The sequence below is a fragment of the Mixophyes fleayi genome, chromosome 2 (genome assembly GCF_038048845.1).
Source record: "Mixophyes fleayi isolate aMixFle1 chromosome 2, aMixFle1.hap1, whole genome shotgun sequence".
NCBI lineage: Eukaryota > Metazoa > Chordata > Amphibia > Anura > Limnodynastidae > Mixophyes > Mixophyes fleayi.
Genome location: NC_134403.1, coordinates 10,817,347 through 10,961,525, shown reverse-complemented (window position 1 = coordinate 10,961,525; position 144,179 = coordinate 10,817,347). Strand labels below are relative to the sequence as shown.

The 144,179-nt window shown below is 42.9% G+C and overlaps 3 protein-coding genes across 10 annotated transcripts; 2 read left to right on the top strand and 1 right to left on the bottom strand.

The window, feature by feature from the left end:
- The first annotated feature begins 52,775 nt into the window (after positions 1 to 52,775).
- HPX (hemopexin) lies at positions 52,776 to 73,688 on the top strand. The gene is made up of 10 exons (XM_075198454.1): positions 52,776 to 52,883; positions 58,456 to 58,526; positions 62,884 to 62,952; positions 65,065 to 65,207; positions 66,435 to 66,588; positions 69,355 to 69,570; positions 70,741 to 70,857; positions 71,327 to 71,457; positions 71,803 to 71,956; positions 73,046 to 73,688. The coding sequence occupies exons 1-10, from the start codon at positions 52,819 to 52,821 to the stop codon at positions 73,261 to 73,263; spliced, it is 1,338 nt and encodes a 445-aa protein (XP_075054555.1). The 5' UTR covers positions 52,776 to 52,818; the 3' UTR covers positions 73,264 to 73,688.
- Positions 73,606 to 91,070, bottom strand: LOC142140681 (uncharacterized). Of its 4 annotated transcripts, none has more exons than XM_075198459.1 (3): positions 90,970 to 91,070; positions 79,507 to 79,791; positions 73,606 to 74,931 (listed from the first exon to the last, which is right to left on the bottom strand). In XM_075198459.1, exon 3 carries the CDS (start codon positions 74,875 to 74,877, stop codon positions 73,750 to 73,752), a length of 1,128 nt encoding a protein of 375 aa, XP_075054560.1. In that variant the 5' UTR covers positions 74,878 to 74,931; positions 79,507 to 79,791; positions 90,970 to 91,070; the 3' UTR covers positions 73,606 to 73,749. The 4 variants fall into 4 exon arrangements, with proteins under 4 accessions (XP_075054560.1, XP_075054559.1, XP_075054557.1 ...); XM_075198458.1 differs by having other exon boundaries at positions 90,918 to 90,979; XM_075198456.1 differs by lacking the exon at positions 90,970 to 91,070 and adding an exon at positions 89,200 to 89,228.
- APBB1 (amyloid beta precursor protein binding family B member 1) lies at positions 90,961 to 113,839 on the top strand. Of its 5 annotated transcripts, none has more exons than XM_075198451.1 (14): positions 90,961 to 91,041; positions 92,880 to 92,925; positions 101,033 to 101,594; positions 101,940 to 102,139; positions 102,509 to 102,591; positions 103,520 to 103,580; positions 105,117 to 105,242; positions 105,329 to 105,453; positions 106,617 to 106,731; positions 106,887 to 106,971; positions 107,253 to 107,336; positions 108,223 to 108,335; positions 110,011 to 110,187; positions 111,864 to 113,839. In XM_075198451.1, exons 2-14 carry the CDS (start codon positions 92,899 to 92,901, stop codon positions 112,023 to 112,025), a joined length of 1,920 nt encoding a protein of 639 aa, XP_075054552.1. In that variant the 5' UTR covers positions 90,961 to 91,041; positions 92,880 to 92,898; the 3' UTR covers positions 112,026 to 113,839. The 5 variants fall into 5 exon arrangements, with proteins under 5 accessions (XP_075054552.1, XP_075054551.1, XP_075054550.1 ...); XM_075198450.1 differs by having other exon boundaries at positions 90,979 to 91,041; positions 100,933 to 101,594; positions 107,256 to 107,336; XM_075198449.1 differs by having other exon boundaries at positions 90,979 to 91,041; positions 100,933 to 101,594.
- The last annotated feature ends 30,340 nt before the right edge of the window (positions 113,840 to 144,179 follow it).

The following is a 144,179-nucleotide window of genomic DNA, read 5'->3' as shown; positions in this document are numbered from 1 at the left end:
GTAGGGGGGGGAGAGTGGCTGAGGATGAGGAGTAAGAAATGGATTCCGTATGGAATTGGGAGCTAATGTAGAAATTTGCTGAGCTGGGAGTAGAATGGCGGGAGATGGAAGTCTGTTTCACCACAGTGAGGGGGAGAGGCAGGTGAGAGGGAGGCCAGACATAAGGTGGTTGCAGTAATCAAGGTGGGAGTTAATGAGAGGATAAATGAGAGTTTTGGCACCATTACGGGTGAGGAAGGGGGGAGCTCAGTTTTAGGCATGTTGAGTTTTAGATAATGTTGGGACATCCATGAGGAGATAGCAGAGAGACAGCTGGACACAGAACAGAAAGGTACTTGGGTGTCCTCCAAGGATGAAGCTTTACATGACCCCAATGGGCTGAGTGAGAGGAGGAACTGGAACCAACATTTCTATAGGACAATGGGCCTCTACTTCTCTCTCCCTGTGAGGAAAGTATTTTATGGGTTTCAGTCATCCCAACAAATAAAATAGGCAGATCCTGCACAACAGGATCTTCACTGTTCCTAATTTACGATCCATAACTTATAATATCGACCAATGGCACTCACCACTTTTTTTTATCTTGCAATGCAATTCTAACCAAATCTTACAGGTCAGCACAGCGGGATTTCCATCGGTCGGTGGACTAGCTAGAGTGGTGGAGATTTATTTATATTTCAACCATAGGGATGACCTGTAAGGAAAGGGCAGCTCAGCATGAACTAAACCTAAGACTGACCTCTCACAAGGAACAGACACATTCAGCTAGGTATATTTTGTCACTTTGTTGTTCCCCTTTGAATCGGCTTAAATACACACCACAGTAACTACATACTCGCAGAAACACACAGTACTGTTAATCCAGCTTTAATATACAGGATCTGAGATGTAATGAACAACAGGTCACTTCAGCACATAAAGGCAATAATACCCAGTACGTGCTTAAGCCTCGTTAATCCTGCTGCTTCGGACTGGTCAGCTAACTGACCTGCGGACATGGTGACAGAGCCGCAGCTGATCAGCATATATCTGATGTGGCCTGTACATAGTAAAGCTGCACAATGAGAAATAAAGGAATAGTCAATATTGTCTCTTTAAATACATGTAATAATGAGTGGTAACGAATATGTCCCAGTAGATGAAGCAGGACTTGGTGATAGCGAATAGTTTACTGTTTAGGTACCACACGTGTCCTACTGTATCTATGGGAGTCTGTGCTCAGACCTATCAGCTGAGAACAAAACTTCTTAACTGAAGTTAAGAACTTAAGAGCTCATTGAAGTTAAGTCTTTACCAGGAAATGTGGGTAAATGTCTTGTATGAAAACACTGTGAGCAATACCAAACAGAAAGCCAGATTGACTCAGAGTGTTTCACGTGTTCATGCAGCCGTGGCTTGGTTGACTCACTGTCGTTGACTTGGTGTTGGCCAGCGTTCAGCCATAATTATATTCCTGGGACACTGTCCGGTATTTGGCATCCAACCTTCAGTAGTCAGACTCTCTGGTCCTTAGTAATGGTGATGTCTTTCCAGTTAATGAGTTTAATTAAATAAACGTCATCTACCAGCCTCTATTCTCTGGCGCAGCCTCAATATACCCTTCCCCCTTCTTCCCCTGGAATGGAGGCCATAAAACATATATCTTTTTCTACTTATTTCCAGAAAACTCTTCCTTTGCTTGTGTTCAGTCACATCAACTTTATTTCTGCAATTCTCCAACCAACCACAGCCTGGCAGGCTTAACGGTTAAAAACAAAATATGGACGTCAACATTGAGCAATTTAAATAAGGGGAAAATTTGTGTTCCATCGAAATATGGGCGTAGTCAAAACATGTATGTGGACGTAGTTTTACACATTCAATTAAATAAATTGATATTTGATAGTTCAAAGAGCAGTAATAAAATACAATGCAGACCCATCTGACCAGTATTCAATGGAGAACCAATTCTTTTGACCGATATACAATGTAGAGAGCATTCTAGTGAGAAGTATACAATAATGAGAGCATTCTAGTGAGAAGTATACAATAATGAGAGCATTCTAGGGAGAAGTACACAATAAAAAGAGCATTCTACTGAGACGTATACAATGAAGAGAGCATTCTAGTGAGAAGTATACAATAAAGAGAGCATTCTAGTGAGCAGTATACAATAAAGAGAGCATTCTAGTGAGAATTATACAATAAAGAGAGCATTCTAGTGAGCAGTATACAATAACGAGAGAACTCTAGTGAGCAGTATACAATGCAGAGTGTATTTTAGCAACCGATAAACAATACAGAGAGTGGTCTAGTGTCCCATCTAAAATGCAGGGAATATTCTAATGACCAATATACAATACAGAGAGCATTCTAGTGACCCATGAGAAGAGAGAGTATCCTATAGACTAATATACAATGCATAAAGTATACATTATTAGTGACACATTGGATGTATGAAATGCTCTTTATATTGTTGGACTAAAGTTATTTTTCATATAGATTTGTTGAGCCCCATTGCATTGAAGGTTAGAAATATTTGGTAGCCATTGTTTCTGTGTTTAAATATATAAATGTAGACAGTATACAGCTGTTGTTGTTTTTGATCCTAAAAGTGGTTAATAAATGTCAATGATTATTTAAGGGATTCAAAATTTTTCCCATATACTGGTCCATGTAGCAGTAATGTGTATATCCACAGTCACAATATACATCATACTTGTATGAATGTCAGAGAGACTCCCTGAAATAAGGGTGATCTCCCTCACTCCCTGAAGAGTCTGGCATTCTCCCTGATGCTGAGCCAGTACAAGACGTGGTTGGCTTCGCCATCTGTGGCATGATGACACCGTTCAGAAATTGTGTCCTATGTCCATGTATTGATGCCTCTGGAGGTGACCATTTTCATGGAGACCAAGATTTAATAAAAGACTGACAGGTAAGACAACATGACTTCAGTAATGGAGACAGAAATGTAAAAGACACTTCAGTCTCTAGAGATTCATTAGCTGCATAGTTGCCTACTGGAATGTCCGGGAGACTCCCACATTTCTGGGAGACCTCCCGGGAGAGTAGGGCAACCTCTCGGTTCTTGCCCCTGCAATAGGTAATTGGCGGGGCTTAATGACGCAAATATCGCGTCATCTTAGCCAAATGATGCGATTCATCAAGCCCCACACACCCACCTCCCCCGGGATCTCCCTGAAGCCAACGAGGAAACATTGGCAAGTATGATCTACATTCAGTGTGCTTTAGTCCTGCGACATAACCTTCATTAGCGAGGCCGACTTCAGAGTACAGCCAGTGACCCCGTATGGAGGAGCCCCCGATACAGAGACTGAACATCTGACAGCTGTTTCTGGAACTCCCCGATCATCATTATCATCATCACCATGTATTTATATAGCGCCACTGATTCCGCAGCGCTGTACAGAGAACTCACTCACATCGATCCTCTGTTACTATCATTGTTAGGAAGTGGTTCTATAATGTTCTTACAATATAATTTATTACAGATCCGTATAATGACAGCGAGGGTGGAGGTTATCACTGAGCAGCTGATATCACTGTAATACCAGATCGCAGATCCAATGATATCAGTGTTGTACATATTATCACAATGCAATATATATATCTATAATATAAATGCCTAGTGGCGTGTGTTAGTCTGTCTGTGTGTGTGTGTGTGTGTGTAAAAAATAAAACCAAGCTGCAGCGCCACCTGCTGGGCGGAGTTATACACTGACCTACTAAATTCTTAGTGTGTGTTGAAAAAAAAATTCAGAAAGGGCTGAAATTTGGTATACTAAGATGTTTTTAATTTGTTAATTTAATTTGTTAATTGTTAAAAGTGTTTATAAAGATTTAAAAAAAATATATATATATATTTCTTGAAGGAGAAGTGACAGTTGGGAGTGGTTGGTGGTTGCCGGGGGTGACAGTGGGGAGTGGTTGGTGGTTGCCGGGAGTGACAGAGTGAGAGGAGTGTGATACTCAGGACCGCTGAGAGAGATCCCTGTCTGGATAGACATCTGGATAGATGTGGCGATGAAAATGAAGGATGAGGTGATGGAGAAGAATGATGAGGTGGTGACATGTGGACAAAACCACGTTAAAAAAGGGCGCTTGCGTCGGGAAGTAACGCTCTTCCCCTGAGGAGGCCTGGGCTAGGGCCCAAATGCATGACAAGAACCTTTTTAACACCTTAAGTAGCTTGATTTGACTAGAATGCATGAGTATCATGCACGGGTTAACTTGTGTGTATATGTATATATATATATATATATAATATCCTTACTTCGTGGTTTATAAATAATTCTCTTTATCTGTTGACCAGGCTGATTATTTTTTTTTAATAGCAAGTGACACAAAACTATCACTGAGCAACACTGGTCCGGAGCGGTAAGGGTTCACCTACCCTTCGCCGGAGATACCCCTATGACTAGCTAAAACACCCGTTTTTACCGGCAAATTGGCTTTTTGCCCATCGGTTCACTTCTACCTTCCTGGAATCTAACATATGTCCACTGTTTGTACCTTCAGTTTTACCTCTCCACAAGCCCCATGTATCCTTTAATCGCAGTTATTGAATTAAGTAACGGACGCTCCGTACGGCTGAGACCACTATTCTACCTAGAGGTAGACCCCCATACAGACCCCTCTCCAGCCCCCAATAACTGTGCTCATCACACCGAGATCATGTGTTTATTGCCTGCTGTGTGACTTGGCTGCCTGTAAACATGTTTCTGGCACATGTAGAATTTACTAATTAGATATAATGTTTGAGACATATTTTAATGATGAGGAAAACTTTGTGCTAAATAAAGAAGTGTAAAAAATCTTGTCCCCAATTCCCTCCACCCCCCGCTCGGTACCATCCTCCACAAACAGCTCATTTCTGTCCGTGGGCATAATTGGCACAGTGAGCCTGAACGCAGATCGTGTGTGTGTGTCAGTGTGTGTGTGTGTGTGTGTCAGTGTCATGTGACATTCCTGGAGCTCGGGCTCTTTATTCGCCATAAAATGACCTCTGAAGTGGCTGTAATCCCCTCCAATCACTGCTTTCTATGCCATACTTGCCCCCTTTCCCAGAATTTCCGGGAGACTCCAAAATTTGGGGTCGGTCCCCCGGACTCCCGGGAGAGCAGACCGTTCTCCCACATCCTGCCCACTTAGTGTTGTGTGTGTGTGTGTGTATACAGTCTGTGGGTATACAGTATGAATGTACACAGAATGTGTGTGTGTGTGTATAGAGTGTGTGTATATAGAGTATGTGTGTTGACAATGTGTACATAGTGTATGTGTGTATACAGTCTGTGGGTATACAGTGTGTATGTACACACAATGTGTGTGTGTGTGTATACATAGTATGTGTGTATACAATGTGTACATAGTGTATGTGTGTATACAGTCTGTGGGTATACAGTGTGTATGTACACAGAATGTGTGTGTGTATATAGTGTGTGTGTGTATACAGTGTGTGTGTGTATACATAGTATGTGTGTATACAGTGTGTACATAGTATGTGTGTACAGAGTCTGTGTGCGGTTGCGTGTCTCCCCTCCAGTTGTGGGATGTGACCGCTCTGTGTTTTGTCTCCATCTTTGATCTATGAATAACTTTTTCCTTTGTATTGTGTTGTGTTTGTGTTGCTGGCTCCCTCCCTCCTCTCTCTCCGGCTGTTCCTCACGTCACCGGGAATCAGGAAATGAAAACATCCTGTGGGCCCCTCCACACGGACTGTGTGTGCTCTGAGGATTGGGGGCTCTGACCTGGACCCCTGTCCAGAAGGGGGCTCTGATCCTGCACTGACCCAATATATATAACCCTGGAGAATGCCCCATAGTGTCCTGTATATCATCCCTGTATATAACATTACATCCCTATATCATCACTGTATATAACATTACATCCCTATATTATCTCTGTATATAACATTACATCCCTATATTATCTCTGTATATAATATTACATCCCTATATTATCTCCGTATATAATATTACATCCCTATATTATCTCCGTATATAACATTACATCCCTATATTATCTCCGTATATAACATTACATCCCTATATAATCCCTGTATATAACATTACATCCCTATATTATCTCCGTATATAAGATTACATCCCTATATTATACCTGTATATAACATTACATCCCTATATCATCACTGTATATAACATTACATCCCTTTATTATCTCTGTATATAACATTACATCCCTATATTATCTCCGTATATAATATTACATCCCTATATTATCTCCGTATATAATATTACATCCCTATATTATCTCCGTATATAACATTACATCCCTATATTATCTCCGTATATAACATTACATCCCTATATAATCCCTGTATATAACATTACATCCCTATATTATCTCCGTATATAAGATTACATCCCTATATTATACCTGTATATAATGTTACATCCCTATATCATGCCTGTATATAACATTACATCCATATATTATCCCTGTATATAACATTACATCCATATATTATCTCCATATATAACATTACATCCCTATATTATCCCTGTATATAACATTACATCCTTATATCATCCCTGTATATAATGTTACATCCATATATTATCCCTGTATATAACATTACATCCCTATATTATCCCTGTATATAACATTACATCCCTATATTATCCCTGTATATAACATTACATCCTTATATCATCCCTGTATATAAAATTACATCCCTATATTATCCCCATATATAACATTACATCCCTATATTATCCCCGTATATAACATTACATCCCTATATTATACCTGTATATAATGTTACATCCTTATATCATCCCTGTATATAACATTACATCCATATATTATCCCTGTATATAACATTACATCCATATATTATCCCCATATATAACATTACATCCCTATATTATCCCCGTATATAATATTACATTCCTATATTATCCCAGTATGTAATATTACATTCCCATAGTATCCCAGTATATAATATTGCATCCCTTAATTATCCCTGTATGTAATATTACATCTTCATAGTATCCCCGTATATAACATTACATCGCTATATATTCCCAGGATATATTATTACATCCACAAGTGTCTCCTCCCCGTATATAATATTACATCCCAAAAGTATCCCCGTATATAATATTACATCCCAATATTATCCCCATATATAACATTACATCCCTATATTATCCCCGTATATAACATTACATCCCTCTATTAACCCAGTATATCATATACATACAGGGATAATATAGAGATGTAATAGTTATGTATGTAGTATTACTATCCTATATTGTCCCTGTTTGTAGTATTACAGTACTAGAGTGCCACTATATCATACTTGCCAACTTTTAATTATTAAAAACCGGGATATCCCGGTCAGGGGGTATGACGGGAGGGGGTGGGATGTGGTCAATAGCGTAATTTTGGCTCCTGTCCTGCCCACTTCACTAGGAAGTGGGCATGGGGCGGGAGATTGTCTGCTCTCCCGAGAGTCCGGATTTCGGGACTCTCACAGACATTCTAGGAGGGTTGGATAGTATGCACTTCATGTAGTATTACAGTACTATAGTGTCCGTGTATGTAGTATTACGGTACTATAGTGTCCATGTATGTAGCATTACGGTACTAGAGTGTCCATGTATGTAGTATCACGGTACTATAGTGTCCGTGTATGTAGTATTACGGTACTAGAGTGTCCATGTATGTAATATTACGGTACTAGGGTGTCCGTGTATGTAGTATTACGGTACTAGGCTGTCTGTGTATGTACCATTACGGTACTAGGGTGTCCGTGTATGTAGTATTACGGTACTAGGGTGTCCGTGTATGTAGTATTATGGTATTATGGTGTCTGTGTATGTAGTATTACGGTACTAGGGTGTCCGTGTATGTAGTATTACGGTACTAGGGTGTCCGTGTATGTAGTATTATGGTGTCTGTGTATGTAGTATTACGGTACTAGGGTGTCCGTGTATGTAGTATTACGGTACTAGGGTGTCCGTGTATGTAGTATTACGGTACTAGGGTGTCCGTGTATGTAGCATTACGGTACTAGGGTGTCCGTGTATGTAGCATTACGGTACTAGGGTGTCCCTGTATGTACCATTACGGTACTAGGGTGTCCGTGTATGTAGTATTATGGTACTAGGATGTCCGTGTATGTAGTATTACGGTACTAGGGGCGGGGCGTTCAGCGGGGCGTTCAGCTCGGATCACGAGGGGGGCCCTCACGGGGGAATGGAGGCCCCCTTAGCCCAGGGGCCTCCATTCCCTTAATCCGACACTGCGTGTATGTAGTATGACGGTACTAGGGTGTCCGTGTATGTAGCATTACGGTACTAGGGTGTCCGTGTATGTAGTATTACGGTACTAGGGTGTCCGTGTATGTAGCATTACGGTACTAGGGTGTCCGTGTATGTAGCATTAGGGTACTAGGGTATCTATGTATGTACTATTACGGTACTAGGGTGTCCGTGTATGTAGTATTATGGTACTAAGGTGTCCGTGTATATACCATTACGGTACTAGGGGGTCTGTGTATGTAGTATTACGGTACTAAGGTGTCCATGTATGTAGCATTACGGTACTAGGGTGTCCGTGTATGTAGTATTACGGTACTCGGGTGTCCGTGTATGTAGCATTACGGTACTAGGGTGTCCGTGTATGTAGCATTAGGGTACTAGGGTGTCTATGTATGTACCATTACGGTACTAGGGTGTCTATGTATGTACCATTACGGTACTAGGGTGTCCGTGTATGTAGTATTATGGTACTAAGGTGTCCGTGTATGTAGTATTATGGTACTAAGGTGTCCGTGTATGTACCTCTACGGTACTAGGGGGTCTGTGTATGTAGTATTACGGTACTAAGGTGTCTGTGTATGTAGTATTACGGTACTAGGGTGTCTGTGTATGTAGTATTACGGTACTAGGGTGTCTGTGTATGTAGTATTACGGTACTAGGGTGTCCGTGTATGTAGCATTGCGGTACTAGGGTGTCCGTGTATGTAGCATTAGGGTACTAGGGTATCTATGTATGTACCATTACGGTACTAGGGTGTCTGTGTATGTAGTATTACAGTACTAGGGTATCTATGTATGTAGTATTATGGTACTAAGGTGTCCGTGTATGTACCATTACGGTACTAGGGGGTCTGTGTATGTAGCATTACGGTACTAGGGTGTCTGTGTATGTAGTATTACGGTACTAGGGTGTCCGTGTATGTAGCACTAGGGTATCTATGTATGAACTATTACGGTACTAGGGTGTCTGTGTATGTAGTATTATGGTACTAGGGTGTCTGTGTATGTAGTATTACGGTACTAGGGTGTCTGTGTATGTAGTATTACCAGCCTATGCCCATATAACGCACAGCAGAGGTCACACCCCATGTTTGTCTCTCCGTGCTTGGTAAGTTGGTCGAGGCTGTGGGCACAGCACCACTCTACCCTCTGACATCTCCTAAACAATTGGGGTCAGCGGCTGCCAGCTGAGGGGTCAATGACACCCAGTTATGGGGCCACTGACGCTGATTTATGAATACACAGTGACAGATCTCCATGTATGGAGGAAGCAGTGTGTCACTAATCCTTGTAAGACACGGAGTGAGCGCCTGTCGCACACATGTCCCTCGCTCACCACAAGTGACTAATAAAAGGATTCTAATAAAAGTGCCGCATATGTGCCAGAATCACAGCTGCTCACGCCCGGTCCTAATCCCCCGAACATATCACAGCACGAAGTCTGTGTGTTCTCACATCTCTGCTTAACTGACTAGCTGCCGAAGCTGACTGTGACTGGCAGATCAGTGTGTATTTATATAGCACCACCAAAGCTGCAGCGCTGTACAGAGAGTATTCTCATCAGTCCCCGCCCCATATAGAGAGATCTTCTACTGTGGCCACACTGCGCATTATAGCCATGGTGTCCCTCACCTGCGCATTATAACCGGGGTGTCCCTCACCTGCGCATTATAACCGGGGTGTCCCTCGTCTGAGCATTATAACCGGGGTGTCCCTCGTCTGAGCATTATAACCGGGGTGTCCCATCACCTGCGCCTTATAATGGGGGTGTCCCTCGTCTGAGCATTATAACCGGGGTGTCCCTCGTCTGCACATTATAATCGGGGTGTCCCTCACCTGAGTATTATAACCGGGGTGTCCCTCACCTGCGCATTATAACCACGGTGTCCCTCACTTGAGCATTATAATCGGGGTGCCCTACCCCTGCACATTATAACTTGGTGTTCCGTTAATAATATTTGCTTATGTATATAATATTATACATACGTAATATATATAGTTATGTTTTTCACCCTCTTGGCTTCTGAGAGATCTGAGAGCCCCATGTTCTCACTACTGGTTCTTATGTACAGTTTGCGATGGGGTTGGAGCATGAAGCCTGCAGAGGAGAGATACGAAGATCGCTCTCCCCATAGGATAGATCAGCTCATAACTCTCGGGGTCAAGCTCTCAATGTTGGAGCTTGATAAATAGCACATTATCGTCCTCCCCATAGACTCCTATGGGGACTGAAATTGCGATTGATGAGGCTGGAACCACAGAAGACATTGGAGATATCTGTTGTGATTCTCTGATGATAAATAGCCTCCTTACATGATAATGTGGTAATCTGCGGTTTTAAACCTCTTCGGAGGTACATAAAAAGTCCCAAGAGTGTGAGTTCTTGTGAACACTTCTTAATCACTCTGTATTATGCTATGAAGATCAGAATTCTAATATAACATCAGTACAGTGATTAGTACATTACATGTGACATCAGGGTCACTATAAATCCCTATATAAATCTATGAAAATTTTGTTCAACTTTATTGTCATTCCTTCAATTTACGCTAAATAACTACTCAAATATGTGTGTATATAACAAGGGAGGAATAAATATAGGGGTGTTCACCGGGGGTAGTGTTAGTATTCTGTAATGCCATGTTAAAGGCGCACTCTGATCGCGGAGGCGCACTCTGATCGTGGAGACGCACTCTGATCGCGGATGCGCACTCTGATCGCGGAGGCGCACTCTGATCGCAGAGGCGCACTCTATCTCAGGAGATTATATTCTAATTCTCAACTTTTCTTATTTCAGGATTTATGGTGAACTTGATGTCACATATTATGCATGTAATATATATATATATATATGTAATCACTGTACTGTTGTTACATTAGAATGCTGGCATACTGATCTTAAATGTACAGTATAGAGCGATTTAAGAGTGTTCACAAGAGCTCACACTCGGGCCGTTTTAGGATAAAGCTGAGGATTTAAATCTAATCTGCTGAGATAGTGCGCCCTCTGCGGTAGAGTGCGCCCTCTGCGGTAGAGTGCGCCCTCTGCGGTAAAGTGTGCCTTTTACATAACATTACAGAACACTGGCACTACCCCCCATATGTATTCCTCCCTTGTTGCACACACACATATTTGAGTAGTTATTTTGCATAAATTGAACGAATTACACTAAAGTTGAACAAAATTTGCAAAAATGTTCTCTTTTTGTTTTTAAATAATAGAATTGAATACAAATTTGTGCAGAACGACGGAGACTGGCCAGGCGATACGGTAAATGACTCGGTGGTGGTATTTGATGAATGTGGGCGATCAGTAACGTGTTTGCGGTGATAACAAGATTTAGAGGTATTGCTGCGATTATTCAAACATTAATAAAGAGGTCGGTATTTACTCTCTAACCAGTCAGCGGTTGCAGCAGCTGTCTACCACGATATGAGCCAGAGTAAAAAACAACGTTCGTACATCCAAATACCACATCTGGTGACCATATCGGCTGTAAAAGTGTCAGGATCGCAAGGTCGGTCTTTAATGTTTCCCTTCCCAGTCAGTTCTCTATTCACCCAGTAAATATCTGTGCCCCATGTTCTGGCCCCTGGGGACCCGCTGGCCTGCTCTCTGCTGACCTCTCCCCCTCCATGGGAGCCCCTTCCCTTTCTCACAGTCTTGTTTCCTATCAGAAACTCCCTTTCCTCTCCCAGCACACGGCTCTGTTTGTCTGGCCTCTCGCTCTCCACAGGTAGCTGTCACAGATCCGACTGTTCCACTTTCACTCAGTCCCAGACTTTCATCCGTCTTATCCCGAAATCTGCCTGTCTGTCCCTCATCCGCCTCATTCCCTCATCACAGGCAGAATTCACAACCTGCCAAGGTTATCAGCTTCCACTATATGACGCCAGCAAGACGGGCTCACTACAGCCGCACAATGTGTGTCAGAGTAACACACACAAAGACCTGTATAACAGGAATACAATGTCCCTATATACCTTCCTCACGTCACACCTGGGACATAATGTCCCTATATACCTTCCACACCTCACACCTGTGACACAATGTCCCTATATACCTTCCACATATCACACCTGGGACACAGTGTCCCTATATACCTTCCATACATCACACCTGGGACATAATGTCCCTATATACCTTCCTCACATCACACCTGGGACACAATGTCCCTATATACCTTACACACATCACACCTGGTACACAACGTCCCTATATACCTTCCACATATCACACCTGTGACACAATGTCCCTATATACCTTACACACATCACACCTGGTACACAACGTCCCTATATACCTTCCACATATCACACCTGTGACACAATGTCCCCATATACCTTCCACATATCACACCTGGGACACAATGTCCCTATATACCTTCCACATATCACACCTGGGACACAGTGTCCCTATATACCTTCCATACATCACACCTGGGACATAATGTCCCTATATACCTTCCTCACATCACACCTGGGACACAATGTCCCTATATACCTTCCTCACGTCACACCTGGGACATAATGTCCCTATATACCTTCCACACCTCACACCTGTGACACAATGTCCCTATATACCTTCCACATATCACACCTGGGACACAGTGTCCCTATATACCTTCCATACATCACACCTGGGACATAATGTCCCTATATACCTTCCTCACATCACACCTGGGACACAATGTCCCTATATACCTTACACACATCACACCTGGTACACAACGTCCCTATATACCTTCCACATATCACACCTGTGACACAATGTCCCTATATACCTTACACACATCACACCTGGTACACAACGTCCCTATATACCTTCCACATATCACACCTGTGACACAATGTCCCCATATACCTTCCACATATCACACCTGGGACACAATGTCCCTATATACCTTCCTCACATCACACCTGGGACACAATGTCCCTATATACCTTCCACACCTCACACCTGGGACACAATGTCCCTATATACCTTCCTCACATCACACCTGGGACACAATGTCCTTATATACCTTCCATAAATCACACCTGGTACACAATGTCCCTATATACCTTCCTCACATCACACCTGGGACAAAATGTCCCTATATACCTTCCACATATCACACCTGGGACACAATGTCCCTATATACCTTCCTCACATCACACCTGGGACACAATGTCCCTATATACCTTCCACATATCACACCTGGGACACAATGTCCCTATATACCTTCCTCACATCACACCTGGGACACAATGTCCCTATATACCTTCCACACATCACACCTGGGACACAATGTCCCTATATACCTTCCACATATCACACCTGGGACACAATGTCCCTATATACCTTCCTCACATCACACCTGGGACACAATGTCCCTATATACCTTCCACATATCACACCTGGGACACAATGTCCCTATATACCTTCCACACATCACACCTGGGACACAATGTCCCTATATACCTTCCACATATCACACCTGGGACACAATGTCCCTATATACCTTCCACATATCACACCTGGGACACAATGTCCCTATATACCTTCCACACCTCACACCTGGGACACAATGTCCCTATATACCTTCCTCACATCACACCTGGGACACAATGTCCCTATATACCTTCCTCACATCACACCTGGGACACTGTCCTTATATACCTTCCTCACATCACACCTGGGACACAATGTTCCTATATACTTTCCTCACATCACACCTGGGACATAATGTCCCTATATATCTTCCACACATCACACCTGGAACACAATGTCCCTATATACCTTTCACACCTCACACCTGGGACACAATATCCCTATATACCTTCCTCACATCACACCTGTGACACAATGTCCCTATATACCTTCCTCACATCACACCTGGGACACAATGTGCCTATATACCTTCCACACATCACACCTGGGACACTGTCCTTATATACCTTCCTCACATCACACCTGGGACACAATGTCCCTATATACCTTCCTCACATCACACCTGGGACACAATGTCCCTATATACCTTCCTCACATCACACCTGGGACACAATGTCCCTATATACCTTCCACACCTCACACCTGTGACACAATGTCCCTATATACCTTCCTCACATCACACCTGGGACATAATGTCCCTATATACCTTCCTCACATCACACCTGGGACACAATGTCCCTATATACCTTCCACACCTCACACCTGGGACACAATGTCCCTATATACCTTCCTCACATCACACCTGGGACACAATGTCCCTATATACCTTCCACACCTCACACCTGGGACACAATGTCCCTATATACCTTCCTCACCTCACACCTGGTACACAATGTCCCTATATACCTTCCACACCTCATACCTGGGACACAATGTCCCTATATACCTTCCTCACATCACACCTGGGACACAATGTCCCTATATACCTTCCTCACATCACACCTGGGACATAATGTCCCTATATACCTTCCTCACATCACACCTGGGACACAATGTCCCTATATACCTTCCTCACATCACACCTGGGACACAATGTCCCTATATACCTTCCACACGGACTTGGCTAGGACGTCGCAGCCTAGTCCCACACTTCCTGTCCCATGAACAGACGATGCCGCCTTCAGCTTCCACCTGTTAAGGTGAGCAGCAGGGGAAGGATCCCGCCTCTGACAGGAGGTGAGGACCCCCCAGTGTTGCACTTGCCCTACGCCCACATATCATAAGCTCACATTACATTGTGTTTACAAGAGATAGGTGTATTTGTTAGAGAGAATTATTATGGAGAGTGAGGGGTTGCGGGAAACATGATGTCTTCTGTGTTATAATGTCTCACAGTGCTCAGCTGAATCCAGCTACACTGTCCCCTGAGCTCATCACACTGCACAGCATGCAGATTCAGCAATCTCGCCCAATCAGACACTTCTACAGTTAAAAAAGAAAAAAAAAACACTCTTTTCTTTTACTGGCGGTTTTCATTGTCCATAACTGTAGTTTGATACATTTTACCATTATGATGCTTTCCATTTGTAAAAATCAGGATGGCAGTTTCATATCTGGCGGTTTTCATCCATGACGTGTGTCTCAGCCTTCAGTAAATCATGCAGTTTTCAAACCGCACATAAATACGCCACCCTCCAAACCTTTAAAGGACATAGAAAATATCTAAAATCCCACATAATTGATGTTCCAAATACCTCATAATCTATAGTTATTTCACTATATAGGCTTGTTTTAAATAAATAAATAAATAAATATATATATATATATATATATATATATATATATATAGTTCTGTCCCATCAAACATAAAATATGCGTTGTGTCTGTGTTCTTTGATTTTTTACTTTCCAACGTGCCTTTGTTGAGTCACCTGATTTTGGGTGATCCAAGCAGTGAAGGCTGCTGGCCCCTGCAACTCTGGGTTACTCATTCCAGATGTGCCCCCATGTTGTAGGTAATTTCATGGGTACAATTGAGTGGACCTTTAAAAATAGCTAGATATGGAGGGAGGAATGAACCGTGCAGTCAAAAAAGAGAACATGACAAGCCATAGGGAAGAGCGCCCCCTGCTGGTAGCAATGCGTATCAGCAAAAAGCCTGCATGACCTGGTATTCTCAACTGATCTCGAATCTAAGTACTAACCGGGCCCGACCCTTCATGGCTTCCAAGACCAGATGAGATTGGGTGTGTTCACGGTGGTGTGGCTGTAGGGGCTGACAACCTCCTTACTTAGATCACCGGCAGTGACGTAAGCATGCAGAAGTCATAAGCAAGAGCGACCCCTGCTGGAAGCAGTGTGAATAGGCAAAAAACCTATTGGCCTGGTATTCTTAAGTGGTCTCCCATCCTAGTATTAACTAGGCCCACACCAATCACCAGACTTGGGCTTTCAGTTCAATAAAAAAATAAAATGTTTAAAAATAGAAAGAAAAAATATTAAAACGAAGGACATATTTTAAAAGAATTGCCATTTGATATTATTTAAATAATGAGATTATGGTAGCAATAGTAATACTTATTAGATAGGCTTTGCTGATAAAATCCGATGAATCCTATTGTCGGCAGGGATTACCTCCAGCTGTAGCAGCGCTATCACTGGTATTAACTCCTTGATAGATACGGTGAGATGGGGGAATAAAGCTGCTCTCCTCCCTTATATCCCATATCTCGTCTCTCACCAACCCTCCACGCACATGTTTCCACCATTCTCCTACATACCTCCTCAGCTCTACCCTTCTACCTCACTACCTCGCCTATTGCAGCCCCATCTGCGCCCAACTCCCCTCTTTTAGCCAGATCCATCACAACACACCCACCTTCTCCCCCACTCACATGTTGTGAATATACAGGGTTCTATTCTGCACCCAGACAACGAGCAGATGAAATTAAATGGATGGTTTATATTGCACCACACACACAGATCGATAAAACCCAGGAATAGGGTATGCATTTTGCGAAGTGACAATATACCAGTGACAGTCCAGATAGAACGTGACCTTGGGTCGGGTAGAGTTCCTCACAATAATCCCACACAGGGAATAATAACAGATGGTCCCACAAAGGAATAGAGATGCACAAGTCCACACTAAAGATTATAGAGCAATTCCACTCAGGAATGACGATGAAAATAAATCCACACAGGAAGTAAAGATGCTGTCACGCGCCGGGCGTTCGGGCATCCATAACTAAAGCCCAGCGCACTTACCTGCTCCCCACTGACCGACGTGCTCCGTCACGGCTGCCCGCCGTCTTTTCTTCGGGGGTGCGCATACACAGACCCGATCTCCTTATTCCCTCTCCTGCTTCCTCATTAGCTGGCTAATTTGTCTCCAAACTTAAAAGGCACTTCCTCCAGCAGCTCAGTGCCTGTTCTTTTAGTTCCCTATCCTTGGTGCTAGACGTGACTGCTTTCATCTCCTGCTGGATTTCTACCTCTCCTGGGATTTATTAGCCGTCTGCAATCTATTACACCTCCCGTGTACGCGCCACCGTTCCAGTGGTAAACCCGCCGTCCGCAGACTATTACACCGCCTGTGTATTTACCATCCCAGTGGTAAACCTGCCGACCTCAGACTGGTTCATCCCAGGTGACAACTCTTAGGCTCCAGCAACATAACTGCCATCCGCAGATTATTACACCACCTGTTAGTTTAATCCGCTCGCACTGCAGTCGGTGTCCTATTGCTATTTGTTTCAGTGACTTCCCCTATAGGTTTCGCCTGGTACTTCCAGTATGGGTCGTGAACTGCGGTCCCTGGTGAACACCATCTGCCCGTTAGATTCCGCGCCTTGCTGGAAGTAGGGCTAAATTGGGCAGACCAAGGATCCAAGTATACGGATCCATGACAGATGTGATCCACAAGGTTCCTTGGTAGAGTATCACCTCTCAGTCATAGTTAGTGACTAACCTTCTTTTAAACCCACCAAATTCCAGTGGCGGATCCAGGGGGGGGCGATCGGGGCATTCGCCCCCCCTAGCAGCAAAAAGCTAGGTCCCAGCCGCCAATTAAAACGGGAGGGGCGGGGCTAAGTGCGAGCGTGGACGGGGCTAAATGTGGGCCAGCCGGCGACCACACCGGGGGGGGGGGGCAATTGCGGGCGGAAGGCGGGGTTAACGCAGGCCAGCCAATCAGAGCAAAGGAGGGGCGTGATTATGCAAAATCGCCCCCCCTAAACATAAAGTCTTGATCCGCCCCTGCCAAATTCCCACGGTGGTGGTGAACAACCAGGGGAGTGGTGCAGGGTCCCAATTGGTGGGGTGGCTTATAGTGTCCCTCTCTAATACCTTCCCCAGATGTCCTTCTCTTGAAGATCCATGCTGGGTCAGGCTCTGAAGTGTCTCTTAAAGTCCAGAGAAGAAGAATGGGAAGCAAATGGAGGGTACAATGACAGGGTTAGTTCAAATCCTGAGTGTCCTCTGTGAAGATGGGATTTAACCCATGAGGTTCTTTTTCAGTGAGATGTTGCATTTATCTGAAGGGTGCTTCCTGAATGTCACGTAATGATCCACCTAATAAGAAGCTCCATAGCAACTGGTCAGTTCTTGGGAACAAAATGGTACTGAAAAGTAATGGCCCTATGTCGGCCTACTGAGGGGCGTCATATATATTTACCCTCAGTTCTTTCTCTAGTGTTACTAAAGATGAGGTTCCTTGATCCTGTTCTATCCCAACTCCGCCACATCCTTCCCACCCAATGTTTTCCATCTTTTCAACCTCTCCATCTACATTGGCACCTTCCCTTTCATTTTCAAACATGCATTCTCTCCTATCATCAAGAAACCACCACTCGACTATACCTCTCTCTCCAGCTACTGTCCCATTTCTCTCCTCCCTTTTACTATTTGAGTGACTTGCACATAACTGCCTGACCTAATTTCTCTCCAATCTCTCTCTCTTAACCCTCTGCAGTTGGTCTTCGATTCTCTCTTCACTTCACTAAAGTGACCAATGGTCTTCTCATGACTAAGTTGAAAGCTCACTTCTCCCTCCTCATCCTCTTGACCTGTTTGCTACTTTTGATGCCGTTGATCACCCTCTTCTCCTCACCACACTTTACTCACGGTTCTCTTACCTTTCTGAATGCTCCTTCAGTATCTCTACTAATAACATATTCTCTCCTTCACTTTCTCCATCTGTTGGGCTTCTTCGAAGCTCTGTTTTTGGACCCTCTGATTTTCTCTCTTATATCTCTTCTCTCTGTGAACTCATATGCTCCTTCAGTCTGCACTACCACCTCTACGCTGATGACACACTAATCTCCCATCTACAATCGATCCTAAATGCTGCAGTGGACTGTTCTTCCTCTCTTGCCACAACACAACCTTTATGCCACTCTGCAAATCACTTCACTGACTCCCTATTCCCTCACACATTCATTTCAAGCTTCTCATCCTCATCTTTAGAGACTTCACCAACTCTTCCACTTCATACATCTCTAACCTCATTCTGAGACTATCTCCGTCTCGTTCTCTGCGATCTGCCTCTGTACCTATGGCCCTTCTCTCTAGTTACCGCCTTTCATTCCTCTCTCAACGACTTCTCCTGTTCTACTCCCCAAATATGGAACTCCCTACTCCACCTGTCCAGACTCTCTCCCAAACTTCTAACTACTCTCTCAAAACCCAACTCTTCACTATAGGTTACCCTACTCCCACCTGACACCATTCCCTCTGCATATTCTACAATCTGCACTCCTATACCCACTTCTGTTCCACTTGCTCCCATTGGGTAAAATGTATCAAGTTGAGAGTTTTCCGTCAGGTTTGAAAAAGCAATCAGATTCTAGCTATCATTTATTTAGTACATTCTACAAAATGAAAGCTAGACTCTGATTGGTTGCTATAGGCAACATCTCCACTTTTCAAACCCACTAGAAAACTCTCCGCTTGATACATTTACCCCATTGTCTCATTATTGCGCTTTCCCACTAGACTGTAAGCTCTCGCGAGCAGGGTCCTGCCTACCCTTTATCTCATGTCTGCACCTCCTTCATTAGCCTTGTATGTACTTGTTCTCTTTTTATGTGCCATTGTATTTTGTATGATATCCAGCACTGTTTAGTTTCATGGCACCTTACAAGTAAATGATGATGGACAAGTCTAAGTGGGCCTTTAAAAAGAGATAGATGTGCAGGAGTGAGTGAAGCGTGCCATTCGAAAAAGTGACTGTGACAAGCCATAGACAACAGCAACACCTGCTGGTAGCTGTGTTAAAAATGTGAAACCGTTTAAAGCTTTATGTTTTCTTTGTCTGTCCTCCCCCCCCCCCTTCTTTTTTTTCCAAGACAACATGTGTTAAAAGTAAGACAACTCTAGGGAGACATATAGGGCCTGATTCATAAAGGAAAGAAAAGCAAAAGTAGCAATAACTTTCCACCTTGGCAAAACCATGTTGCATTGGAGGGGCAGCCAAATTAAAAATGTGAGGACAGATTTATAGTTGGGATAGAGCATGTCCTAGATCAACTTTAAATTTCAGTGTAAAAATAAAGCTATCAAGTATGTGTGCTACATGACAAAAAGGGATGGGTACGTTATCCCGACGCTTGGGATACCAACACTCAGTATACCTAAAAAAAAAAAAACATGAATACTTCAATAACGACATAATTAAAATGTACACTTACCTTGTTGCATGTCTGTAACTACAGACCCACTTAATTTTGTACTTATATGGAAATTACCAGGATTCCATTTATTTGAGTCTACCAGCCTTAATATCACCTGACGTATTGGAGTGCACCAGACAGAGTTTGATCATCCATTAATATTTGTTACACTTAAGCGCACAAGATGGAGACTGAAACTATTCTCCCAGCTGTTTGAAATATATGGAGGATCTCTTCTTCCCTAGCGGCCTGGACGCCCACATTGTGTACAAATAAGGACACACCTCAAGAGGTATAGTGTGTATAACTCCTTTTTTATGCTACTTACAGAGGAACTTTATCCAAATGCTCATCCATTATAAGCGCCAGGTAGCACGATTGGGGTGAGACTCTAAGAACCACCCTTGTCTTTTTCATTGACCTAAGTACTGTTATCGCTGATAATTTTGGTAAACTATAAGACTTGTAAAGAACTGTAAGATTAGTAATCATAGTGTACTGGCCACACACTCAGTTTATATCTACCTTAAATTATTTGCACATTTACTATAGAGTCTTACAACTTGTATTCTTATGATTGGTTGTTTGTTACTAGATGTGCATAGTATTATTAATGTGGAATGTGATGTCTTTAATATTCACTATTGACGTCATATATGCTACTATTATCCTTTATATGATCTGTGTATTTTATTTTTATTTTTATCTTTTAAATCAATTATAAATAAATTTACATTGTATTTTAGAAGAATCCATCCATCTCTCTTTGTTTCTTTTATTTATCAAATGTTTAGTCTTCTTGGTGCACCTCGTCTTTCAGATATTGTTACACCTACACACACACACACAGACAAGGATCAGTTTGATAGCAGCCAATTAACACCCCTTCCATTGTAGCATGTTTTGTCCAGGAGCAAATGTACTCCTTTTATTTTCCTTAATGAATCAGGCTCATATAGATTAAATTATTATTATGTAAAGTGACTGGATCACTTACAAGTAAATTATAGTATAAATTTATTTAAAGGAAATGGCACAGGCACTTGGTTATATAATTGCAAATGTACTTATTTTTGATATTGTGGGTGTTTTGGTAAAAGGAATATCTTTATTTCTCAGACCAGGGGAAGAAATTTATTTCTTGTTTAACCTTACTAGAGGTTGTTTCTGAAATTTGGACCCAGCTTTCCGGTACCATCGCTCTGCCGCTACCCTGCAGGTCTAGCCAGTGTGATAGGCCAGGGGGGATCCATCCACAGCAACCCTGATCCATAGTAAGAGGTCAGGAGTACCAGCCCAGGTACACCAGTAACAGGGTACACTAGGAGTGTCAGTTACCCAGAAGAAACCTGGTACTGGATGCTGTTAAGGAGTCCAGTGGTGGCAGCATTTGTAAGCCCCTCCTACTGCAGCAAGAGGGCGCATTTGAGATAACGAAAGGGAATGGTGGCAAAGTAATCCCACCCGGTTTACAGCAACAGACAGGGTGGCATAGGTGGTCCATCGTGTCACATATAATATATATTGTGAGCTAATAAGACTGGGGTTACTGTCCTCTGGGGTAGACAGCTGCACTCACTTCAGCCAGATAAGTCAATTCTTTTGGTTTGACTAGCGACAGCTAGTTTAATTTTCCAGTCCTAAAAATAAACAGAAACAAAATCCTTGCCTATCACATACAATATCACATATCAATATCAATCGCCTATCAATGCAAGAATTACTAGTCACCGTTTTCAGTGTCTCTCAGGAGGCATCCAACCTCTTCGCCAGAGGGTGAGAGAGAGGAAGCTACCTAGCAGCTATTTTGTCAGCACCTTGCAGGTGCAACTCCTAATTAGTCTGCTGTGAGACTTCAAGATCAGAAGACCTGGCTTGGACCTTATGTATGGAGCCCACCCTTCTCTCTCAATACATAACCCCAAGGACCCTTACCAGTTTTTCCTATAGCTGAAGAAAAGTGTGAGAAGCTCCTTTACACAAACAAATAATATCCTTGGGGCTTTAGAGCATATAAGACAGACAAACTGGGACACGTATACCTGCCATCTGCCACTTTACCAGTGCTTTCGTCACATGCCCCGGCTTGTTTCATCCTATGGGTAGAACACCTATAATCCCTAAACAACCCTCTATTCATTATCTGAAACTTTTTAGGCTGCTAAATGGGAGTGAAGGTATTGGCTGTGGTTCCTTTCAGACCCAAAGGATTAGCACTTATTAGAGGGACCGGGCTGGCTAACAAAGCTTCTCTATCTTTCCACAGACTTTTAAACTTTCCACAGTGGATCCGTTATGACTTGCTATTACCTGGTGGGTATACCTTAACAACAGGTAGTAGAACCAACTGACTTTTATAATGAAGCCTGGGATCATGGTACTGTCATTCAGGGCAGGATGCACAATAGTCAGATACATATTTTCGAACCCCCTGACCAGAAAAACTACTGTAAAATTGTATCTGATGTTTTTTCTACCCCTAGATGCTTGACAGTTATGTCGCCATGAGCCTGGTTTACACTGTTCTTCTGTACGGTTTAGGAACAATCATTTATTCCAAAATGTCTTTTCCTTTTTTGAACATCCCTGGTTTATTGCCATGTAAGGGTGCGACATCCTATCGCCAGGTTCTACTGGCTCCCTATTATTAATTTTCACACTTTTTTTTTTTTAGCGTTTGGTCTTTTAATTGTTCTGAGGCAAATAAATATTTCCTCACTTAAAAATCAGGCATACAGTGAACAGAGTGAACAACATTTCCTACTACTACTTCAGTAGGTCATCCTGCTCTCCACTGCTGTCCTCATCATTTTCTGACTCTCCAAACATGCTTGGACCACCACTGTATCATTATCAAGCGGCTCTGGGTTATTTACTTTTGCAATTAACTAGGTTTCCCATAGCTTCCAAAATTGGGAAAAAATTCTCCTTAATTTAAAACCCCAAGCAAGGAACTAATCCCACAGTGACTATTATGTGACCATACTGTGTTTCTGTGTTCTCCACAGTGGTAACATAATGCTGAGTATCATCCTGTATCCCCAACAGTTTTCCTTTGATTTTTTAAGGGGTAAGGCTCAGTCCTAAGTCCTCTGCTATTCTCTATCTACACCACTTCTCTAGGAAAAATAATAAGCTTCTTTGGATTTCAGTATCATCTCTATGCGGATGATACACAATCTATCTATCCTCTCTTGATCTCTGTGTTGTCTCACGTTACTTACTGTCTTTCTGCCATTTCATCTTGGATGTCTTCTCGCCAACTCAAACTCAATCTTTCAAAAACTGAATTAATAATATTCCCACCCAAAAACAGAAGCTTCCTGCCTGACATTTCTATTTCTGTTGATAACATGACCATAAATCCCACCCCGCAAGCTCGTTGCCTAGGTGTAATCCTTGACTCACAACTGTCGTTTATTCCCCACATCAACTCTATATCTAAATTATGTTACATACACCTAAAGAACATTTCCAGAATACGCACATATCTGACACAAGACCCCGCAAAAACCTTAATTCATGCACTCATCAACTCCCGCATGGGCTATTGCAATTCCCTCCTTACTGGTCTTCCCAAAATCAGACTTGAACCCCTACAATCTATTTTGCATGCAGCGGCTAGATTAATTTTCCTTGCAAACCGTTATTCCTCTGCTGAGCCACTCTGTCAGTCTCTACATTGGCTGCCTGTATTTCAACGAATCCAATACAAAATTCTTCTACTAACATACAAGGCCGTCAACAAAATTGTACCAACATACATTTCCTTACTTGTCTCAAAATATCTCCCAGCTCGACACCTCCATTCTGCACAAGAACTGCGTCTCTCTTCCACTCTCATCACATTCTCCCATTCCCGCTTACAGGACTTTTTTCGGGCTGCACCCACTTTGTGAAATTCCCTCCCTCGCACAGTAAGACTTTCCTCTAGTCTTCAAACCTTCAAGCGTTCTCTGAAAACCCACCTCTTCAGACAAGCTCATGATATTCCTCAACCACCATCTTAATCTCCCTAGATTACCCTATTACCACCCTCTACACAGCTAACGCAAGACAACAACCCTCTGATCAACATTGCCACACACACAGCCCACTCAGTACTTTTACCTTTGCATTCTAGCTGGTCCATTGTGCAATATGATGTAGCACATGGCCTTGTGTTTCAAACTCCCATTGTCCTATAGATTGTAAGCTTTCGAGCAGGGTTCTTTTACCTCTCTGCCTGTATGTATTACCCAGTATTGTCTTATTAATGTTTGTTCCCAATTGTAAAGTGCTACGGAATTTGCTGGCGCTATATAAATAAAAGTTGATGATGATGATGATGAAGGGATTCACTAACTGCTAGATTCTGGTAGTATTGTTTCTCATGTTAACACAAAGGGGTATATTTACTAAGCTGCGGGTTTGAAAAAGTGGGAATGTTGCATATAGCAGCAACCAATCAGATTCTAGCTTTCATTTATTTAGTACTTTCTACAAAATAACAGCTAGAATCTGATTGGTTGCTATAGGCAACATCCCCACTTTTTCAAACCCACAGCTTAGTAAATCTAGCCCAAAGTTTTTACCCGTTTGCCTTCTACAGTGATGTTACACATTTGTTTGTCTGGCTCAATCTGGCAGTCTGCAGCAACTAAATTTGTGAGGTTTGTTCCTGTTGAGATTTAACTTTTATTTTTCTATCTACAGACTTCTGTTGGCTTTCCAGTGCTGATATATTTGCTTCAGCCTGGGCATGAGAATTTCTTGTCTCTTGTATTTCTCTTTGATAAGCTTGTTCTTCTGACTGTGCTTCCAGGGTTGAGAAGGTCTCAGTATCCAGCTTATCATGCTGGATCTTTAACTCTTCATACTGAGTCTTGTGTCGCCTTCCAATATTACTAACCTGGGTTATGGTCTTACGTTTCTCTTGTATGTCTGTGACTTTGGCATCAAGTTCTTTGCACAGATTTTCCTTTTCCTTCTACAGTTTTGCTGATTCTTCTTTTGCACGTTGACATTGACTTTGACTTGTATTCTGGAATGCATTTTCCCTTGCAATATTAGTTTTCAACTTTCCAATATCATCAGCGAGCTGCTGTTGTTTGGGTCCTCCAACTTCCTTTGCATTTGCAGCATCCTAGTTTTCTCATTGAGTTCAGAGCTAATGAGACTGGGGTTACCGTCCTCTGGGGTAGACGGCTGCACTCGCTTCAGCCAGATAAATCACATCAGTCTATTGTTTTTGTTTGACTAGACAAAGCTAGTTTTATTATCAAGTCATAAAAATAAACAAAAACAAAATCCTTGCCTATCCTGCACTAATTAAATATACAGGTACACTCTCTCCAAGGCGAGGGACATTGTGTCCTACACACATACAAAATACAAGACCTACTGGTCACCATTTGCAGTGTCTCTCAGGAGTCATCCAACCTCCTCCCCAGATGTGAGAGACAGAGGAACTGTCAGCACCTTTGTCAAAACCTTGCAGGTGCAATTCCTGATTAGTCTGCTGTAAGACTAGGGGTTAAATGTATCAAGCTGCAAATTTTTCAGCAATTTAAAATAGCCGCAAATTGCAAGAGATAACCAGTGATTTGAATCCCCAAGTTGCCATATGTATTAAGTAGCGATTATTAGTCTGATCTTCCAAATCGCTATTCATCTCGCGATTTGCAACGTTTTACATTCGCCCGTGTTTAGCTGAAAATCGCCATTTTCATACCAGTACTCCTTTCAGATTGGTTGCAAGTTTTATCTGGAAAACTTTTGCGATTTTGACCTGAGCTACTTCATTATTTGAGTTAAAAGGGGTTTCAGGAGCATAGAGAGAGCAGGTGACAGTGTAGGAGAGAGTTTATTTTGTGTAAAGGAGTGTTGAAAGTGAGGTTTGTGTATGTGTTTTTTATTATTATTTTATTTAGTTGCCCTTGTTTGTTTAGTTGCCCTTATTGTCCATGTGTTGATTCATTTTAATTTTTTTGGTCAGTATTTTATTTTTCTGTTTACTGTATTTCCTTTGTCCTTGGTTCGTGAGTGTATTTGTTGTTTTGTATTTCCCCTGTGTTTTATTTGTCAGTCTATTTGTTTTTTGGTTTGTCTTTCCCATGTGTATTTGTCTGTTAGGATGGGGAGAGTGGAGAGGAGGAGAGATAGGAGCTAGGAGGTGAGGAGTAGGAGGAAGAGGCATGTCCATTTGTGGGCAAAACAAAGGCTGGGGCGCAATGTGTGCTTTAGTTTTGCTGAGAATTGTGCCCTCATACATATTTTAGTGCCCATGTATGAGCGCTTTTTGGGAGGCTACAAAGATCACATTTGCACATAATAAGCAGTGTGGTCACAATTATGTGATGCTATGAATGCAGTGGGCCCCATTAAGAGCTTAATTGATACTGTCGCAAGCGCGTCAGCGACATAAAATGCAGAGTGAAGGAGAAAGATGGCCAAGGAGAGGCGAGCAGCTGCAGGGACTGGTGGTGGGCCCGCTCTGGTGATGACGTACACGTCGTACGAGGAGGAGTTCAAGCAGCTGCAGGGACTGGTGGGGGGCCCGCTCTGGTGATGACGTACGAGAAGGAGTTCAAGCAGCTGCAGGGACTGGTGGTGGGCCCGCTCTGGTGATGATGTACACATCGTAGGAGGAGAGGTGAGCAGCTGCAGGGACTGGTGGTGGGCCCGCTCTGGTGATGACGTACACGTCGTACGAGGAGGAGTTCAAGCAGCTCCTCAAAGGAATTAATGTGCAAGACCCCGACAGACATGTCTGAACCAAAGGCTGGTGAGTACTGTAGAAAGGTGCAGATGTTTATCCTTTATGTTCAAAGAGTAATCCTGCAGCATGTAAGTGTTTGAGATTTCTGCACATTGCAAACAGAGGTCTGAACATTTGTAAAAGGTGATTTTTTTTGGGGGGGGGGTTGCTGAATGTTTTTTCCATATGACAAATATATTTATCAAACTTTTTTAAAATCTTTGTCCACATAGCCTCCGCCCAGAAGTAGACACCGCCAGTGCCAGCATTCGCAACTCAGGTGGAGGATGACTCCTTAGAAGGTACATGCGCCTATGTTGTAATGGGGGTGAAACAAATGAAATTGAAACATTTGGAATAGAAATAATATGAAACTGCTTTAGTCCTGATAATAGTTATTAATGTTTTTTATCCGTTTTCTAAGGAATATCACAAGGTGCATTGGAGGCCATTGGGGAGGTAACAGAGTTCCAGTCTGAGGAGGTCATCACCTTACAGACCGTGGAAACGGACCCTGACCCACACCCAGCCAACCAAATTCAACACCTACCCAAACTCAACCCGCTCCTGTCCCCATTATGGCTGCATCCATATAACAGTTTAGCAGGGAGCGGGATAATTTGGTGGCTTTACACCAGGACTCCCTGAGAGGTATTCAGCACCAGCTGACAAAAGTCCTTATACTTACGCAATATGTAGGACACCCAACAAAGTCTACCTAATTGGAATGAATAGAAGCAAGCCCTTTACAATTAAATACAGGACTAAACAACCTAACTGGGGCTGTGTGTAAACTCTTGGGTAATTCAGTGTCTATGTGTGGCCATTTATTGCTATTACTGCGGTGCCCTCATCATTTGTTGGCAGCACGGTAAGCACTGCCCCATGTCCATCATTACCCGCTTGTCAGGATCTGCCTCACTTCCTCTGTAGCATCGCCTTAGGATGCTGCTTCATCTCGGCAGCTCCTGTCTCTGGGATTTATTGGACTTTATTATTGTGTTCATTGAATGTTTCTCCCGCAGTTCCTCTTATCTACCAGAGGTGCTGCTATTGTTCTTGCTTCTTCCTACTACTAGGGGTTACCTTGTTGCACTAATTATCACCAGCACCTGATTGTCTCTCTACTTATAACTGCCACTCCCAGTATACCTTGCTGGTCATTGTTGTTTCATTGCCTTCCTTATGGTTTGTTCTCCCTGATGCTCCTGTGCTCTCGGACTTCACATCCTGCTGCTACATCACTTCTCCGGATATCTCTCTACCTTCCATTCTACCTGCATCTACAGTATTCCCTGTGCAGTTTCAGCTATATTGGGTTCAGACCATTTATCTGTATTTTCTGAGCAATAAACACCTTTATGCTTAATCACATCCCGGGCTTCATACCTACTTTGAAGCGTGACACCATTACTCCTGTGCCTAGCAGTTAGAGGATCAGTGGTGGCAGCCGGCCATCCACCAGCCGGGCCAAGTCTCCAGAGCCCACAGAGAAGAAAAAAAAAATAAAAAAAAATATTTGTTTTGTAGTTCGGGCAAAGTGCCATTTTTTTTTAGCTAGCAACACAGACTGTGTTATTTCTGTTTATTTACATTTAGTTAGGTAATACATTTTTTCTTTATGCACACTGCTGTTGTTTACTTGGGTAATCTGGGTGCACTTATATTGTTTTTAATCATTCAATAATGCCTAAATGGTTATTTCAACAAACATACATATACCCATAAAATAAGGTTAATGGTGCGGTATTGACTTTTTTCCACTCCGGCTATACAAATCGCCAAATGTATGAAGCAGCGAGTTTGAATTCAAAAGTGGCAGATACAACACGCTGCTTTCTATAGGTGAGATTATTAAACACATCACTGTTACACTGCAGGGCTATACAGCCACAGGAGTCGGCGGCTGTATAATGAAAAAGTCAGAAGACTTTTAAAAAAAATGTGTGTCCCCCCCCCCCCTCCTCTAAAGACTAATAACACTAGCACTGCCGGCCTACTGCTGTTTGTGCGAAAATCGAGAAAAAAAATGCTTGAAGTCCCCCCGATTTCCACCCAACCAACACTAGCAGGGATGGGTGGGACTATAGCGAAATAAAAGAAGACTCCAAGCCTTTGTGGAATTACAAAAACGGGGTCATATTGACCAGAATAAAACAGGACATTTTCCCTGGACTTTTTGGAACCACAAATTATTTGGGACATCTTCATGGACTTTTGTGGAATATAATTTATTTGGACATGGTTCAAAAGCCTATTTGGATTGCAAACTTCTGGGAACAGATGAAGACATCAGATTGGTGAGTAATTGTTTTTTGGTTATTTTTTAATAAATAAATGTGGTTATAAATAGGCTGCTGTTTTGTAATTTTTTTATTTTTATTAAAGCAATGGGGTTTGAACGAGGGTGTTGTGGTTTATTTAACATTTTTCTTTGTGGTACTACAGGTCTCAGCATGCCACAGGTGTGAGGCATATGGTAGTGTAGCCAGAATCACGTGAACTTTCCATGTAAAACTTTCAACCACTCAGAAAGTAGTATTTCTTTAAAAATTGAAATTTTAATCTAAACACGAGCGAGTTTGCTAAACACCGACGAGTTTGAAATCGCTGCAAAGTGCGAGAGATGAACAGAGATTTTGAAGATTAGACTAAAAATTGCTACTTAATACATATGGCCGATTATCCTGTGCGATTTGCAGTGATTTTAAATTGCCAAAAATATCACAGCTTGATAAATTTAACCCCTTGATTCGTTACTATATATTGCTGGTGTTTGGGGTATACTTTGCTTTAGGACCAAATTATGCAGCACACAGCACCTTTCTAGGGACATAGAGAAGCACACCACCAGATCTATCAAGCAACATGAATGTTGACCTCTAAAAAACTTTTCCTACCATTTTCAACCCCCCTCAGAATAGTGGACATTTGGGTCCCTTTTCATAGTCCTCATTAGGCTGCATAGAGCAATGGCTGCTGTGTTTGCTAATCACGCCTATAAAATGTCTTGTAGTCCAACAAAAATGTAGTTTAAATAGTAGGAGGTTAGTAGTACTTAGGAGGAAGTCTGATGGGCTTGAATAAAGAAATGAGTCTTAAGGGCACACTTGAAGCCTTTGAGAGTAGGGGCTAACCTGATGGAGCGTGGGAGATCATTCCGCTGAGGAGCAGCCCGGGCAAAGTCCTGGAGGTGGGAGTGGGAAGAAGTGATCAGTGAAGTAGTGAGGCGGCGGTCTTTGGCAGAGTGGAGGGGCCGGCGAAGAATGTAGGTAGAGATGAGGTTAGAGATGTAGGGAGGGATTGATTGAGAGCTTTGAAGGTGAGGGTAAGGAGTTTAAATTTTATTATGTAGGCCATGGAGAGCCAATGTAGGGACTGGTGGAGGTTGACATGCAGAGATAACGCAGCAGGAGAGAAAAATGAGGTGGAGAGCAGCAGTGAGGATATACTTAAGAGGGGCAAGGTGAGAGTCAGGTAGGCCAAAGAGAAGGAGGTTACAGTAGCAAGGCGAGAGATTATAAGAGATTGAACAAGAGTTTTGCAGGCTTTTGTGGTGAAAGAGGTCCGTATCTTTTTATAAATTCCAGAGGTGAAATTAGCAGGATGTAAATAGGGACAGAATGTGAGGTTAGAAGGAGAGGGAGGAGTCAAGGAAGATGCTAAGGCATCGGACTTGAGGGACAGAGAGAAGGGTAGTATTAACAGAAATAAAGAGGGGGGGGTGGGAGAGCCCTGGAAGGTGGGGGTGGGGGACGGACGGACGGATGGACGATTAGTTCAGTGTTGAAAATATTAAGTTTAAAAAAACTTTGGGACATCCAAGATGAGTTGGGTGAGAGACAGGACGAAACACGAGACATAAGGAAACGGGAGAGGTCAGGAGATGAAAGATAGATTTGGGTATTATCAGCATAGAGGTGGTACTGTAGGCCAAAGAGGGTAATGAGAACACCAGAGGAGGAGGTGTAGAGGGAGAAGAGCACAACCTTGGGGAACTGCAACAGGGAAGGGAAGTAGGGGCATGTGGAGTTCTGTGTAGAGACTAAAAAGTAGCAGTTGGTGAGGTAAGAGGAAAATCAAGGCAACAGAGTCAAGTGCCATGGTAAGGGTGTGATTATAGAAGGACACAGCCTCATTGGGGCAAGAAAAAATGGTGATGGGGGAAAGGAGTGAGAACAGGGAGAAGGAGAACATGGTAGGATCAATGGTGTCCAGATTATGCCTGGTGAGAATAACCTTGGGATATGTGGAAGGTGAGAGTGCTGAAGAGATGATTAAAGAAAGGAGATGGTGGTCAGAGAGCGGAAAATGTGAAGTAATGAGGTTGGAGACAGTACCGAGGTGTAAAAAGATCAGATCAAGGGAGTGGCCACTGTGGTGGGAGGGAGAGGAAGTCCATTGAGAGAGACAAAGGGAGAAGGAGAGGGAAAGAAGTTTGGAAGCAGCAGGGTCTGAGGGATTGTCTATAAGGATATTAAAGTCCCCCAAGATGAAGGAGGGAAGGTCAGAGGAGAGAAAGTGAGGGAGCCAGATGGCAAAGTGATCAAGGAATTGAGAGACAGGACCAGAAGGACGGTATATAACAGCAACACGAAGGTGGGCTGGATGGAAGAGGTGTATTGAGTGTACCTCAAAGGAGGAGAGAGAGAGGAAGGGTTCAGGGGAAGAACCCAGAAAGAGCAGCAGCGGATGAGAAGTATGCCAGCGCCACCACCTTGACGGTCCCCAAGTCTGGGTGTGTGGGAAAAGAACAAGCCCCTAAAGAAAGAGCAGCAGGAAAGGTAGTGTCCTCAGTGGATAGCCGGGTTTCAGTCATGGCAAGCAGGTTGAAAGATCTAGAGATAAAGAGATCCTGGATAGAGGTCAGTTTGTTTTAGACTGACACTACAGAGACCATAGGATAGAGGAAGAGCAGGAAGAGGAGAGATGTGGATGAGGTTGTTGGGGTTTCTGGACTGCAAGGGTGTGTGTGATATTGAGTGAGGGGCATGACAAGGAGAGGGTTGGAATAGGGCAAGAAACAACTAGGAGGGGACCCATCAGCAGGCAGGGAATGGGAGAAGAGCAAGAGGTGGGGGAGGAGTGGAGATGGGTCTGATTTGGGTGGGTATGAACAGGAGAAGGTGAGACCGGAGGAGGAAAGAGTGATGCAAGGGAATAGATTTCCAGAGGGAAGGAAGGTACGTAGATAGGAACAGAAGGAAGCAGATAGAAGAGCAGCAAAGGGGACAAGAGGGAAAGTGTAAGAGGGGAATAGGAGGAGAGAGGGAAATAGGGGGAGGTGGCAGTGGGTCAGATCAGGGGCACAGAAGCGGAGGGAGGAGGATATAGGAAGGTTGTACACAGGAAACGGTGATAGAGGGAGAGGACAGAAGTGACAGAGGAGCAAAACATAATGCAAAGAGATAAGGATGGAATAGACTGGACTGTGCTGGCTGTGTATGATCACTGGGCAGGGGAGCCAGTTAAAGATTCAGGGAAAGTGGAGAGGCAGGTGTGGTTTGAAGGTGGGAATACAAGCAACAGCATAAGTGAAACCAACAAGTCCTAATAAAACTGCAGCTGTAAGAATTAAGGTTGAGAAACAGTTGAGCAGGGAGTGTCCAGGTCGTGCACAATACAGGTAGTGTGTTAGGAACCCCTCCAGCCGGCACAACACAACCCGGAGTCTACTCTGCCAGTCAGGTGTTCACTGGAGCCCCTGATGGTGGGGACAGGCTGGGCTGCAGACTGACAGAGGGTCGTGAAGTGTGTACCGGCTGGGGAGAACCCAGGCAAGCGGAGTGGAGTCCAAGCAGAGGTCAGGGGCTGGCAGCAGATAACAGTACCAATAAACAAGCCGAGGTCAGGGGTCATGAGCAGACAGGGAGGTCGGTATTCAAGCCAGAGGTCAGGGTCACGAGATACACAAGCAAAGTTCAAATCCAGGCCAAGGGTCATACACGGTAAAACAGCAGCAAGTCCAACAGGCACGAACAAGGCAGAGAGCAGGTTTAGCAGACTGGATACAGAAACTATAACCGGCAGTGAGGCTGCAGACCTCGCTGCCTTAAATACTGAGGCAGACCAATCAGGGCTAGAGTACACAGTTGCAGGCTAATTGCCTGCCATGCTGCCAAACGAATCAGAGCTGCCCCAGGACCTACACTCAGGTGTAGGTTAATGCAATGATATATCCTAGTGGTCAGCCTGTAGGCTGCGGGAGACTCGGCGCATGCGCCCAGCTACACAGGCTGCCGGAGCGCATCAAGATATCTTCCGGCGACCGGTCGTTGCCCTGGCCCGAATCCAGGAAGTGACGTCCCGGTCGTCATGGTGACGGAGGGAGCAGGAAGCGAGCCGTGGCGGCTGTGAGTACCGCCACGGCTCGTGACAGTACCCCCCCCCCCCCTTGAGGAGGGGTTAAGGAACCCCGACACCCTGGTTTCCTAGGGAATTTCTTGAAGAACTCCTTCAGCTGTCTAGAGGCATGGAGTTGTCTCCACGGAATCCAAGACCGCTCTTCTAACTCGCGATTCCTCCACTGCCCTAGGAAGTGCACCTGACCTAGCACTTTTTTGGAATCCAGGATCTTCTGAACAATGTATCTTGGTGGTTTGTTTGAATTTCTCCCAGGCAAACTTGAAGACTGGGTTTGACTAGGATATAGTACTGGCTTCAATAGAGAACAATGAAATGTGTTGGGGATTCTCAGCGAGCCCGGAATTTTTAACCTAAATGCGACAGAATTCACCTGCTTGATGATAAGGAACGGACCGATGAACTTAGGGCCCAACTTCTTGCAAGGCTGCCTGAGCCTAATATTTTTTTGTAGACAGCCACACTTTCTGGCCCACCTTGAGGGAGCAGGCGGTACGGTGGCAGTCCGAATTTTTTTTTGCAACAAATGAGGCTTGTCTCAATGATGACTGTACTTTCCTCCAGATAACTCTGAGATCCCTGGCAGTGGAGCGGATCTCCTGGATACCAACAGACTTGAGTGAGTACAAAGAGTTAGATCTGGGGTGAAAACCATAATTGCAAAAAAACTGAGTTTTTGGTAGACGAGTGACAGGAATTATTACAGGCAAATTCCGCCCAGGGTAACAAGGAGGACCAGTTGTCATGGAACTCCTATATGTAGCATCGTGAAAACTTCTCTAAGGACTGGTTAACCCTTTCAGTTTCAGTTTCGGTTTTCAGACCTTGATTCCGAGAAGGTTACAGAAGGATTTCCAGAATTGCGCTATGAACTGAGAACCCTGATCGGAGACGATGTCAGTAGGGAGTCCATGGAGACGGAAAATATGTTGAATGAATAGGACGGCCAAATCTCGAGCAGTAGGAAGTCTGGTTAACGGGAATGAAATGTGACATTTTGCTGAACCGGTCTACCACGACCCAAATGGTATTGTGTCCTGCAGAGGGTGGCAGATCAAATATAAAGTCCATGGACAAGTGTGTCCATGGTTTTGCAGGAATGGCCAAAGGAACCAGCTGACCTACTGGACGGATCCTGGGGACTTTGTTTATGGCACAAACCTCGCATGAGAGGACATGACTCTTGACGTCAGCAGACAACGATGGCCACCAGACCGTACGGGAAAGGATTTCTAGCGTCTTATGGATTCCAGGATGTCCAGCAGTCCTACTATTATGCGCCTCTGCAAGAACCGCCTTCCTTAAATGGACTGGAACAAAGAGACATCGCTCCGGAGTAGTATCGGGCTAATCTCTGGAATCTCTGAAGTGTGATACTCAGATCTTGGGTTAACCCAGCATGGATTATGGAAGGAGGAATAATAGGCTCTGGGTTTGTAACTGGAACGTGGTGTGCCTAGAAACTTCTGGACAGAGCTTCTGCCCGGACATTTTTGGAACCTGGTCGGTAGGTGATCAGGAAATTAAATCGGGTAAAGAATAACGACCAACGGGCCTGTCTGGGATTTAGGCGTTTGGCCGACTGAATATATTGTAAGTTCTTGTGGTCTGTAATAACAGAGATCTGATGTGAAGCACCCTCCAGCCAATGCCGCCACTCCTCGAAGGCCCATTTGATTGCCAATAATTCTCTATTACCGACATCATAGTTGGCTTCCGCTGAAGAGAACTTACGGGAGAAATAGGCACATGGGTGTAGACGATTAGTATGAAGATCCTTCTGTGATAAAATAGCACCGGCACCGATGTCTGAAGTGTCGACCTCCAGAACAAATGCCTTAGCTGGACCCGGGTGTCTAAGGACCTGAGCGGACACAAAGGCTTCTTTTAGGCTTTCGAATGAAGCTACTGCTTGGTGCGACCAATTAGTTGGATCCATTCCTTTGTGAGTCAGGGCGACAATGGGAGCCACAATGTCAGCAAAGCCACGAATGAACCTTCTATAATAGTTGGCGAACCCCAGGAACCTCTGCACCACCTTAAGATTGTTCGGTTGCACCCAATCTAAGATAGCCTGGACCTTAGTTGGATCCATGGAGAATCCCTCAGAAGAGATTACGTAGCCTAAAAAGGATACCTTCTGCATCTCGAACTCACACTTTTCCAGTTTGGCATATAGGTGGTTTTCTCACAATCTCCGTAGAACCTGTTTGACGTGATCCCGATGTGCTGATAAAGATTTAGAATAGATGAGGATATCATCTAAATAGACGACCACGAAACAATCAAGAAACTCCCGAAGAACTTCATTGATCAAGTCCTGGAATACCTAGGAGCATTACTAAGACCAAACGGCATGACCAGATACTCGTAGTGGCCAGAGTGCGTATTGAATGCCGTCTTCCACTCATCTCCTTCTTTGATACGGATGAGATTATACGCTCCACGAAGGTCGATTTTGGTGAAGACCGTAGCACCTCTTAATTGATCAAATAATACTGAGATGAGAGGAAGGGGATAGGTGTTCTTGATTATGATGAGATTCAATCCCCGGTAGTCAATACAAGGTCTTAATCCTCCATTCTTTTTGGATACAAAGAAGCATCCCGCTCCTACAGGAGATTTAGATGGCCTGATGAAGCCCTTCTCAAGATTTTCATCAATGTATTCCTGCATGGATTTTGTCTCTGGACCAGAGAGGGAGTACAAGCGTCCCTTAGGTAACTTGGAAACAGGAATAAGCTCAATGGCACAGTCGAAGTCACGGTGCGGTGGTAAAGTATCTGCAGCCTTCTTGGAGAACACATCCCAGAACTCGTGATATTGTGAGGGAAGCTGTTCCGGAATAGACTGAATCATACGCAGAGGGAGTGACAAGCAAGACTGTACAATAAGAGCTCCACTGGACAATTTCTCCTTTTACCCAATCCATGACAGGATTATGACGGGAAAGCCATGGGTGGCCCAAGATCAAGGGAACCGACGGACAGTCGATAAGGAAGAAGGTTATGGACTCTGAATGGAGGGCTCCGATGTTCAACTGTAGTAGTGGGGTCTCCCAGGTAATCTTGCCACCAGGCAATGGGCTTCCATCTAAACCACATACAGTAATAGTAGATTTGAGCTTAACCATCGGAATCCCAGCAGAGCGGGCAAACCTGATGTCAAGGAAGTTGCCTGCAGCTCCAATGTCAATGAAGGCCAACAGGTCCACAGAACGAGCACTGAACGTGAGTTGTGCAGGGATCAATACAGCATTTTTTGGGGAAACAATTTGTAGACCTAGGTGAACTTTCCCCTCATTCCCTAGGCATGCTCCTTTCCCGGTTTATTAGGACAAGAAAGGGAGACGTGGCCCTTAGTGCCACAATAGAGACATAGACCTTGGGATCGTCTCCTGTCTCTTTCCTCAGGAGAGAGACGATACGCTCCTAATTGCATAGGCTCCTCATCATCTGTGGAAACAGGAATCAAGGCAGATGGAGGAGAGGATGCCTCCTTTTCAGATTTTCGCTCTTTAATTCTCCTGTCGATTTTAATGTAGAGGTGCATCAGATCCTCCAGTGAGGTAGGAGACGGATATTGCACCAAGGAGTCTTTAATCTGTTCCGACAGACCTAGACGAAACTGACTGCGTAAGGCAGGGTCATTCCATCCACTGTCAGGTGACCATCTTCAAAATTCAGCGCAGTATTCCTCTGCCGACCGCCGGCCTTGTTTAAAGGCCCGTAGATGAGCTCAGCGGAGGCCATTCGATCCGGGTCATCATATATATTAAAGTAATTCTATCGTTTTAAAATAAGCATTGCCCACTCAATTTTATGTGTTTCCAAAGCACAAAGTGATTTATTTTAGTAGATGTAAATAGTCAACAACTCAATACATTATTATATTATGATAAAGTACAGTACAGCACAGCCAATACCAAAAGATAAATACATACCAATGCAATCGCTTGCGCTCGCTGCGCACCCACGGGACCCGGTGGACAGTATATCTGTTAGAATACTGTGTCAGAGTTGACTGAGGGCCAGGGTGTGTGCAGCAATGATTATATACAGTACAGTGTTACACTTGAACAATAGAGATGACGTAGATTGTTTCTATAGGTCCAGACGTTGGGTGGGTCCAGGGTAAACAGATCATAGGTTGATTCAATCTAAGGAATCCAAAGGTGGGGGTCGTCTCTCCAGGGGGTCTGCTCCTTTCATAGCCAGCATCATACTAAGAATTATTACCTGATATCAATAACTAAAGTATGCAATGTGCGATCTCTTCGCCGACTGCACCGGACAGCTGCTGATGATTAGGGGATCAATATGATATCAGGCATGACACCTTTCCTATAACCTAAACCTTTAATAACACTACAATGTACATATAATCACTATATATATATATATATATACATATATATATATATATATATATGTATATATATATATATATATATATAGACTAATAATAAACCAAATACTATCTGCTCCTGAATTACAGTGTAACAGAACCAATATGAAATTATATAAGTAACTAAATGTTGTAATGCGAGTGTGTGCGTGCTACGTGGCGTAAGGATTGCATTTTCATGGCTAAACAATATTAAACCAATATACTTTCGTTCATCCAATTATACGACTTCAACATATAGTAGACCTAATGCCTCGAAGAAAGCGTCTACTGACTGCATGGCAGGACTGGTCTGCGGCAAGGAAAAGGCCCAGGACTGGGGGTCACCCTGTAGGAGGGAAATGATAATCCCAACTCTTTGCTACTCTGAACCGGAGGAGCGGGGTCTCAACCAAAAATAGAGCTTGTATATGATATGTGGTATATTTATAAATGTTAATTATCTAGTTGAAATCTGTTGAAATCAATGTTTTTGGTTATAATGGGGAAATGAATTCCCAACATTTACTCATCAATTCAGTTTCCTCAACAACATTCCTCCCACCCCCCTCACTGTGCCTGTCCGAGTAACTGGACTCTCATCCCGTCCATTCCTTGTTGCGATATAATAAGCAAACATTACACAGAGACCGGGAATCATCAGACTTGTGTACACACTGGCTGAGAGCACAAAGTTCTTGGAGGATTTTCAAAACTTCACCTAAAAGAGAATTTATAGTTCCCACTGTATGAACAATCACAGATCTGTTCTTTGGGCGTCAATCAAACACCTCATTCATTGACATTGCAGATCCTCAATCAATTCATCTGTCTCTTGTAGACATTTTCAGAAGTTTCTAAACAGTTGTAGAACTTTCTCTCTTAGTCACTGTGACAATACCCAGGTCACAGGGTCTATCCTGGAGTGTCTTTTGGGTTGAATTGAGCCCAGTTACTACTGAAGACTACTCTACTGAGTCAGGCTGTATTAGGAACTATGGAAACAGGGAAACAAAGTAGTGTATCATGGATGAATTAACAATGATGTTTTATTTTGCAAAAAATAGTTTACACCACAATAAAAAAATAACTACAAATCATAGTGGGCCTGAGTGATCTTCAAAGCACGTATCTGCGCATGCCCAGAAATGGGGCATATGGCCGTGAGCACAACCCTGGCCGTTGCAGATGTAATGGACACTTACGACAGCCTATGATTTCGTGGAGCGAACGGGGCAGGAAATTGGCTTTTGGCTGTAGTCAATTTATAATGAGGGCATTCCCATGCAGCAATGTGCATGTCAGGTTCGGGTGGACAAAAGAGCAGCAGGGATTCCAGGTGTAAAATCTGCATCTGCTCAGGGTCTAGTTTAAATCTCAGCTGTCAATTGTAAACACCTGCAGCTGCACACCGCGGGTTATCTAATGGAATTGTGAACTTTGCTCCCTACACCTGCAGACAATCCTCTCATTAAACACCACTATATTAAGACCCATGGAGAATGCTCTATCATATGGTGCCATATGATCTATATAGAATTTTCACTTATTCGGGAGCTGCATTCAATTTACTAGGTATTTATTTTCTTCCAGCATTACATATGAATGGTTTTTTTGGGGGGCTAATGTTTACTCATACATTGGAATATGCCACATTGTCAATCTTTATTTATATTGCAATATTACGTACCAGTTTAATAGTAGTTCTCTTTTTGTTGTTTGTGCTTATTTTGTTCCTCACATTTTCTCAAAGTTTTTCCAATGCATTTATAATCTTGTGTTCCTTTTTGTTTATTTTTTTAAATTTATTTTATTTTAAAGTTATATAATGAGTCTGGCAAGCCCACTTGCAGGTGTAGTATATATGCAATCTTTAACGCCCAAACAGACCAAAAAGTTTACAAGCTGTGAGGTAATGTCATTTTTAGACCCTTTTACCCTTCTCTATCACATATAGCATTTCTTTGAAATGGCCGAGAACAGGAGGGCAACAGCCATCAACCCCTCCAAAACCAGTAACTGGTCATCATCGCTGACCCAGGGAGCGTGTCTTCAGGCCACGTGTCAGCCTCTTTAGGATGTCAGATGCTGAGGTGGTCCATCGGTATCGGCTTCCGCCTCATGTCATTATGGACACTCTGCTCTGACCAAGAGCCAATGAGCAACATCCCGACAGCAATTCTGCCATTGACCAAACTGTTGGCGGTATTGAATTCTTGCGCCACTGGCTCATTGCAGATGACAGTATGAGTAGAGGCAGGAATGTCCCAGTAGTCCTTCAGGCATGTGCTGAAGGCTGTTCTGCAGGCGTTCCTGTCTTGGCTCAGCCAAATCATCCATCTGCCACTCAATGAGGAGTCCCTTGTGCCCTCAAAGCAGCAGTTTGCCACCATAGCCGTCTTTCCACACATCATAGAGGCAGTAGATGGAACACATGTAGCCCTCGTCCCGTCGGGTGGGAATGCTCTGATTTATTTTAAACATTTCCAGTAGATAAATGTCCAGGCTATATGTGACCCGTCTCTCCAGATTTGTGACCTGGTAGCTGTGTGGCTAGGGAGTACACATGACTCATTTGCCTTCCGGCAATCAGGGATGTGGAAAAGATTACAACAGAGGCAAGGGGCTACACAGACACATGGTGACGTATGGATATTTGCTGCCATTTCTATTATAAAAATGATTTCAAATTGAGCATTTGTTTGTCAGAAAACCCTTGCTATATGATGTACATCGAACTGGGAACAAGACCATTGTTTGGTAATAGGTACACCATTGCCAATAGATAGATGTAACATGGTAATTTTTATGGAGTTTTCATTTTTTACTTTAGGATACTGACAGATTAACATGGAGCAGTCAAATATTTAAGTACTTTATCTTGACATAGCAAATAGTGCACCATTTGTAAAGTGACTTTTTTTTTGGCTAGTTGTTTGTCTTTAATATTTTGTCCTTTCTCTTTCTTGTCACCCTTTATTGGAGACAGCACATACCCTTTTTGCCTTTGCCTCTTCGCTCCGATTTTGAACCCACATAGGGAGCAGGAAGTCTCCTACACCTTGCCATATACAACCACTAGATCGGTTATAGAGTGGGCATTTGGCCTTTTAAAGGCCAGATTCAGCTGTCTTGACTGGGCTGGTGGTGCTCTAATGTATGTGCAAAGGACCGTGTGTGATATAATTGCTCTGTGTGGGATGTTTCATAACATTGCTATTAGGAGTGAGGTTCCTTGGGTGGAAGAGGCCGAGGTTGCTGGCCAGGAGGTGGAAAACATGGATCCAAGCCCTCCTCAGTCGGGTAATTTGGCCACATTTAAAGAATATGTCCTGGCTACCTACTTCGCCTGTAAAGTACAGTATATCACCATTTTTATTTAATTACAATGTTTAACAAAATTCCCCAAAAATACCATTATGGCCATGTGTGTAATTCGAGTGATAACAGCTCATGATATGATTATTTGATTTCCATGGCCTCTTTGCCCCTGGTGGGTTTGTGATGCATCTTGTTTTTGGTTACCCGTGATGTTGAAGGCAACATTGTGGAAGAAGCAGAGACCAGTGGACCAACAGAGAGTGGGGGTGCAGCAGACGTCAATTGAGTGCCGAGGGGGCAGAGATGGCAATGGGGGGGGCGGGCAAGATTATTGTATTTCTCAATTCATGGCCTGATTTCCAAAATACGGGGGTTGTGTTAAATGTTGTTGGTGCTGAAGTTGATTCCTGGCAAACCAATAAATTTGGCCTGAAGAGGGGAGTGGTGCTGGATTGTAAAACTGGTGAGAGTAAGGATTTTGCATTTGGGTAGGAATTTGTGTCAGAGATGCTTGTGTGGTGAAGTAGGGATGATGGATTGGACTGATATTTTTGGATAAAAGGGAAAGAGAGGATACCTGGGTAATTGGAGCTGGTGGGTTGGTAGTGACATTTTGGGCAATAATGTCAGTAAGACGGGTGCGGGTAGTGTTTATTGTGGTCAGGTTACTCTGTAAATTGTGCTCAGTACGGATCAGAGTAGGGCTTATTTCATTGGTGTGGGTCTGAGTTGTGGTGTTTGCATGAGCTTTTGATAACATTCACGCAGTGAATCCTGGCCACTGACTTCTGCCTCCTCTTCCATCTGATGGTCTTCAACATCACGGGCCTCCTTCACCAGGTCATCCTCTAAAGTATCTGCATGACCATCTAGAAAAAAAAAATAGTCATGAAGAGAAAACATTTAGCATCATCTTAAAATATGAGTCGCTGTGTGGTAACAAATTACTCAGATATTTGTGTGTGTGAAGTTACAAAGTTATCTTCATTACATCTGACTGTATCCACCAGCATATATATGACTTTTGTTGTATATTTGGGCCAAAAATTGTTAGTTTACTTAAAGCTATAGTCCAATCAAATCTACCTGGTGGTGTTAGAGGCTCCAGTAGGGGTGTTGTCAATACGGCCCACCCCTTGCACCATCCCGTCATCAGTACAGGTGTCACGGTTGTCAGGGAACAGTGTCTACCAAAGCTGAACAGCCTACCGAGTTCCCCTGTACATGGGTAAATACTTACACCCAGGCAGATATCCAACTTAACCAATGGTAGCTTTTAGTAATGGAACTGGCAAAAAGCACAAAACTAATATATGTACAGGAGTAACAATTTCAGTTATGCGCAATGGACACGAGAGTAGTACATACAATACAATACCGGTCCTATTATGGCCATCTTGTGCAATCCGCTTATAGGCTTACGCTTTCCTAGGAGTGCAAAGCCCCAGTGACTGCCAGCAGGGTAGCGGTCCGGCTGCACTGTCACCTCGCTTTTGGGGAGCGCACAGATTCACAAGACATGGGGTGACTTATCCAAAGGAAGAGGAACAAGGGTCCTCGCAGTCCTTCTCCCGATCTCCATCAGCTGGCAGGAACCATTACCTCCAACACCAGCCTGATTCTTCCTCCATAACTCCCCTGACACTCCACTGCTCTATCTTATACCCACAGAATAGCCTCAGGCTGTAGGGGTGTGTTTGGCTGTCTGCTGTATCTTAGGATATTAAGGCATAGGAATACAATACATATTTCCTAATAAAGGTGCTTAAATCAGACACAGAAAGCTACCATGTCTGGCTTGTGAATACACTACTAAACATCTCATTTGACTACAGATGTAGCTAAAAGCACAATATTACAGTTTCTCATTTTTAGCCTGTGACCTGTGGTTAACTAGTAATGCAAATAGCAGGGCCACATATACACAATATATATAAATGTAATGATCACTATTCACTCCATTGTGTTATAAACATAACACTTCCCTGACTAGATTTTAACAGAGGAGGGGACACTGCCCCTAGCTAGATCTCCTGTTGTTTAAGTAAACAAAGATTGTTTCTGTTAAACAATAGTCTGGTCTACCTGATAATATAATTATTGATGAATTGTTTCTGCAGACCTAGAATATACATAGACTTACTCTGTTGGTATAAGTAAACAATAGGAAGCCCTAGGAATAGCATGAATACCTCCCCTACAGTGTAATAGATAATATGACACAATCTCATATATTACCAATCTTAAAGCTAATATTCAAACACAGTATGGGGGTGAGCACAGAGATGCTTTGGGAATAAAAACACACATACTGAATACAAAGTCATAATGTGTGCTACTGCAAGCACTCTATGGGATTTGGCAGTCGGAACACAGCTGACCACCGACAGGAAGCAAGAGAAGAGCGTCCCATTGCCTAGCAACGGGACGCGATTGCTACTGCGCATGACTGCGCAGCAAGCCAACACAAGGCCGAATGAGTGTCCCGTTGCTAGGCAATGGGATTCTAACGGCAGGCGACCGTCCCCTGCACCTACGGGAATTGTGGGGACGGCACCTGACAAAAGGCCAATGCCGTGGTCTCAAGGGAACTGAGGTCAGAAGCTACTGGTAGACCACCGCCTGTGGCGTGAGCATGACTGTGGTGGACCTTCAACTTATCTTTTAGGCGGCGCTTAAAGTCTTGTTACCTGAGAGCAACGATCCAAGAAAACAAAGTTACAATGTCTAGTTTGTCTCATTGTGAAATTCGAGATATAATGATCCAAAAATTACTTTATTAGTAACTGTCATGAACATAGAGATCTTACCGTTATAGGGGTTGGCCCATCACATAATTGTGGGGAATGGGGCCTAAATCATAACTGCAGAGTTTGTTTGATATATCAACTGAATCTATTTATAAATGAAGTTACTATGGTGTAAAATGTGAAGTCAGAAAGACTGTTGTATGTTTATTTGGTGGCTCTGCACATCCTAGTGTTAGTAGATAGTAGTGTCATCTGTAGCAGCTTGAAAGGCCCCTGTGGTGAGCTATATCCTGACACAAGTTGGTTTCTGGACACCAAAATAGACTTTTTGGAGTCATTCACAGCTTGACATCCTTGCAGACAAAGGCAGCATTTGAAGGCTGCCTGTACAGGTAAATGGAAATATGAACTTCAGAGAAAATGTCTTCAGATTTCACATTATGGGAAATCTGTGTGCAACTCCATACTTAGAGCCAGAGATCACACTCGGGTTGTGAATTATACTTACTGGCGGTACCCGGGAACAGCTGTGGTCACCTGTCTTTGAAAGGGTAGGTCCCATTGTTGTGATTCCATCATGTATGGTATTTAAATGTGTGGGAGATTATGACTGGTTTATTGAAAGGGGAGTTATGGCTCTGGGATATACCTGTTACCAAAGGTCAAAACTTTTGTAATATTTGTATGCAAACAATAGTGACTCCCAGGGGTCATTCCTGCCCTCCTATTAGCATTAACACTGCCCCTGTGAAGGCCGTCCCATTTCATTTTGCTTAAAAAAACCTGTTTTGTAAACAGTGGTAATGGTTTTCACAATTACCACAATTCCGACATCGAGGACAGCTACAAATAAAACCGAATTTATGAAAATCCAATTTAAATATAAATAGACTTACCTGAAAACTGATGCTGAACACCTCTGATGGGACCACCATGGTGACAGAAAGTTATTCTGAATGGAGAGGTCTTCGGCAGTACAGTTTCATGTCATCGCGACTTCTATAAATGGTAATTTAAAGCGGCAATGTCGGGGCCAGACAGGTTAAGTGTTTAAAGACTTAACCCGACAATATTATTCTTAATACGCATTCAAGAGCATGCACGGGCGATTAAGAATAAATCGGATACACATGCGGTTTTAAGACATTTCTCTACATTTCATAATGGAGACCCTAGCCTATTGAAGGTCAAAGCTATAGAACGTGCTATACTTGGCCCAGGAGGAGCAGATCTTGCTAATATATTTGCTTGTAGGGAGATGTTTTGGATTTTCAAACTGGGAACTTTAGCACCATTAGGCCTCAATGAGACATTTGAAATAGCACTTTTTAGTTCATATTTTCTAATTCATGTTTTCTTTTTTTTCCTATATTTCCCTCATTTGCTATTTATATTTATAGGTATCTATAACTCTTTGCCATTTGTTTGTGCAATATGTCTTAGGCATTAATAGCTATGTATGTTATTATGTCATTATGTTATTATGATACCATTGTTTTATATACTATAGTTCTAATGTTACCCATTGCATGTTTTATTGTACATTTGTATTGGTTTATAATGTAATGAGGGCGTAAGTGACCCCATTATTTATAGGGCAGGAAATTTTGTAATTGTATTAAGTCTTATGTGGCGAATATGCTGCGATTATGCTTGGATTATATGATGTAATTTATATTGCAATCATTGTTATCTACAACATCGGAGTGAGGGCGGATGTCGTGGATGTTTGGATGTCCCTTGCGGCATCAGAGTGAGGGCGGAAGTGACGTCATCGGTTATGGGCTGAATGAACGGACTAATGTATATCTATAATCTGTAATCTATATTCTACCGAAGATACATAAGTCACTAAGGGAACCCCTGGGTAGACCCATTATTTCAGCTATCGGGTCACTTACAATCTTGCTCAGTACATTGACCAATTTCTACAGCCTCTTGTTGTAAAACAACGTAGTTGCTTGAGAGATACTACTGACGCACCTAAAACCTTGAATAATATGGAATGGGAGGAGGATTGTATTCTCCTTATCTGTGATGTCACATCTCTTTATACGGTTATCAACCATGAGGTTGGGTGCGAGCATGTCTATAAGAAGTTGTTAGAATGTTCGGACATCCCTCAAAAACAGATGGAGTTTATTATAGATGCTATTCGATTTGTGTTAGAACACAATTATTTTTGGTTTCATGGTCAGTTTTTCAGGCAAATAAAAGGGACCGCTATGGGCAGTAAATTTGCACCCAGTTATGCCAACCTATTAATGGCATACTGGGAGGATCTACTCATCTGGACCAATAACCCGTTAAAGATCATCTCTATGTGTGGAGGCGGTATATAGATGATATTCTGTGTGTCTGGAAGGGTAATGAAAATACACTACAAGAATTTGTTTCATATATTAACAACAATGAACTTTACTTATTATTATTATTATTATTATTATTTGTGGCCCACTCTAGTAAGACCAAGGTGGAATTTCTAGACTTGGAGATATATGTTGATAACAACTGTTTGAAGACTAAAACGTTTACAAAGCAGATGGACTGCAATACATTCATCCTTGCAACCAGTGGGCATCATCAGATATGGCTTAGAAATGTACCTAAAGGCCAGTTCATGAGGGTGAGGAGGAATTGCTCAGAATTGGAAGTTTTTAAAGAGTAAGCAACCCTTTTGAAAGATAGGTTCCTGGATAGGGACTATGACCCTGACACAGTAGAAGCAGCATATCAAGAGGTCTTGAAATTGGAGAGAGATCCTTTATTGACTCATAGAGAAAAGAAATACATTAATTTGGAATTTCCAGCTTTTATAACAGATTTCAATGAGCAGGCTAAATCCTTTGAGAGGAATGTCAGAAAGGATGAAAAACTAGCATGCATCCTTTCAGAACATCCAAAATTTATTTACAAAAAGGCCCCCAACCTTAAGAATTCATTGGTCAAAAGTTTCCTACCTTTAGATACTAAAAAACAGGATGGAACATGGTTAGAGGAAGGGGAGAATGTTTTTTTTCTTTTGTAATCGGTGCCAGGTATGTAAAACCACTTGGCACAAAACTACCAAACCAATTAGGTAATTTGTATGTAAAGATACTGGCAAGGAGTATACCATAAAGGAAAGGATTACATGTGATACAACCGGGGTTGTCTATCTGCTGGAGTGTCCGTGTGGCCTCCAGTATGTGGGACGGACCATACGGAGTCTACATGTTAGGCTATCTGAGCACCTTAGGAATATTAAGAAAGGATTCAACCAGCATAGTCTATCAGATCATTACTCTAAGTACCACAATCATGACGCTACTACACTGAAATTTGTAGGCATTAAGAAAGTTCAAAGAAATTGGAGGGGGGGTGATTATGTGAAGAAAATCTCCATGGAAGAGTCCAAATAGATCTATGAGTTGCATACCCTTTCCCCACGGGGTCTTAATCTTGATTTTGACTTAGGAGTGTTCTTAGATAATTGATAATATTATTTTGATGCTCTGGTCATGTAAGGGTTAATCATTAGTTCTGAGGGGATGCTCTTATGTCTGATTGATTTAATGTGTTTACTCTCTTCCTTTACTCTTTCAATATCTTTATTATTTTGATTATGGTTTTATTTATTATATTTGGTTTATGTGTGGTGCTATTTCATTACATTGTATCCACTCACTTTCAGTACACAAGTGTTCCCTGTGTCCTTCAATTCTGGCATTCTCTATTGGTTGTTTGGACTTCAGGTCCTTCAATTTTCCTTATATGTATTGTTTTAAGTTTTGTGTTGCCATTTCATTTGTCCTGAGGAAGCCCGCCTGAGCTTGGCTGAAACGCGTTGACTCAAGGGATGGCACTCCTTTTTTAACATTTTTTAACTTATATATGTTTTGGCCGAGTGATATTGAGGTGTTCTTCCATCTAATTAGCTTTAAGGACCTACGTACTTATGCGCATGCGCCAACGAACCCAGAGAAACAGCAGAAGGAATCTGACGGACGGCAGAGAGTGCTGCCGCTTGACATTTCCGGGGACCGGTCCAGTGAGTAGTATTGGCATTTGTGGACATCGATTTTATGTATTAGCTTTTCAAGCGCTGCATGGGACAGCAGATTTATTTTAGCGCAACACTAAACAGTGGACTTTGTTTTTGGCAGTAAACCTTCCTCTATCCATTCTATCTGGAATCCTTATTGGGGTGGAGTATACTACTATTTCTGCTTGGAGGATATTAGTACACATATTTATGTGTACATACTGACTCACCGGCCTATTTCCTATTTTATTTTTTATTTTGTGTTGGATATAAATTTTCTATATGGTTTTTCTTTTTCTTTTTTCATTTTTGTATTTTTTGTTTTATATGCATATAATTTTTTTGTTTTTTGTGATTGTGTCTGCAGACATATTTTTTATGCATTTTTTGTTTTAACAGCAATTATTGTCCATTTATTGTATATGTTTTAGGTCTATGACAATACATATTTACTCTCATTTATACATCGGTCTCTGTACTTTAAATTTGTATTTAGCTCTGTTGTTTGCTCATTTGTGGTTATCTGGAGAGGATTAGGGATCACCTCCCCTTTTCCCCATTTGGCAGCTTATTTACATTTGGGTGAGCGCTGGCATATCGGTTTATCTTTATTGATCTCTGGTGCCTGTTGTTTTACCGCAAACCTCTATGCTTTGATACTTTTCAGTGATTGGTTATGTGGACTATTTAACCTAGGACTTCTTATCATGCTATTACTACCCTTTTGATAAAGTCATTTTCTGAAGAAATGCGTCAAGGGAACAGATGTTATTCCTGGATCTCTCAGCTTGTTGGGGAGATTGCTTTCCTGGCCAGTGAGCTCCCTCCCGGGATCAGCTGCCTGAGAGACTTGGTCTACAGATAAGCTATCTATTTATGTTTTTAATGTACGGGCATTGATTTGCTATCTTATTGATGTGTTATAATAAAATAATATTTTATATATAATTCTATGAGAAGTACCTGGTGTTATGAACATACTGCACTATAATATTCCTTATTTCCTTGGGCTTTAGTACGAAGTGAATTGGATCAACTGTATACGATTTACCTGTGGGGAAGATCTGGAATGCAATGGAATTTCCCACCAGATAAGCTCAAATATTATTTTAATTTGATACGCGGTCATTTGGACACTTGAATATTATATCATTTTGATTTATGGTATCACATATATAGATGTGTTTTTATTGAAAATTGTTTTGTATGGTAAAGGATAATCATAGTGTAAATCAGTGTCCTACATGGAGAAGTTTCATGTTATCTACCTTGGTTCCAGTTATAGACGGTGAACAATGGAGATTATCTGCAGACAACGGAGCTCACCTGTAGATAATGCAGATGACCTGCAGACAATAGAGCTTACTTTCAGACACTGGAGCTCATCTGTAGATAGTGGTGCTCACCTGCAGACAATGAATCTTGCCTTCAGACACTGTAGCTCAACTGTAGACAATGAAACTCGTTGTCACTCACCGGACTGTGAGTGCCATTTCTCCTGTGTTCAGGAACCGTGGCCGTCCGCCATCCTGAGGGTCTGCGCATGTGCAGCCCTTATGAAACCTTCAGTACCTGTTGCTTTTAATTGATTGGATGATCAGGCAACCCTCCCTATTTAAACCACCTGTGATCATTACGTGGTTGCCTGATCTTGGAGTCTCATTCCCCATGAGCCTCTGAAGGTGTTCCTGTGTTTCCTCGTGTATTCAGCTCCTGCTGATTTCTGTCTACTACGTTTGTGGTTTCCAGACCACTTCAACTCTCCTGTGTTCATCGTGCCTGCACTCAGCTGATTCCTATCTGCTACTGCTGCCGGATTCCAGTCCGCCTCAACTCTCCTGTGTTCATCGTGCCTGCACTCAGCTGATTCCTATCTGCTACTACTGCCGGAATCCTGTCCGCCTCAACTCTCCTGTGTTCAGTGTGTCTGCTCTCCGCTGCCTCCGTTACTACTGCCGGATTCCAGACCGTCTCTACTCTCCTGTGTTCAGCGTGTCTTCCCTCCGCTGCCTCCACTACTACTGCCGGATACCAGACAGCCTCAATTCTCCCGTGTTCATCATGTTTCCAGTTTTACTTAATACTGCTTCCTGAGTATTGCTCCGTTGATTACCGGTTACCTTCCGTGCTCTGCACCAACCTGATTACCGCTTCCATCCTCCAGTGGTCTCTCCTCCTGCCGGCGTTCAGCCGTTCAGGTATCCCTGCACGTCTCCTTGACAGCCTGCTCTCCTGAACCGCTGTATGCATACTTTCCATTGACTTTGCTGTTGTATTGCATATCCGTCTGGACTGTGTTGTGTTCATCTCCGGAGTCTTCCATCTACTGAAGCTATTGTTACTATTGACTTTGTTTCCTATTACCTGGATCTCTATAGTGACTTTGTATACTTCAAAGCAGCGCTTGTCAGTTATTATTGTATTGTGGTTATCATCGTGGGATCAAGTTCCGTGTGCCCCGTGTATGCTCTGCATTCCATTCATCTCCTCGTGTCCCTCCTCACATATATATAGCAATGGTACAACTTGCTGCACGCAGACCACTGACTCCTGTTTCCCATTGACACCAGTTTCAAGTATCCTCTCACATAAGCAGTGGTACAACTTGCTGTACGCAGACCACTGACTTCCCCGTTACCTACTTGCACCTGGAATCCATTCCTTCACTATAGACAGTGGTACAACTTGCTGTACGCAGACCACTAACTCTCCTCACGTTTATTTGTCCATCTGGTTCCTCGTGTACATACATCTAAGTCATTACCAGTTGCTGCTAGTCATAGACTTTCCTTGAGCATTCTCTCACCATCTGCTGATTCTCCTGTTCCGTTGTCACCCTGCTACCAGAGGACCATAGTACCAGCTATATTACTCTGGTAAGAACATCATCTGGTGATATCCTGGGCAAAGACTCCTAGTGCCCGTGACACTCGTCTTCAGACAAAAGAGCTCACCTGTAGATAATGAAGCTCACCTAAAGGCAATAGCTCCAGGTGCAGTGCAAATCAGACTACACTTTGGCTGGAGGCCCAGAAGACCTGGAATGGGCCTGGTGATTGGAGCCCACCCTCTCGGAGTCATACAGCTCTGTTGGTTCCAGGAAAGAATCCTTCCCTCCCATTCCTGACTCCTGAATCCGGAGTTTGTTAGCTGGTTGTGGTGTACAACCTTCCTGCTGATGTGCCCCATGATATGAGGGACACTTTTCGAGACTTAGGATGGGCCATAGTGCTTGGATACGGTTCTCTAAGTATGGGTACAGGTACAGGCCCGGAGGTATGTTGAACCATTTGGTGTGCATGCTCGTGGTAGAGTATGGGAGTGTCGATTCAGCCCTGGAGGTATGTTGGGCCATGTGGTGTGCAGGCCGTGGTATGGTACAGATACTGTTTTAGCCCCGGAGGTATAAAGGGCCAGTTGGTGGACTTGGGTCCTGTGGCTGGTGCTGCCCTTAGCGTAGCAGGAGAATACTGTACAGACATAAGCAAGGTTGGTGAAGTGCACATTGATGGTAATGAGTCGTTTGGAACCCGTTCACTTCGAAGAGTCGGCTTAGGTTCGGTGCAAGTACAGCCCCTTTGGGCTGGCTTGTGGTGCGTTAAGATTAGCTCAGAAGGGGTGTGGGTTCTGGAATGCCTGGGGATTGTTGTCCCAGTTTAAGGATAAACTACAAAGGGTGCGCTTAGGAAATAGACAATGCCATACAGTGTTCTCCTGCCACCATATCCGGTTATTTCAATAAAGAAATGTTAATTGCCACTAAGTCGGTGTTGTGTTATTTATTACACGGATAAGGTTAAGGTTAAGATAAAAAATGTATGGTTATGGCTGTTATCAATCGCTAAGCATTAGTTACAGTACTGTGTATAATGTATATGTAAGTTACTGTGCTGTGTATAATGTATATGTAAGTTACTGTACTGTGTATAATGTATATGTAAGTTACTGTACTGTATATAATGTATATGTAAGTTACTGTGCTGTGTATAATGTATATGTAAGTTACTGTACTGTGTATAATGTATGTATGTTACTGTACTGTGTATAATGTATGTATGTTACTGTACTGTGTATAATGTATATGTTAGTTACTGTGCTGTGTATAATGTATATGTAAGTTACTGTGCTGTGTATAATATATATGTAAGTTACTGTACTGTGTATAATGTATATATGTTACTGTACTGTGTATAATGTATATGTAAGTTACTGTGCTGTGTATAATGTATATATAAGTTACTGTGCTGTGTATAATGTATATGTAAGTTACTGTGCTGTGTACAATGTGCTGATACATTCAAAGAAATAAAGAAATGGAAGTTCCTCAATCAATTTATAGGCTATAGCAGGTGCGTGAAAGGGTCGGGTTATCCTAAAAGGAAAAACACACAGAGATCCCCCAGCACACTGCTATAGCCAGCAACAGATCTGCTATTTCTACTGTAGATAAAAATGCAAAAGTCTTAGTTGCACACATTTGCAAATGTATGTTAAAGCCATCCGCCTCTCCACGGTGCTTTTGCTAATAGGGTGGTCCTAACTCTAAACAATGAGAGTCCCATATATTTGTAGCTGAGGGGGAGTGCTGACATTGGATTGCTATTTGGAGGCTTCTGGGGTACCTCTTTGGTAAGTTAGCTCTCAATTTAAAAACATACAAAATAATTTCAGGATTTGTGTTTCCCGGTGCTGGATTCTGGGAATTGGTTGTGTAACTTGTGTATTTCAGGTGCTGCTGGGAAGTGATTGTGTAATGATATGACTGGATTTGACAGACACCCAGTCGTGGGTATAAATTGCTCAGTGTGGACAATCTGGTATTATACAGACAGTCACCAGTATGAAGGGACCTCTCACATCCAGTCTTTTCCTCAGTCTCCTGTCTTTTGGCTTCTCCTACCCGCTGTGAGTACAGAGTATTTATGTGTACAGTTTGTGTATGTGTAAGTACAACGTGTGTGTGTGTGTGAGAGAGAGAGAATAGACATTGGGGCTGATTCATTAAAGAAATTAAGGCAAAAAAAATAGTTTTCTCCAAGGGGTGCAAATTAGTTTATTATTTCGCACATAAGTTAAATACTGGCTGTTTTTTCATGTCGCACACAAATACTTGATTTGATAGCATTATTTTTACACTGAATTTTAAAGTTGATCTACACGGGTTGGGTATGTTTTCCCGACTCTAATAACCACGACAGCAAGTACGCCTACAAAATAATAATGATGAGGACAAAAAAATCGACATGTATAAAACACAGACTTACCGTAACACCTCCACACATTATATCCAGGAAGCTGCATATTAATGACGACGGAAGAAAACGCCGCCTATCTTATTCACGTCACTGAGAAGGGCGACTGTGACTGGATCACTGATAAATAACTTATTTGTGGCTGGATCATGTGGAAATAATTTATTGTAGAAATGTAATTCAATCATCAGAGGTGCAGGAACCAATGTATAATTTGAAATGCACTTATCCTGTTACATTGGGATGTGTTTTTGTATGGAAATGTCATTGTTTGGGTTTGTAAGGTTGCTAGAGGAAATCTCCAAATAGGCATATGTGGGGAGGAAATATAATCACACAACTGGAGAGAAAACACCACACCCAGCATCCCACCATACTTATCATCAGACAATTTTATACTTCATTTATTATATAAATATCATATGTATGTGATAAGGGTGCTCCCCAGTCAATTGAAAACACTTTGATTCAAAAATCCAAGAAGTAGGATAGGAAAGAATTGTATGGGGCACTCACATGGGATCTAAATAAATCCAATTAAGGCTGTTAAATACAACTTTATTAAATAATAAATCTAAAATCATCTAGTAGCGATATATTAAAATATGAATATGTGAAACATGCAAGACAAAAATATGACTGTTAAAATGGACAAACCAATGTCCAGCCGCGGTACTGCCCAGAATTAGAATCCCCGGCACAATTGATACAATATCAATATAGGTGTCGGAGAGGTATATAGTTAAATAGTTATCTTATTAGGTGGATAATCATATTAGAAATTGAAAACTATCGCTGAAGGGGCAATTATATTCACCCTGCAGATCCTACTATATGTGTACTTTATTACCCCCAAGGAAGGGATTAAAAGGGGAAACTGTTCTCCTGGTTGTAATTTAGCAACCACCAACCACATTGATACAGTGTCAGTCTGATAAGATAGACATTATTCTCAATCTAATATTATGGGGCGTATTCAATTGTCAGCGTTAACGCTGAAAAACGAGCGCTCAAAAAATATTACCGTTTATACGGTAATATTGCGCGCGAAAACCGTTAATACGGTAGTTTACTCGCGGAATTTCAGCTCGAGCTGAAATTCCGCGAGTAATTACCGTATTAACGGTAAGATTTTATGAGCGCTCGTTTGTAAGCGTTAACGCTAACAATTGAATACCCCCCTATGCGTCCTCCGGAGCTACCATGCATAAGCCAGCCTCTATAATGATGTAACAGAGATTACTCTCATGATTGTAATTATATACAGTGCTTACTGCGTTTTCAAAAAATAGCTGGCTGAGCGGTATAGGTTAGCAATGATGTATATCGTTATTAGCCTCTCTGCTTGGAGTGATACTGATCCAATATAATGGATTAAAATATTATAAGTTCAGTATTTTATGTTCACCCATGCAGCTCATACTATATACATGCTCTATTACCCCCAAGGGAACAATTAGAAGGGAGACAATTCTCTTAGTTGTAGTATGGCAACTTCCACATTGATACAGTGTCCGTGTATTCAAACACTAGTATTTTGGTATAGGGATCAAATATAAATGGTAATAGATAGGCATCATTCTCAGTCTAATATTATGCGCCCTCCAGAGCTTCCACGCACATGCCAACCTCTATAATGATATAACAAAGATTATCCCCGTGATTGTAATTATATACAGTGTTTGCTGTGTTTTCAAAATAGCTGGCTAAGCGGTATAAATTAGAGATGATATATAACACTATTAGCCTCTTTTGGGAGAATATAGTTTCAACTTTAAACTTATCAAAGGACCACCTAACAAGTATAATTATATTGAGCAGTTAACGCGGCGTCCGCCGACGCGCATTTCGCTATTAGCTTTTTCTTAGGCAAGCCGATGTGATGATAACATTGGCTATTTAAAGTGGAGAGCCCACCTCCTATTACAGCGTCATACCTAGCAACGTTGTAGCAACTAAAGGTTGCCGGGAATCACTTCCGCCTAGTTCGTCATCGCTCTAATGTGTCATGATATGACACACAGGAGGAATGATCAAGGGTAAGTATAATGTTAAAAGAAAGAGGGCAAAAGGCAAAAATCGACTGATCAAAACGGAAATGAATAAAGTGAAACTGTGGGTTTATGACCTGGTGGAAAAAATATTGAAGGAGGATAAAGCCATGAGATAACATGCCACATGGACTGAGATGAGGATGACATAACTTGATATGTATATATAAACTGATAAATGTGCAGCAATTACCTAGATTACCTATAACATCCACCAATCAAAATGGGTTAGTTTTTTGTGACCTGCAGATTAGACCCTAAGGGGCATATTCAATTGTCGGCGGAAACGCCGAAAATCTTGCGCTCGTCTCTCTATTACCGTTACTACAGTAATAGTGCGCGTAAAAACAGTTAATACAGTAATTTTCTCGCTGGATTTCAGCTCGCAGCTCTCTGAGCCGCGAGCTGAAATCCAGCTACCTATTACCGTATTAAGGGTACTAGTTTTTCCGCTGCGCGGAAAGCTAACAATTGAATATGCCCCTAAATCTAATCCGTTCTCCGGCTGTTTCTGAGGTTGGACCCAGCTTTTCCGGTATCTCCGCTCTGCCTGCTACCCAGCAGCCCTGGTCAGTAAGATGGGTCAGGGTAGGGCCGGATTTACCATTAAGCAACCTAGGCAATTGCCTAGGGCCCAGCCGTCCCCAGAGGGCCCTCCCAGGGCCGGCAGTGAGACCACCCTTTAAAAATGGGCCGCTACATATGGGCCAGTGCTATGTGCTTGCCCACCCGGGCTAAACTCTGCCAGCCAGCCCCTGAATAGGGGTATAGCTTATGCTAAAAAACTATAGTGCTATAAATTTGTTCAGATAGGGGGCCCCAAACCAGTATCTTGCCTAGGGCCCCATGAGGTCTAAATCCGGCTCTGGGTCAGGGGTGATCCATCCACAGCATCCCTGATCCATAGTAAGAGGTCAGGAGTATCAGCCCAGGTAAACCAATAACGGGGTACACTCGCAGCGTCAGTTACCCAGAAGAAACCTGGTACTGGATGCCGGTAAGGAGTCCAGTGGTGATAGCATTTGTAAGCCCCTCCTACTGCGGCAGGAGGGTGCATTTGGGATAACGAAAGGGAACGGTGGCAAAGTAAGCCCAGCCGCTCCCAAGCAACAACAGACAGGGTGGCATAGGTGGTCAATCCTGTCACAGCGACGCTGAGATTTATGCCTTTAAAACAGCAGTGCGTGGACCCGCACCCTATAATATCTATAAGCCATAAACCCAATGTTGACGTTGGGTACACGCATTGCCGCTTTAAACGCATAAATGTCAGTGTTGGGCTCTTCAGTGACATGAATAAGACTGGCGGCATTTTCCTCCGTCGTCATTAATATTGAGCTTGCCTGATATATTGTGTTACTTTGTTTTATCGTAAGTCTTTCAGAGATGTCGGATTTGTCATAATCATGATTTTTGTGTAGGCGTACCTGCTGTCAGGGTTATTAGTGTTGGGAAAATGACTACCAATCGCTAGGACATGCCCTACCCTAACTATAAATCTGTCCCCATATTTTAAATTTACATCCCGCTCCAATGCAACATGGTTTTGCCAACGTGCAAAGTTACTCCTATTTTCTTGCTTTACTTTTATTAATAAATCAGGCCCAGTGTGTGTATGTATGTATGTATGTATGTATGTATGTATGTATGTGTGTGTGTGTGTGTGTATATATATATATATATATATATATATATATATATATATACACAAGTTAACCCGTGCATGATACTCATGCATTCTAGTCAAATCAAGCTACTTAAGGTCTTAAAAAGGTTCTTGTCATGCATTTGGGCCTAGCCCAGGTCTCCTCAGGGGAAGAGCGTTACTTCCTGACGCAAGCGCCCTTTTTAATGTGTGTTCATGAGGTAAAATTACCTCACGAAAATGAGTTTGACCCCTCAACTTGTAAATTTAGCCTTTACTACCCCTCCCACGGGGGGAAGGGGGGATAATGGAAGTTAACTGACTTCACTATTCTAATTTTTTTTGTTAAATAATGTCAGTATACCAAATTTCAGGTCAATTGGATGAGCCCTTTCTGAGAAAATATTTTTTTCCACCCACACACAAACACTAACACACGCCGCTAGGCTTTTACTTTTATATATTAGATAATGCTAAGAATTTAGTAGGTCAGTGTAGTATATAACTCTGCCCAGCAGGTGGCGCTGCAGCTTGAGCACTCTGTCACCCGGTAGTTTTTTCCACACACAGACTAACACACGCCGCTAGGCTTTTATATTTTATATATATATATATATATATATATATATATATATATATATATATATACATATATATGTATAGTGTGCGTGTGTATGCATGTGTGCTGTGTGGGTGTATCTACAGTGTGTGTGTGTTAAACATTTAGATTTATTTAATCTTTAGTGTTTTTAAGATTTACAGGGTGTGTACATTGTGTCTGATTTAAGTCTGGATGAATGCCTGTTTGTGTAGCTTTGCGTGTTATTTCACACTGAGCATTCCCATAAACCAAGCTTTAATTTATGGACATGTGCCCTATCAGACAATAATAATGATCTGAGAGGCGGAGCTCCATGTACAGTAGCGGTGTTTTCACGCAGATACGACTGATTCCAATCCTGCGTTTACCCTGAGTACACTTGTTTTCAGCCGTATTTTTTGCACTGTTACTAGACAGGTGTAAATACCGGATAATATTGATGACGACACAGCATTGTTTTGTACTACCATTCACGCATGACTCTCAGCGGCTACCACAGAACACATGTGCGCATTGAAGATTTATTCTTATTTTAATGTATGATTATATAAATGTTTTGTGCGTTCTCATGTGAATTCATTGTACAGGCTCATAGTAAACATACTGCAAATGCTCCTGAAAGTGACTTCAGCTCTGTGGTCATGTGATCTCAGTGATTGGCTGGGTGCCTGGTGCTGCGCGATGATGTCACAAACCCCCAGTCACTTATACTGAGGGGCAGTATGTGCATCGTCACCCTATAAACCCTATACAGTGCCATCCTGGAGCTGGAAACACTGTGGTACATAAAAAGAGGGGCAATAACCGTGTCTATTATTATGTTGTCTATCACTACATATAATAAGTACATGCTATAATTGCCCACATCCCTGTAACTCACCCACAAGGGTCCGACACCGTCATCACCATGTAATGTCTTTTATTGCAGGATTAAGGGGAAACACAATGATACTGGCACCAACCTGTTCTCTCCTCCTGACCCCTCCTACAACGACACAGGTGAGACCAGCGACAGATTATCAGCCCCACAAATAGCAGTGGATGACATCAGTTACATCATTAGTGATATATCTGTGTCAGTAGTTATAATTTTACAGTAGTGACAAAATCCAGTCACATCCAGGATGGATGGTTTGTTAGGCTGTAATGGCCAAGCTTGTTAGAGGCATATATATTGGCCAATGTATGGAAAAGCGTCAATAAGCATGATTTTATATCTCTTTATTGTCCCAATTTATGATAAAGTACTGACGTAGCTGAGTGATACTCATCATGTATGAATGTTTAAAACACATTTTAAGGTGTGATCCCTGATACAGGGTGGAAGTGCTCCCTGATAGAGGGTGGAAGTGCTCCTTGACAGAGGGTAGAAGTGCTCCCTGACAAAGGGTAGAAGTGCTCCCTGACAAAGGGTAGAAGTGCTCCCTGAAAAAGGGAGTAGAAGTGCTCCCTGATAGAGGGTGGAAGTGCTCCCTGATGGAGGGTAGAAGTGCTCCCTGATGGAGGGTAGAAGTGCTCCCTGATGGAGGGTAGAAGTTTCCCTGATGGAGGGTAGAAGTGCTCCCTGATGGAGGGTAGAAGTGCTCCCTGATGAAGGGTGGAAGTGCTCCCTGATGGAGGGTAGAAGTGCTCCCTGATGGAGGGTAGAAGTGCTCCCTGATGGAGGGTAGAAGTGCTCCCTGATAGCGGGTGGACGTGCTCCCTGATAGCGGGTGGACGTGCTCCCTGACGGAGGGTGGAAGTGCTCCCTGACGGAGGGTGGAAGTGCTCCCTGACGGAGGGTGGAAGTGCTCCCTGATGGAGGGTAGAAGTGCTCCCTGATGGAGGGTGGACGTGCTCCCTGATAGCGGGTGGACGTGCTCCCTGATAGCGGGTGGAAGTGCTCCCTGACGGAGGGTGGAAGTGCTCCCTGACAGAGGGTGGAAGTGCTCATTGACGGAGGGTGGAAGTGCTCCTTGACGGAGGGTAGAATTGCTCCCTGACAGAGGGTAGAAGTGCTCCCTGACAGAGGGTGGAAGTGCTCCTTGACGGAGGGTAGAATTGCTCCCTGACAGAGGGTAGAAGTGCTCCCTGACGGAGGGTAGAATTGCTCCCTGACAGAGGGTAGAAGTGCTCCCTGACAGAGGGTGGAAGTGCTCCCTGACAGAGGGTAGAAGTGCTCCTTGACGGAGGGTAGAATTGCTCCCTGACGGAGGGTGGAAGTGCTCCTTGATAAAGTGTAAAAGTGCTACATGATGGAGGGTAGAGGTTTTCCCTAATGTAGAGTGGGGGTTCTTCCCAATAAAGTGTAGGGGTGCGGCCTAATAGAGGAAGGGGTGATCCCTGATATGTGCTGTCTAGGAAATGTTCATTACACAGAACGAACAACACATATGTATTAAATGCTGCCGTCCTTTCTACACCATACTTGCCAACTCTCCCGGAATGTCCAGGAGACTCCCGAAATTCGGGTATGTCTCCCGGGAGAGCAGGCAAGTATCCCGCATACGGCAACTTGTCAAAATGATGCAATTCGCGGTGAATCTTGTTATTTTGGCCCCGCCCCCGCAACAAAAAACAGCATTTTGTAGCGGGGGGCGGGACCAAATTGACACGATTGAGCGCGCTCCACCTCCCGCCCTCAAACCATGCCCCCCTGCCCGGGATCTCCCGGAATTAACTTTTAAAAGGTTGGCAAGTATGTTCTACACCTGTCCAGAGATCAGCAAAGACGGATCTATCTCCGTGTGCAGCGGATGGAACTCTACTGTGGGCGAAATTTATCCGTCTTGGAGGCTTCTCTGAAGCTCAGGGTCCTTTACCATTTACTTTATTATAGTATAATATAACAATAAGTGATGCTGATATATGTACGGTATAAACTCTGTATTTATATCTGTATAATGATGTCGTCACAAGGAACACTTATGTATTACTAGCTGAAGTACCTGGTGTTGCCCGAATTTATATCTTCAAGTTATTAAGCTATCAATGAGTTGGATGTAACTGTCAGCAGTTTTTAAATAATTAGCAGCTCTTCCAACACACCCAAGAGGTGGCTGTCCGGTGTCGTTTTTTTTGTTTTTATATTAATTGTCATACAAATCCATCCAGTGGGAGGCTGAGAACAGGTGAAAGTTCTGCCCAGCGTACACCAACAGGAGATCCATCAGGGACCCTAGCCCCTCTTAAACCTGGCCGGGACACGTTGGTTTCATCCCAATCGGTGCAGGGGTGTCCGAACACATAACCGGACAGACAAACAAACACAGACCAATGAGTTTTATATACAAGATAAGGACTGATATAATGTTATAAGGGCTACAAATGTCACCATGAATATTCCATGTACTGCAGCCTCTTTATATGATTCCGAAACGTCCCACTGACCTGTAATAATAATTAGTAGGAGACACGTAACACTATATATGCTGTAATGTGGATTACTACCGTGATGTGTTGTTACTACAGTACGTTATAGTGCAGTGTACATTGGGGAAGTTGCTGATGTGTTTTGAAGTTATATATGTTACACCTATTTGGGCCCTTGTGTATTAAAGACCGGGTGACTGTAAATAGGAACTGAGTAAGTGTTTCTCACCTTTACGACTTGATAGCACCTCCACCTGATGCTGCATCTTCTCCGGACTGTGTGTCTGGAGTTTGTACAAGGAGGTTCGATGCCAGAGAACCCCTGCCCCATACCAGACCTGGTCCCCTCCAGAGGACACACAACCAATACAATAATGTCATAAATTTCCCGTTAGTGTGAGATTTATTTAATATAGGCTGGTTAAAGAATTAAAATATTAGTAGACAAACAATTCCACATGTACAATGTGTTTGTACTAAAGATTAAATATACAACACAGTAACCTGTCTAATATCCATGTTATCTTCCTTCCTGGAGCCTGTTATCCTGCTAAATAAATAGCCTTTGTATCAGAAATATTTCCCTTATTGTTACTAACTATTAATACTCTACTTGAGAGAAAGATTGAGGTACTAAAGTCACTTAACATTCCGGTGATATTAAGAGGTAGTTCAACGATACTTAATATCCAATAACACTAACTTGTTACTTATTACTGTCAGCTGAACCGATCCCTAATTTTTCTCTCTATGTATGCCATCGCCCTCTTATTATATTATGGGCTTAACATAAGCTATTATGTGATAAACAACAAGTAAGAAGAGGTAGATGTCTACCCCGGATTGTCCCACTAAACATTAATTGTACAACATAGCATAGTGTCTGTACTCCATCACACTGCATACTGCTCAGCAGAGAACATGAGTATTTCTGTATACCTCACTAGGGGGTAAATGTATCAATCTGCGCGTTCTGCCAGTTGCTGATGTTCGTCAACTTTACAGGGCAGATTTAAAACGGCAGTGACTTCACAGGCAAATCTTACCTGTAAAAACATTGCCAGTTTGAATCTCAGCGACTTGCAGATTGAGACATTTACCCCTATGAATTATTAAAAATGATACATTACTAGCAATTAATAAATACATTACAAACTATGTTTTAAAACAATGTTATAACATAATCATAACTTATTATTCACACTGCATCACCTGCCCAATAATTATAAAAAGTCTTCCTGTTGGGCGTGGTACGTCTTAAAGGTGCTGAGTACACCGACCACACTTACCCCGACATCTTCAGTCCGGACTGCTGCTGCTTCCCGGCAAGGATCCATGACGACTGTACTGTGAAGCGACTTCAGCTAATCACGATGAAGGCAGACGCCGGGGGGGAGGGGGGGACCCCTTAAGAGCAGCGTTAACAGCGACACCTATCTTACTGATGTCGTCAAGATCCCCTCCCCGGCGTCTTCCTTCATTGTGATTGGCTGAAGTCGCTTCACAGTACAGTCGTCATGGATCCTTGTCGGAAAGCAGCCGTCCGGACTGAAGATGTTGGTGTAGTCAGCATCGATATGCTGACTACCACTGTTCCTGTTTGCTAATAGTAAACCTATGTTTACATGGTCAAGGACGTTGGTGCACATCAGAAGATAATGAATGACTTATAAAGCTTTGGCAGTGAAACGCTGGTAGAACCCACTGTTCCTGAATGGGACGCAGTAGTAATAGTGACAGTCAGATATAACTATGAGCTCTCAGATTGTCAGATTCTAAGGCAGTGATGTCATTAATTGAAGATTGCGTGAATGCTGTATAATACCTGTGTTCCGCTCATGACATCTGCTCTTCTTTCCAAAAGCATGTTGGGAGTTGTAGTTCTTCAGCCCCCAGCGGTTCCTGCGCAGTCACAGTGCTGCTGACGGGTTACGTATCAATGACAGTGCATTAACTTGTTGTCTGCTGGTTTCTCGAGCACTCATTAATGACAGTGTCTTCTCAGGTCGCTGCACAGATGAAGGATTTGGCGCCATGACGTTGGACGATAAAGGGGTCATGCATTTTTTCAGAGGTAATTCATTTCTTATTAAGTCACATTCGTAAGCAAATCTTACATATGTCCCCCTCTCTAAATGCTGATCAATCCATCAGTTGGAAAGTGTACCCCAACACTGGGACGGACCCCCCCTGTCTGACGATAATCGTATGCACATTTTATGGGGTCATTGCATTATGTCTGATTCATAATAACAACAATGTAAAACATGGGACAAGAAGAATGTAGCGTAAAACAAGGCGGGAGAACATGTATGTGCTGCTCCATAAACTCACGTGTGCCAGATTTGGCGTGTTCTGTGTGTGGGCCCTAGTATCAGGGCGTATTTGGGGTTTCATAGGAGGGATGTGTAGGGTTTATAGCAGACTAAGGGGTTTATTTATTTACCATCGCTTTTTTAACACGATCCATTTCAATCCTTATCACAAAGATTCAGCTAGCGTTAGCTATCGGGCACAAGTTCCGAAAATGTTCAATTTTCGAAAATTGGTAACTGGTGCAAAATAGCAGTCCCCATAGAAATCTATGAGGACTGCTTTTGTGTTCAAAGAGAGAGGGACAGCAGAAGATATCTCCGATGCCCTAGTCATAGATTAAGGGGATACTATAATATGCGGCAATCCTGCAAAAACTGCTGTTTTCGGGGGATTGCAATGAAAAATGTCTTTAATAAATATACTCCTTAGGGGCATATTCAATTGTCCACGTTACTCGCAAAAGTAATGCGGGTTGCGCACTATTTCCGTTATTACATTAATAGCGCACTTAATTACCGTTATTACGGTACCTTTATCGCCAGCTTTCTGCTCGCAGCTCAGGGAGCTGCAAGCTGAAATCCGGGGTAGAATTACCGTAATAACTGTAATACTTTTAACGCCACGTTACTTTTGCGAGTAACACGGACAATTGAATATGCCCCTTAGAAGGAATTCAATTCATCACAAAGTCCCACAGGAGCCTTGTGCAACGTACGACTGCGCACATTCCCGGGTATCACCGCCCCTAACATCGGGTAGGGTGTGAATGAAGGGCAATGAAATTTTGGACATTCATAATGTTGACATATGTATATCATCATCATCATTTATTTATATAGCGCCAACATATTCCGTAGCGCTTTATAAGGTCAATAGGGTTAAAATGTCGACATTGTGAATGTCGACGGGTTGAAATTCGACCGTCACAATGTCAACATAAAGGATTAGATTTAAACCGTCAAATACCACCAGCAAAATACAGGAGAAGAAAATATAATTTTTTTTAAAAAAAAGCGTGCCCCCCTCCCATAAACAACTTAGCAAAATTCGTGGGACAAAAAGCGTTGGATCCCACCGATGTTAGCAGGACTAGGATTTGCCAGCATGGGCTGGTGGGACTATAACAGGGAAGGCTGCAGCGTGGGGTCCCCCAGCCAGGCTGGTCAGCACAGGGCTGGAGTCCTAGGGGTACTCTGCCCCCTGGGGCTCTTCCCACACCCCTGGACGGTGGGTGTGGAGCAATAGTCATTTATGGAATGTCAAAAAAACATTATTTTCTCCCTGGTGCACTGCAAGCACCAGCATACCCATGGCTGCCAGGGTGTGCTGACTCTTGGGGAACCACAAGTGACAGCATGCCCTAGCACCCAGAGCCTGCTGGGACCTGTAGTCCACCAAATAAAAATGTAACTAAAACAGACACACAAGTAAACATCACTTTAATTGAAATAAAAACATCCCTCATTCACTATATTTATTGCTCACCTACATCCCATCTAGCCTTGCTCGGAAAAATACAAAAACATTATACACAGCGCTAAACTAGCTCTAAAGAGCTCCCGATGCAAAGTGAGCTGTTAGCCGCACTGGTTGTATTTATAACGTGGTGTTTCAACTCAAGCGGCCGCTGGAAATCCCCATGTTATAAATAGTACCGGTGCCGCTAAGAGATGACTTTGTTTGAATTGTTTGGATTTATTACAGATGAAAACCCCAGGATGTAGGTGAGTAATACAGAGGGTAAGGGCCCTAGTTATGTCGCACTGCGTTTTATGCACGACTGATTTCAATGAACTTCCTATAACTTGAAGCCAATCTTCTGGTTGGGCTGTTAGATGAACCTTTGTCCTAATCAATGTGTTACTTTCAGGTGACTACGTGTGGATGGGATATCAGGGCCCAAGTAAACTCATAAAGGATTCCTGGGAGGGTCTGACTGGACCGGTGGATGCAGCATTCAGAGTCAGCAACGAGAACAACCCACTTGCTCATCAGAGAATTTACCTGTTCAAGGTAAGATCATTCACTCCATAGCACAACGTTGGCGCTCCCGATACAGCACACTGTCAGTGCTCGCTATACAGCACACTGTCAGTGCTCGCTATACAGCACACTGTCAGTGCTCGCTATACAGCACACTGTCAGTGCTCGCTATACAGCACACTGTCAGTGCTCGCTATACAGCACACTGTCAGTGCTCGCTATACAGCACACTGTCAGTGCTCGCTATACAGCACACTGTCAGTGCTCGCTATACAGCACACAGTTAGTACTCGCTATACAGCACACTGTCAGTGCTCGCTATACAGCACACTGTCAGTGCTCGCTATACAGCACACAGTTAGTACTCGCTATACAGCACACTGTCAGTGCTCGCTATACAGCACACTGTCAGTGCTCGCTATACAGCACACAGTTAGTACTCGCTATACATCACACTGTCAGTGCTCGCTATACAGCACACTGTCAGTGCTCGCTATACAGCACACCATCAGCACTCGGTATACAGCACACTGTCAGTGCTCCCTATACAGCACACTGTCAGTGCTCGCTATACAGCACACTGTCAGTGCTCGCTATACAGCACACTGTCAGTGCTCGCTATACAGCACACAGTTAGTACTCGCTATACATCACACTGTCAGTGCTCGCTATACAGCACACTGTCAGTGCTCGCTATACAGCACACCATCAGCACTCGGTATACAGCACACTGTCAGCACTTACTATACAGCACACCGTCAGCACTCACTATACAGCACACCGTCAGCACTCGCTATACCGCACACTGTCAGCAGTACTCGATATGCGGCACACTGTCAGCACTCGATATGCGGCACACTGTCAGTGCTCATTACATAGCACACTGTCGGCGCTCTCACTGTACAATGCCAATGTAGGGGAAGTCGCACCTTGCGATTTGTGAATGAGGTCCAATGTTACTCTCACTATCAGCCCATTTCTGGGATGTGCAGATTCTGTATTGTCCAATCTCTTAAGATGCCCATTGGCTGCCTAGCAGCAGGATCTAGGTCAGATTTGACCACACAGGCTCATAATACGGATGAATTGTGGCTGGATACACGGACAAATCCCAGTATTGTCTAACCGGGTTTACCAACCATCCTTTATATGGTCATCAGGATCGGCAGCAGTACAGTGTTGGGATGAGGGGTGAGATGGCTTCTCCATAGAGCACTATGATGAATAATTAGCAGGAGCTGTCTATGTATGTTACAGGACACACGGGTGTGGAGATACTTTGATGGAAAATTGGATGATAAGTACCCGCGTCTTATCAGTCAGGAATTTCCTGGGGTCCCCGACCACCTAGATGCCGCTGTGGAGTGTCACAAAGGAGAGTGTAGAGCCGACAGCATTTTATTCTTTAAAGGTAAGAGAGGGTCACACAGACATGTACCTGGGGGTGTGGGCTGTCCCTGCCTTTCTATGTCATGTAGGTTACAGTTACAGATCAGCCAATATTTATAAACAGATCCGCTGAACACTAGTCTCATTCTGTGGCCATCAGTGTTCAGCACAGAAATCTCCAGATCATTTTGTTACACCAAGAATTCCCAGTAACGCTACTCAGCAGAATGTACGGTTCATCGTTGTCCCGGCTCTATTCATAACTTCAGTGTAATGAGAATATACAAACACTGTGTAAAATCACCAACTACGTACAAGGCCTCTTAGCCTGGCTGGTGGAGGCATAAGGAGCGGTAGGGATCTTGTCTGTTGTCGGTGGGATTGTATCTTGTTAGGACATCTCAGGGTCTCACATATAACAAACTCTTATATAAAATGTGTACACAGCCCCCTGAACATATTATAAGCCCCCTTCTTGGCAGCTGTATTATATGTATCACTCCAACCCTAAAATCACCCTCAATGTCTGGCTGTCATGCCGCAGGCACCAACGGGTCAATTTTCTACCCAATCTGTAAAATTGACACTATACAAGTTTTATTGAATTTTGCAGTCAGTGGAATAATCTTTACCTATCAGACAAGGAGTGTGGGGGAGGGGGGGGGGGGGTAGCGTGGCACGGTGTGTAAAATGGTGCCGGTCTACCATGGACTACCTAGTTATGCCACGTCTGGTCCCCGCTATCATGCCAACACTACACTCAATGTGCAGCCAAACTGTTCTATTTTATACTAAAATACTGCTCAGTTTAGCCTCATTCATGCCCCAGGCCTGGCCTCACCAAGGAAAATCCCAAATCCATTTATCTCCTCCCATGAAACAGTGCAAACCATCCCCCTCCCTCCCCACAGGTGGCTCCATATTAGCACTTACCTGGGAGCATGGCATCACAAAACAGCATTTGCTCTCAGGCATCACCATATTCCCAGAGAGCGCCCCTCCTTTCCCCTAATTTATCAATAACCAAGCAAGCAATAAGGAGGAGGATAATAATTATTTCACATCTAAAGTTTTGAATTGGTCTTTGCAGTGAATTATAAAGTGTAATGGCTGAATCTGATCAGTACAATTTATTGGTGGCAGGAATACACAAAGGAGACCCCATTTCCTCCCCCCTCCTGTGCACAAATCTCTACTCACACCATGAAATCTAGGAAACCCCACACAGAGGACAGACCTCAGTGTGATATATAAATAAACGAAACATAAAACCAAATCCTAGTCAGCCCGGGTTCTAACTAGTACACAGGAACACCCTCTCTCAAGTGAAGGACCTTGTGTCCCACGCATACACAAAACATTGCAGGTAATGATAGACTCCATGAACCTTTTTAACAGCACGTCATCAGGTGCAATTCCCTATTAGCCAGCAACTTGCTAGTTCTCTGGAAAACACAGAATGAGACCATATAAATCTCTCAATTCATATATATTTTAATGTTCGTGTTGTCGCTACCAATAAATATTGGCCGATGTGACTAATGTGATTCCAATGCGCAAAGAGATTTAATAGCAAAAGATATCAGGATAACACCATGATGACGCATAAAAGGTTTAGCATTTTACAAAAAAGTATATCCGAATACATTACGTAAGTGCACCCTGGGCCCAGGTCCAGATTCAGTTTTGTAGTCTGCAGTCAAGGAATAGAGAGATTTAATACTGACCCAGGGACTTGCTTATATACAGTTTGAGTTAACAAAAAAACAGTGATGATGTCAAATGTGCACAAATATAAACTTAGGTCTTACTTCATTGGTCCAGGGGTCAGGTCAGTGCAGTACAATGCAGATCATAGGTCAGTTTAAAGGATTCCTTTGATAAGGTGGAGCACATGTAGTGTCGGAGGGAACTGACCTAATCCAGTTTAAACCAACCTATAAACATGTACTGTATAGTAATATAGAGTATCAATCTTATTTTATTCATAACTAGCAATCTCTAAGTGTGATCGGGGTGCCGTCAGCCAGAAAATCACACAAATCCACTATTTCAGGTTCAAATAGCCTCAACTACCAGCTTGTAAAACAGAACAGAAACATAAACAAAATCATAGCTGTCCAGCTACTATCTAATATAAACCTCACTCTAGAGTGTCCCTCACTTAAACCAAACCCAAACAAAATGGAACTCAAAGGACAAGTTGCAGTTTATCTCATAAGCCATCTCACCTCCTCCCCAGACCGTGAGAGACTGATTGAGGCAGAGTTGCAACCTTTTACAGATACGCCTCAGGTGCAACTCCTAATTAGTCTGCTGTGAGCCTGTAGACCAGAAGACCAAGACTGGGCCTTTTGTATGGAGCCCACCCTACTCTCTCCATACAAAACACCCTTACCAGCCTTTCCTGAAACTGAGAAACACCTCTTGAGAAGCTTTTCCTCAGACACAAACAATCTCCTTGGCATTTTAAAATACAAATGACAGGAATTTAGGACTTATGTACCTGCCGTTCACTTCTTTCTCAGCACTTCTGACACAATATGTATATTTTATCAGCTCTCAGGAAGACCCCCCTGTGAAGCAGCGTTACTGACGCATTTCTCCCTGTCTTGTTTAGGTGACACTGTGTATATATACAGCTCTCAGGAAGACCCCCCTGTGAAGCAACGTTACTGACGCATTTCTCCCTGTCATGTTTAGGTGACACTGTGTGTGTATATACAGCTCTCAGGAAGACCACCCTGTGAAGCAGCGATACTGATGCATTTCTCCCTGTCTTGTTTAGGTGACACTGTGTATATATACAGCTCTCAGGAAGACCCCCCTCTGAAGAAGCGTCAGTGGGCCGCTCTTGGTAACTGTACTGCTGCAGTTAGGTGGCTGGAAAGATTTTACTGCTTCAATGGCATCAATTTTAATCGATTTGATCCAGTGACCGGGCAGGTGCTGTCACCACGACCACTGGACACCCGAGATTACTTTGTGAGGTGCCCAGGGAGAGGTGAGATATTGGGGTGTGTGAAATAAAGGGATATTAATGAAAAAGATGTATGATAACAATACACTAATGGGCGGATTCAAGTAGCCGTGAGGTCCTGTAGGAACCATCCCCAACGCGTCTCCACAGGAGGATGCAGGTAAAGATCTTCGCTTATTACTGCTCGCACCTCATAGAGGTGAATGCAAGAATGAGTGATGTTTCCTGTACCATTCCTTCTGTCCCTAGGTTCATTTGCGAGCCAGGAAAATTGGGGGCACATGTTTGTGTAAATGCCCCTGACTGTCTTTTTTTCATGTACTACATTTGTATCCTTTTGATGTTTTTATTACATTTATATTTCCAGTCACATAAATGCATTGTTCTACCTATGGGATTGTATAACTGACTGGCACATGATGCCACAAAAGAGAAACATTATTTTTGCTGTGTATCTACACATAGATGACCATTTCTAACCGCAGGTTACAGTACTTTTTTACGTTAATACATGGTGTTACACTCTAAAATGTATCAACAAACATTGGAATAATGTCCTCTGCTGCTATTGATATAGAGGAAAAGCTACAGTGACATCTGTAGGTTAGAAGTAGGTATTACAACTCCATGATAAAAAAAAGCTTATAATGGAATCATTGCATTTTTTATTCTAATGGTAAGGTGGGCAGCTTCCTTGTTCTATTAAGGCAATGCTAATCTGTCAGAGCTGCTGTGCTCTGTCCGGGACCTACTATAGTCACCTTCCAGTGTATTATAATTCATTCAGTAACGGGGGTCTCATATCCATACTCGTGGCTTTCATTATGCCATATAACAGGATGCCAATAAAGTTTACAATCCTATTGGATCAGGGGTGGGGTAGCTCCTCTCTCGCACTATGCTTCAAGATATTATAGAAAACAGATTAGCATATTTGTATACTCTCCCCGAATTAGTGTAATCCTTCCAGACTCCTGGAAGAGATGCCCACCCTCCCAAATCCCACCTCTCTGTCTTTTAAAAGACAGCAGGGATGATGCCATTCATGTAAATTATGGAACCAATCCCCACTGCGTGATGATGAAAGGTTTCATTCATGTATGTTGTGACCACTAATCCTAAATGAGATTAAATCCAAAATGCCCTATGTCTGAATATCGTATCCCCCATCTCCCGCCTGATTCTCCCCCTCAGGACATGCACACATTGCCCGGCAGAACGCCACCTTAATGTCTATCAAGAACCGCTGCAGCAATCGAACCTTTGAGGCTTTCAGCTCAGATGACAAATCCCGGGCCTATGCTTTCCGAGGTGAGTGTATAGAATGACCTGAACTGGCTGTTTGTGCAGTAAATGATGGTCTGATATGAACTGAATGTAAATTACTAATAATACCCTGAGGTGAATGTGAGTAAATCACTAGCAATACCCTGAGATGATTGTGAGTAAACCACTAGTGGTGCCCTGAGCGTGTGATCAAATCACTAGTAGTGCCGTGAGATGAGTGTGAGTAAACCACTAGTGGTGCCCTGAGATGAGTGTGAGTAAACCACTAGTGTTGCCATGAGAGGAGTGTGAGTAAATCACTAGCAATACCCTGAGATGAGTGTGAGTAAACCACTATTGGTGCCCTGAGATGAGTGTGAGTAAATCACTAGTGATACCCTGAGAGTGTGATTTAACAATGATGAAAGTCATTTGTTTGCATTGTGTTATAATCATTTCCTTGCACCTGTGTTGCGGTGTACCAATATACTGAATTTTCTCTCCCTCCTGGCAGGGGGCTGGTACTTCCGCCTGGACAGCAGTAAGGATGGGTGGCACGCTTGGCCTGTTAGCCACTCTTGGAGGAACTTGCAGGGAGTTGTGGATGCTGCTTTCTCCTTTGAAAACCGGATGTACTTTATTCAGGTTTGTTGCTGTTACCCTGAAGCGATGAGCAGGGGTAGTAAAAACTCTCTCTAAAATCATGGAGTGTAGGACAACCCCAGGTCGGCGACATCTACAGCATATTGGTAATCGCCAGGGAAAGAGGAGAAAGGCTCTTTAAGCTCAGAAGAAAGGTTTAATTCAAGTTCATAAAAAGTTCTGGTGAACATGATTCAGTCAGACCTGGTTAAATTGACCTCTTTATGTATGAAGCTTAGATGTAGGACATATGAATGAAGTTAATTGGTTACTTTAACAAACTGGGGTCAAGTGAGAAATTTGAAGGGGACGTTTTGGTAACAATGTTCTATGTTTTTTATTACCTAGGGTTCTGAGGTCAGTGTTTACTCAACAGACCAGATATATATCCCAGTTGCGGGGTATCCAAAGCCCATTCAGGAGGAGTGGGAGTTGCCTGGGGTGACGGAGGTACATGCTGCTTTCACCTGTCCCCACTCCAGTGACTTATATATCATTAAAGGTACGTGTTTCATAGTAGAAGTATTGATATTTTTTCCTGTAATATTTATTCCTAATGCACATAATAAGGATTATAATAAGGATTATCATAGGATACATGACCATCCTCTCTGCCATCTATTTATCTATATCAGAGATCTTAATTTTCTGGATCATACCATGTTCTTATTGTGGTCAGTACTCACCCTGTTTATGAGTTTCTCATTGTCTTTCAAACCTCTTTCCATATCTGACCCCCCCCCCCCCATACTGATCATGTCGGACACAGAGTGGAATCATTCCTACATGTGTCTCTTACAGCTTCCACTCTGGATGGAATTTTCTAATTGTTACGGACTCTTTCTTTGGAGACAGATGCACAACCGAAGCATCTCATGTGGCCATCTCTAGACTTCTTCATATGTATAACTTTAAATCCTCTCTCAGGACAACTTGTAACCCATTTCCCTTCCTCAATCTCCCCAATCACCAGATCAAATTATTGCACCATTCCTATTTATAATTTGCCCCTGTATTCGATTGAGCTCCAAAACCCCAAAATCCCACCGTGATTTTTTCACCAGCAAACATGCAAAAATTGCATAAAAATACTGCACTCAACAGCTCATAATAGTCAACCCCACAAGGAATGTAAAGAGTTCCACTTCTCCTGTTTCATAACTACTGATCCAGGTGGTAGGTCACAGTAATAGTCAAATTACCCAGATGTTTTCAAACCCCGACATCGGTCTAAATCACTAACATTTAGATTCATCTGACATAATCCTATAACTGCGGGTACCATCTTTCTTTTTATTCTAATAGAACGTTTGCTGAATCTTCCACTCATGTAAATATAGTTATAGGGGGCATCTTTTTCTTCTACTAGAATATTTGCCCCCGTCTTTGCCCTCCCCCAATTACATTTGTTGTCAATCGTAGAACGCCCTTCTGAAGGTGTCTCTTCCGTACAGGAATTACTGCCCTTGAGCATTGAATCCAGAAGGAAGATGGACAAAAATATATAAATAAGAAAAAATAAATGTTTCTGTCAGAAATCGCAAACCTTGGGCTGTACATAACATAAGTATTTGTGTTTCTCTCTGTGTAGGGAACAAACTGACTCTGGTGGACCTGAAAACTCGCAAACAATCTGGAGGTGCCAGGACCATCATTCATCAGGAGGTGGACAGTGCAATGTGTAATGTTCATGGTCTTTACATCTTCCGTGGTCAATCGTTTTACCACTACAAGAATGTGGAGGAACTGCTGACCTCGACTCAAGCACCGGCCCCAGGGAACATTGCATCTTACTTTCTAGATTGCTAGAAGAGAGAGTCCAGCACCCAGATCACACATAGTTATATGTATGTGACCCACTTCTCATCATAAATCTGATTCTATACTACATGAATAGCTCGCATCATAATGTATCAATAACTCTGTCATTGCACATGTTACCTTCAGTCTCTCCATTTACCCTGTCTGTGGAATGACACCTAAGTCATCCCATTATCCATGGAGTGGATCAGTGTCTTTCCTGTGCTCATCATCACAATTTCTCATTTCTGCTTCTTCAGAGTAATTTTGGGCCAAAGAAGATATTCCGTAGTTCATTGTGTTTGTACAGTGAGTTTGACCATTGCTTATAGCTCCTAGAGCCACCCTTGGAAATAAAATGAGACAGCGATTTGCACATTGGTTTTATTGGAAAGATTATTAAAGTAATAAAATAAAAATAAGGTACAACATGATATGTCTGTTTGTTCAATTGATAACATAAAAATACTAGGTCATATGATCTATCCAATCCCTTCATCCAAAGATACAGACTGTGCCTGATGCCATTCGGTGCTTATACTCATACAAAACAAAAGAGGCCTGTGGGAAGTCACCGCACATCTCCAGCTTCCCTGGCACAGTGTGTATGGTGACGCCCTTGCTGAGGCCCTCGGACAGCTTCTGGAGCATACGCTGGGCAAGATATCTCTTGGCATAACTCGGATCAGCTTCAATGTTTGCGTAAACATCCGGTGGTGGGTTTGGGATTTTCCACTCTAGTTCACCAATCAGCTGATTTATTTTCCCTTTGTCTAGGGAGACAGGGTTCTCACTGTACCCCAGTACCACCTGGGTGCCACACTCCCCCCTGACAGAGATGTAGCTTCCCGTCACTAAAACATCTCCTGCCTTATCCACTGGTGGATGAGAGACCATCACTGCCCAACGCAACCAATCATAATTCTTCTCCATCAGTTTCAATATGCTGGACGCTTTTTGTTCATCTGTTAAAGTCTCATTGAGCGGCAGAAACTTCTCCACATCCTCCTGTGCTTGCTCCTTGAAGTATGCGGCACAGTCTCTGGATGTATCTTCCATTCTCTTATAAAGAACAGTCATCTTGTCTGTCCATCTACCCATCATCAGCTGAGTATCCCGTCCACTTAAAGAACCATGGACAAAAAGACAAAGGAGGCCGGTGGCCAGGACAAAATTGACCTGCTGGCAGAAGGCTATCATTTCCCAGCGACGAGGGTGGTGGTCTTGTATGACTTGCTGTAGGAGGGTGACCTGATCTGCCAGAATGGACACTCCAAGTAGACGATTATATAGTGCATTCAGCTGCCTATCAATCTTGTAGTCGTACACGTATTGCAGGAATATCTCTTTTTCTTTGTTTTTGAAAGGCTTCCCTGCCCGGACAACGACAGCTAGCTGCTGGTACACGACTGTAATGTCGCTTTCACACTTGGTGACATGAGAATCTCTCATCAAGCCCTTTCCTGCTGCCAGCTGACGGTCAATAGAGTCCAGGGTCTTCTTGACAAACTCCATTTCTTCAGCTGTTGCAGAGTCATTAATCTGCGCCACAAGTCCCAGAACCACAGAGTTAATTGACTGGAGAAACCCCACCGACTCCCACACTTTTCCAAACAGTGACATGATGAAGCACAATGTTTAGGTTGCAGCAGACTTTATAGGGACGTAAATCAGAAACTAAAATACAGAAATATTTTGTAAAGATTAAGAAGCTTATCCACTAGAATCTGATGCTACAGTTTGATTTCATGTATGTTGCTACTTAACTCATGAAACATAACTAATATGCAATGTCATCATACATAGTCCCATTAATATGTACAAAGAAGAAACTGGAGCAAGTGAAGATCTGTATGGAAGGTGAACATGACAGCTAGGAATAAGCAGGTGTAGGTATAAAGGGAAAACATATTGCAATGTAAAGCATAAAGCTAGGGGGTGAGCTTAGGCTTATAGTAGGATTCAGTATAGAGGGAGGGTTGTAGTGGTCTCAGATAACAGTTTGCAAGATACAGAATCTACACATGCTTTCAATATAATGTACTAGAATGATTGCAGCATGACTGACATAGAAAGAGTGCTGTCACATCTGTGGTTTGCAGAGCTAGTTCTAAATATCAATATGAAGTTTGGCACCGGTCGATCCACACACTACACAATCAAAGCCACCAGAAAACCTCTTTGCACCACAAAGGAGGCCTACGGAGCAAATTGAAAGACCGGAGTAGAGGAAATCCTCGATTCCAAGTGGACAGGTTCCATTTACCGGTCCCTGAGTCAGATGAACATGGCTGCACTTGCCCGGGTTTCCTTTAACAAGTGACTTGTGAGAGATATTGTTAGGACGGTCACTGGTGGGAAGTGTATGGCATGAGTGGTAGATTTGGGTGGATTATTAAATTTCTAATCAGGAGCATTAGGACTAGTTCATTAAGGAAAGTTAAGCAAAATTAAGTAAAGCAAAACCATATTGCATTGGAGGGGGAGGTAAATTTAAAATGTGATAGCAGATTTATATTTGGGTTTGGGCATGTCCTAGATCAACTTTAAATTTCAGTGTACAAATAAGCTATTGAGTATTTCTACATGAAAATACATGCAGTATTTTACTTATGTGAAAAATAATAAACTAATTTGCACCCCTTGCATTGTTACATGGTTTTGTCCAGAAATCTTGAGTAAGGAAACGTACTCAATTTTTTACTTAACTTTACCTAATGAATCAGGCCCAGAATGTGTAGCTAGGTAAGGTTTGCTTGAGGGCAGATATGAGGAACCCATATTTTTGGGGAATTAAAGAGGAAAAAAGAGGGACAGAGAAGGAAGGAGAGGGTTGGCGTGGCTAGTGCCAAAGGAGGAGAGAGTGGAAAAAAAGGTAGAAGGGAGGGTGACAGACACTGTGCGTTCAGGAGAAGGGTGAGCGAAATTGAAAAAGAGACGGCCATGGATTCCACGTCTTAGTAAACAATTTAGAGGAATTGTGGAGGAGGCTGGTCATGAACTTCATGCGATGCACATGTCATACTCTGTTAATTATTGCCTGGAGTGATGATAGGGAATGCAGCCTCCAGTCCGCTGCCAGTTGGCAGGTGGCCACCGAGAGAATGTGTCTAAGAAGTTTATTTTGATAGAAAAATGTAGGTTCTAGGGGCACATCAATTTGAAGAATCGACTGGATCAGGTTATTCAAGTATAACCAGAAGGGGACGAGTTTAGGGCAATCCCACCATATGTGATCAAGACTTTTTCATATTGATGACTTGCATCCTCTTACACCTGGAGAGGCGGAATATGAGTGGCAGTGGCGGGAGAGCATAAGTGAAGCATAGTAATGACTTGTTCACATAGCTGCAACTAAATTACATATGACTACATCCCCAGATAAGCCTTCTAGGAGGTGCATCTCTTCCAGGTGCTGGAGGGTTGGTGCACTGATGATGAAGATGATCAGCAGCACTATCTGATTTTGATAGGCTGATTGCGGATTGATTGCTTCAGCTGACAGTACTTAAATGATTGGCATTGTGCCTATATTATATTAGGTCATGACCGTCTATATGTCTGTATGTGTGTTGTGATTATGCTGATATAGTATGTAGGCAGGTGAGAAGCAGATGGAGTGGACAGGTGGGGTGTGTGCTGTGATTAGATCAAACACTCCACCTGTCCCCTCCATCTTCTTCTCACCTGTCTGTATATACTAGATCTATATAATCACAGCACACACCCCACCTGTCCACTCCACCTTCTTCTCACCTGTCTGTATATACTAGATCTATATAATCACAGCACACACCCCACCTGTCCACTCCACCTTCTTCTCACCTGTCTGTATATACTAGATCTATATAATCACAGCACACACCCCACCTGTCCACTCCACCTTCTTCTCACCTGTCTGTATATACTAGATCTATATAATCACAGCACACACCCCACCTGTCCATTCCACCTTCTTCTCACCTGTCTGTATATACTAGATCTATATAATCACAGCACACACCCCACCAGTCCACTTCACCTTCTTCACACCTGTCTGTATATACTAGATCTATATAATCACAGCACACACCCCACCTGTCCATTCCACCTTCTTCTCACCTGTCTGTATATACTAGATCTATATTATCACAGCACACACCCCACCTGTCCACTTCACCTTCTTCTCACCTGTCTGTATATACTAGATCTATATAATCACAGCACACCCCCCACCTGTCCATTCCACCTTCTTCTCACCTGTCTGTATATACCATTTAGCTTATGAGTCACCCTACCTTTGCAGTCTGGCTGGGCCAAGATGCAAAATGTATACTTAACCTCATGTGTCAATCTCCCATTGTCCCATAGATTGTAAGCTTGCGAGCAGGGCCTTCTCACCTCTTTGTCTGTTTTACCCAGTTTGTTTATTAGTTTATTACGTTTGTCCCCAATTGTAAAGCGCTACGGAATATGTTGGCGCTATATAAATAAATGATGATGATGATGATGATGATGATGATATACTAGATCTATATAATCACAGCACACACCCCACCTGTCCACTTCACCTTCTCACCTGTCTGTATATACTAGATCTATATAATCACAGCACACCCCCCCCATCTGCCTACTCCACCTTCTTCTCACCTGTATTTACATACTGGGCCTAATTTATTTAGGAACGTTAAGCTAAAAAAAATGAGTACGTTTTCTTACTCAAGTTTTCTGGACAAAACCATTTTACAATGCAATGGGTGCAAATTAGTTTATTATTTTGCACATAAGGAAAAAACTGGCTGTTTTTCATTTAGCACACAAAGTATCACACAAATATTTCATAGCTTATTTGTACACTGAAATTTAAAGATAATGTAGGACATACCCTTCCCCAAATATATATCTGCCACCACATTTTAAATTTACCTCCACCTCCAATGCAACATGGTTTTGCCTTACTTACTTTTGCTTAACTTTCTTTAATGAATCAGGCCCACTATATCTATATAATTACAGCACACACCCTGCCTGTCCAATCCATCTGCTTCTCATCTGTCTGTATCTATTATATGTATATAACCACAGCACACACCTCACTTGACTACTCCATATGCTTCTCACCTGTCTGTATAAACAAATATATAATCATTGCAAACAAACTACCTGTCCACAGATGCTGTCCCATTACTATTTATACTATATAACCATAGCGAACATTTCACCTTTCTAGAGACCTCATCCTCTTCTCATCTGTCTTTTAGATCTATATACCCACATAACATACACCTCCTGCCCACAGACCTCATCCATTTCTCACATACATGTGTACTCTAGATTTATATAACCATTTCACAACTGTCTACAGAGCTTGTTTACTTCTCAGCTTTCTCTAAAAATAGATCTAAATAATCACAACAAACAATCCACATGCTCATCGATCCTATCCCATACTTGCCAACTCTCCCGGAATGTCCGGGAGACTCCCGCATTTTGTGAGAGTCTCCCGGACTCCCGGGCGAGTGTGGCAATCTCCCGAATTCTGCCCACTTCACTAGGAAGTGCCCCACTTCCTAGTGAAGTGGGCAGAATTAGATCCCAAACGCCGCGATTCCCGGTGAATCGCGGCGTTTGGCCCCGCCCCCGCTGTCAAATGACGCAATTTGCGTCATGACGTCACAGGGGGCGGGGCCGAAATGACGCGATTTCGGCCACCCCGCCCCTTCACGCCCCCCTCCACTGGCTGGCTCCCGGAAGGGAGCTGAAGAAAGTAGGTAAGTATGTCCTATCCCACCTTAAAAAGACTCCATCCCAACCACTTTCATTACTTGTATAGATAAACCCACACACTCCCCACCTGTCCAGAAACCTCATCTGCTTCTCACCTGTCTGTATAAACCAGGTTTATATAACCACAACATATATTCCACCTGTCTAAAGACCTCTCCCGGATTCTCACCTGTCTGAAAAACCTAGATCTTTATAACCACAACCAACATCCCACTGTCCATAGACCCCATCCTATTCTTACATGTTCAGACCATATCTCTGTTCTCACCTGCCCACAGACCTCATTCACTTCCCACCTCTCTGAATAAACTAGACTTATATAACAAACCTTGTACATATATATAATAGATTTAGGAAACACCCCACCTGTCCAGACCTCACCTGCCTGTATTTTTCAGAAGTATAAAACCACAGTATACACCTCACCTGGAAATATATATTCCATATCAATATTATTGTAGCATACATCCCCAACAGCCAGCTTACCTGTCTTTCTGAAGCTTTCTGAATGTTCCCACCTGATCCCGTTTCCAGTCTAATTGTCTGTTATCTGAAGCTTATCAGAGTTCTCCAACAGGCGACACTCCAGGAACTACAGACTTAGCTCTGATTGGTTCTCCACCACAGGACCACTCAGCGTAGAGGCGACACAGAGGACATGCTGACACTACAATGTCAAATCATGTATTTCTCTCTATCATACAGTACTTCCATTGTACTATCCAGATATTTCCAGGGCACATGGACAGCTCCCCCGGCTTTTGTTCATATCTGCATATAATAAATATATTTGTATCAAAATAGCCCCCAGCAGTTGAGAAATCCAACCTAGTGGAAGAGAAAAATGTTATAGAGCAGGGTGCACAAAATAATGTAGAAATCAGAAACCAGTCAGTGAAATCTAGGAGGCAGAAGGATATTATATTATTTACAAGTTAACCCGTGCATGATACTCATGCATTCTAGTCAAATCAAGCTACTTAAGGTGTTAAAAAGGTTCTTGTCATGCATTTGGGCCTAGCCCAGGCCTCAACCACCAACCACTCCCCACTGTCACCCCCGGCAACCACTACCCATTGTCACCCCCGGCAACCACCAACCACTCCCAACTGTCACTTCTCCTTCAAGAAATATATATATATTTTTTTTAAATCTTTATAAACACTTTAAACAATTAACAAATTAAAAACATCTTAGTATACCAAATTTCAGCCCTTTCTGAATTTTTTTTCCCACACACACTAAGAATTTAGTAGGTCAGTGTATAACTCCACCCAGCAGGTGGCGCTGCAGCTTGGTTTTATATTTTCCACACAGACAGACAGACTAACACACGCCACTAGACATTTATATTATAGACAAGTTAACCCGTGCATGATACGCATGCATTCTAGTAAAATCAAGCTACTTAAGGTCTTAAAAAGGTTCTTGTCATGCATTTGGACCTAGCCCAGGCCTCCTCAGGGGAAGAGCATTAGTTCCCGACTCAAGCGGCCTTTTTAATGTGTGTTCATGAGGTAAAATTACCTCACGAAAATGAGTTTGACCCCTCAACTCGTAAATTTAGCCTTTACTACCCCTCCCACGGGGGGAAGGGGGGATGATGGAAGTTAACGGATTTGACTATTCTAATTTTTTTGTCAAATAATGTCAGTATACCAAATTTCAGGTCAATTGGATGAGCCCTTTCTGAGAAAATAGTTTTTTCCACACACACACACTAACGCACGCCTCTACACATGTGTGTTCATGAGGTAAAATTACCTCACGAAAATGAGTTTGAGCCCTACCAAATTTCAGCCCTTTTTGAATTTTTTTCCCCACACACACTAAGAATTTAGTAGGTCAGTGTATAACTCTGCCCAGCAGGTGGCGCTGCAACTTGTTTTGTTTTTTTCCCACACACACACAGACAGACAGACGCCACTAAGCATTTATATATTAGATAATGCAGAAGATGTGCACCCATTGACTTCTATAGAAATGCCACAAAGATTAGTCGCCAACAATAATTTTTAGCCCCATTGACCCCCTGGCTCCAGGGACTTGTACTGTTATAGGAATTTATATATGGAGGATTTAGTCACCACTATAATATAATTCATCTGTAGGACATGTCAAAAGCGTACAAACACCGCTACCTCTGATCCCTTTGTCATTTATACCAGAAGCCTATTACACCATACTTGTATCAGATGATAGATCCTCTGGGTCAATGGTCACAGGTGATTTTTTTTATTAGCGCTGGCACGCTTTGCCAATGGGTCACCAAGGGAAGGTCTCATGCTTTGCCGTGTATGAGAGTCACCCTGGAGTTGACGGAGATACAGGTACTGCGAAAGAATTCTTATTCATCACGGCTGACACATAGAACTGCTCTATCCAGATCCATTAAGCCTTAAAAATTGTAAGTATGTTAGGAAAGAGCTATTGTGCCAAGAGCAGAATGCCAGGCACTGTGGTAGACAGCATGGAATCTGCTCTCGCCAACCACCAGTCTACTCCAGATTGGTTGACTCAGTGCAGCCACCCACCCCTCTAGATTGGCTACCATGCTCAAACATCCAGGATTTCAAGTGTGTATTTGAATTTATGGCAGGGGTGGAGGCTGGTTTTTAGTCTATGTAAAAAGCACATGCTGTTGCATCTCCTTCTCTCTGGAATTGGCAGTTCTGACTAGAAGTTCTAGGGGTTATGGATTCTGTTTGGCAGATGGATAGAGCTTGATACTCAACTCATGGTAGCCTTCTTGGATGTGGCTGCTTTGTGGACCTGTAAAACCTGGAGGATATTGGCATGCTGGAAGAGGAGTGAATATTGTTGCAATGGGTGCACCCGCCACTTGTATAATGTAATCCAGGCAGCAGGTCCACCCATTGCCGATTTAAACCCGGCAATCTCACTCTGGCCATTGTAACTGATGTCATTTGCGCTGGAAACATTTTAGAAAATCGCAATTTACATCTGATAGGAATTAAGCGTGTGGATAATGCTGTATGTCTGTTATATGGTAAGTCTCTATTTCTTCCTTATCAGCCTTATACTAAATCGTAATTTTTACGTCGGTCAAAGTTTTGTCGTCATTATTGGAGTTGGAAAAACGTAACGCACCCAAATCTTTACACATGACATTTTGAAAGCTATGAGGTAATGTACTTTTTGAACTCCTTCATCCTTCTCTCTCAAATATTGCGTTTCTTAGAACTGACAGAGGCACATGTGGCAGCCCAGGAGGGCAATAGCTGTCTTTGGGATGTCTGATGCTGAGGTGGTCTGTCGCTATCAGCTCCCATCTCATGTCATCCTGGACACCCTGCAACCTTGAGCCAATAAACCACATCTGACAGCAATACCGCCATTGACCAAATGTTGGCGGTATTGCACTTTTGTGCCACAGGGTCATTCCAGGCCACTGTGGGAGTCGCAGCAGGGATATCCCAGATGTCCTTCAGTCATGTGCTGAAGGTTGTTCTGCGGAAGTTCCTTTCGTGGCTCAGGCAATTCATCCATCTATGGGAAATCGTGGTTATTTGTTCTATTAGGTGCTTCACTAAGGCATGCAGCTATGTATGTAACTTAGAATCTCCACTAATATTCAAAAACATCAATACTGCAAACAAAATGATACATACACTTGCGCTTCCGTCTCTGCAAAATAAGATGATCACATAAACAGACCCCTTCTCCACAGAGAGATTTTCTCTTCTACATGGATCTTGTTTCACCTTCAAGCAGGGTTCATGTGTACATACAAAAAATATACAAGTGTATGTATCATTTTGTTTGCAGTATTGAAATTCATCCATCTGTCAATCGATGAGGAGTCCCCAGGGCCCATAACGCGGCAGTTAGCAAGCATAGCCGGCTTTACGCACGTCATAGGAGCAGTAGATGGGACACATGCAGCACTGATACCATCGGGTGAGAATGCTTCGATTTATTTGAATCACAAGCATTTCCTCTCAAAAAACGTTTAGGCTATATGTGACTCGTCTCTCCAGATTTGAGACCAGGCAGCTGTGTGGCCAGGAAGTACACATGACTCCTTTGCCTTCATGCAATCAGGGATGTGACAAAGATTGCAACAGAGGCAAGGGGGTGCAAGGACACATGATGACACGTGGCTATTCGGTACTAAATTATTTTTTGAACCTAAAAATACTTCATATAGGTAGTACTTAAAAATGTTAACATTCATGGCCTTAGTTTTATAGCTAAGTATACTGGCAGATTAACATGGAGCATTCCAATATTTTTCCCGTTAAATTTAAGTGTGCGGTTTAACTAGATATACCACCTGGGCATCTCCCCATAAAAAAAACTGTATAAACATTTCAAAAGGACCTACCCTCGTTATATTAAAAATATGGACCTCTTTTTATTATCTCATTTTAGTAACAACTATACAATACAAAGAACATTCTAGTGACTGACATACAATACAGATAGCATATTAATGCTGACTATACAATACAGAGTATTAAAGTAACATCTATATAATACATAAGCATTCTGGTCACCTATATACAATACAGAGAGCATTATATTGATCTATATACAATACAGAGAGTGTGTTAGTCACCACTGTACAATACAAGTATTCTAGTAATCTCTACATAGTGCTGAGAGCATTATCATCATCATCATTTATTTATATAGCGCCACTAATTCCGCAGCGCTGTACAGAGAACTCACTCACATCAGTCCCTGCCCCATTGGAGCTTACAGTCTAAATTCCCTAACATACATACACGCACACAGACACACAGACTAGGGTCAATTTATTAGCAGCCAATTAATCTACTCGTATGTTTTTGGCGTGTGGGAGGAAACCAGAGCACCCGGAGGAAACCCACGCAAACACGGGGAGAACATACAAACTCCACACAGATAAGGCCATAGTCGGGAATTGAACTCATGAGCCCAGTGCTGTGAGGCAGAAGTGCTAACCACTTAGCCATCGTGCTGCCCACATTGGTCATTATGATGACCAATATACAATACAGAGTGCATACTAGTGACCTATATACAATATGTGCCTTTATGTGACCACTATATAGACAACATTGTAATGACCTCCATAAAATGCAGACAGCATCCTATTAACCATCATAAAAATGCAGAGAGCATTATAGTGACCTCTATATAATACAGAGAGCATTCTAGTGATATGTATACAATACAGAAACCATTCTAGTGACTGATATAGAATATAAAGTAAAAATATTTTTTGACCTATATGCAATACAGATAGCATTCAACTGATCAATAAACAATACAGAGAGTATTCAAATGACCATTATTCAATACAGAGCGAGAGCATTCAATACAGAGAGCATTCTAGCATCACCTATAACATAAAGAGAATAAAGAGAACATTCTACTGGCTGATATAGAATACAAAGACCATTTTAGTGACCGCCATACAGAGAACCTTCTAGTGACCTCTATGCAATACAGACATGATTCCAGTGACTTACATAATACAAAGAACATTCTAAAGACCTCTCTAAAATATAGAGATCATTCTACTGAACACTATATAATACAGAGGGCATTCAAATGACCACTATACAAAGCAAAGAGCATTCTAGTGACTGATATAGAACACATAAAGTAGTCTTCTGACCACCAAACAATACATAGAGCATTCTATACAATACAGAGAGGATTCTAGTGACTGATATACAATACAGAGAGCATTCTAGTGATGATTATACAATACAGAGAACATTTTAACAATCTTTATACAATACAGAAATCATTATAATAACTTCTATACAATACACATAATATTACTATGACCCCTATATAACACAGCAAGAATACCCAGCTAGTTTTATCAAAGAATCACTCCATGCCGTTGCCATGCCGGTACCAATGCGCATTAGCTGCCCCCCATTCAGACACCACTCACACCCAATTCCTTATGATGGGGGGGAGGTGTTATCAGTGTCCCTGTCTTGTTCCTCTGTGAAAGAATATGGTGTGGTTCTACCCTGTGACATCACTGTGCAGTGCATGCTTATAGCCTATCACTGAACTGAAGAGCAGCAGCATAATGTGTCATCCCCTCCTCTGCCCACCTGTTCCACAAAGTAAGAAAGCGTAGTGGAGGGGAGGACACCTGAATTTATGACCCACTACTTGGACACACTTCACACCCTACAGTACAGTGTCTCCAGATCTCTGAACCAATAGGACTTTACGCTTCCATCCATAATGAAAACCTCAGTTTTATCACTATAGCTTATCTTAATGATATATCCCCCCCTTTACAAATTTCTTGATGCAACAGCTCTTAAATGTTGTGCCTTTTTCTTAATAATTCATTTGTATAGTTGCTTGATGAATGTTTTAACTTAAGAATCGGTTTGATGAACAAGTTTGAGAACTACTTTGAAACCATTTCCAGTATCTAAAAGTCCCATGGACCTCTTGCGTGCCTACATGAGTTGAATAGATGCCAGATGCAATTCTTCCCAAGGTGTTAAGGTAGTGGGAGTCTTAAACACCCAAGGGATGGAAATTGTTTTTCTCCTGACACATCTGTCTAAAAAGCAAGACATTCTTCAGAGTCTCAGAAGCCGATAACTGACCAAATCATTTTTAACTGCACCTAAAAGGACTATTCTGAATTGATGGCGAAGAGCCTCATCATTCCTTGAGATAGGTTGTCCGGTGATGAATTTCAAAAGAATAATCATCCCCTCACTCAACGTACATAGAGCAACAACAGCTGATCCTTCTTATCTGGAAGAAATTCTCCAATGTATTTAGATCTGTGTCACTGGATGGCATTGCCCATACTTAATAATGTGAAACCAACCTATTCCATAGGATAAGTGCAAGGACTCATGCTTAGGTATTCCTTGAAGGCTTGAGACCACTGATTCTTTTTGGAGACATGTAGCTGGGTTACCGGGTTCAGGTTGAGACTCAGGATGCAGAACATGAGGTAGTTCCTGTTTGGCGATGCTCTCATCACAGAGCAGATCAATCTTGTACAAGACGGGTAAGGAGTGAAGTTTTCTCCATAGAAGATAAGAAATCCAGCCTCCACAAATCTTTGCATCTCCACAGTTACCATCATTTTGATATGGTAGTCCATGAGCTTACTCATAATAATGGCCACACCAGTGCACATGATGTCACAGAACAACACTTCCATTGCAGCTTCATAAATATTTATTAGTATGTTTATAGCATATACAACTGATTCCAAATTAAACCATTAACTGACTGAGTTTGCCTTCAAGTGATGCTTCATAGTGGGAGAGCTGAATGATTGTTTATCAGCTGCGCCCAAAAATATATACATGAAATCAAAGAATAGCACCAAACATAAGCATGATTTCACAGAGGCGAATAATTCGTCCATATTATGACCATGTTTAAAATTATTTTTAGAGTAAAAATCTGGTATTGGAGCTGTTTAGTTAGGCTACATGGAACACAAGTGACATTGTACTAGTGCTCAATGTCAGACAGGAGTAGCAAGCAAGAAATAATCAGGTGTTACAGAGATAACAGGCTAGAGATTAGACATAATCATGAAATAAAGGCTAAATCTCACCTTGAAAGTTCGAAAAAGGACTTATTACCTGCTTAATTTTCAGGCTCTCTTTGTTTGTGTTAGTGATAAGTTCTATTTACTATACCTGTTCCACAGATAGTTGCATTTCCTTGATAAATGTTATGAACAGAAGGCGATAAATACAAGTAAACGGCAAACACTGTTCCATGTCAAAAAATTGTTAGCAATTTCCTTTTCTTATAATTAGTATATATTTACTATTGCCTTATGGATCTACCAAATAATTTTAGAATAACCTATAGACCAAGGCTTTACAAACAAATAATATAAAATCCAAATGTGACAGGATAGACCTCCTATGCCACCCTGTCCTTCTGTTGCTGGGGACCGTCTGGGCTTGCCTTGCCACCGTCCTTTTTCCCAAATGCGCCCACTAACAGTAGTTAGGAGGGGCTTTTGCAGCTGCCACCACTAGGCTGCTTCACCTGTACCTAGAACGCGTCCTTCTGGGTAACTCTCACTGCTAGGGTACCCCCTTGCGGGGCACCTGGCTGGTACACCTGACCTCTTGCCTTCAGATCAGGGTTGCTGTGGATGGCTACCCCTGGCCTACCACACTGGTAGCGGGCAGAGCAGTGGTACTCGATGCAGGGTTCCAACCTCAGAACAGCCACATAATGGATTAGATTTGTTCTAATGTGCAGGTTACAGGAATTACAGCAGGTAAGTAGTCGTCAAAGCAGGATCTTGAAGCAGTGATGATTTATTAGCTCAAGTGTCCTTATATGGACAGTTACACACTAGTTTAAGGTACTATTGATAACCAGAAAGTGCAGATGGTATAAAACTAATAAATGGTCAAACAATGCGCTTTTTATACAGATCTACACAGATACCATGGCAGGAGGTAATCCAGCCTCCTGCCCTCTAACCAATCCAGGTGATTCATGCAGCCTGCCCATACGTCAGCCTGGATGGGATTAACACCTTTTTTACATTGCTTCTAGCGGCACCACAAAGTCTAAGGTTTTCTATTAAATGTTTACCATCAGGATATAACATTTCTCTAATCTTGCTTTGAACGCAATTTAACTTGCAAAATTCACATTCATCTGTGATCACTTGCATAGGAAATCTACCAGCAAGTATAATTACCTCCTTCTATTTTTCAGAATCAACAGACGTTTTGGTCACTCAGAGTTTAAAAGGTCTAATTAACATGAACTTACCTGTCTCCAGACAGTTGTAAAACCCAACCATGACAAACTGTCTCAGAAGTAAATACATTTCCACACATACCAAAATAAAAAGATAAGTACATTTGCAATAATATACAGATGTGCAATGCACTCCTAATTAAAATAAATATCTACAGCGAGAATTTCTATGTGATCCAGACACAAATAACTTATTTATAAGTGATCCAACCACACCAAAGGTTACCAATGTTAAAAAACTTGTAATGAAAGCCCTGACTACTTAGGAGACTGATGATAATCATCAGCATGGATTTTGCTAGTGTTAATAAAAAGTTGTAAATAGATTCATAGAAACAAACAAACAAAAAAGATAGTTCCCAGCACTAGAGATCAAAACCTAGACTGTATTAGCATTTTTTTGTGGGGGATGAACAGCGTTGGGTTAATCCAGTGGTTCCCAAACTTTTGCAGTTCGCGGCACCCTTAGAGTCTCCAAATAATTATTGAGCAGTCCTGTTTTAGAAGTAGTTGGGTCAAAAAAATGTAATAAGTATTTAGGTCAGGACAGAAATACTTATTTAGTTGTATGCAAAAATGCCCCCTATGCATCCACTCTGCCCTCAGGCACTCTACCCCCTCTGCATCCAGGCACACTGCCCCCTCTGCATCCAGGCACACTGCCCCCTCTGCATCCAGGCACACTGCCCCTTCTGCATCCAGACACACTGCCACCTCTGCATCCAGACACACTGTCCCCCCTCCTCTGCCCTCTCTCACGATGTCCCCCTCCTCTGCCCTCTCTCACGGTGTCCCCCCCCCTCCTCTGCACTCTGTCACGCTGTCCCCTCCTCTGCCCTGTCATGCTGTCCCCTCCTCTGCCATGCTATCCCCCTCCTCTGCCCCTCTCACGCTGTGTCCCCCTTCCACGATGTCCCCCCTCCCCTGCCCCTCTCACGCTGTGTCCCCCTCCTCTGCACCGCTGTCACCCTCCTCTGCCCCGCTGTCTGCCCGCCGTCACACTCCTCTGCCTGCCCGCTATCACCCTCCTCTGCCCCGCTGTCTGCCCGCCGTCACACTCCTCTGCCCCTCTGACTACCCGCTGTCACCCTCCTCTGCCCCGCTGTCTGCCCGGTCACACTCCTCTGCCCCTCTGTCACCCTCCTCTGCCCCTCTGTCACCCTCCTCTGCCCCGCTGTCACACTCCTCTGCCCCTCTCTCTGCCCCGCTGTCACACTCCTCTGCCCACTGTCTGCCCCGCTGTCACACTCCCTCTCACTCCTCTGCCGCGAGCCAGCCATAGGAAAAAACATTGAGGATAGAGGGAGATGTGTGAGGTGTATAATACAGATTATATGAGGGATACTGAGCCTGAGGTGTATAAAGCAGCATCATATAATATAGACCAGCATCATATAATATAGACCAGCACAGTCACAGTGTGACCTTCTCAATATGGCGTCGGCGTCTGTTCAGATTATACAGATTATATGAGGGATAATGTGGAGGATAGAGAGGTGTAAAGTGTATAATACAGCTTATATGAGGGATAACGTGGAGGATAGAGGGAGAGGTGTATAATACAGATTATATGAGGGATAACATGGAGGATAGAGGAGAGGTGTGAGGTGTATAATACAGATTATATGAGGGATAATGTGGAGGATAGAGAGGTGTAAAGTGTATAATACAGATTATATGAGGGATAACGTGGAGGATAGAGGGAGAGGTGTGAGGTGTATAATACAGATTATATGAGGGATAATGTGGAGGATAGAGGAGAGGTGTGAGGTGTATAATACAGATTATATGAGGGATAACATGGAGGATAGAGGAGAGGTGTGAGGTGTATAATACAGATTATATGAGGGATAATGTGGAGGATAGAGAGAGAGGTGTAAAGTGTATAATACAGATTATATGAGGGATAACATGGAGGATAGAGGAGAGGTGTGAGGTGTATAATACAGATTATATGAGGGATAATGTGGAGGATAGAGAGGTGTAAAGTGTATAATACAGATTATATGAGGAATAATGTGGAGGATAGAGAGGTGTAAAGTGTATAATACAGATTATATGAGGGATAATGTGGAGGACAGAGAGGTGTAAAGTGTATAATACAGATTATATGAGGGATAATGTGGAGGATAGAGAGAGAGGTGTGAGGTGTATAATACAGATTATATGAGGGATAATGTGGAGGATAGAGAGGTGTAAAGTGTATAATACAGATTATATGAGGGATAATGTGGAGGATAGAGAGAGAGGTGTGAGGTGTATAATACAGATTATATGAGGGATAGCGTGGAGGATAGAGAGAGAGGTGTAAGGTGTATAATACAGATTATATGAGGGATAATGTGGAGGATAGAGGGAGATGTGTGAGGTGTATAATACAGATTATATGAGGGATAATGTGGAGGATAGAGAGAGAGGTGTGAGGTGTATAATACAGATTATATGAGGGATAGCGTGGAGGATAGAGAGAGAGGTGTAAGGTGTATAATACAGATTATATGAGGGATAATGTGGAGGATAGAGAGAGAGGTGTAAGGTGTATAATACAGATTATATGAGGGATAGCGTGGAGGATAGAGAGAGAGGTGTGAGGTGTATAATACAGATTATATGAGGGATAATGTGGAGGATAGAGAGGTGTGAGGTGTATAATACAGATTATATGAGGGATAGCGTGGAGGATAGAGAGAGAGGTGTAAGGTGTATAATACAGATTATATGAGGGATAATGTGGAGGATAGAGAGAGAGGTGTGAGGTGTATAATACAGATTATATGAGGGATAGCGTGGAGGATAGAGAGAGATGTAAGGTGTATAATACAGATTATATGAGGGATAATGTGGAGGATAGCGAGAGAGGTGTGAGGTGTATAATACAGATTATATGAGGGATAATGTGGAGGATAGAGAGAGAGGTGTGAGGTGTATAATACAGATTATATGAGGGATAGCGTGGAGGATAGAGAGAGAGGTGTAAGGTGTATAATACAGATTATATGAGGGATAATGTGGAGGATAGAGGGAGATGTGTGAGGTGTATAATACAGATTATATGAGGGATACTGAGCCTGAGGTGTATAAAGCAGCATCATATAATATAGAGCAGCATCATATAATATAGACCAGCACAGGCACAGTATGACCTTCTCAATATGGCGTCGGCGTCTGTTCATCCGGAAGTGCGTCATACAATACCGGAAGTACGGGAACGTTATCCAGGGCTGGTACGGTACAGATAACGGATTCGGAGGAAACGGAAGTGCTGAGGTGATGGGAGAACAGTATTTAGGGGGGTTCATGTCTGTGTGATCTCTTGGCGGGCTGTTCTCTGTATACAGATATAGGGGTGTATCCCTGTAGCTGTAGGTGGGGGCTGGTCCTTTCTGTATACACTATGGGTGGAGGTTGTACACCTAGGTGTGGGCTGAGCCACACTGTATACACTATAGGCGTGGTGTGAACCTTTATATCCAGGTGGGGGCTGTTCCTCTCTGTATACACTGTGGGTGGAGGGTGCACCTCTATATCTGTACCCCCAGGTGGGGGCTGTTCCTCTCTGTGTATACACTGTGGGTGGGGGCTGTACTCCTATATCTGTACCCCCAGGTGGGGGCTGGTCCTCTCTGTATACACCATGGGTGGAGGCTGTACCCCTATATCTGTGTTCCCAGGTGGGGGCTGTTCCTCTCTGTGTATACACTATGGGGGTGGCTGTACCCCTATATCTGTATTCCCAGGTTGGGGAGAACCCTCTCTGTGTATACACTATGGGGGTGGCTGTACCCCTATATCTGTATTCCCAGGTTGGGGCTGGTCCTCTCTGTATACACCATGGGTGGGGGCTGTACCCCTATATCTGTATTCCCAGGTGGGGGCTGTTCCTCTCTGTGTATACACTATGGGGGTGGCTGTACCCCTATATCTGTATTCCCAGGTTGGGGTGGACCCTCTCTATGTATACACTATGGGTGGGGGCTGTACTCCTATATCTGTATTCCCAGGTGAGGGCTGTTTCCACTATGTGGAGTGAGGTTGTTTCTGTAACATTTATTGGGGCCACATCTCGGTATGACCAGTCTCAGATATTCTCTCACCTATCTAAAAGCGAAGAATGTTCATCTCTGCCCTAAGTTCAGGTGTTAATAATCCTAATATAATACTATCTAGCAGTGAGATACAAGGTGACTTTGGTTATGACAGGTTACTATCTGGTTCTTCCCACCCACCAATCTCTAGTATCCGTGATTGTAATGTCTGTAACTATCTTATATGTTCACTATAAAGAATATCAAACCTGTGTTATGTTCACACTGTCCCTCTAGTCTCCTGTTATGACAGAATGTGGGAGAGTCTCTCTTACCCTCCCCTCCCAAATTGCTGGGGGTATCTCTCTTTAACACCCCTGCTATTGCCAGTAATTCACAATACTGTGTTCCTATAGATCATTGGCTTTTACCTGGCTATGCTTTTAGTATTCAACTACTAAAGAAGTGTATGTAAGAGTTTCCATGTTAAAGTGGTGTGTAAAGCCAATATAATATTTTATATGTGGATTCTTGAATACTATACATCAAATAACTGGAGGGTTTATATTGTTTCACCCCTCTGCAGCAAGCAGGTTTCCTTGTTAGGGGATTTGAGCAGGCAGTGTGTGACTTATAGACTAGTAGGAATGCATTGTCTAGATCAGTGATGGCTAACCTGTGACACTCCAGGTGTTGTGACACTACAAGTCCCAGCATGCTATGCCAGCTAACAGCTAGTTATCTACTGGCTAAGCATGCTGGGGCTTGTAGTGTCACAACACCTGGAGTGTCACAGGTTAGCCATCGCTGGTCTAGATTGTTGGATTCGTACACAGCCAGTGACCTGTGCAAGGACCACATGAGGTCACTGCCTTAAAGATGGTGGGAAGTACTTTGGCTCTCTGTGATGCATTGTAAGCTTCGGGCTGTGCCTTCCTACCTCTCTGTCTGTATTACTGTGTTTGTTCCCAATTGTAAAGCACTACGGAGTTTGCTGGCGCTTTATACATAAATGATGATGCATGTATAGCTGTATAATGCATATATTATATACACTGAATGAGCTTCATCTCATTGCAGGATTCTGTCTCGGCGGAGAATGGTTGGCTTCCTCCATAAATCCCAGGTAATGCATCTTATTTGGGTTCATTGGGAGAAGTAACACTGAACCCATCCTATGTACCAAAGCTTTATGTGTTTATTAATATGGAAAATGAATCCACAATGCTTAAGATTAAAAAGAATTAATAATAATAAGTGTTCTCCCCAGCATTTATTTCCTAGGTGCTCCACTCGGCTGTTTTTATTTGCCACCTGGCTCTTGGAGCCCAGCAGAGTTCTATTATAATAGGACAAACAATTGTTTCTTCTATCATAACAGGTACTATGTGAGCTCTACAGCCAGCAGTGTGTGTTTTAGACCACAGATTACCAGTCTGACCAGTCCTGGCAGGTGTGGGCAATAACCACAAGCATTTTTCATTATGATTGCAAAGTATTTCAACTGCCCTCACTCGGCTACTTCTTAATACCACTCGGCTATTTCTTAATACCACCCGGCTGGCAAAATTTTCTGGGGAGGACACTGAAAAATGACCTTCATAGATATTATACAATAGTTTCTTGTTGCATAAAAAAGACTGTTGTTTTCGACAAAAATCTGAATAAAATTTATTTAAAAAAAAAAAAAGAGTAAACAGCACAAAATTGGTACACTCTCGAACAATCAGATTTCTAATTGCTAGGAGAGCATGAATACACTGGAACACTGCTCAATATGAAATTGAATCTCAAAAGTGAACATCTCTTAGATTTAAAGGACTTTTTAAACATATTTCAGGAGCTCACAGGCTCCTTTCTCCTTTGATGTCGGAAGCAAGTCTACATATGCAAATGAGTTTTACTACCCTCTTTTCAAAACACAATTCAACTCAGGGATTCTTTGTACTGACCTAACTTCTTACCAGAATGTCCTACAAAGATTACGTTCACTTACATACCGAACATGGCTCCTGTAACCCTAATATTTTGAGAAAATGTAAAGTTTTCTGGATCCTTATTTCATAATCATTATCATCATTTTCCTTCATTCACACTTATCCCAGCTGCTCAGCCTCCTGTCACCCAGTTGAATTGTCCTGAGATAAAGAATGTGATGGGGTCTGTTGTTGGATATTATTAATGATATTGATATAATCGTAAAGAAAGGTTCCGAGAGGATTTAGCTTTTACTACCCGTGTCATAAATTTGTATCAGGCACTCATCTGTAGCTTAGAACACACATATGTGTATCTTTATGCATAAGCACATGGATTACCCAGTTTGTTTATTAATTTACTATGTTTGTCCCCAATTGTAAAGCGCTACGGAATATGTTGGCGCTATATAAATAAATGATGATGATAGACTACAAGAATTTAGAGACAATCAATGAAATAAGTCATTTTGTCTCGTTAAACCTTGTTGTTTAGCTGTGCATTTCCTAACACTTTGTGACAGGAACCATTTAGTGTAGGAAAGCACAACGTGCTTTCCCTTAGTGTTAATACTAAGATATAGTTGGTATGAATACAAACTAGCTACATATGGGCTAATAAGTCAGTTGATTTTTTAAAAAAACAACAAACCATAACCCTATTGGTCTTAGGCTAGATGAGAGCCAGGCCAGAATTGTGTCATAAACTGTGCTTCACTGACCAGCAGCCTAACACAGGTGCTAAGAAATTACTGTCACATAATTTTTTAAAAAGCACAGATGCACAGATCTGAAGCACAAATTACAATGAGATGAGGTTCAAATTAGGAGGATGAGAGTTGTAGCAGCTGATCTATCTGGAGATGTAAGAAGAAAGATGGTTATCTCTTGTGTCATTCAACTGTGCATTCCCTTACACGTTGTGAGAAAAACACTTGGGGAGGGATCCGGGTCAATACGATGTCTGTGGAACAGTCAGCAGAGACTCATCTACGTGGTGTTCAGGCTGAAATATTTTTCATTGCTCCCCATAGAAGTGCGGCAATTACTTACCGTAACGGTGGGTAAGGTGCGCAGCCGGACATTGTTTAGCGACGCTTCGCATTGATTCAAATATTCCCTTTAGTGTAGAAAAACTGCCAAAGTCTCCCCTTAAAGTGAAACATATTAATAACATGTATCTCCCATAGTAATAACCACCCATGTAACTATCATACTAATTATATACCATGCCAGTAATAGCCACCTATGTATCTCTCATGCCAGTAATAGTCTCCTATGTAACTCTCATGCCAGTAATAGCCTCCTATATAACTCTCATGCCAGTAATAGCCTCCTATATATCTCTCATGCCAGTAATAGCCTCCTATATATCTCTCATGCCAGTAATAGCCTCCTATGTATCTCTCATGCCAGTAATAGCCTCCTATGTATCTCTCATGCCAGTAATAGCCTCCTATGTAACTCTCATGCCAGTAATAGCCTCGTATGTATCTCTCATGCCAGTAATAGCCTCCTATATATCTCTCATGCCAGTAATAGCCTCCTATGTAACTCTCATGCCAGTAATAGCCTCCTATGTAACTCTCATGCCAGTAATAGCCTCGTATGTATCTCTCATGCCAGTAATAGCCTCGTATGTATCTCTCATGCCAGTAATAGCCTCCTATGTAACTCTCATGCTAGTAATAGCCTCGTATGTAACTCTCATGCTAGTAATAGCCACCTATGTATCTCTCATGCCAGTAATAGCCTCCTATATATCTCTCATGCCAGTAATAGCCTCCTATGTATCTCTCATGCCAGTAATAGCCTCCTATATATCTCTCATGCCAGTAATAGCCTCCTATGTATCTCTCATGCCAGTAATAGCCTCGTATGTATCTCTCATGCCAGTAATAGCCTCCTATGTAACACTCTCGCCAGTAATAGTCTCCTATGTACCTCTCACACTAGTAATAGCCTCCTATGTATCTCATGCTAGTAATAGCCACCTATGTATCTCTCATGCCAGTAATAGCCTCGTATGTATCTCTCATGCCAGTAATAGCCTCGTATGTATCTCTCATGCCAGTAATAGCCTCCTATGTATCTCTCATGCTAGTAATAGCCTCCTATATATCTCTCATGCCAGTAATAGCCTCGTATGTATCTCTCATGCCAGTAATAGCCTCCTATGTATCTCATGCTAGTAATAGCCACCTATGTATCTCTCATGCCAGTAATAGCCTCGTATGTATCTCTCATGCCAGTAATAGCCTCGTATGTATCTCTCATGCCAGTAATAGCCTCCTATGTATCTCTCATGCTAGTAATAGCCTCCTATATATCTCTCATGCCAGTAATAGCCTCGTATGTATCTCTCATGCCAGTAATAGCCTCCTATGTATCTCTCATGCCAGTAATAGCCTCCTATGTATCTCTCATGCTAGTAATAGCCACCTATGTATCTCATGCTAGTAATAGCCTCCTATATATCTCTCATGCCAGTAATAGCCTCCTATATATCTCTCATGCCAGTAATAGCCTCGTATGTATCTCTCATGCCAGTAATAGCCTCCTATGTATCTCTCATGCCAGTAATAGCCTCCTATGTATCTCTCATGCCAGTAATAGCCACCTATGTATCTCTCATGCCAGTAATAGCCTCCTATGTATCTCTCATGTTAGTAATAGCCACCTATGTATCTCTCATGCCAGTAATAGCCACCTATATATCTCTCATGCCAGTAATAGCCTCCTATGTATCTCTCATGCCAGTAATAGCCTCCTATGTATCTCTCATGCCAGTAATAGCCTCCTATGTATCTCTCATGCCAGTAATAGCCACCTATATATCTCTCATGCCAGTAATAGCCTCGTATGTATCTCTCATGCCAGTAATAGCCTCCTATGTATCTCATGCTAGTAATAGCCACCTATGTATCTCTCATGCCAGTAATAGCCTCGTATGTATCTCTCATGCCAGTAATAGCCTCGTATGTATCTCTCATGCCAGTAATAGCCTCCTATGTATCTCTCATGCCAGTAATAGCCTCCTATGTATCTCTCATGCTAGTAATAGCCACCTATGTATCTCATGCTAGTAATAGCCTCCTATATATCTCTCATGCCAGTAATAGCCTCCTATATATCTCTCATGCCAGTAATAGCCTCGTATGTATCTCTCATGCCAGTAATAGCCTCCTATGTATCTCTCATGCTAGTAATAGCCACCTATGTATCTCTCATGCCAGTAATAGCCACCTATATATCTCTCATGCCAGTAATAGCCTTGTATGTATCTCTCATGCCAGTAATAGCCTCGTATGTATCTCTCATGCCAGTAATAGCCTCGTATGTATCTCTCATGCCAGTAATAGCCTCGTATGTATCTCTCATGCCAGTAATAGCCTCGTATGTATCTCTCATGCTAGTAATAGCCTCCTATGTATCTCTCATGCTAGTAATAGCCACCTATGTATCTCTCATGCCAGTAATAGCCACCTATGTATCTCTCATGCCAGTAATAGCCTCCTATGTAACTCTCATGCCAGTAATAGCCACCTATGTATCTCTCATGCCAGTAATAGCCTCCTATGTATCTCTCATGCCAGTAATAGCCACCTATGTAACACTCATGCCAGTAATAGTCTCCTATATATCTCTCATGCTAGTAATAGCCACCTATGTATTTTTCATGCCAGTAATAGCCTCCTATGTAACTCTCATGCTAGTAATAGTCTCCTATGTACCTCTCATGCTAGTAATAGCCACCTATATATCTCTCATGCCAGTAATAGCCACCTATGTAACTCTCATACTAGTAATAGCCTCCTATGTATCTCTCATGCCAGTAATAGCCTCCTATGTAACTCTCATGCTAGTAATAGCCTCCTATGTATCTCTCATGTCAGTAATAGCCTCGTATGTATCTCTCATGCCAGTAATAGCCTCGTATGTATCTCTCATGCCAGTAATAGCCACCTATGTATCGCTCATGCCAGTAATAGCCTCGTATGTATCTCTCATGCCAGTAATAGCCTCCTATGTATCTCATGCTAGTAATAGCCACCTATGTATCTCATGCCAGTAATAGCCTCCTATGTAACTCTCATGCTAGTAATAGCCTCCTATGTATCTCTCATGCCAGTAATAGCCTCCTATGTATCTCTCATGCTAGTAATAGCCTCCTATGTATCTCTCATGCCAGTAATAGCCACCTATGTATCGCTCATGCCAGTAATAGCCTCGTATGTATCTCTCATGCCAGAAATAGCCTCCTATGTATCTCATGCTAGTAATAGCCACCTATGTATCTCATGCCAGTAATAGCCTCCTATGTATCTCTCATGCCAGTAATAGCCTCGTATGTATCTCTCATGCCAGTAATAGCCACCTATGTATCTCTCATGCCAGTAATAGCCTCGTATGTATCTCTCATGCCAGTAATAGCCACCTATGTATCTCTCATGCCAGTAATAGCCTCCTATGTATCTCTCATGCCAGTAATAGCCACCTATGTATCTCTCATGCCAGTAATAGCCTCGTATGTATCTCTCATGCCAGTAATAGCCTCGTATGTATCTCTCATGCCAGTAATAGCCTCGTATGTATCTCTCATGCTAGTAATAGCCTCGTATGTATCTCTCATGCTAGTAATAGCCACCTATGTATCTCATGCTAGTAATAGCCACCTATGTATCTCATGCTAGTAATAGCCACCTATGTATCTCATGCTAGTAATAGCCACCTATGTATCTCTCATGCCAGTAATAGCCTCCTATGTATCTCTCATGCTAGTAATAGCCTCCTATATATCTCTCATGCCAGTAATAGCCTCCTATAAATCTCTCATGCCAGTAATAGCCTCCTATATATATCTCATGCCAGTAATAGCCACCTATGTATCTCTCATGCCAGTAATAGCCTCCTATGTATCTCTCATGCCAGTAATAGTCTCCTATGTATCTCTCATGCTAGTAATAGCCACCTATGTATCTCTCATGCCAGTAATAGTCTCCTATATATCTCTCATGCCAGTAATAGCCACCTATGTATCTCTCATGCCAGTAATAGCCTCCTATGTAACTCTCATGCTAGTAATAGTCTCCTATGTATCTCTCATGCTAGTAATAGCCACCTATGTATTTTTCATGCCAGTAATAGCCTCCTATGTAACTCTCATGCTAGTAATAGTCTCCTATGTATCTCTCATGCCAGTAATAGCCTCCTATGTATCTCTCATGCCAGTAATAGCCTCCTATGTATCTCTCATGCCAGTAATAGCCTCCTATATATATCTCATGCCAGTAATAGCCTCCTATGTATCTCTCATGCCAGTAATAGCCACCTATGTATCTCTCATGCCAGTAATAGCCACCTATGTATCTCTCATGCCAGTAATAGCCACCTATGTATCTCTCATGCCAGTAATAGCCACCTATGTATCTCTCATGCCAGTAATAGCCTCCTATATATCTCTTATGCCAGTAATAGCCTCCTATGTATCTCTCATGCCAGTAATAGCCTCCTATGTAACTCTCATGCCAGTAATAGCCTCCTATGTATCTCTCATGCCAGTAATAGCCTCCTATATATCTCTCATGCCAGTAATAGCCTCCTATATATATCTCATGCCAGTAATAGCCTCCTATGTATCTCTCATGCCAGTAATAGCCACCTATGTATCTCTCATGCCAGTAATAGCCTCCTATATATCTCTCATGCCAGTAATAGCCTCTTATGTAACTCTCATGCCAGTAATAGTCTCCTATGTAACTCTCATGCCAGTAATAGTCTCCTATGTAACTCTCATGCCAGTAATAGTCTCCTATGTAACTCTCATGCTAGTAATAGCCTCCTATGTATCTCTCATGCTAGTAATAGCCACCTATGTATCTCTCATGCTAGTAATAGTCTCCTATATATCTCTCATGCCAGTAATAGCCACCTATGTATCTCTCATGCCAGTAATAGCCTCCTATGTAACTCTCATGCTAGTAATAGTCTCCTATATATCTCTCATGCTAGTAATAGCCACCTATGTATTTTTCATGCCAGTAATAGCCACCTATGTATCTCTCATGCCAGTAATAGCCTCCTATGTATCTCTCATGCCAGTAATAGCCACCTATGTATCTCTCATGCTAGTAATAGTCTCCTATATATCTCTCATGCCAGTAATAGCCACCTATGTATCTCTCATGCCAGTAATAGCCTCCTATGTATCTCTCATGCTAGTAATAGTCTCCTATGTATCTCTCATGCCAGTAATAGCCACCTATGTATCTCTCATGCCAGTAATAGCCTCCTATGTAACTCTCATGCTAGTAATAGTCTCCTATATATCTCTCATGCCAGTAATAGCCACCTATGTATTTTTCATGCCAGTAATAGCCACCTATGTATCTCTCATGCCAGTAATAGCCTCCTATGTATCTCTCATGCCAGTAATAGCCTCCTATGTATCTCTCATGCTAGTAATAGCCACCTATGTATCTTTCATGCTAGTAATAGTCTCCTATGTATCTCTCATGCCAGTAATAGCCACCTATGTATCTCTCATGCCAGTAATAGCCTCCTATGTAACTCTCATGCCAGTAATAGCCTCCTATGTAACTCTCATGCCAGTAATAGCCTCCTATATATCTCTCATGCTAGTAATAGTCTCCTATGTAACTCTCATGCCAGTAATAGCCACCTATGTATCTCTCATGCTAGTAATAGCCTCCTATGTACCTCTCATGCCAGTAATAGCCTCCTATGTATCTCTCATGCCAGTAATAGCCTCGTATGTAACTCTCATGCCAGTAATAGTCTCCTATGTAACTCTCATGCCAGTAATAGCCTCCTATGTAACTCTCATGCCAGTAATAGCCTCCTATGTAACTCTCATGCCAGTAATTGCCACCTATGTAACACTCATGCCAGTAAAAGCCATCTATGTACCTCTCATGCCAGTAATAGCCTCCTATATATCTCTCATGCCAGTAATAGCCTCGTATGTAACTCTCATGCCAGTAATAGCCTCCTATGTAACTCTCATGCCAGTAATAGCCTCCTATCTATCTCTCATGCCAGTAATAGCCACCTGTGTAACGCTCAATCTAGTAATACCTTATAGCTATGTTTGTTGGGTGATCACAGCATCTATGTCTTACTCTCTCATTTCTCAGTCTCACAGTTACTATGTCAGGACCTCTGACCGAGAATAGTCCAGTATCTGCCCTCACCCTCAGCCTCCTCACCTCTCACAACGACCTTCTGTCTCCAAAGAGCCGCCAGATCTATGCCCACACTGACCTGCAGAGTGCCATGGGGCTGGTCAGCGCAGAGCTGGGAGGCGGGGCTGCATCTGACCGCACCAACCCAAAGTGGCTAAAAGAAGGGCAGAACCAACTGCGCAAAGCGGCCGAGCATGAAAAGGAAGATCAGAACTGCAACCCAGATCCAGAAGGTGGCAACAAAGATTGGACCAACCAGAATCAGGACAAGAGGGAGAAACTGACTGAGCTGGAGGTGTCTGCACTCAACTGTGTGAATCTGAGTAGTATGATAACCACTCCTCTCTTCATCCATGCACAGGATGGAGATGAGGACGATGATGATCTGACCCCAGCCCAGAGTGAGGTCACTGACCCCATTACTACTGAGACCTCGGAGCTCAGCTCCGATATTGTGCAGGACAATGGAAAGGAGTCAATTGAGGGTCCCAGAGAAGCTGGACGCAGTGCCAGCCTCCTGTTTGGGATGAGGAACACTGCTGGAAGTGATGAAGACTCCAGCTGGGCAACGTTGTCTCAGGGAAGTCCGTCCTATGGCTCTCCCGATGACGGAGGTAGGATATAGAATGAGAATGTATAGGTCTGTGATATTGAATGGATCATTGAGTAGGATATACTGTGTATATCATACATATATAGCCCATCCTATATCCCCTACCAATGAGCTACCATATACTGTTTATATTGTGTATATCTATAGTCCATCCTATATTTCTGATGATTCATATAGGATACATTAGAGGGAGTTACAATCATGTATATGTCCTGTCTCTGGGTGGAGGGATGTGTTGGGTCATCCCTGTATATATACACTGTTCCAGGAAGGGGTTATATTTATGTATATATTCTGTCTCTAGGGGATGATATTTGGGGTCATTAATATACGTATCTTCTTGCAGATTGCTTCTGGCCACGGAACTCGCTGGAGACGGACTCGGATCTACCCTCAGGCTGGATGCGAGTGCAGGACACCTCAGGAACTTACTATTGGCACATTCCCACTGGCACCACTCAGTGGGAGCCACCATCTGATCTGTGCACTGGGGAGCCAAAGATGTACTCTCCTTCTACTGAACACACCCCAACAGAGGAGGCAGAGGTACGCTTTGCTTCGGTTTTACTTTTTATTGCAGATCATGGAGAGAAAATTTTGTTACTGGGTCAGATCGTGGGAACATTAACTCAATCATGCAGATGGGGAGAGCAAAATGTGAGTTCAGTTGGACAGCGATGGTACAGCGTCTGTTATAGGGTATGGACATGGAAGGGTGATCTTGACATCATGGGGGAGGTGGTCTTGCCCAGTACTAGATAGTACTAGGTACCTAATAAAGTGGCCACTGAGAGTTAGTTTCATGTACGTGACTCTAGAGAGATGATGCAACTGAAGATCTGTTATTTTGCTCTGAGATGACAACACTCCATTATATCCTCAATCATATTGCTGAAACTTTTCCTCCCTGTCTAGGAGACCTCACAGGAGGAGCTGTCAGATTTCAGTCACAATGAGACTGAGGAGGTGACCTTCCATATCAACACTCTGAGTCTCAGGTGAGTACACCTCCCATACTATACTAGTTATGTCTAAGATTCAATCAGAAGTTCTGCCGGAGAACCGATTCTTGGCCAAGAGCCTCATCGGCTGTATGAGCTGCCAGTCTTCTGGGAGCACCAGAGTGACCAGCGAGAGAGGTTTCAGTGACACAAAAGCAGCTGCTGTTATACGGCGGCTGTAAAACACTCTGTAATGTCAACTAACAACAAATCTAAAACTTCTTATTTACAAATAGCTTAATAGACTAGATTCACTCCCTTGTTTTAAGGAAGAGTTTAACCTGATGATTTTCCAGGCTCTGAAGCAGATGACCTTCCCCCAGTATTATACTCCACCCTGCTTAACATTACGTATAGTGTTCTGGGGGTGATGCCTGGCAATATGTTTGCAGCAAACATCTCTAGTGCGGAGTCTGTCCACCCTCCCCCCTAAGTCTCCTTAATAAATGTTGATGATGATGATGATGATGATGATAAGTCTCCTTTTCATTCCATAGTCACTGTATACCACGAGAGGAGTGACTGCTGTCATCTGTTTCCCATCCACACCCTCTTTGTCTCAAATCCTCCTTATGTCTGTCGCCCTACAGTGGGAGGGGCAGACTCCCTGCCTCATATTCTCTGTCTGTCTTGCCCTGCAAAGGGAAGAACATAGCCTATGTCTCATATTTAAGATGCTTAGGGTGTTGAGGTTGGCTTCTCAAGTCAAATCGAAGACTAGTGTCAGTTAATGAGTGACCATTCTACCTTTTTGCTGAGCTGGATGTAATGGTATTTCTGAAATTTCTACGGCCTCCCAGGTCTTTGTGTACTTGGGTAATGAGATGAGTAAATTGTATTTTATTTTTGTGACTGTAACAATACAAATTATTACATACAGTTTAATAATATATTTCTTTACTCCACTGATATTAATGTCTTCCAGCTCTGTTCAGCCATCGGATGAAGAGAGGGGGCCAATGCTGATCACTGACCAGGGGCCACAGGTATGTCTTTCTGTCGCTTGATGGTCTTACTTCACCACCCGGTCTCTAGGGGGAACAGAGGGATTTCCTTCCTGCACAGTTTATCTGGGTTTCTTTCTCACCGTCAGTAACTGACTGTTACTGACCACTCCTACTGGTGTCACCACCAGACACTTGCCAACTGAGAATGCCAACTGCACAATAGTTGCAGGAGAATTCAGCTGCCACCACTGGGCTCCTTTGCGGCATCCAGAACCCTGTACTTCTGGGGTACTTCTGGGGTAGCTGATGTAGCTGTTGCAGCGCCTCTTTGCTGTGGGTTGGCTGGTACCTCCTGACTGCTTACTATGGATCAGAACTGCTGGGTAGCGGGCAGAGCTTTGACACAGACGCTGGGTTCAACACAGGACAGTCAAGGAAAGGATTAGAGTGTAAGCTCTGATCTGTTGCTCACAGGATACAGCAGGTAATAGTCTCAGCCAGAATCTTCAAGCAGTGATGGTTTATCATTCAAGAGCCCAGACAAGGACTTTTCCACACCAGTTTGTGGTACTGGTGATCATCCAGAAGTTCAGATGGAAACTGATACATTAGATCAGGCCTGTCCAACCTGCGGCCCTCCAGGTGTTGTGAAACTACAAGCCCCAGCATGCTTGCTGGTAGACAACCAATTGATTGCTGGAAGGGCATGCTGGGACTTTCACAACATCTGGAGGGCCGCAGGTTGGACAGGCCTGCATTAGATGGTAAAACAGCTCCTTTTATACAGATTCTGACACATTGTCAGGGAGTAGACAAGCCCCCTGATCCAACCAGGCACCGAAACGTCTGATATGACATCAGATATTTTAACATCAGGATGTGATATTTCTCTAGACGTGAGAGTAAACACAATTTAATTTACAAAATTCACATAAATCTGTGATTTCCTTAAACTTGCCGTTCACATTATTCATGTAGTTTGTCTATCTTTTTAACAAGGCAGGATACAGGTAACTACCCCCTTCCTGGGCTTTCAGGTTGAAAAGACCTGTTGGCTACTGAGAATAAAAGGTCTAATTAACATGAGATTAACATGGGGTCATTTCTTCAGACAGCTGCAAAAACACATTTTCTTCACACACATGCCTATTGCAACAGGAATCAGTGCATTTCTAATACACAAAGATAACACAGTATCAAAATCAGTACATTTGCAATGATATAAATTAGCGCACTGCACTAATAATTTAAATATATTTCTACAATAAGTTATTTACAAGTGATCCAGCCACACTTTCTCATCCAAGCCTGCACCTTTTTAATATGCATATTGTATTATGTTCATTGCTGTTTTTTGTATGTTATACATATTACAGCTGTGTTGTTATAACTGAGGGCAGCGAAATATTTTCCTACATGATTAAAAAAAAAAAAGTCATGCAATCTTTAAAACTAACACAATGACATGTTTGGCTCAACTTTGGCGCAGATCATAGACTTCTTCTCTCAGTGTACATCGCATGAAGCATGGTGGTGTAGCTGGTATTGGGTTATTACGGTAAATGTCTCTTGCAGAGGTTCCCGGTGCACTCTCTTGGTTGGGTTGAAGTCACAGAGGAAGATTTAGCCCCAGGGAGGAGCAGCATCGCAGTCAATGGCTGTATCAGACAATTGTCACTTCACAACCACAGCATGAGCCAGGTAAGGCTTATTCCTGATCTGTCTGCCCAATGTTGTGCTCTCAGAATATATATAATCTATATCTATGTTGCCGGTCTGTGTCACAGGAGGATATGCTGCTGATCCTGGATGACGACTCTCTGAAGCTTTACGACTCCACAGGGCAGACTCTGCTTCACTCTCAGCCCATAGTGAGCATCCGAGTGTGGGGTGTGGGGAGAGATGACAGAAGGTGAGACCACTTATCCTGGGTTGTGCTACCTGGGTGGTGAATTCCAACAGGTCGGATGACAAACTTCCCAGTCCTATTTTATTTAGTTTCCAGTACACCTATTCACTATAGAACTTTGGCTTTAGCCGTCATCAAATGTATTTCTCTCCTTGTATATAGTGACATAACTCCTTTGTGCGATAGACAGCTGCTTGCAGTGTGTTGAAGACGTGTTAACCCTATGTACTCCCCCCTCTGTGTTTCTAATATAAATATAAACCCATGAATATATTAAACAGATTAGACATCTATAAAGGTATTTACTACAATCTCTACATGGCCATTCTGTTTCCAATATCTCCACCCAAAGCATTGTCGGTCTTATTCTTTGGGAATGATCTCATCATGGGTGTGGCCTAGTGTCAGGGGAGAAGTCTATTCACTGCGCTGCTCCCGGAAATGTCAGCCCGCCGGCACAGAGCAGATGGAGGAGATTCCCCCATAACCTGAGAGCGTTAACCATGAATCCTGTCTAGATGTATTTATATTGTGTGTGTGTGTGTATTATTTTGTAAAATAAATGGATTTAACATATTACTTCTCCCACCAACAATTTCCCGTTCACTAAACTACTTTTCTCTTATAATGCTGCTGATGGACACAGAGAGAGGTATCGTCATCCTTGTTTAATTGTATGATGCCATAGATTCTGTAACGCCTGACATTATTGTACAGATATAACACATGAAAGCAGCAAGCACAGAAGCAGATACACACAGACAGGTGATCAGAATAATAACATGGATGCAATTAATAGAACAAATCACATGGCATACAGTAATAATTCAGGATAAGACATGACGGGGACGACGGAGAGTGAACACACATGAGACATAGGGTAGAGGGCTCTGCCCATGACAGATTACACTGTAAAGGGAGGTGGTTGTGAGACAATAGTAGGTAAAGGGACGTTAAGCTTAGCGGTCCAGGTGGGTATCGGAGAAGGTGGAGTCCAAACAGTCAAAGTGGCAGGAGGGTATGTTATGTCAATATGGAATACCACTCAGATGTGTTGGGAGATACAGTATATACATGTCGGTGGTCTTGTCCTGTCTCCACCATTTGTGTCTCCTAATTAGCTGTTCATGGCAAATGTTAATTTTCTTATCCTCCTTCACTTTCAGAGACTTTGCTTACGTAGCAAGAGACAAACTGACACAACTGCTGAAATGTCATGTGTTCCGGTGTGAGGCACCAGCCAAGGCGATTGCGACTGGTCTACATGGGGTCTGCTCCCGGGTGCGTCATACGTTAGTGTGTAATATAGAGAAGGTTCTGCCCCCCCCCCCCCCTTTCCGTGTCTAGTCTGCCCCTACAATCCCCGTCTGTTCAGCTCCCACCTCCCATGCTTCATCTGGTCTGCCCCTCTCACTCTTTATTATGTTTTCCAACAGATTATGGCTGAAAGACGGAGCACACGATCGCTCATGGATGGCCTTTTTTTGGACCAGTCCAGACTGGTAGATATTCCTTTCCAAGGTGCGTTTCCTCTCTGTACACTAAATGAGACACTTGTGCAACTGACATGTCCATAGGTACCGCTCCCCTCCATGTTTCTGCTGGTTCCCTGCTTATCACCTCATTCTCTTCTAGCTATGTCTCATTAACTGGTACATTGATGGTTAAGTAGAATGTTCTCTCTTACAAAGTAATATTGTTATCTCCTCTTACATGGGTGGAGACAAATGATCTCATCATCATTCTTTTCTTACTCCATGTCTTTAATCATCTCATCCTAGACACTTTTTTCTTTTTTCCAGTAGAGTTTCCAGCCCCAAAGAATGAACTCGTTCAACGCTTCCAGGTCTACTATCTGGGAAATGTCCCTGTTAACAAACCTGTGGGTAGGTCATTGTATATCATCATCTGGGCAACAAACCCGTGGGTAGGTCATTGTATAGTCAGCTATCTGTGGGTAGGTCATTGTATATCATCATCTGGGCAACAAACCCGTGGGTAGGTCATTGTATAGTCAGCTATCTGTGGGTAGGTCATTGTATATCATCATCTGGGCAACAAACCCGTGGGTAGGTCATTGTATAGTCAGCTATCTGTGGGTAGGTCATTGTATATCATCATCTGGGCAACAAACCCGTGGGTAGGTCATTGTATAGTCAGCTATCTGTGGGTAGGTCATTGTATATCATCATCTGGGCAACAAACCCGTGGGTAGGTCATTGTATAGTCAGCTATCTGTGGGTAGGTCATTGTATATCATCATCTGGGCAACAAACCCGTGGGTAGGTCATTGTATATCGTCATCTGGTCAACAAACCCGTGGGTAGGTCATTGTATATCGTCATCTGGTCAACAAACCCGTGGGTAGGTCATTGTATATCGTCATCTGGTCAACAAACCCGTGGGTAGGTCATTGTATATCGTCATCTGGTCAACAAACCCGTGGGTAGGTCATTGTATATCGTCATCTGGTCAACAAACCCGTGGGTAGGTCATCAGAGATTAGGTCAGTGCAGATGTGATGCTGTCTGCGTAGCACCAACAGTTTTTTGTCTTCATTCTGGTATTATTATGTTGGTAGAGTCAGAGCATAGGTAGGTACCAGGAAATGTGGGACACTAACTAGAGAGAAGATGTCTACACAGTGCTACATTGTTTTATTTTTGTAATATATATGATATCATTGGATTTATAGCCATGGGGTAAACATGGGGTGAGAGTGTTAAGTTTTGGAGGATAGAAGAGCAGGTATTTATTTAATCTATCTTTTAGGAATGGATGTGATCAACCGCACCTTACAGACAGCTCTGAGCACTGATAGAAGCAACTGGATTCCTGTCAATGTTAACGTGGCGTCAGCGACTGTTACCGTCATACACCAGCAGGTAATGGATATTACACGTTGGCCGGTGTGATGTGACGCTGTCTGAGACTACTGCATGCAGTACCGAGCAGCTGGCACTAGAGGTGATAGAGAGCCACTTTCATAGTGGGGTGTAATCACTAATAAAACTGTTTTCCCTTTGTAAACTTAAAACCAAAGAACACTGCAAGTGATTGTGGGACATGGTGTCTCTGAGAGCCCCCTTTTATACAGAATTAATGTAACAATGTTCACTTGGCACATGTTCACAAGAGGTAGGCAAAGGAAACCTCCTTTCTGTCCGTTCATTTGAAGTCTCTTAACCAGGGGTCCTTTGGCCCTGTGACGACTCCACGGGATGAGCACAAAAAGATCAGGGCAGAACCTCATTATAGTTCTCCTTATGGAGGATTCTGCTGCCTCCCCACATTAGTTCTGCGAAGGTTCTGACTCCACACTCTCTCTGTGGCTCTCCCCAACAGATAACTTGGTAATGCAGATCAACTTATTTACAGGTCCGCGCGGGAGAGTGATGGTAGTGTCCAACGTGAAGTAGGCCTGGGCTCATTAAAACTGCGCTAGGGAAGCAGCCTAGAGGTACAGAGGGTGATGGGATGAAAGAGTAGAAGTTGAACATGAGGAAAGAGGGTCTTGCCCGTGAGAGCTTACATTCTAAAGAGAGGGGGTGGGGTGGGGGGGGGTACCGAGTGGGAGAGTGGAGATGATAGCTGAGACAGGAGTTAGGATGAGGGCTGATGGGCTTGAATAAAGAAGTAAGGTCTAAGGGCACACTGAGACCTTGAAGAGTAGAGGCTAAGCTGATAGAACATGGGAGATTGTACCACACGTGGGGTGCAGCCCAGGCAAAGTGCGGGAAACGGGAGTGGGAAGAGGTAATCGGTGTGGTAGTAAGGTGGCAGTCGTTGGTAGAGTGAAGAGACCGGGAAGGAGTATGGGTAGAGATGAGGTTGGAGATGTAGGGTGTCAGGATTGGTTGAGAGCTTCGTAGATGAGGAGGTTAAATTTAATTCTGAGGGCCGAGGGGAGCCAATGTTGCGACTGGCAGAGAGGAACAGTAGAGTGAGAGCGGCTGGAGAGAAAAATAAGGTGGCCAGCGGCATTGAGGATAAATTAAAGCGAGGCAAGATAGGGATTGGGAAGGCCAGAGAGGTTACAACAATGAAAACATGAATTAAAAGAGAGCAAATACGAGTTTTGGGGCATCCATGGTGGGAAATGGCCGGATCTTGGATATATTCTGGAGTTGGAGGTGACTGGAATTGGAGAGGGACAGAATGTGAGGTTTGAATGAGAGGGAAAGGTTGATGAAGATAGATATTTATTTATTTTTTTTAATTTTTGAAATGCTCGGTGGTGTCCTAGCCACTATACTGCTTTTGCCGATACTATGTCTCCTAGTATATAAGACTGAGGGAAATATTGGTGTCCTGCTTATATAATGTCTCCCAGTATGTCACACTGAAGGAAATATTGATATTATGGCTGAAATGGAACAATATTTCCTTTTACCCCCATTTCACTTATTTCATATAATGTTTATTATTGAGTTTGCTGTATATACTGATCACCTCTGCTCCCGAGGTGCGTGCAGGAGCAGAGAATGCTGGGAGTTGGCGGATGAGACAGTAAGGGCCGCTAGCAGTGGGGTCCTCTCATCTCTCATACTTCCCTTCCAGAGCGAGGACACTCTCAGCGAATGCCGAGTCCGGTTCCTGTCCTTCATGGGGGTAGGATGTGATGTCCACACATTCGCTTTCATCATGGCAGAGGCCCCGAGTCTCTTTATCTGTCACATGTTCTGGTGCGAGCCCAACGCCGCTCACCTCTCTGAGGCGGTTCAAGCTGCCTGTATGGTAAGAGCTGTTATGTCCTTGATATTGTCCATCCTCTGTTGTTCTGCTGAGCCCCCCTATCTGTGTTTCCCTGTACTTATACTGAGCCTCCTCATCACAAAAGTGCAGCTATAGTGATCTATACACATAAACCACTGAAGTCTTGGGAGAGACCCCACAAGCACACGGGTGACAGACATTGGGAATAGTAAAACGAAGCAATGTGCTCATCTACATTGGAAGATCCCAGTATGCATTACCCAATTACAAATCTATTATTTTTTGTTAAACTTTCAAAAAAAGAATGGAGGACCGATATAATGAACGTGTGTATGCGCAGGACTTAGCGTCTGTGTGTAGATAATATATTGGGCACTAGGTGGCAGTATTCATTTACATAGTAGCTGTCTGCTGTACCACACTTAGGGTGTTGAAATTATTAAAGGTTGAACTAATGCAGATTCCTCTGCTGATCCTGTAACATCTTTTATAGTGTCCTCTGCAGATTCTATAATCTTCTTTTCTACCCTATCATAGCTTCCAGCTTGTTATAGCCTCCTTAACCATTGGTATAATCATTGTTCACTGGTCTGTAATAACGTCTTCTGCAGATTCTACAGTCATCAATCAGAGCTTTCTCTGTAATCATTTCCTATAGTCTATAATAGGTGTCTCGTCACAACTCCTTCGTGTCTTGTGTCCCCCGTCTGCCTCCCCAGATGCTGTCATAATCCTCATTATTTTATAGGGCACCACAGGTTCCTTAATGCCTGACAATCATCTTACAGATATTACAAACGTGCTTATAATGAACATAACCGATACATGAATACAATCATCACATACTTAGATAGTTATGAGCTAATCAATACAACAAGAACAAATTCCAGGCATGTGAGTGAACAAACAGCAGAAGATTCAGCATAAGTCATCAGGGTCATACAACAGACATCAGACAGAGGACCCTCCCTGTGAGAGCTTACATTCTAGACGGAGGGGTTAATGAGAAACACTGTTGGACAGAGAGAGTAGAGGGAGTGGACATAAGGGTCTTGGAGGGGGAAGCATAGGCAAGCATGAAGAGGTGTGTCTTGAGGCGTTGAAGGATTGTAGGTTGGAGAGTTTGGTAGGCTGAGGTAAGACGTTCCATAGGTGGATCTCCTGTAATCATATCTCGTACCTCTCTTTTCTGATCCTGTAATCACTTCTCACGTCCCTCTCTGCAAACCTCATAATCCCGTTATAGAAGAGAATGGTGTCCAGTGGCAAAAAGGGCTGTTTTTCAGGTTCAAATGAAACCAAGAAGTCAACAACCTTACTTCTATGGATCACTTGGTAAAGGGTAAAAATGTTCTGGAACGTGTGGATCCTTAGAGCTTCAATGTGAAACCTCAAACAATAGAAAGAAATAAAATAGTGTACACTGTGTGACTTGTACATTTATTTAAATGTTGAATAAACACTCGCGTGTTGTTGGCGATGTATGCATAGTCTTACAGTCGGCAGATATCCGTTATCAAGGACCACTTCTTCCTCTGTTTTACCACTTTATTGGAAATTGTGTGTTCTGCATTATTAAAGGGTTGTGATCCAGGTGAAAATGAGGAGCAGGAACTTCTAAGAGAGTTTTGTCTTGTGAGGTGTATAAAAAATATGTGCATAAATTATAACACGTTTGGAACCTTTGTCTCCTGCAGCTGCGATATCAGAAGTGCTTGGACGCTCGACCACAGAGCTCCTCCTGCCTCCCTACTCCTCCTGATTCTGTCGCCCGTAGGGTTGGTTCCAGCGTTCGCAGAGGGGTACAGTCGCTCTTCGGATCCTTCAAAAATAAACGTCCTGGGGGGCAGACGCCGTAACCTTCAGGTTCATGTCCGTTGTCCCTTTTGCTGCGCTCTCTGCCTGTCTTTCCTTATTAATTCTACAGGGCCCTGGTGCAGCACACATGTAATGAGTCTTGTTTCCCAATGTAAGGGCAGAAAGACACTCCAGGAGTTGGGTTACCTCTAGATTATTGGAACCCTTTTGAGGCCTTATGAGTAGCAATAAGGCACTGGGAAGCTGCCGGGTGTCTGCTTCGTTGGGAGGCTGTTATTGTGGTTGTTTAGATAATATATATATATATGTGTGTGTGATGTAATGTCTAACACATTTATGGCTAACCCCAGTCTTGTCCATCCCATGTAGCCATGTTCCGATCTGCTTTAGAGGCTGTAAACTATTTTGGATCTCCAGCTACTCAGTACAGGCACGGCCCTGTCCTTAGTGGCTGACTCTGGATGTTCTGCACTGGTCACCTCTGGTCCTTGATACTCTCTAGCAGATCTTTAATGTCATTCAGTTCTTAATTGTTGGTCACCTGAATTTGATCTGTGACTCAGGATTGTCATCTGCATTGTGTAATGTACGACATGTCGATCTTTTGACTCGGAGAGGTCCCAGTTAGAAATTGGCTAGTGTGGACATGTAGTGATGTTCAAATCTGTGTGTGACACTACTAACACTCTCGCTGACTTCTTTCTGTGACCACACTGATCTAACATACATGTAGTCTGGGGACCTATAAACGGTAGACACCAATCCCAGTGGTTGAATCGGACAACCAGTGTGATGTGTGTATTACACTCTCATTCATTTGCGCTTTTTAAGTATGACTGCTGCTATACAATGTGCTGATAACACTAAACTGGATATAATTGAGCCTAATTCATCATCTCAGTCCCTGCAGTTCATGGAATCCTAGTTAGCGTGTTCCATGCTGCTGTGGATAATGGTTGACGTGTAGAACCACAGGATCAAGCCCCTGTTCACTGGTCATAACTGACGTGCTATGTGTTGCCAGTAACAGGGTCACATGACACAGACGTAACCTTGTTTAGTAGAGTTTATTATAATGTATGTTAGGGTGGACTGAAAGCATAGTAATTTGGGGGGAATGAGAAGACCCAAAATAATGGCTTTTATTTACACTGTTCTAGATTTATTTATTATATGAATTTGTGTGTAATTTAATATGTTTATATGCATTTGGACATAACATGCTTTATGACCTGTATGTCAGATCTGATCCTGTATATTTACTTCATGAGAGTCTGCATGCCAAGTAACACTAACGCACACACTTTGCGTGATGAGACGCGGAAACCCTCACATATATGTAATCTTATATGCACTGTCTCCCCAAAGCTGTAACTTGCTGTGTGTGTATCTCACTGTCATTAATACTTTATTCTGTAGTGTGTAGAGCAATCCTGAACATGCTAGTGTGCAGTAGGTGTATGTAAGCCGCTGCCAAGAACACACTAATCTGTGGCTGGTGTATGTGAAAATATATCCTCTAAACATGTTACTGTATGCCTGTATGTGAGCACTACCCAAAAACACACTTGTGTATGTGTTGTGTATGAGAAAGCTAGCCTTGGAACACTGTAGTGTGCATTTTGTGTATGTGAGAATCTACCCCATAACGGTAGTGTGTGTCTGCTGTATGTGATGTGAGAAAGCTATCCCAGAACACTGTAGTGTTTGTGTCTGGGGTATGTCAGAAAGCTACCCTTGGATCAACAGGTGAATTCTGTATATGTGCAGTACTGGAACTGTAAACACTAATTTCCCCCAGGGACATATTAAAACTATTGTACCCTACATCAATAAAATCTTAACATGACAATGACACGTGTGCATTCTGCTTCTTATTACTGTGCTCCCTCTTTATTAATGGCATCGGAAGTACATCCATATGTACGTTACTCTCTCAAGGCCACCTGAGGGAGTTTTATAATAATGTAACACCCCATTTGGAATTGGTGTATGTAAAATGTGTAGGTCTAAGTTTTCCTCTTGCCTCATATTCAGAACAGTGCCTCCAGCCAAATCTTGACACGTGGCTTCTCTTCTAGGGAGTGTCTGGGACCACGAAAACAAAAACAGTTTTTAGCGGGACACAAGAATGGTATAGAAGCCACCCCGCCACATTTAATAGATGAGGATTGGTCAGCAACTATTTTCTGTAGTGTATAGCAAACATTTATTTTTGACATGAAATAATGACAGGGCATAAAACAATTCAGCCTACAATAATAACGACAACAATTACTTGCATATCAGAAAGATGACAGGTTGCGTAGAAACTGATAACTTCCCTTACGCTACTACCTTTACCTCTCACTTGCTGCCTATTGATGAGGTACCTTTGTCACGAATTACTCTAGCTGGTTTTTTTGCACAACAACCTACAGCAGTACTTTGCTTAGCAGCTTAACTTTTACACAGGTCACATCACACTGTACCACACCCCCTCACACTTTAAAAATGGAAATGCACAATAATACTTTTATCTCTCTTGTTGGTGCATACTAGTGGCCTGTGATCTGTCGCAGTCTATGCATAAACTAGGTAGACCATACTTGCCAACTCTCCCGGAATGTCCGGGAGACTCACGCATTTCGCGGGAGTCTCCCGGGAGAGTGTGGCAATCTCCCTGATCTGCCCACTTCCTAGTGAAGTGGGCAGAATTCGGTTCAAACGCCGCGATTCACCGGGAATCGCGGCGTTTGGCCCCGCCCCCACTGTAAAATGACGCGATTTGCGTCATTACGTCACGGGGCGGGGCTAAATGACACAATTTTGGGGGGCCCCGCCCCCTACACGCCCACCTACCCCTGGCAGCTCCCGGAATAAAAATATCAAGTGTTGGAAAGTATGAGGTAGACCTTGGGACACAATACTTTACACAGGTGCCTTTCAATAGAGATTGCTTACATCCCTAATAGTCACATTTATTACTCTAGAAACAGTAGCACAGTTGTACACACTCTAGATGAACAACTTATATTCACACATGGTTACTTGAATAAATGATGTAAAATCACACACTCAAATAAATAAAGCTACATATTTCCATAGCAAACTGCACAACTTTCTCTAATTTCAAAATGGCTCCTCATGGGCTGAATTGTATTCGCACAAAATGGTGGGTGGCAAACTTGGTTTCATCTGTTCAGCAGCTTTATCTTCAGGACTCCCCACACTATCCCTTATTCCTTCACTCTGACATAAGTCTCTCAGTCCACCAGGAAATAAGTAATGGAATCCGCTATACTTATCTGTAATGATGGGTGAAACGAATAGAAAGGTTATAGTGAGAGGGAAGTGGGTTGGAGGAGGGAACGGTTAGGCAGAGGAGGAGTAGGCTGACATGAACAGGTGGGTTTTAAGGGAGCGTTTGAAGCCTGATAGAACGGGGGAGAATGTTCCAGAGAAGGGCAGCATGAGAGAAGGCTTGCATGCAGGAATGAGAGGTGGTGGCCAGATGGGGAGGTAAAGCGATGGTAGTTTGTTGACCGCAGTGGGCAAGAAGGAGTATGAGTAGAGATGAGGTTGGAGAGACAGGGAGCAGTGGAATTAGAGAGGGCTTTATAAATGAGTTTGAAGAGGATTCTGAAGTGGAGGGAGAGCCAATGAAGGGCTTGACAGAGGGGAGGTAGATGAAGACCAGTGGGAGAGGTATATAAGTTGGACTGCAGCATTAAGTATGGATTGAGGAGGAGTGAGATGGGTAACGGGGAACCAAATGAGGAGGTTGTTGCAGTAATGTAGGTGGGAAATGATCAGAAAGTGGATGGGAGTTTTGGTGGCCTCGGAGGAGAGGAAGGGCCTGATCCGGGCTATGTTGTGTAGATGGAAGTGGCAGGATTGGGCAAGGGATTGAACGTGAGGGGTGAAGGAGAGGGAGGAGTCAAGGGTGACCCCCAGGCATTGAACTTGGGGAGAGGAGGAGATGATGGTAGAACCAATAGTGATGGAAAGGGTGGGAGGGGAACAGTCTCTAGAGGGGGGGGGGGATTATAAATTCAGATTTGATCATACTCTTGAATCATACTCTTCCCAGGTCACATAATCTGATGCAGGTAAGTCCAGATTTGTGTAGAGAGCATGAGATTTTCAAACTTAATTTTCACTCTGCAATCTCCCGGGCAGGTTTTCCAACTTTTCCTGCTAAGACTGACTTTCAAACACACCTATTTGTAAACTTTCTTTTTGACATATGTTATTCTTTCTCTTGCCCATCTTGCCTGAAGTAAAGTAAATTGTGTACTGGCAGCAATTACTCTTTGTCCTATTGCATCCTTTAAATATAAAACTTGATCTTTACATAACAAACCAGACAACCCTTTTCAAAGTCAACGAAAAGAGCTTAGGTGCCATTAACTTTGGTGCACACAGATATATGTGGTCCTATCGAGACTGGGTCAATAAGTGGTTACCGCTACTTTATGACACTGATTTATAATTCTATGAAGATGACTCAATTATATTTTCTTGAAGCGAAAAGTGAAGTTATATACAAGGTCAAAGAATACAAAACTCTGGTGGCGACTCAAATGGGTCATAAGCTAAAAGTTTTAGGATCTGACAACGGAGGAGAATTCTTGAACAAGAACTTTGTTGACTTTCTTAAAAATCATGGAGTTCAACATCAGTTGACTGTCGCACACGCCTGAACAAAATGGTGTAATTGAGCATGCAAATCATATGATAGTTGAGAGAGCATATGCGATGCTGAGTGATGCTGGCCTACAGAAGAAATTTTGGTCTGAAGCAGTATAAACAGTAGTTTTTCTGAAAAACTATGCACCTACTGTTGCAGTGAAAGGCAAAACACCAATTGAAGCATGGCCTGTAAAAAGGCCATGACGTCAGCCAGCTTAAAGTGTTTGGATGCAAAGCATATGCACACTATCAAAAAGAGAAAAGGAGTAAAGTAGTAAAGTGGACTTTAAATCACAAGACTGTAAAGTCTACAGGCTTTGGGACATGGTAAACATGAAACTCATAAAATCCAGAGATGTCATATTCCATGAAACAGTACCACCTAGTGGTGAAAAAGAAAGCCAAGTTCATAAAGGTAGTAATACTAGACATTCCTACATCCCCAAATGTGTCTGCGTCAGAGACTCCAAATTTCGACAAGCAACAAGAGGCAAGAAATAAGGGAAAACCTACGCGATACAGTGAGGAATATGGCAACATTACATTCTCAGAACCACAGGATGAGCAAGAAGCAAAAACCAGTGATGAGTGGGAACACTGGAAACCAGCAGTAGATAATGGGATGATGTGGCCGGATCCCGAGTGTGGTGGCCATCTTGGAAAACAACTTTGGCGCTGGGAGGGTTAATGCCCGGCGTTGGAGAGCTTCAATATTGAAACCTGGCTGGGTCCTGTAACTTGCAATACAATTACAGACAAAACAAATTATCCTTGTCTTGGTAGTAAGACCCAATCACCGCGTCCAGTAAAAGGGTTACAATGCAAAACCAGACAGAACAAATTAACCTCAGAAGTTTGTACAATGACAAAATTAAAGAATGTAAGTAAGAATATTTTTTCACACTTTCCGCCCAAATTTGTTTTAGTGGCTTAAACTGACAGCAAATACATATATACATTTCTGTATTAAGATTACTCCACAAATAGGACATTCCCAATTTGTCCCCTTGTTATTTCTCTGTCTTCGTGGGTTATCATCAAACTGCAAATCAGTTATCATCTCATCACATTAATTTACATATTCCAACAACTCAGCTGTTTGCCTGAATATTGATTTTGTGTCTTTTTTAATTCTTGCAATTTATCGGGGACTAAAAGTCCCCCCGGAGTCTAAACCGCCCCCGCTAAGATAATTTATTCTTACCCTTCAGGGTTGCCTCACCATGTATCATTTTCATAATATCCATGGCACACAGGGCCGTCAAAAGAAATTTTGGGCCCCCGGTACAGCAAATTTTTTGGGGTGTTTGCTGTATGAGGTTACACACAATTCCATCCCACAGTCTCTCTCTACGTATCACAGAGGTTATAGACTTACTGAATCGCCCCCACACCGTCCTCTCACACCTCAACTCACTTCAGGTTTGCCACCACCTATTGCAGGGGTTGGCAACACACACACACACACACACACACACACACACACACACACACACACACACACACACACACACACACACACACACACACACAAGCGTTGCTCACATATGTCCCTTCTGCCCACATGCTTTAATCACACTTGCCCCCCCTCTGCCCAGCACCTTTAGTGACACATGCCCCTCTCCATCACCTTTTGTCACAAAGGCCCCCTCTCCAGCACACCTTCTTACCTTATTCTCCACTGCACAGCATGGGAAGATATCCAGCAGCCCGCCGAGTACCATATGATCACTGCAGTCACATGACCTGGCATCTGAAGGTACCTGAGCTGAAGGGGATTTAGCCACTACCGATCCCCCTGCACTCAATAAATTTTTTTTAAAAAAGCACTTTTAAAATATTTTTTTTTTCTTTCAAAATTAGATCTCCAGAGGGGACTCGGGCCACCATGCAGGCCCAGGCAATTTGTAGCCGCCCCCTCCCCTCTTGGCGGCTATATATATATATATATATAATTTCTCATTTTATGAGGCTAATATCATATTAACAGTAAGGGACCAGGAAAAAAAAAATGTTATGCCGCACAGTAGTGCCCCAGTTCACATCATACCTCATAATTGTGCCCCCAATTCATCTTTTGCCACATAGTTGTGCCCCCAATTCATACTTTGCCACAATTGCCCGCAGAAACACATAGTATGCCACAGTTGCCCCCAGAAATACATAATATTTCAGTTGCCTCCAGAACCACATAGTATGCCACAGTTGCCCCCAGAAACACATAGTATGCCACAGTTGCCCCAGAACCACATAGTATGCCACAGTTGCCCCAGAACCACATAGTATGCCATAGTTGCCCCAGAAACATAGTATGCCACAGTTGCCCCAATACATTTTATGCCACAGTAATGCCCCCAATACCTTTTATGTCACAGTAATGCCCCCAATACCTTTTATGTCACAGTAATGCCATCTTCTCTTCACACTTCAAAGTGCCTCCAAAAAATTTTGTAGATACAGAAAAAATGCCCCCAATGACTCTTATGGCCTCAGAATTGCATGAAATAATTTTTTAGGACACAAATAAATGAATAAAAAAAAATATATATAAGTTTATACTTCCCTCTTCCAGGCGTGATCCGGTCCGCAAAGGTGATTGGGGGGAACTGCGCAGCCGACACTGAACTGCTTCGCAAGCGCACCAGTTCAGCTGTTCTTCGGCTGTCATTTTTATGACAGCCGGAGAAGTGCTGAACTGCTGCGCTTGAGAACGGACAGCGTGCCACTGGGGGGGTTGCTGACCCCTGACCTATTGAATAAGGGCAATAGGACCCCATACTGGAATACAAGGCTTCTGGCTACCCACAGGCTAGCAAGGCCCACACCAGCAAACAAAGGGTTAACTCTTCACACCTCCAGACTGTTATACAAATGTAAATGCAAGCACACACTAGGCTTGTTAGTGAAATGGATTAACAAATCACACCGGCATTCAAAGGGTTAACTTGGTCGAGCTATATTCTTTTTAAAAGGCTAATGGATTTGTTTGAGTATCAAGGACGCCACTTTTTAATTTTATAGATTTAATATACAAAGGTACAGGGCATTCATAGATACAAATAAACAATTGACGTAACATACACAAGCAAAGCAGTTTAAAATAAAAGGGGTTACATTCAGAGTATCACTTACATGAGTTGTATAATCTGTGCCATGGGAAATTGGCTAGGAAGATGGACAGTTTATTCAATGTTGATTGATTTTCCCAAAAGACTAACAATTTGCCCCTTCCCAACACAGTTTTTTAAGCAAAATGTAATGGGACAGTCTTCACAGGGGCAGTGTTAATGCTAATAGGGGGGCAGGGATGTCCCCTGGGTGTCACTATAGTTTGCTCACAAATATTCCCAAAGTTTTGACCTATGGGTAATTCTTCACAGATATATCTCAGAGACATAACTCCCCCTTCCATAAACCGGTCATAACCTCCTGCACATTTAAATACCAAAGAGGATGGAATTATGACAATGTGACATACCTTTTCCAAAGATATGTGATTTTAGCTGTTCCCGGATACCGCCAGTACCTGTCATTCACAACCCTGGTGTGATTTCTGCTCCTCAGTATGGAGTGCCACCCAGATTTCCCAAAATATGAACTATGAAGACAGTTTCCTTTTGAAGCTCATAATTCTATATACCTGTATAGGCCTTCAAATGCTGCCTTTGGCTGCAAGGATGTCAAGCTGTGACCGGCCCCACAAAGTCTATTCAGGTGTCCAAAAACTAACTTGTGTCAGGATATAGCTCACAGCAGGGGCTCTTTGAAGCTGCTACAGGTGACACTGCTATCTTCTAACACTGGGATGTGCAGAGCCATCAAATACACACACAACAGACTTTCTGATTTCACACTTTACACTTTAGTAGCTCAACTTATCAATGGATTCAATTGATATACCTGATTTACACTGAGGTTATGATTTAGGCCTTATTACCCACAATTATGTGATGGGTTAAACCTTATAAATAACTGTAAGTTCTCTATGTTCACGACAAATACAAACAATGATTCTTACCAGAACCAGAAGGGTGAGTATTCTTGAACCTTCACATCAAACTGACGAAATTTAGAAGACACAGAAATAACAATGACCTTGTTAGAGCAGAATAAAACTTCTACCCACCGCGGTTTTGTTGATCCTAGTTCTGTTTTTCCTCGACTCCTTCGCAGTTTTTTGGAAGATTTTCAAATCTCCGTGGGACCTCTAGCTGGCAATAGACCTTTTGCCACCTGTAAAATACCTTCTAATTCAGGTATACAGTGCACAGTGGAGAATTGATCTAAGACACACACAGTTATCTGTAACAATCTGTTCTGTTTTAATGTTACTGGTATACTAATATTTATACAGAAAACATAGAATACCCTCTTGTGGTTACATAGTATAATAATCAAAACAATCCTTTACACTGTAGTTGTGACCTTCAATCAATTCTACAAAGACATCTATAGCTCTTTCTCTCCAGACTTGTCTTGTGCTCTTATCTTGATAAATGAGTTATTTCTAGGGGTTTCCAAAGTAAACCCTCTCACCCTTGACACATATGAATGTACAAAGTCCTCGTCAATCAACAGAAACTGACATCTGTCAATACCACAAAATCATAATGGAAAGATGTTCATCATTGTTGTCTATGTGGATGGATTGTTTCTAGCAGGCCAGATGAATTACAAAGACAGCGGAGAAAGGCTATTAGGAGAAAAATTAAGATTGAAAGACTTAGGCCCTGCACATCACCTGTTGGGAATACGAATTTCGCAAAATTTGATTACTAGGACTATCACCAACAAGGTTATATTGAGTCTGTGCTTCTAAAGTGCAGGATGACAGATACAAAGCCAGTAAATGCCCCTATTGAGAAGTGTACACAATTGACCAAAGATATGTCGGCAACATCGGATATGGAGAAGATGAGGGGAATCTCCTATCAGAATGTATTTGGAAGTTTGATGTTAGCGTTGGAACTCCTCCTGACATCACACACGTAGTGAGTCAGGTGAGTCAATTTGCAATAAACTCCTGAAAACAGCACTGGAGCTGTTAAGAGAATCCTGAGATACCTAAAAGGTACAAGTTTGCTAAAATTAAATTTCTCTGGTGATTTTCTGCGATGCAGATTGGGGAGCAACCAGTTATATACTGGCTTTCTGGTTGGTTTAGAAGATGCAGCAGTAAGCTGAGCAAGTAGGAGGAAGCCTACAGTCTCTCTTTCCAGCACGGAAGCTAGTATATGGCTTTAACAGAAACAGCTAAAGAATCCTTGTGAATTAAAGAGACTTTGGGGTACATTTAGCAAGCTGGGCTTAAAAGTGGAGAAGTTGCCTATAGCAGCCAATCAGATTCTAGTTATTAATTTAGTATATTCTACAAAATAATGGCTAGAATCTGATTGGTCGCTATAGGCAACATCTCCACTTTTCAAACCCGCCGGAAACTCGCAGCTTGCTAAATTTACTCCTTTGTGTAAACTAAACCTTTTAAATGTATTTGAGACTATCAACAGGTGTGATAATAAAGGGGCCATTGACTTGTCGGCAAGTACGAAGCACCATGGCAGGTCTAAGCATATTGTAATTAGATACCACTTCATATGAGAATTTGTTGAGATAAAGTCAGTCAGGGTGAGCTTTATTGCATGTGAGCTGAATGTAGCCGATAATGCTTACGAAAGGACTTGCTTCACAAGTATTACCACATGTCGAGAAAAAAATGTGGTCTGAAATGTTGACAATTGATGTTTTTTGTTTTGCTGACATTATTTGGTGTGTTAACCCCATGTTTTCAGTTACAGGAGAACCGCGTGAATGTTTATAAATGTAGTTTTTTTTTATTTGTAATTGCTAGGCAAGGCAGGGTGTTGGGAGAGGAGTGCTAGGCTCCATCTCCGGCCCTGGTGGTCTATTGTGGCGGAAGTGGGGCACAGCCGGATCCGGTCACATAGCGCTACTGTGCATGCGCGGCCTCTCTGACAGGTTTTCCTACTTTGCATTTGCGAATCGGCAAAGCACAGTTCCCGGCTATCTGGCCGCAAATAGCGCCACTGATTCCTCAGCGCTGCACAGAGAACACACATCAGTCCCTGCCCCATCGGAGATTACAGTCTACGTTCCCTAATAGACAGACAGTGACTAGGGTCAATTTGATAGCAGCCAATTTACCTACCAGTATGTTTTTGGAGTGTGGGAGGAAACCGGAGCACCTGGAGGAAACCCACGCAAACATGGGGAGAACATACACATTCCACACAGATAAGGTCATGGTCAGGAATTAAACTCATGATCCCAATGCTGTGAGGCAGAAGTGCTAACCACTGAGCCACCGTGCTCCCCATTTTATAATATAGGATATTAAATAGCAAAATATCAGACTGACATGATTGACATTTATTAGTACAATTTTCCTGCCAATTTTTAATTTAACATTTTAAATAAAGGTTTAATTAAAAATAAAATAATTTGTTGTATTTTATTTTATTTTTTTAAACCGACTTGTATTGTTACAGACAGGGGATATTGATATTTTTTATTTATGAATATCAGCACGTGTACCCCAAACAATTGGTATTGAAAAGGAGAATGATCTGCAGACTAAGATATCCACAGTGGGACCATTATAGCACTTAAGGGGGCACAGCTATTGCCACATGGGGTGTGACTAGACTCATAGTAGGACCTGCCTAGTGCACAACGCTTCGACCCATTTCACGGAAAGGCCACAGCTTATGACCCAGTGGACCAATAGGAAGCTGCATGCTCTCCGCTTGTGGCTTCCCACTAGTCCACATAGTTATTGCCCCTACATGCGCAATACTGGCTTTTACACATAGCGACGCACATGTACGCCTCCGCCACTCAGAAGATCATCAAGAGCAGCATTAATGGCAAAAACTTGTCCTGTAATGTGACCCGGGCGTTACAGGATCTGGTCACATCTGATAATTATCCCGCTACTGACATTAGTAAATAATTTACTGTCCCAGGACAGACTAATTTCAGATAAATGATGGTATACAGAGTACTGCATTAGATGCATTGGAAATGTGTTAAGAAATATGGAATTGCTAAGGGTTTGAATGTAAAATAAAAAAATCTATATACAATTTTGGCATTTGTGAGTATACAGAAGCTTATCAGGACAGGATTGAGATTACAATAAACGAAAACAAAATTGTCAGAATGTCACAGGCTATAATTTGTTATACCACATTTTTTTGGGGGGGGGGGGGGGGGGAGGATTGTTTTTCAATCTGACCTGAAAATGATAACTTCCCCAGCCTGGTCACGTAGTATATATATCAAATTCTGTTACATTCTGAACAAAATTGTGTTTAGTTTATTGAAATATATCTAAATCCTGTCCTGAGAAAGTTAGGTTTTTGTATAATCACAAATGCCAAAATTGCATATTTTTTACATTTTCAGACACTTGTAATTTAAAAACTACATGATCTAAAAATTTTAATTGATGATTAGTGTAGTCCACTTTGATGGCCCATTAAGTATACTGAGTGAAATCAAAATTGAGACACCCAAGATAACCCATAGAAAGAGATAAGTATACACTGTTATTAGTCTGGGATATTCCAGCACAGTCGATAAAATGCATGAGAGGGAAGAGTTGATATTATCACAAAGTGTTTCATCATCTGCACTTTTCATCATCATCATCATCAACATTTATTTATATAGCGCCAGCAAATTCCGTAGCGCTTTACAATTGGGAACAAACATTAATAAGACAATACTGGGTAATACATACAGACAGAGAGGTAAGAGAACCCTGCTCGAAATCTTACAATCTATAGGACAATGGGAGTTAGAAACACAAGGGCATGTGCTACATCATATTGCACAATGGACCAGCCAGACTGCAAAGGTAAAAGTACTGAGTGGGCTGTGTGTGTGTTGCAATGTTGGTCAGAAGGTTGTTGTCTTGTGTTATCAGTGTAGAGGATGGTAATAGGGTAATCTAGGGAAATTAAGATGGTGGTTGAGGAATATCATAACCTTGTCTGAAGAGGTGGGTTTTCAGTGAACGCTTGAAGGTTTGAAGACTAGAGGAAAGTCTTACTGTGCGTGGGAGGGAATTCCACAAAGTAGGTGCAGCCCGGTAAAAATCCTGTAACCGAGAATGGGAGGATGTGATGAGAGTGGAGGAGAGATGTAGATCTTGTGCAGAACGGAGGTGTCGAGTAGGGAGATATTTTTCGAGACAAGTGAGGAAATGTATGTCGGTGCAATTTTGTTGATTATGCAAGATATATGGAAATACTTACATGACGTGAAAGCTATAAGAGAAAATAGAGAAATGTGACTACTTGTTATGTCCCAAAATATAGTTTATAAATTACTGCTCAGCCCCTTCCCATTGTCAGCACATTTTACTTTCTAAACAGGACGTAACACAGATAGCAGCCATGTTTGTTTGCTGCCAACCTCATGTGAGGTTACTCATGAATTTACCAGAGCTGAATTATAGCTTATAGCTCTGGATCAATATTTACATCCGTAATGAAATTTTGATCCTCTCTTCCAGTGAGAGGCACCAGTCAACATGGGACATTCCGTCGCAGAGCAACACTTGTTTTATAAATATTTTCACCATTTCATTATTCTCCTCTTACATACAGTACACTAGATACTATTTATACATTGTCCACTCACTTTCTGCATGGCAGAAGTTATAGCAAAGTGTCAGACAGAGGAATCCCAGCACAATGTTAGTCATCTTCATGGTTCCCTATGGAAAAATGGGACGACGGGTCAGCTTTTTGTATACATTTACTGTGATGCAACAAAATATTGTGATGTAGTATAATAGAATATGGACCTATACTTAAGGGTGTTAGAAGTGGGATTTTCTGTCACTATTGGGTATATATAGTGCAAAAAGGGGGGAGATTTGTGACTGGGGAAGAATTTGGGCACCAGAGAGTGTACCTACCTTCTCCAAGGATGCAAGTCTCATCCTGAATGTGGTTATCTTTTCAGCGCTGTCAGTGTGATTGCAGCAGTATAGTCACAAAATAGTCAATGAAATATCAGTGACAAAGGTCAACACCTACTGGAAACTCTCTGTGAATCTGTCAAACAAGTTTGTAGAGCACATTAACCATTTGCATTACATAGATCCCTTCTGCACCTTATTTTGTAACCTGTGACCGTTCAGAAAAGTGCAGTACTTAGTGTGTTCTCTGCAAAGCACGTAAAGCCAAATTCAGGGCCATCTCTTCCATTGGGCACAATGGGCAGGTGCCCGGGGGCCCTGCGGGGCAAGGGGGCCAATCCGAGGCAGCGCTGAAAATCCTGCAGAAAAAAAAAAGAAAATACTTACCTTGCAGACACGTCAGCTGGCGATCCGGCTTCCTCCCTGCTCCCCTCTTCCATGCTGTGCTCGCAGTGAATGTTGGGCATGATGTCACGCCCAACATTCACTGCACAGCACGGAGGAGCGCAGAAGAGACTCGGCGCGGAAAAAAGAAGAGAAGGGGATCAGACTTAAGGTAAGTTAAGGGGGCCCATATATATATATATATATATTTATATTTAGGGGCCCCGGTGCACTGCATTGCCCGGGGGCCCATAATGTAGTTAAGGTGGCCCTGGCCAAATTTAACATTTGCAGAGGCCTATGAGTGTAAACGAAGACAGTATAATGTGCAGGAAGAAACATTAGCCAGTGGTCACAGTTCCAATATAAAACATTGGAAGACACCTTTCTAGTTATTTAAATGTTTCCAAATAAAATATTTAAAAACACTAATGTTAACATCGAAATTGCACACCTTGAACCTGAATTGCAAGTTTTGAACCAGAAATTTAAATCAGGGTCAATTAGCAACAGTACTGTGAACACGAACGTGGCCATCAAACAGTGAAAAACCTATTGCATTTCAAACCAGTTTAAAATATTCAAACATTTCCAGTCTCATGTGATAAGGTATTTTATGTACCCCAAAACCCTCAGAAGCATTTAATTGTCCAGTTTCCCATCTTTAGGTTTAAAGTGTTATCTCCATTATCCTCTGAATTTGTCCACAACTGTATACACATCTAGAAGATGACAGTTTTCACAAGTTCTCGTCCCTCTCTGACTCCGTAGCGCTTGTCGTCCCTTTTGTTCCATCTAAAATATTTAACTCACAATGATTTTTTCCCATAGATCAGACTCCGCATATCCCCCAAATTAGGATAAGTGGGATTAAGTTCCTTCAACTGTTTTACCTTATTTGGGACCTTAATTGAGGTACAGTGAGAATTGTATGTCCAGGACTTACAGTACTGACTGCTTGCTCAGAGATATGGAGAATGTGTGTCCTTGTTCCTGATACACCTCTACTAAGGTACTATGGTTCTACGCTGCAGGTATTAATATATGGATCCCTGTTAGAAAGATCCAGGAGACCCCATTTCCCATAGAGCCCCCATTGAGGGAATCTACAGTTGCAATTTTTCCTATTATAGGAGGTCCACCTCTCATTACCTCCTCCCATGCTGCCCCTAATCTTGGAACGCCCTATCCCGCCTCACTCGACTCTCCCCCAGCCTTCAGTCCTTCAAATGCTCACTCAGAACTCACCTTTCCAAGCTCGCCTATCCTACCACCTCCTAACCATTTTATCCATAATCTCCTCTTCCATCTAAATATTTCTCCCAGTTAGTGCTACAGTTTCTCACCACTCCTCCTTTTAGAATGTAAGCCCTTGCAGGAAAGGTCCTCTATACCTATTGTCCCACATCTGTCTTCTGTCCTTTGTAAGTTCTGTCACGTCTTTTGCTGCACTCTGTGCGAGTCCGCATACCATAACTCACACTCATCTGTGCTACTTATATGTAGCACCTCATCCATTTGTTACTTGCTTCCGTTTCCGGCGCTACGGAATCTGTGGCGCCTTATAAATAAATAAGAGATAAACCTCTTCCATTCCCCAATTCTCTCTTCCTCTCCATGCCTGCACTATATAATAAATGTATAATAATGCATAAGACCTAGCAACTTACTCAACTACACATTTCATTATTTATCTTGTTATCCACAAGCCGCTGGGTCCTCTCCCTTCACAGTTAGTTATTAGCGCAGACCTCATATGAAGACAATACAATGGTGAATCTCATACAAAATGCTATTATCCCTTATTATTTTACTGTTGCTACAGAGACAGCTATATCCGTAATGGTATGGTCCACATACATTACATTACTATTATCATTCCTATTATAATATCAAAGTCTGACTGTGGCTGGATCACAGAGAAATAACTTATTGTAGATATTTATTTTAAGTAGGAGTGCAGTGCACCTCTGTATATCATTGCAAATGTATATATCTTTTTAGGTTGGTTGGTTTTGTATGGAAATGTACCGACTTCTGAGACAGTATGTCATAGGTTTTTGTAACTGTCTGGAGGCAGGTAATCTCATGTTAGACCTTTTCATCGCCGAGTGACCAAAACATCTGTTGAGCCTGACAGACAGGAGGAGGTAATTATACTTGCTGGTAGACTCCCTATGCAAGTGATCACAGATTAAGTTAAATTGCGTTCAAAGCAAGATTATAGAAATGTTATATCCTGATGGTAAATATTCAGTAAAAAAACCTCAGATGTAGTGGTGCCACTAGCAGCAATGTAAAATCCAGGCTGATTTATGTGGAGGCTGCATGAAGCACCTGGATTGGTTAGAGGGACAGGAGGCTGGATTAACTTCTGCCAGCTTTTCAGTGTAAGTCTGTATAAAAAGCACACTGTTTGACCATGTAATGTATCATTATTCCATCTGTACTTCTGGAAGATCACTAGGACACGAGCTAATAAACATTACTGCTTCAAGATCCTGGTTTGACGACTACTTACGTGCTGTAATTCCTATTACCGGCAGATTTAATCAAAGCTAATCAGTTATCCGGCTGTTCTGAGTTTGAAACCCAGCGTCTAGAACCAATGCTTTGCCCGCTACCCAACCGCTCTGGCTAGTGTGATAGGCCAGGGGAACCATCCACAGCAACCCTGATTTGACGGCAAGAGGTCAGGTGTACCAGCAATGGGGTACACTACCAGAAAAAGATACCCAGAAGGACGCGGTTCTAGATGCCGCTAAGGAGTGGCAGCAGCTAGTAGTGGCAGCAGCAAAAGCCCCTCCTACTGTTGTTAGAAGGAGCATTTGGGAGAAAGGGCAAGGCAAGCCCAGTCGGTCCCCATCAACACACAGACAGGGTGGCATAGGAGGTCCATCCTGTCACACTGAATGAACAAGACCCGACTACAAATGGGTTGGTCAGTGTCAAATTTTTTCCAGGGCTATTTATCCCAGATGAGCAAGATTTTCAAAACCGTTCTACAAAATATGCACCTTGTTACTCATGTGGTCCCCCGTCAGATTTTTTGTGTTTCCAGTCCTGCCCCAGCCACATCACACTGCATATCGAATTGACGTCATCCTCCCAGCTCTGTTCACAGACTACAAATTACACAAAATGCAAATTTACTAATACAGTGCGGATTGAAAAACAAAAGTGGAACTGGAAGATTCCATCACTGGGACATTGCACCACTAAAACTGTTCAACTGCAAAATTAAGTAGGGCTGATGAAAGTTGTTTGCAAATTGGGAGTAAATTACGCCAAGAAAAATAAATAAATTGCGGATTTGCACCCATGTGCAGAGCTGTACACATTGAGATGCATCTGCCTCTGAACAGTAGCATACGCAAATGGTGTATGTGGCTGGATCACATAGAAATAACTTATTGTATACATTTATTTAATTTAGTGGTGCAGTGCACCAATGCATATAATTTAAAATGTATTGATTGGAGGAGATTTGTTTTTTGTAAGAGAGAAAGAAAGGAAGTCCCATGCTAATTAGGTATTTTCAATTGTGCGTGACCAAGACATCTATTAGCCTGAATGCATAGGAGGGGGTCATTAGACTTTCATCCTGTATCTTAGAGACATAGGAAACCTAACAGCAAGTAGTTTAGGAAATTACAGATTGATGCAAGTTTTGCTAAGTTTAAGTTGCATTTAAATCCAAGTTTAGAGAACATATTACACCCTGATGATAATCATTGAATGTAATATATCAGACTTTGTGGTGCCAGGAAGGAAAAGGGTGCTGGTTTACCCCCTGCCAACGCGTCTCAAACAGTATATAAAGAGCTCTGTTTGTCCACGCAATGTATTATACCAACTCTACTTCTGGATGATCACTAGTACTTCCGACTAGTGTGTAATGGTCCTTGTAAGGACCCCTTGAGCAAATACACATCACTGCTTGAAGATTCTGCCCAACACCTATTGCCTTCTGTATCCTGTGACCAGCAGATACGAGCTTACACCCTAATCAGTTTCCCGACTGTCTTGTGTTGAATCCATCATCTGTGTCAACACTCTGTCCGCTACCCAGCAGTCCTAATCTATAGGAAGCTGTCAGGAGGTACCACCCAAATCACAGCAAAGAGGCATTGTAGCAGTTTTACCAGCTACCCCGAAGTAAGCATTCTAGGCGCCGTTAAAAGGAGTCTCGTGATGGCAGATGAATTCTCCTACAACTATTGCGCAGTTGACATTCGTAAGTTGGCGAGAGTCCGGTTGTAGGTGACACCAGTAGGAGTGGTCAGTAAAAGTCAGTTACTGACTGACAAAGAGACCCAGATAAACTGTTCAGGAAGAACATCCCTTCATCCTTCTTCCCCCATCAGACTGGGTGGCAAAGCAAGCCCATCCGGTCACAGTGTATGACAAGTCATCATCAGTATTTGCACCTGCCCTACAGTAAAAGATACAACTTCTAACATGTGTGTTTCTGCAGGTCCACATGAGCTGCATTTGTGTAAATGCCTTTATTGTACTCCGCCTACTTTAAAACACTTCTTCACCTACCCTGTTTCTCCTTTCCAGGTGCAGGTGGGCCTAAATGCCAGAATCCCACCAGTCTGCATAGGCATGTGTCCACTATCCATGCCTGAGCAAAGCAATTTCATGCAAGATACGCTACACAAACTGGCATACGGCTTACTTTGCATAAGTTCCAATGTGCACAAGTTTTGCTGCATTCTCTATTATCTATAAATCCGATCATTTATAATATGGCTGCCAGGGCCACTGCCTTTACCCCTTTTTTCTTCAGAACGGTTGGTGTACTTATGTAGGACTACAGAAACACATCACGTGTCAATTCTATGTGGAGATCCTGATTACTAGCTCCTGTCTGCCAGATATTGATGAAGGAAACACTTCTTAGATTTGGGGTCATGTAGGCATGTTCCACCTTTCATACCTATAACCCTGTCATCCATTGCTTACAGGGTCTCCAACCCTGGATTTAAAAGGGACTTCTATGCATAAGCTATCAGGAAGTATGGTGCATTATTATCAGAAGTTCACAAAACCTTTTAGTATTTTAAAAGAACACATGAAAGCTACACAGGTACAGTTCATGATATTCAGCTTACAGATTGGGTCCTTATTGAGAAGTTTGTCTGTACCTCACCAGTCAAGCTGGGCGAGACCCTTCCAAGCAAACATCACCACCATGACAGCAGTAAAGTACAAGGAACACAATCATGGGTCCATGTATCTCACACCAGGAAAGTGAGGTCACCTGCTCTGCAGACCCAAACAAAAGAATCTATAAGCCAAGCTGAGAAGCAGATTGTGATTACAAGCAACAAGCAGACAGTAAGAGCTTGGCAGCCCACGATTCCAAGCAGAATACGAACGATACAGATCCAGCAACCCCTATACAAAATGAGAACTTTACACCAAGTTCCTGATGTCTAGTTTATTTGCCATCAACTCCAGCCTTTTCCAGGGGTGAGATATCATACCCCTGTGCATATTCCTCTTCCTGACCACTCTCCCCTTCTTCCAAATAACTGAAGCACCAACTTCCTGCAATACCCAAGTCATGACTGATGAACTAGCAGACACAGGATTCCCATTTACTACTTTAAGCAGCCGTCAAAAATGTATCCTAGTTGAAAGTACAGTGTATGTTGACCCTGAAAAGGACTTTATGGACACATGGTTTGCTTTTGACTGTGATTTCCCATTTACAGATGCAATTTCGTTAGATGGTGACTCACTAAAGATTCTGACAAGGGAAAACTAGGTAACCCTTCTCCTCCAAGGTCCACATCCACTCAGAAAAGTAGCAATAAGTTGGAAGAGATAGATTCACCATACACCATTAAATAGGCCAACATATACCGCTCCCAGGATGGCCCATCTCGCCAATATCCCATATGTTCTGCAGATTGTTTCCAGACTGAATACGACACTCCCCTGGATAAGGTCAGGGGGAGGAAACGGAGCATGTGTTACAGTTGGATGGCTGGCTTAACAAGTTTATGGTCTCCTACACTGCATGGTTTTATGAGGCCATATACATATGGTGTGTGAGACCTCTTGACTCCTCATTGGAGCACCCCCAGAGGAGTGTAGATTCAGATGAACAGGGGGCACAAAGGAGCTGACCCAAACTTTATCAGAATTTATCAACTAAAAGGTTAAACCTGCTAATCTCCCTACTGCTGTCATTCCAAACACAAAAGGTCTCACTGTAACAGTATGACCAACCTAATGAGCCAATTGGCACTTTGGGGCGACTCTAGACCATCGTGTAATTATACACACTAACAAGACATCCCAACGAACGGTTATAGGTCAGCTGTTTTGCACAATTATTGGAAGAAAAAACTCCAGTGTGTACCTAGCCTACGCCCATACAGGGGGAATGGTGGGCCAATTCCATATGCAATTGGGGGACAGGCTGATTGTAAATACTGTTACGTTTATTGGTTTTTCAATCATTCCTATGTGAATAGTAACTTGTTTAATGTGCAAAAGGGCTAGGACATCCTGAACCCATATGGCATACTGCCAAGTTGTCTCCATTGAGCCAGCCCAAGGCAACTCAGCCTATGTCCAGCTAGACCCATGGCATGTCCCTATGACCAGCTAGGTGAGAAGAGGTTCCATCCTCTCCAGGGCAGCTAGTGGACATGCAACTATTCCGTGGAAAGGGCCCAGGACCTCAGTGGATATGGTCACTGTGTTTTAACGTATAAAAAGGGAGAACTCTTGGAGCTGAATTTGGTTGTACAGCCAAAGAAGCCCAGGGATGATCCAAATTCTACATTTATTCTGGCCAGTAACACAAATACAAGGCCTGAACAAACATTCATGCCAAGCTTAGCTACTTGCATTTTATGATATTAAAAAGGCATCATAATCTTATTTTTCACATTTGAGACCCTGTCTAGTACTCCAAGAAAGGCAAGCTCTTCTCGGGTATTGAATTTAAAGGTATCACATTTTGAGATTTGTCCACGGTTAGCATAAATCACCAAAGACCTTGCTGTAATAATGGTGGAAAGTCCCATTTAGACTTTGTGCACAACATATGTATTATCCAATAATAACCCGTGTTTTCATATACGGTAAATGTATCCTGTGACTTTAAAAGTCCTAACTGTGATACCAAATGTTAGACGAGTACACCGACTTGTCTATTGCATGCAATAAATGTGTTAGACACTACCACGCCTCTTGTCTACATGGTGGTCCATTCTGCCACCAAGATCGAACCTTTGACCCAACAATAGCATATGTCGCTTCTATACGGAGATCCTGATTACTAGCTCCAGTCAGCCAGATATGGATTATGAAGGAAACATTATACTTGGGATCATGAGGCATGTTCCACCCTTCGTACCTGTAACCGCGTCTCCCCTTCCTCTAACTACCACTATTGGCTTCTTACTTACTGACCGAATACTTTATTATGGATGTAATAATGAATGAATATTTCTGATGTATCGCAGTCCTTCAAACTGTTGCGCAAAGTATTTGCATGGAAGAAACTTCCAAAAAGAGGAACAAGAGCCAAACCGATGAACTCTTTCCAGCATGTAACTGAGCCGTCACAGGGTGTAAATAAAATATCAGAAAGGGGGGTTCTCTTCAGACTGGAACATTTCCTATTACAGTAAATAATAAACCCCTGATTGAAACCTCACCCCTTTATATAGTCATAAACAGGACACTTGCCCCCTATTTCACTGGCGCTAGGTTTAGGTAGGTGTCAGGATAGAGGCATGTGTTGGTGGGTGTGGGGGGGGGGGTCGGGTCAGGGAACAGGCAGGTGTTGGGGGTCAGGGAACAGGTGGGTGCTGGGGGTCAAAGTTTGCTGCCAAGCGGTATCCTCTCTGCGTTCCTTCAAATACTACAATCCTATCAGATCATGTTACCTCTATTTGATTATTATATTTATTTTGCATTTTTCACTACTTTCTTTAAATATTAACTTCCAAATCCTGCAGAGCTGTGAAATTGTCAAAACTGTTACATAAAATAGTCTCCACCTACTGAATTTGGCCACAAAATTGTATATTATCTTGGCAGCAGAGTAAGTGTTCCTGGTTCTACCACAAGCACACAGCAGCAGGAACGTACAGTCATCGTCCAGCTCTATTCATAGACTATAAAACAGCAATATATAAATACCGGGACTTCCCACCTCTGATCTGTTGCACAAATGTTGCAGTGATTTATCTCCAACAAGAGGATAAGAGATGGGGATAAATGCCTCTAACATAGATAAAAGAAAATGTTATTGTGTAGTTGATCAACATTGAAAAGTAGGGACATTTCCAGGGACAAATCTGTAAATCTTGGAACTCTCTGGGGAATGAACATAAAATAACAGAAATAATTCTCAAATCTGTCATGATAGCACTTTGTGTGTGATTACATTGTATATCTAAGTATTGGATAAAAGGTTAGTTACTATAATCATCATCACCATTTATTTATATAGCGCCACCGATTCCGCAGCGCTGTACAGAGAACTCACATCAGTCCCTGCCCCATTGGAGCTTACAGTCTAAATTCCCTAACACAGACACACACACACACGTTAGCAGCCAATTAACCTACCAGTAAGTTTTTTGGAGTGTGGGAGGAAACTCTCGCAAACACGGGGAGAACATACACACTACTAGATAAGGCAAAGGTCGGGAATTGAACTCATGACCCCAGTGCTGTAAGGCAGAAGTGCTAACCACTATGCTGCCCATGATATTTGTATCAGAAGCAAAATACATGTTTGTATGTTGGCCAGTACACATGCATGTGTATGTAGATTGCATGTGTGTATATGGAGATCGAAATGCATACGTGTGTGTGTGTGGGTCACAACAGGTCTAGATTACCCACTAGGCATCCTAGGCCATCTGGGTTTAATAACCCTTTATTTTAGTGGTTTCAGAAGGGAGGTCTTGGCTGCTTTAAGATAGATAGATAGATAGAGATATCTCAAATCTTAGATACAGGTGCCCTCTGTAAGCACAAAGATCATATTTATACATAATTACTGACAGGTATATGTTAAACTCTGCAGTAATAGAGGCTCTATAACAGAATTATCATGACATTCTTAGTGCACACTTTGATCACACTATGATGCCAATCTACCATGTCATGGTGACCTCTTTCAGATGGGCACCTACACAGGGCCATCTTAACAACATTATGGGCCCCCGGGCAAAGCAGTGCACCGGGGCCCCTAGATATAGATATAGATATATAGAGATAGAGATAGAGATAGATAGATGTACTTGCTCAATGACCCTTGAAGGTTTTTTTTGCAGGTTTTTTTTCTTTTACAGGAATATTTATTCTCATTAAGAGCCCTGCCTATGGGGGCCCCCTTGCCTATAGGGCCCCCGGGCAGCTGCCCATCATGCCCAATGGAAAAGATGGCCCTGCACCTACACTAACAATTTATAATATCGTACTTACCTCATTTAGTGCCTCAAAATTACAAGGAGTTTTGGGATGAACCAGACTGCTCTGATTATAAACACCTATGGATAGATGGGCGGGATGCTGGGCCAGAAAGGAGGCAGTCACAACCTTTAAAATTTCAAGGGGGGGGGGATGGTCCGCGTGCCTTAATTTCCAAATATATTTAAGGCGTTACACTGCTGTGACTCAAAGATAAATGTAAGAAAATACACAATCCAAGATGCAGGTGCACTCTTTAAGCAGTAAGAACATATTTATACATAATTAGAGATAGATAAACTCTGCAGGAATATAAACTAACTGTATAAAAAAAGAAAAGTACCACTGTCAAAAGAGGCGCTCCTTGTGCACCTTATAACAGATTGTTAAATGAAATCCACATGTGAGCCAAACATAAATTATTACAAAATGTAACTATTATTGCATGCCATTAAAATATATAAAGGAAAAAGGGAGGGGGCAAAATATAAAATAAATAAATAAAATAAAATAGGTAGAGTGTATCATGGGATCACCAGGCTGACCTATACAAATGCCTATCAATAAATTATTATGAATATATCCTTCTTGAATTCTATTCACTTATATTGAACATATGTATTTATATGTCACAATGAATGATATCAACAGTATAGAATTACACTGCATTTGTATATGTCAGGCTGATGATCCCCTGATACACTCTACCTAGTTTATTTTCTTATCTTTCCCTTTTTTCTTCATATATTTTATTGGCACATAATAAAAGTTACATTTTATAGTAATTTATGTCTGGCTCACATGTGGATCCATTAATCAATCTCTGTTAGAAGGTGCTTTAAATACCAACCCAATGAGTACCTCTTTCGACACTAGGGGGTAAATGTATCAAGCTGAGAGTTTTCCAGCGGGATTGAAAAACCAATCAGATTCTAGCTATCATTGATTTAGTACATTCTACAAAATGACAGCTAGAATCTGATTGGTTGCTATAGGCAACATCTCCACTGTTCAAATCCGCCGGAAAACTCTCAGCTTGATACATTTACCCCTAGTACTTTTCTTTTTTATTAAGTTAGGCTATAACATACTCCTTAGAGATCACCCTTATACATTATAACTGAACATTGCAATTAATATATTAGTGTATCTACAGGTTAATTTCAGACAAAGGAGTAAATTTATCAAGCTGCGCGTTTGAAAAGTGGAGATGTTCCCTATAGCAACCATTTAGATTCTAGTTATTATCAATTTAGTCCATTCTACAAATTGACAGATAGAATCTGATTGGTTGCAATAGGCAACATCTCCACTTTCTCAAACGCGCAGCTTGATAAATTTTTCTCCCCAAACTCCTCTTGTGCGGTTGGTTTCTTCTATTGTAATCTAAACTCTATAATATGACTTCTAGAATAAACAAGAGGTTTTAACACTTTTCGCTCAAATTGTAGATGCCCGTCTACCATGCCAAGGGGACCTCTATGATATATGGCAGAAAAAAAAATCTTATGGGTTAACATGTCCAATTTAGGCTTCCTACACACAATCTAAAATTAAATAAAACTCTTGATAATTTACTGCTCAAGCTCCAACAGCAATGAAATTGCAACGATTAAGGCAGAAGCCTTAATGGACGTGTTCCTTGCGAAATATATTCGTGCAAAAAGGAATCTGAGCCCCAAGTATCAATATGGTAAACATATGGCCTGTGTGTGTGTGGGGGTGGGGGGGGGTAGTTGTTCAGCCTGGCATTTACTAAATGTGCCTGTGAAATCGTGGTAGGCTGTTGGAAGCTCCGGCACAGCAGGGGATAATGGCAGCGGAAGGAGAAACAAGTGGGAATGTAACATTCTGGTTTCCCAGTTAATGCTGAGGGTATGCCAGCCATGGAATCCCAACAACAGTGGGGAAATCTGGAGCGTTGACCAAGTTGAGGACCAGGAACTCCTGATGGTTAATATAATGGCTGAGGTGCTCCCGATGCCGATAATGATGCGGACACCAGCACCGGGAGTATAACAAAGCCTTCCCAGCAACTAAGCGCTGTTTGCAGACAGCAGTCAGATTAGAGCGGAAACCTACATGCCCAGTCTGCAAGCCAATTGCCAAAATGTGAGTGACCTATACCTCATGGCAAGATGTTAATATCTTTCCAAGGTGAACCAAAGTTATTGCAGTGTGTGACAGTAACCCCCATCTTAACAAGTGACTTCCAGGCTTGATAGGATGTTGGGGATGAAAAAGCGGAAGTAGTTTGGGAGTATTAATGTTTTCTGCAGGTTCACTTGCTCTCTCATCAAGACTATAACCCTTCCGTTTTGATGAGACACTGCAATATACTCATCATACCCCTGGTTCTTTATGGGTGATGGGTGGGATTCTGCGAAGATGGTGGCATGAATACCTTATTTTGTGATATATGAAAGATGGTGCATGGAAGAAGGCTATCTAATCTACTGAAGAAGATTGGGTAGCTATGACTACAAAAGGTCCAATAAATCCATCTGTCAGTATAGGTGAGGGGCGTCCCAGAATTAAAATTGCTAATGGACAACCAAACTTGATCCCCCACAGAATAAACTTTAGTGGGTCTACAATGCATATATGCTTGAAATGTAAATCTCTTTTGAGCTTCATGAAGTCTAGTTATCAATGCCTTCTAGTTGCTTTGTAGCCTATTACGAAGATCTGTTGCCATGGGCAATTTGCTCTTGGGGATAACAGCAAGAATCAGTTGTGGGGTATATCCGTAGCTAATAAAAAATGGACTCTGCTTATTGGAACTCTGTACAGAATAGTTATATGCAAACTGCAGTAGGGAGCCAGTCATCTTCATGAAATCCCACATAGACTCATAAGTACTGTTACGAACATTAATTTGCTCTCTCTGTTTGGCCATTTGACTGGGGATGATAGGCTGAAGAAAAGTCCATACAGATACATAAAGACTAGCAATAGGCTTCCCAAAACTTAGCCATGAGTTTTGTTCCTCTGTTCAATACTATGGGTTCTGGTCAATCATGAAGTCTAACTATGTGTTTCAAAAGCAAGTGAGCAGCTGTGAGGGAGGAAATTTGGTAATTAGTCCATTAAAATAGCTCTCCAGGGACCAGATGAATAGAAAAAGACTGCAAGAGGCCAGCAGGCCACAGATGAGATGATTTTATTCTTGCACAAGGTGTTCACGTAGACACATATTGACAGATTGTAAGCTCTTGCGCGCAGGGCCCGCTAAAGGATAATAATAATAATAACAGACATCCTTATTCATCCAAGGCCACTAATAGTATCTGGATATCAAGGCCAATGCCTTAATTATTCCCGGATGCCTGGCAAATCTGGAATTGTGTTATTGTTATATAATCTGGTACCTGAAAACAGAAGTAGGAACAAATATCCTTGAGAATCTGTTTGCACAACCATCTGGTTATATTTGTAGTTCAGGATATTGTAGTTTCAGTTTGCCAAGAGAGCATAGTCTTTTGGTAGCAGCTACTATCCGAGCACACAAAGTAGACAAGGTAAGAGTTGCTACAATTCTATTAGGATGTAAGGCAGATTAATACTGTTTGGATATGTTGTCAGTCTTTCTATTGTGAGGCCCACAATTGTTACAAAAAATATGTAACCTAGTAAAAAAAATACACATATGGTGTGATGAAAAATCAGACTCTCGACAGATTTTAAATATTCCAGATTTTGATATTTGGTAAAAATAGTGGCAAGCACACTAACACCTTCCAAAAGAGGTCTCCATTCCTTTAAGGCCAAACAGGTAGCCAACAGTTCTTTATCTCCTACAGAATAATTCTGTACAACAGGTAGCTTCTTTTTAGGAAAGAATGTAAGATCTGGGCATTTCCTTGCCTCTGGAACAATATAGGCCCAAACACTGTCTCCTGGCCCTTACAGAAATGTGGATCTCTCCCTCTGATACAGCTTCCCCCACTGCACTCTCCCACAGTCCCCGTTCTGGGGACCGTCAAGGAGGTGGTGCAGGTGTCTCACTGTCTCCTGGGTACACCTTCAGTGTTATTCCTCCTGAATCCTTCCTCTCCTTCTCCTCCTTTGAAGTTCACTCCATCCGCCTCTTCTCCCCTCTCCACCTTTGTATTGCGGTCATCTATCGTCCCCCTGGCCCATCCTCTGAATTTCTCAATAACTTTGCCGCCTGACTTTCCTATTTCCTCTCTTCTGATCTTCCCACTATTATTATTGGGGATTTTAACATCTCTACCGACTCTCCTATTACTAATGCTGCCACTAATTTCCTCACCCTCCCATGGCCTCTCCCAATGGACAACTTCTGCCACCCACCGTGATGGTCACTCCCTGGACCTAGTGTTTGTCACGAGCCGCGGCGGTAATCACAGCCGCCGCGGCTCGCTTACTGTGCTCCCCGGCATCCCGGCCGTCTCCATGACGACCAGGACGTCACTTCCACCCATCTCCCGACCGTTGCCAAGGCAACGGCCGGACGCTTCTGCAGCGCGTACATCTGTGTACTTCAGGCAGTGAGGTCTGCTGCCTCTCTGCCGGTTATAGCTTCTGTTACCAGTCTGCTGACCTGCTCTGCTCCCAGCTCCTGTCCTTTGGATATTCTGTTGGATTGCCCGTGTATGACCCCTTGCCTGGATTTGGACCCTGCCTGTGTTTCGTGTGACCCCGACCTCTGGCGTTTTTACCGATCTTCCTGTTTGCTCGTGACCCTTGACCTCGGCTTGTTTATTGGATTTGCTGTCTGCTGCCGGCCCTTGACCTTTGCCTGGACTTCACTCCGCTTTCCTGGGTTCTCCCCAGCCGGTACGTACTTCACGACCCTCTGTCAGTCTGCGGCCCAGTCTGTCCCCACCACTAGGGGCTCCAGTGATCACCTGACTGGCAGAGTAGATTCCGGGTTGTGCAGTATCGGCTAGGGGGGTTCCTAACACTGTTCTACTATCTCTGTGACATCTCCAACTTATTCAATTCTGTCTACCCCCTCTATGACCACAATCTCCTTTGCTTTACCCTCTCTTTACCCCTTGCCCCACCTCTTCCACCCAAAGTCGCTCGCACGCTGCATCAAATCAACAGCATTGACCCCCATCATTTTTGTATCCTCTCTCGGACTCTTACTTGCTCACATTTCTTCCCTATCATGTCCCAACGCTGCTGTTTTTCTTTACAACACCACGCTCTCTGTTGCCCTTGATACTGCAACCCCTGCCATCCCCTTCGTCCCCGTCAATCTAAACCACAACTCTGGAACTCCCCTCTTACTTATCTCCTCCAAAAGTGCTCCCGCTCCTCTTAACGCCAATGGAGATAATCCCGCTCCATTCCTGACTTCACCCACTATAAATTCATCCTTTCCTCCTACTATTCTGTCCTCAGTCTTGCCAAACAAACCTATTTCACATCCCTCATCTCCTCTCTGTCCAATAAACCCCAACGCCTCTTTGCTACCATTAATTTTCTACTGTATCCTCCCCAGCTCCTCCCCCCTCGTCCATCACGGCTCTTGAATTTGCCACCTACGTCAAAGAAAAATTGACTCTATACACAATGATATCTGTTCTCGTCAGACTTGCCTCCCCACACCTGTCCTCTCTATCACTCACTCTGCCACCCTTGGCTCCTGCCCACCTGTTACTGTGCCTGAGATCTTCTCTCCTCCTCTTCTACAACCTGTCCTCTCGAACCTGTCCCCTCCAAGTTCCTCTGCTCCTTCTCTTCCTATGCCTGTTGTCACCTTGCTCACCTCCTTAACCTCTCTCTCTCCACTGGTATCTTCCCTTCGGCCTTCAAGCATACTCTCATCTCTCCTATTTTCAATAAACCTTCCCTTGACCCATCCTCTGTCTCCAATTATCGCCCCATATCTCTGCTTCCCTTTGCTTCTAAAATTCTCGAACGACTTGCTTCAATCGTCTGACCCACTTTCTCTCTTCCCACTCTCTTTTTGACCCTTTCCAGTCTGGCTTCCGTCCACTTCAGTCAACTGAAACTGCCCTCACAAAAGTAACAAATGGCTTGCTCTCAGCTAAATCCAGTGGTCACTTCTCCCTTCTCGTACTCCAGGACCTACCTGCTGCTTTTGACACTGTCGATCATTCTCTTCTTTTCACCACCCCAAGTCTTTGTGAAACAGCGCTCTCCTGATTTGCCTCCTACCTCTCTGGTTGCTCTTTTAGTGTGTCTGTTTCTGGCTCTTCCTTCCCCCCCTCTTCCCCTTTCTATTGGAGTCCCCCAAGGCTCTGTCCTTGGCCCTCTGCTCTTCTCTCTCTACACCACCTCTCTTAGTAAACTCTTCAATCATTTGATCTCCAATACTATCTCTATGCTGATGACACACAAATCTATCTTTCCTCCCTGCCATCCAAACCCCAGGTATCTAGCGGTCTCTCTGCTGTAGCTACCTGGATGTCACAGCGCTTCCTGAAACTCAACATCTCCAAATCCAAGCTGAGTGCATGGTGGGGGGGGGAAGGAAACTTTGCTAGAAAAGTGGGCAGAATGTGGGAGATATTAAAAGCGTAAGTGGATGCCCGATCAGGTTGTGGTTCCAAAGCACAAAAGGTTTATTTTGCTAATAAAAGGAAGTACGCCAAGATGGTACCCAAGTGCATCTAGTACTAGCATGGATCTTCTATCAGAGTGATGTGCTGTCCAACGGACGGAGCTGAGTTATTTATGCACAAGAGGATGCAGGGTGGGGGGTGATTGTATAACAGGAGCTTCAGTCACAGTTACAGTGGTCACTTTCTTGTTGGTCAAAGGCCAGGGTCAGTCCAATAACACAGCTCACTATAGTCATCTCTTCATTTCTTTTTTCTTCAGGCTTTGGTCTTGCTCCATGGTAACTGTGTATGTGACCAACTGCTCATCTCCCAGATACAGGTTACACAAGTATGTCAACACACGGAGGGCTGAGGGGACACTAATGAGAGTGACACACAGGGAGCTGAGGGGACACTAATGAGAGTGACACACAGGGAGCTGAGGGGACACTAATGAGAGTGACACACAGGGAGCTGAGGGGACACTAATGAAGGTGACACACAGGGAGCTGAGGGGACACTAAGGAGAGTGACACACTGAACTGAGGGTTCACTAAAGAAGGTGACACACAGGGAGCTGAGGGGACACTAATGAAGGTGGCATACAGGGAACTGGGGACACTAATGAAGGTGACACACAGACAGCTCAGGGGACACTAATGAAGGTGACATACAGGGAACTGAGGGGACACACAGAGCTGAGGGGACGCTAATGACGGTGACACACAGAGCTGAGGGGACACTAATGACGGTGACACACAGAGCTGAGGGGACACTAATGAAGGCGACACACAGGGAGCTTAGGGGACACTAATGAAGGTGACACACAGGGAGCTGAGGGGACACTAATGAAGGTGACACACAGGGAGCTGAGGGAACACTAATGAAGGTGACACACAGAGCTGAGGGGACACTAATGAAGGTGACACACAGGGAGCTGAGGGGACACTAATGAAGGTGACACACAGGGAGCTGAGGGGACACTAATGAAGGTGACATACAGAGCTGAGGGGACACTAATGAAGGTGACACACAGAGCTGAGGGGACACTAATGAAGGTGACACACAGGGAGCTGAGGGGACACTAATGAAGGTGACACACATAGAGCTGAGGGGACACTAATGAAGGTGACACACATAGAGCTGAGGGGACACTAATGAAGGTTACACACATAGAGCTGAGGGGACACTAATGAAGGTGACACACATAGAGCTGAGGGGACACTAATGAAGGTGACACACATAGAGCTGAGGGGACACTAATGAAGGTGACACACATAGAGCTGAGGGGACACTAATGAAGGTGACACACAGGGAGCTGAGGGGACACTAATGAAGGTGACACACATAGAGCTGAGGGGACACTAATGAAGGTGACACACATAGAGCTGAGGGGACACTAATGAAGGTGACACACAGGGAGCTGAGGGGACACTAATGAAGGTGACACATAGAGCTGAGGGGACACTAATGAAGGTGACACACAGAGCTGAGGGGACACTAATGAAGGTGACACATAGAGCTGAGGGGACACTAATAAAGGTGACACACAGGGAGCTGAGGGGACACTAATGAAGGTGACACACATAGAGCTGAGGGGACACTAATGAAGGTGACACACAGGGAGCTGAGGGGACACTAATGAAGGTGACACACAGAGCTGAGGGGACACTAATGAAGGTGACATACAGGGAGCTGAGGGAACACTAATGAAGGTGACACACAGGGAGCTGAGGGGACACTAATGAAGGTGACACACAGGGAGCTGAGGGGACACTAATGAAGGTAACACACATAGAGCTGAGGGGACACTAATGAAGGTGACACACAGGGAGCTGAGGGGACACTAATGAAGGTGACACACAGAGCTGAGGGGACACTAATGAAGGTGACACACAGGGAGCTGAGGGGACACTAATGAAAGTGACACACATAGAGCTGAGGGGACACTAATGAAGGTGACACACAGAGCTGAGGGGACACTAATGAAGGTGACACACAGGGAGCTGAGGGGACACTAATGAGAGTGACACACAGAGCTGAGGGGACACTAATGAAGGTGACACACAGAGCTGAGGGGACACTAATGAAGGTGACACACAGAGCTGAGGGGACACTAATGAAAGTGACACACATAGAGCTGAGGGGACACTAATGACAGTGACACACATAGAGCTGAGGGGACACTA

What these genes read in the sequence shown, in the direction of transcription:
- APBB1 (XM_075198449.1), top strand. Translation starts at nt 100,946, where the DNA reads ATGTCAGGACCTCTGACCGAGAATAGTCCAGTATCTGCCCTCACCCTC. An exon ending in ACAACCACAGCATGAGCCAG is followed by an intron (nt 105,243 to 105,328) that starts GTAAGGCTTATT and finishes TCTGTGTCACAG; the next exon opens with GAGGATATGCTGCTGATCCT. An exon ending in CGGTTCAAGCTGCCTGTATG is followed by an intron (nt 110,188 to 111,863) that starts GTAAGAGCTGTT and finishes TGTCTCCTGCAG; the next exon opens with CTGCGATATCAGAAGTGCTT.
- HPX (XM_075198454.1), top strand. Translation starts at nt 52,819, where the DNA reads ATGAAGGGACCTCTCACATCCAGTCTTTTCCTCAGTCTCCTGTCTTTT. An exon ending in GGTCATGCATTTTTTCAGAG is followed by an intron (nt 62,953 to 65,064) that starts GTAATTCATTTC and finishes TGTTACTTTCAG; the next exon opens with GTGACTACGTGTGGATGGGA. An exon ending in TGACTTATATATCATTAAAG is followed by an intron (nt 71,957 to 73,045) that starts GTACGTGTTTCA and finishes CTCTCTGTGTAG; the next exon opens with GGAACAAACTGACTCTGGTG.
- LOC142140681 (XM_075198459.1), bottom strand. Translation starts at nt 74,877, where the DNA reads ATGTCACTGTTTGGAAAAGTGTGGGAGTCGGTGGGGTTTCTCCAGTCA.